Raw genomic sequence first — 144,179 nt, 5'->3', positions numbered from 1 at the left:
TTCAAAATAATGGCTGTTCCCAGCGATATATAAAAAAGCATCACTAGTCAATCACTTAATAAAATTATATAATCATCACACAATATATCATACAATATATTGTAGCACTAGCCAAATCATTTACTGTATCACCCAATAGCCATCAGGAAGAAAGCAGTGGCCTGTAGAATGAAAGATGGGCCCCCAATCCAGCTGATTAACAGCAGCTCAGTCAAAATACAGGGAGACCCTTCATGGAACCTAGGGGCCGCCTAAGGGTACCGTATTTTCCGCACTATAACGCGCACTGCATTATAAGGTGCACCGTCAATCAGTGGTCTATTTTCAAACTTTTTCCACATACAAGGCGCACCGGACTTTAAGGCGCTTTAAGCAAAACAAAACAGTGAGATAAGCCAGTCAACCAAAATTTATTTTACATCATGTGTTCACAATGACTGTCAACATTGTTCAAACGTTTATGAGCGTCTTCACTACTCTTTAACACGTAAAAAAACAAGAGTCTTATACCGCTAAATCAAAAGTCAGCCTATTAATAATAACTCAAAATTGAACACTTATAATACGGTCCTATACCACTAAATCAAAAGTCAGCGTATTCATAATAACTCTTGAAATTGTTAATTTATAACACGTGAAGCACTACACAATACACTCACTTTTCAATACTAAAACATTCAAATCGCTTCGAGTTCAGTATGCACAACAGAAATTAATCCACGTTTAAAGCGCACTGGATTATAAGTGGCACTGTTATTTTTTAAGAAAATCAAAGGCTTTTTATTGCGCCTTATAGTGCGGAAAATACGGTATATCATCTGAGGCAACCACCTCTAAGGATACAGCCACCTATGTGAAAGGTACTATCTCATATTGAAAATACCGAGTAAATACAGAGTAGTTCCTCTGAAAATATTTAATGTATACATCATATTGTGTTCATAGTCTCTGAAGGGACCCTTAAGCTGGTGGACATCCCCCTACAAGTGAATGTTCACATCCACAGTTTCCTTTGTACACATTGTAGACAAAAACCTTACTTTTGTGCTACAATATGATAATGATAAGGACGGTGAAGAATATGATGCAGAGACCCACCCTGCTGTACCTCCTATCATTTCTGCTGAGATATGCAAACATGTTCTACAGGAAAATGCACTGCAGTGTAGACTGGCCTGGGAACGCTTTGGTATTCCTGCGGTGGACCTGAAGGAGGTGACTGATGAGAGGGAAGTCTAGGTGTCCATGCTTTTGTTCAAACTGCAGAGTAAATTCATATTCATTTTATTTAAGCACTTCAACTGAAGGGAGGGAAAAATAGCATTTTTAATTTCTCGGGATGTGATATGAAAGTAAAAAAATAGAAGGGGAAATTCATTCTTGTAAAAACAGATGCTTATTTTACTTGGAGAGAAGGATGTAAATGAACTGGAGTAATTTTATCAGATGTTGGAACTCAATAACTTTCCACGATGGAATATATTATTGACACCGTTGCATTTTAGGTTTATCGTGTATAAATGTCTTCAGAAAGGTACCAATGATTCATCATTATGATATTTTAAATGGATGAAGTTAAACAACCAATATGAGACCAGTTTTATCTTTTATGTTGAAAAGATATTTAGAAAAAGAAAATATCAGCCTTCTCTAATATTTGGTTGCACATCCCCTGAGAATGATTCAATTTGATTTATTTTTTATATAGCACCTTTCACAACAGTCTCCCCAAGGCGCTTTAAATGGGTGTGTTGTGATACATTCCTACATCATTTACACAGAATTCAAAAACAATGAAAAGGGAGGACAAAGAAATGAAAGAAAGAAATCCAGAAGACAACCAGAAAGCAAAAACTCCCAAATAGGAAGAAAAAAAACCTCTGGAGGTCCAAGGTCAACTGCCTGCCCAACCCCTCTGGGCATGTTACTACCCAGAGTTCATGACCATAGGAACGGAGATCGACCGGTAAATTGAGAGCTTTGCCTACTGGCTCAGCTCTCTCTTCACCATAACAGAATGATACAGTATCCACATTACTGCCAACACTGCACCAATCTATCTCCCTCTCCCTGATTCCCTCACTTGTGAACAAGACCCCAAGATACTTACACTCCTCTGCTTGAGGCAGCAACTCAACACCCCACCACGAGAGGGCAATCCACCCTTTTCTGGTCAAGAACCATGGCCTCAGACTTGGAGGTGCTGATCCTCATCCCAGCCGCCCCACACTCAGCTGCAAACCGCCCCGTGCATGTCGCAGGTCCACATCATCCACAAAAAGTAAATGCCCCTGAACAGGACCCCCTCTGCCCCTTAGCTATGCCTAGAAATTCTGGCCTTAAAAATTATGGACTGAATTGTGAACCGAATTATGAACTGAAAGGCAGCCCAGATGAAGTCCAACACCCATGGAGAATGAGTCCAGCTTACTGCTGGCAGTGCTAACCTAGCTTTCGCTTCATTTGTACATGGACCTGATGGCCTGCAATAACGGACCCCATATAAGACCGCCTGAGGGACAGAATCATATGCCTTTTCAAGACCACAAAAAAAATGTAGACTGGTTTGGCAAGCTCAGATGAACCCTCCAGTATCTTTGTGAGGTTGAAAAGTTGGTCCAGTGCTCCGCAACCGGGACAGAAGCCACATTGTTCCTTCAGAATCCGAGGTTCCACCAAGGGACAGACCCTCCTGTCCAGTACCCAGGCAAAGACCTTCCCAGGGAGGCTGAGGAGTGCAGTTGGAACACATCCTCCGGTCTCCTTTCTCAAAGATTGGGACCACCACCCCAGTCTGCCAAACAAAAGCGTTTCAAAGGGCTGGTGTCACGTTCGGGCTCGGGCGAGCAGGGAAATAGGCGATCGGAGCCAGGAAGTCAGGGAAACTGGGTTTAATTGCACGAACGGACTGACAGGTACGGACATCGACGGACAATACAATGCCGGATCTGGCAGACATGGGACATGAGCAGGAGGGAACACCAGTGAAGGCAAGCAGGAGGGGGAAGCCGCGGCAGGCGGAGGCGCAGCCGGAGCCGGCGAAGGCGCCGTCCGACGCACAGCCAGAACAGGGGGGCCCGGAGGCGACCGACAAGGAGCCGGAGGCGCGACCGAGGACCGGCACCGCGGAACCAGGGGGGGACCCGGAGGCGACCGCCGACCCCGAGCCGGAGGAACCGCAGGCGGCCCCGGAGCCCCAGCCAAGCCCCAGCCTTTCGGGACACTGACAGGTGGGGTCCTAAGGGGCGTGGGTCCCTGCAGGGAGAGGGATCTGGGGTCCATAGGACGGTCCCCGAGGGATCCCACTCAAGGTCCCCCTCGGGGACAGGAGTCTGAGTCTCGGGCGGGGCCACGGGCGTGGCCATTGCAGCCGGCGGAGCTGCCGGCGAGCAGGGCTGGACAGGCAAGCAGGGCTGGACCGGCGAGCTGCCAACCGGGGACGCCGCGGGCAGAGCAGCGGCAGCAGCCGGCGTGGTCGTAGGCGGTGCAGCCAGAGGCCAGACGGGCGAGACGGGCAGGTCAGGCGAGCGGCCAGCAGGGGGCGCTGCAGGCAGAGCAGGGGCCACTGCAGGCGCCTCGGGCCTACGGTCAGCAGGGGGCAGGACAGGCGAAACAGGCAGTTCCGGCGTCGGCAGGACAGGCGAGCAGGAGCAGGGCTGGCCGGGCAGGACAGGCGAGACGGGTAGGACCGGCGAGCAGGGCTGCCCGGACAGGACAGGCGAGATGGGCAGGTCAGGCGTGCGGCCAGCAGGGGGCGCCACCGCGGCCACCTCAGGCTGTTCCGGCACCTGCAGGACAGGCGAGACTGGCAGGTCAAGAGCCGGCAGGACAGGCGAGACAGGCAGTTCAGGTGCCGGCAGGACAGGCGAGACAGGCAGTTCAGGTGCCGGCAGGACAGGCGCCTCCATCGTGCGGCCAGCAGGGGGCGCCTCGGCGGGCGCCGCCATCACGCGGCCAGCAGGGGGCGCCGCCATCACGCGGCCAGCAGGGGGCGCCGCGGCGGGCGCCGCCATCACGCGGCCAGCAGGGGGCGCAACCGCGGCCACCTCGAGCAGAGCTGCAGGCAAAGCGGCGGCCGCAGCAGCTGGTGCAGCTGCTGTCTGGGCAGACGGGTCAGGCGGGTCAGGCAGGACAGGCGGTGCCGCGGGCAGAGCGGCGGCAGCTGCAGCAGGTGGTGCCGCGGGCAGAGCTTCGGCAGCTGCAACAGGCGGTGTCGCGGGCAGATCGGCGGCGACAGCAGCAGGCAGCGCAGCCGCGGGCAGATCGGCGGCGACAGCAGCAGGCAGCGCAGCCGCGTGCAGATCGGCGGCGACAGCAGCAGGCAGCGCAGCCGCGGGCAGATCGGCGGCGACAGCAGCAGGCAGCGCAGCCGCGGGCAGACCGGCTCTAGAGACCCGGGGAATCGCGTCTCTCACCGGGCTGATCCCTTTTCCGTGCAGGCGTTCCGGCCGGTACGGATATGCCTTCCGCGGAGGCGGCATCTCACCGTGGACGCTGAGCAGGCGGGTAGCGGCGAAGTCATCCCAGGGGAGCGGTGCTCCCTCGTGCTCCCCTTGTTCCTCCTCCCTTTCCGTTTGTCCCGCCTGTCTCTGCTCCTCGTCCCTCTCTGTCTCTTTTGTTCACTCCTGGCCCTTTTGTTCCGCCTTTCTCCCCTTCTTCTGTGTCTCCCTTCTTGGTCTGTCTGTCTGCGTTCCCTGTCCTCTGTCAGGTCCTGTCTTTCTTTTTGTCCTTGTTCTTGTTTTGTGTTTCGGTCCTGTTCCCCGTCCCTCGTTGACGTTTTGCTTTTTTGTCTTCCAGGTCCTGTTCCCCGGTTTCGTCCCGTCTGTCGCCTCCTCTCGGGCGCGCCCGGTGTGCGCGCCTTTGGGGGGGGGTTTTGTCACACCCTGCTCCGTCCACTCCTAGTGTGTGCCACGCCCCCTCATTATCCACGTGTGCTTTCCCGATTGTGCCCAGCTGTTTCCTGTTTCGTTTGCCTAGTCTTGTGTATTTAGTCCGTGTCTTAGTCGATGTACCCCAGACTGGTCATTGTATTGTCATGTGTAGTGTCCGTACCTGTACGTCTGCCTCCGAATAAACCCCGTTACCCTGACTGCCTGGCTTCGCTTGCCTGCTTCCTGCTCGCCCTCCCCGCGAAGCGTGACAGCTGGTAGTAGCATTAGAAATTTTAACACAACGAACTTGATTAAACACTTCATATCATGCAAAATGCTGGAGCGGTTTCACCAAACGTTTAAAAACATGCTCCGGTCTTTCTGTTTAGATGCAGGGAAAGACTGGGATGAGGGTGTGCCCCTCCTCCTTTTTGCTATTGGTTGTTGCCTAACATGCCTTCGCCATCACCGGACCTCCTGAAGAATGTTAGTTCCCTTCGTGAACGTATGTCTGCTATTAGAGCCTTAGCTAGGACATCGCTAGGTGCCTCGCAAGTAAAAATGAAGGCACAGTTCGATAAAGCTGCTAAAGAACGAGCTTTCCAAGCTGGTGACCGTGTTCTGGTTTTACTCCCGTTATCCGGTTCCTCCCTCTGTGCTCGTTTTTCAAGTCCGTACGTCATTCGCTCTAAGCTGAGCTCTACCAACTATGTGGTAGAAACCCCAGATCATAGGAGGAAGTCCAGGGTTTGTCACATAAACATGTTAAAACCCTACCTCGATCGTTCAGCCTCTGCCCCCTCGTCCGTTTCTGTCCTGGACCCCACTCCAGTAGGAATGGTGGCTGTTATGTGTGAATATTCGCCGGAGGATGATGAATTACACTTGGGGAAAAATTGCTTACCTAGCGTTCGTCTACCGAATCCAGAAGCTCTTCAAAACCTTTCAAGCCAGTTAACTGACTTGCCTCCTGTCGCCAAAGCTGACATCTCGTCCCTCGTGATTTCGATCTCTGTTTTTGGATACCCCTTTGTGTACTTCAGTTGTGGAACATGACCTAGATGTTGCTGGTCATGTCCCCATCAAACAACACCCTTACCGTGTTAGCCTGCATAAGCGTTCCTTGTTGACTCAAGAGACTAACTATTTGTTGACAACCGGTCTTGCTGTTCCCAGTTGCAGTCCCTGGAGTTCCCCGTGTTTGTTTGTCCCCAAACCTGATGGAACGTCCTGGTTTTGCACTGATTACTGAAAAGTAAACGTTGTGACCAAGCTGGATGCCTTTCCACTTCCACACATGGAAGATTGCATAGATCGGATCGGGTCCGCCAAATATGTGACAAAGTTAGATTTATTAAAAGGTTATTGACAGGTCCCTCTCACCCCTCGAGCTTCAGAAATTTCTACTTTCGTTACCCCTGACGCGTTCCTTCAGTACACAGTCATGCCCTTCAGGTTAAGTAACGCCCCAGCCACTTTTCAGCGGCTCATGCAGAAGGTGCTCGGCGATGTCCAAAACTGTGAAGCTTATTTAGACGATGTTGTTACTTATTGAGATTCGTGGGAACAACACATGCAGTCCCTAGAGCTAGTTTTCACTTGTTTGCGAAATGCTTCATTAGTCCTAAATCTAGAAAAATGCGACTTTGGCCAAGGTACAGTCAGTTATTTGGGAAAATTAGTGGGTCGTGGTGTAGTTAAGCCCCTGGATGCTAAAGTCCAGGCTATCCGGTCATTCCCCATCCTGCATACACCACGCGAGTTGAAACGGTTCTTGGGGATGGCCGGGTATTATAGATGTTTTTGTCGGAATTTCTCCAATGTTGTAATTCCTCTGATGACCCAGTTGCTTCGAAAGGGCGTACCGTTTATATGGTCCCCAGTCTGTCAAGCTGCCTTTGACTCCGTTAAGATGTTGCTCAGTAGCTCCCCTGTCCTAACTGCTCCAGATTTCATCTCACCATTCAAGTTAGAAGTGGATGTTAGCGGATTAGGTGCCGGTGCTGTCCTCCTCCAAGAAGACAATCACGGTTTAGACCACCCTGTCTGTTACTTTTGAAATTAGTTTGTAAAACAACAACTTGCGTACAGTACAATTGAAAAGGAGGCCCTAGCCCATCTACTAGCTTTACAACATTTTGAGGTATATGTGGGAAATTGTGCTCGGCCGGTGGTCGTATACACTGACTATAATCCTTTGGTCTTTTTGGCTCTGATGTGTAATACGAACCAGCACCTCATGCATTGGGCTCTGATCGTACAGGCCTTTAACTTAGAAATCATACATATGGAAGGCGCCAGTAATCTCGTAGCCGATGCCCTCTCTAGGTACTGACTCCTTTAGTTATTTACAGATGTGGTCTGTTTGTTTTCTTTTTCTCTTTTTTTTGGTTCCCTGTGTTTTCTTTTGTTTATTGTGGATATTTGGGTGATTACTATTGTTTTGGTTAGAGCGTTAGACTTAGTCTTTGTCATTTTGTTTCCCCTTGTTTTCGCTACGTTTAGAGTTAGCTTAGTTTGGGACGTGTTCGTTAGCTGTTTTGGTTGTTATTTTGCCGTGGGTCACTCCCGAAGTTTGTTGCACCTCGTGTTTGTAAATGTGTCTGTGGATAAATATAAAAAGACTACAAAAAAAGATCCCTTTGTTTCCTGTGTTCCCTTTGCCCATTCCCTGGTTGTCTTGTCTTCCCTCCTCCCTTTCCCTTAACTTTCTGTCAATCCTTAACCCTAGACTGAGGATCGTAACAGAAATTGGGGGCTCGTCCGTTCCTCTTTTCTGTTTTGTGGTGTGTGTGTCTCTGGGGATTCTGGGCTCATCCTTTCCTTGCTTTTGTTGCCTTTCTGTCTGCTGTTTTTCGGACTTTGTAGGCTTGTCCGTTACTCGTATTTTTCTTCTGTCTCGGTGCTGTTTTCCAGTAGTTCGGAGCTTTGTTCTTATTTCTTTTTGTGGGTCTGTCTGGCAGATTTTTTTTTGTGTGTGGGGGTGGTGGTGGTAGTGTGGTAGTGATGGCCCAGTTCGACCTCGTTGCTTTCACCCTTTACCCCACACTCGAACAATTCGATAATTCAATAATTCTGTTGGATCCATCATTTGAAAGTAGAAGGTTCATCACAGTACTCAGATCCTTGCTAGAACGGGCCGTCTCGTGAAACTAAGAAGACATTGACTGGTAAGAGAAGGATACTAAAACTCCAACCATCACACTCAGCAGTCTGCAGTGCTATTTGGGTGAAATTGGAGTGGAGGTGAATGTCCACAATTTCAAGTGCTCTCCACAAAACATGCCTCTAGGAGAGGGTAGCAAGAAGCCATTCCTTAAGAAGATCCACATAAAAGCATGTATGGCATTTGCTAGAAAGCATGAGGAAGACCCAGTTAGGATGCGGGAGAAGGACCTATAGTCAGATGAGACCAAAATAGAACTATTTTGCTAGACCTCAACGAGGTACAATGAGTGAAATAATTATTTGACCCCCTGTTGAATTCCTAAGTTAACCCATTAATAAAGAAATTACGATTTCAGGACAGAGCAGTCACTTTGTTAGGAACATTACGGCTTTTTGGATGCGGGTGTTAGCTTCGCTGCTGCTATTAACACTAATGGCACATTAGCGCAGACAAAGGGCTGCATAAGCCACACTTACGTCTTGTTTGGCGGTTAAAGGTGTTCGACATTCATTGGTGTGGGAAATGGCAGTTCTACTGCTAAACCACTACCAAAAAGACTACAAATGCTGCGGTGGTTAAAATAGAAGTGTCCTGTCAGGCTGTAAATAATAACTTAATGTTTTGGCTATTGGTCCGGGTCCGTATGGGACAGCTTCTGGGTCCGGACCGCGGTCTGACTGTTAGTGACCTATATAAGAGTCTATAATTTCTATGGTAGGTTTATTTTAATATCAGAAGATATCGGCTCATGCCAATCCTCCTGTGTGCCAGGATGCTGTCGCGGAATCAGATGCAAAGAAACTCCTTTAATTACGAAAAAAGGCAGATCGTTGTCCAAACATACCACATACAACACAAAAAACCCAAGAAGCTGACAGGATCATTGTCATGGGGCAGGCTGGGGTCGGGCGATGTGCGGAGTCGATCTTGGGGCTTGGCAAATCTCATGGTCAGGGTACAGGCAGGGGTCAGGCGATTCACATCGGGCATCAATGGAGCTGAACAGAAACTCGGGGTCTATAAGGCAGAGCACAGGTCAGAAAACTCGGAGAGGCAGAAATCGGAAAACACTCGAACTCAGAAAAAACTCTAGAAGATCTCGCATTGGAGTGCAAGATCCGATGGCTAAAATAGTCTCTTTTCACTAATTTTATGCATTCTAGATATGTGTGTGTACCTGTTTCAGCCCAACCCTTGTGTAGAGGTAGGAGGTCTGTTGCATAATTGTTGGTTTTATGAATTCTTTGATGTTTTATTGTTGTGTTTTATTTTATGGAATACTGCATGGTTTTATTATTAATAAAGTATTTTTATGCAGGGATGATGACAGTAGGGACACCGTTGCTTTCCTGTTATCTTACTCTGCAGCATTGAGCAGCCTATGTAGTATGTCCTATTCTGTCAGGAGAAGAGATTCCAATTATCTTCACAAGCAGGCAGTTTCATCTCCCAGTTTCACAGTCAGCACTATACACACACATGCCTCTGACCTAAGGCCACGACAACAGTCCCACTATGCACCTCTTCTAACCCTACTGTAATTTTCCTTCCACATTCCCCCCTTTTGAACTCGTTCACAGCACATTGGACCCAGCATCTCCTTCCAAGCCCTCATCATCTCATTCAGAATAAGCATGTCCATGGTCAAATTCACACAGAGTGGAGAGGGAGGGTCAATCCGATGCCATGCTGACGATGACCTGGCAGCTTGCTGGGGTGGATGAGGTGGTGAACAGTCACGGTTGGATTTTAGGCTTCATGGGTGGTGGGTGCAGGAGCATGACAGTCTTAGTCTTTGAGGTGAGAAGAGCTGAACCACACTTTAGCATTAGTGTAATTACCATAGTTATAATAAGCAAGAAAACCATGCCAAAATGAGAGCCTTAAAAATCCTGCTATATCAGGTAATAAAGAAGAAAACCAACCATCCCAGCCTTATACTTATGCATTTCATTCATCTGATAATGTACTAGATCCTTTAGATCAGAGGTCACTAACAGTCAGACCGTGGTCCGGACCCAGAAGCTGTCCCATACGGACCCGGACCAATAGCCAAAACATTAAGTTATTATTTACAGCCTGACAGGACACTTCTATTTTAACCACCGCAGCATTTGTAGTCTTTTTGGTAGTGGTTTAGCAGTAGAACTGCCATTTCCCACACCAATGAATGTCGAACACCTTTAACCGCCAAACAAGACGTAAGTGTGGCTTATGCAGCCCTTTGTCTGCGCTAATGTGCCATTAGTGTTAATAGCAGCAGCGAAGCTAACACCCGCAACCAAAAAGCCGTAATGTTCCTAACAGAGGGGCTGCTCTGTCCTGAAATCAATAAATCATACAGCTGAAAACTTTTCAAACACAGTATGTGTTATATAACGTGTTGGATAAATAGACATAGTTTATTGTTGATTTCATGTTCGTTGAAGTTTCTGCTTTTTAACATATGTATAAAGTAATGTTATCTGTTATATAAATAAACTCGGGTGAAACAAAAAATTTACGTTTTCATGGCTGCCAAATCTCAAGGATCTGTTCTGTAAAGAATATAGTTCAGTTATATTGATGATGTAACACGGACCCATTTGGATGGGACAAGAGGCCAGGCCTCCGGCTTTTCTCTGGAATAAAACATGTGAATGTGACTCTGTTCCCCATCTACTTCTTTTAGTTCATACTTACCTGATACTTACCCAGTATTGTGATACCGTAACATGGTGTCAGGAGTGGGATCGTAGAACGATGTTAAGACGAAATACTGAAAAAAAAAGAAAGGAAGAAGACGAAAGAAATATGGAAGACCGAGCACCACAGCAGCAACAGGAGGTACAGTACAGCCACAGTTAGCCCTGCAGTATTTCCCGCCAGGCAAGTTTGACTTCTCGAACACTAATGATTGGCCAAGATGGATAAAGCGGTTTAAACGCTACAGAGTCACATCAGGACTGGACAAACAGTCAGAGGAGTTTCAAGTGAATGACTTTATGTACGCGGTGGGTGACGAGACCGAAGACATCTTCAATGTTCTACCTCTGACCAAAGGGCAGAGAGAGTCATACAAGTTAGTCATGGAGGAATTTGAAAAACACTGCATCAGCAAGTGGCATGTTATCTACGAAAGAGCATGCTTCAATTGCAGGAGTCAACAGCCGGGTGAGAGTGTTGAGTCTTTCATAACTGCTATACACACGCTTGCAGAACATTGTCAGTTCGGAGTTCTGAGAGAAGAATTGACAAGGGACAGAATAGTGGTCGGATGCTAAGCTGTCGGAAAGTTTACAGCTAGACCCAGAACTGACACTAGCAAAAGCAAAGACCAAAGTCAGACAAAGTGCAGCAGTGAAGAAGCAACAGTCTGTGCTGAGGGGGGCTGAGCCAACAGCAGGACAAGTTGAAGCAATATACAAAAAACCCCACAAAGGAAAAAAAGTTTTACATGAGAAAACAAACAGTCAGTCGACAGGATGTGGCAAATGTGGTAATGTCAAGAGACACCTCTGGAAAAATGTCCGGTCCGGGAGGCGGAATGTAGGAAATGCCATAAAAAGGGACATTTCGCTAGAAAATGCAGGTCAGCCAAGACTGTGCATGACATTACACAGGGGTACAAGAGCGGTGAAGAGGAGGAATTTGCTTTTTTGGGAGAAGTGAGATCAAAAGGAGAAGAGGAACGGATTGGAGTGTTGCAGTTGGACGGGGAGGACACTGCATTCAAACTGGATAGGGGAGCTGCAGTTACTGCAATTCCAAGCAGTACTTATTCCAGTAAAATACATGGTGCACTGAGACCATCTAGTTTGGTGTTGTATGGAGCGGGGCATCACAGACTCGATGTTGAAGGATGCTTTGAAGGGAACCTGACCAGTAAAGAAAGAGCAACTAAACAAAATTTGTATGTTGTTAATGAACTGTCAAAGCCTCTTTTAGGTCTCCCTGCAATAAGGGCTCTCAAGCTGCTAAGGCGCGTCCATAAAGTGGAAGCCCAGCAGGAGAACCTCAAAGCTCAGTTCCCCACTGTATTCTCAGGGCTAGGGGAATTATAGGAGCCCTACACAATTGCGTTGGAACCGGATGCCGTCCCATATGCCCTGTCTTCTCCACGGCGTGTGCCTCTCCCTCTGCGTGACAAAGTAAGAACAGAGCTGGACCATATGGACGGTATGGATGTCATCTCCAGGGTGACAGAACCTACACCATGGTGTGCAGGCATGGCGCTATTGCCCAAGCCTAACAGAAAGGTACGGCTGTGTGTGGACTTAAAACACTTAAACAAGTGGGTTCTGAGGAAAAGACACATCCTCCCAGCAGTAGACCATACACTGGGAATGCTGGCGGGGGCAAAAGTCTTCACAAAGCTGGATGCCACCTCCGGCTTCTGGCAAATCCCGTTGACAGAAGAAAGCAAGCTGTTGACAACTTTCATTACCCCGTTTGGGCGGTATGCCTTTAATCGCTTGCCGTTTGGAATTTCCTCCGCACCAGAACACTTTCAGCATGTTTCAGATGCTGGAAGGATGTGCAGGCGCGGTGTGTCATGCCGATGACATTCTTGTGTATGGAGAGAAGAAAGGCTCAGCACAATGAGAGACTGCGTCAGGTCCTAAAGAAACTCCAGGAAGGGGGACTGACTTTAAATGGTGAGAAATATGAGTTTGCAAAAGACAGCATAACATTCCTGGGCCATCGTGTCACTGTGGACGGTGTGACGCCTAACTCAGGGAAGATTAGAGCAATACAAGAGATGCCGACACCAACAGATATCAAAGGGGTGAAGAGATTGATGGGAATGGCGAACTACCTCAGTAAGTTTTTGCCACATCTTGCATCTTACACACATCCGATCAAAGACTTGCTCTGTGGAAAGAACGAGTGGTGTTGGGAAGCGCTACAGAAGGACTCATTCCAAAGACTAAAGATGGCACTGAGTTCCACACAGGTGTTGGCCGCCTATTCTCCAACAGCTGAAACATGCGTTTCTGCTGACGCCTCATCGTTTGGACTGGGGGGTGTCCTAACCCAGCAGCAGTCAGATGGAACATGGAAACCCATTGTCTCTATGTAATTTAGGTTTATGCATTTGGGATACCTGTTAGAGTGTGTCACCTGTAAACTCTGTTTTGGTGTTTAGAGGGATTTCTTACTTAAGGGGGAGGTGTTCTGTAAAGAATATAGTTGAGTTACATTGATGTTGCATCACAGACCCATTTGGATGGGACAATGGGGCGGGCTTCTGGGTTTTCTCTGGAGTAAAACATGTGAATGTGACTCTGCTCTCTGTCTACTTCTTTTAGTTCATACTTACCTGATACTTACCCAGTATCAGCTCAGTGATGCCCTGGTGCAGATCTGGGAGGAGATCCCCCAGGACACCATCCGTCATTTCATTAGGAGCATGCTCCAACATTGTCAGGCATGCATACAAGCCTGTGGGAGCCATACAAAGTACTGCATACGATTTTGAGTTGCTGCTATGAAAGTTTGTTGTGTCCTGACGCGATGAGCACCATTTTGTGTTTATGTATATGCGTTGTCATGGTGATGGGGTATTTGTGTCTGTCTTTTTTTAAAATTTGTTTTGCTCTGGCAGTGCCCTGAACAGCTAGGTGGGTCCAGGGTAGCTCTGCCCTTACGCAATTGAGTGGCCGGCTCCATGACAACGAGCTGGTGGGGCGGGGCTTGGGACTTTCAAAGATGGCGGCCACCATTGTTTGGGGCGCTCTCGCTTGGGGTGGACGTGTTCCCGAAATGCTGCAGAAAGACTAAACGTTTGGACTTTCTTATAATGTGGTTTTGCGACTTGCTGCAAGGACGACGACGACGGCCCGGAGGCGAGTGGATCATGGCGCGGTGGTCCAAGTCCCGATGGAAAAGCGGCAGCAGGAGCAGCAGCCACAGGATATATTTCCCTTCCTCTCTTGTGTGTGCAGGTTTCAGATTGCAGCGGGTGAATGAGAGCACCGGAGCTGTTTGGAGCAGCACCGAGAGAGACAGGGAAAGAGAGCAACTCTGACCCCCCGCGATCCCTAAGCCGGCATGAAGGGAAGTGGCTGCAGTTAATTCAGAGTGTGAGCATTTCGAGGGGGAAAAGAGAAGGGTCTGGGGTCCGTGACGTGACGGAGGTGAGGTGGCACCGGCGACGTGGAGCAGTAACCGGGACGGACTGGCTGGAAGGAAAGACGCCAGTACCGGAAGTGCTACGAGCGCCGCTGACGTGGAGGAGTTGGAATTGGGCCAAGCTGGAAAATCGGGACTCGAGAGCAACAGAACACAAGGGGACGTTGGGTGCTGCCAGAGGATTTGTTAGTTTTGGTGATTTATTTTGGTTTAGCGAGGGCCTCGCGGTGAGGGTGCGAAGCCCCCGGACTATTAAGTTTGTTATTGTTATTTGTGCCTTAATTTTGTGCACTATTATTTATTGAATGTGGGTGTTTTTCTTGTCTTGTGCTGTGCCCCTAGTAGTGTTTCCCCCATCCCCTAGTATAATCTTAGGTGTGCTGTGCTTTCATGGAGGGTGCAGTGCTGAGAGTACAAAGAACTATTTGTTGTGTACGGTAGTGTGTAGTGCTGTGTGCTAAAAGAGGCTGCTGTGTCCATCACGGGTGTGTTGGGAGGGGGGGTCCAGACCAGGGAGGGTTGCATCCAGGCTGAGAAGCAATACCCTTGTGCATTAAATGTGTATGTAAAAACTCACTACGACCTGCGACTGTTTCCTCTCTGTTGACTGTGCTCCAGGAGATCCAAAAGGGGTTAAAAAAACTTAAAAGTAACCAAAATAAATAGCTGTTGGGGTCTCTTAACCTGGGCCACCACAAGTTCTGCAGAATGGACTAGCCTGCCGCATCATTTTATCACTTTGATTTTCGGGGTGTCTTTGAATTCAGCCTTCTGTAGGTTGATAATTTTCATTTCCATCAAACGATGTGGCATCCTTTCATTCCTAACACATTACCCAGCCAATATCAGTACAGACATCCAATCTGCATCATTAAAATCTGCACTCTTAATTTAGAAACAAATGAACACACAAACACACACACTGGCATACCTATCTGAATGTGAACCTTCCATTCATTTCTATAGGAAAAACCATAATCCCAGTCACAACACCCATAACCCCTACCCAGCCCTAACCATAACCACAAGTAACCAAACAAAATACGAGATTGCAGTCACAGATTTTTATAAAACTGCATTTCTCCTTGTGGGGATTGAAAAAACATTCCCCACAGCATCAAAATAACAGGTTTTTATCACATTTGGTCCCCACAATGTAAGATAAACCTGGACCACACACACACTGTCATGATCTGCTCGTACGATCCTTCCATGTGCCTCGTTACCTTGTGTCAATTCCTGATTGTATGCAGCTGTTTTGTGTTATTTCTGACTAGTCCTGTGTATTTAGTCCGCGTTCAAGTTTGTTTCCCCAGTCAGGTCATTGACGTGTTCCCCGTGTAATTGTGTTCTGCCTGCAATAAACACTGTTCTTGGATTTCCGTGTGCTCGATCCTGATTCCCCGCTCCCTGCTCATTTGCCCTGCACACAGTCCTCACACACACACACACACACACACACACACACACCATAATGTAAGAAATTACAAAACTTTTTTCTAAAACAAAACAACTGGATATGAGTTGATTATTTGTTTATTTGCAAAAACACAGTAATACACATATTTCATTATTTCAATGGAATTCATTACAGATATCATTTGCATTTCTGAGCGCACTAACCTATATTTTTTGTCATGCTGTACAAACATTTAACATTAATATGATAAGCCTGTATACACATAACCAACATTAACATAGCTTTAAAATATGCTGTCAAGATCTATATTTTTAGAAATTAAAGATAATAACCAAGAAACCAGACATTCAGTTGATTAAAACATTTTAAGAGCATAATAATTGGATTCTATTTGGTATAGATCTTCACAATGTTTACACTGACCCATTCTTTAGGTATTTTACATTCATTGCATAAGAAAAGTTTTAGGTAAAAATAGACGATGAAAAATAAAAGATTGTCAAACAATACAAGTAATACCATTTATGTGTATAAACATTATTACATGTATTATATTCTTTAAACTAGTAATCATATTTTTTTATTACACCGCAATAATATATAATATAATGCATATGATCACTTCACTTGACATATCACTTCACTTGAAAACAAACACAGACTAAGCAGAGTATAGTGATAGAGGGAAATAAGAAGGCCGTGCAATTGGAGTGTCTCAAGCAAATGTCAGGTTTGTATTATATATTTGGATAGCTGCATATCTAGTGTCCTGAAGGTTTATGGGGAATGTGAACTGTTAGCTAAATATTTAAAATTTGAGCAATACTGGAGCTAATGAGCTACAGCATATTTAGCTGGATGGTGACCATTTGTACCAAAGCAATATGATTGCTGGGTTTATGGAGAAAAAGAAGTGCTGGTTTCAGTATCCTTAGTGTCAAACGACCTTTTCCTGGAGCAGGTGGTGTACTGGAAGAAACGCTCCTGACTCACACAGCCAAGGTCTTTCAGCAACTTGAACAGGTCGTGACGAAACTTAACTCCAATGAAGGCATAAAGGAAAGGATTGAGGCAACAACGTGTGAATGCCAGGCTCTGGGTGATGTCTAAAGCAAAAAGCAGTTCGTTGTCAAACGCACACTTCATACTACCCCCTGAGATTGTTTGTATCAGCAAAGCTATGTTGTAGGGCAACTGAAAGAGCAAAAAGACAGCCACCACAGCAAAAATGACCTTGATAGCTTTGTTCTTTTCAAAGTTCTGTGCCTGCATCAGTGTTTGCACAATTCCACAGTAGCAAAAACCCATCACCACAGCTGGCAGGACAAACCCTGCAATCATCTGGCTTATCTGGATAGTCATTCGCACATTTTTCTCACCTGAATTAATAATTGCGCAAGTACGATTATCATTGATTCCAGTGTATGCCATTTCAGGTACTGAAAAGAGTAGGGCAAGAATCCAGAGCACAACTGAGGACACCTTGCTGAAGTAGACTGCCCGTGAACGATGCCGATGAGCTGAAATAGCCCGAGCGATGGCAAAATAGCGGTCTACACTGATGCAGGTCAACAGAAGCATTCCACTATAGAAGCTGACCTTGTAAATGCTGTACATGGCTTTGCATAAGAATGACCCTAGCATCCACTCATCAAGGAAGCTCGCTGCCCAGAAGGGCAATGTCAACACAAAGAGAAGATCAGCTCCTGCTAAGTTGAGCAAGTACACATCAGTCATCGTCTTCAGCCGCTTAAAGTAAACATAGGTGAGAATCACAAGCAGATTACCCACCAGGCCTACAAAGCAAATAAGCGAGTAAATAGTGGGCATAAACCAATTGCGGAATTTACGGTTTGATTGCTTCTCACACACTGTAACATAAGCACTGTAGTCAAAATTATCGGTGGAGTAATCATTTTCAGCTTGGCCTTTCTCTGTCACGTTCTCCAGCGACATGCAAGTCTGAAGGAAAGACAAAAGGTTAATTTTGATTTAGAACTCATTTTAAAAGTATGCCTGTATGTTTAAGTATGCATATATTAGGTATCATCATATACATTAGTCAGAAATATACATTAGACCTAAGATTCAGTATACTAAAGGGCTTTACTGTCTTAAAACTGTTACATCCTTCCATGCATCCATCGATCAGCATGAGAAAGCTAGAATAGTTTATCACTTGTTGGTAGGCTTATGTGTGTAGGTGGTATGTTAGTGGATACTAATATGTTCTGACAAGTTCTTCTACGCATGTGTTGACTGATAAAGTGGATTCTACAGTTTCCATTTCCATGAATTCAAAATCATTTGAAAAACATGACTGATTGTGAGATTTTGCACGTTACACATTCATACAACAGTCCTGTGTCTGCAACTGAAACTAAAAACAGCGACTAGTACTGCTGCCTGGGGCTGTTTTTTTTGCAGGCATCAAAGTACACATGCAGTGTAGATTCCTCTTCTTCCAACAGCCCTAGACACCTTTGCAAAGCTTAATACCACTTCCTTTGTCATAAGGACATTTGTACACATACCTCAAAACCACAGAGCAAATAGTACTTCTAGATTTGGATAAAAGAGAACGCAGGTGTGTTGGTCAGGTGAACGGTACGTGAAATAAGTCACAAATACTGGCTAAATTTAAAAATGTATGGTGTGTGTTTCAAAATGAATATGAAATAGAATAAGAACCTAAGAACATAAGAAATTTACAAGCAAGAGGAGGTCATTCGGCCCATCAAGCTTGTTTGGGGAGAATTCAGCTAATAGGTCAGAGTTGTTAAAATCTTATCTAGCTCTGATTTAAGGGAACCCAAGGTTTTTACTTGTACTATAACAACAAGAAAAATATTCCATACTCTAAGTACACCCTGTGTAAAGTAGTATTTTAAAGCATAAAAAGTTTACCTTGACGTAAAAAGTACAGATAAAAAAAACAGTTCCAGGAAGAGTAGCTTCTGTAAAAGAATAGAATATGGAGATTAAATCATTAATAAAACTATGTTACTGGTATCTGAGACACATATCCAGTTATCAAAGTCCCTCTCAACAAAATGACTCAAGATCCATTATTTTGGGAACATACGCCTTAGCTCATCCAGACTAGCCCCACCTTCATCTGCTATCCCTAATCTCTTATCTATACTGGATGCCAGAGGTTTTCGTAGTGTTTTTGTAATAGATTTTATAGCTCTTGGACTAATGCTAACTTGCAATTGTTACTACGTCTTATGCCTAGTGGGCAACTTGACAGCTGCATGCTTGTAATGTACTATCTGTCATGCTTGTGCATGGCTTTGTGAAAAACATCTGCTAAAAAAGGGTTCGAATTTTTAGTTTCCGTTGGGTGAGCACGAAACATCCTACAGTATCAACCAGTTTTATATGTTGTGCAGGATAACTTTTAACTAGTTTAACTATTGTTGCTCATTTTTTAAGCAATGCATCATTCACCACAAATACCCTTTCCTATTTTAAACATGGCAATTATTCAAAACAAAATTTGTCCATCACTGAAACTTTAACACACACACACAAATGCATTAATTCAACAAAACAAAGGTATACACAACCTATTAATAAGTTAAACTAAGATATCTTAGAGCTATCGGCTAAAAAGTTACTATTAAGAATAATTTATATCAGTGACTTTAAATATTGAGTTTAATATAGAACATAAAACAGGAACTTTATTTTTATACCTATAAAAAAAGAGCGGGCATTTCGCTTACTCTAATGCAAAGTGTTACTTGACAAAGGTGTCTACATACAAATTTTTTGTAACATCTACACACATAAATGGAATTGCGCTGTTATAATTGATTTAAGAATAACTGAATCACTCACCTATGAAAGTGTACATGTTTTTTATGGGTTAGATCCAAGCCTGACTAAAACAACTTCTCATACTCTTCAGTGAAAGAAGCACTATCATCTATCCCTGTTAAGACTTAGCAGGAGAAAATATCATTCATATCAAGTGTCTTAGTAATTAAGCCTCCTCCCCCATGCAAATTCTGAGCCTCTACATGCAGTCCCTCTTTTACCACAAAGGCTTATAGTATATTTCCGTTACAGTTTTCTTTGCAGGTGGTAGAAATGTTTCAACAATGGTTAGAAATAATATAACTGAACAAACTACTTAAGCTTAAATTGTTACTTTATTTTGTATGACTTTAAAATGTTATTCAAAATGTTTAACTCAAGTTTCAAAATAAATCCATCAATGAGCACAATCAATGTCACCAAAATGAAAAAAAAAATCCCATGAGTAATACTTAAACGATGATAATCAAAGTAAAGAGAAGTGATAGGATAGCCTGAAACTGTGAAAGATAAAAGCACACCATAAAGTAACGTCACAATTTGCCTGTACTGAGTATTAACATTGTCAACTCACTGCATCACAAACATCAATACAGTGGTACCTCGACCCACGAACAGTACTGTTCACGAACAAATCGGTTTACGAACCAGATGTTCGGCAATTTGTTGTACCGGTTCGCGAACCGTGTTTCAGGCTGCGAACACACAAACATCCCCGAAAAACACCCCAAAGAAGCACCCGAAGCACGAAGAAGTGTACATTACGCCCAAGAACGGTTGTGGAATGTATAGGCTAAACCTCTTCAGAGGTCGAATATCTGAAAAAAGGAAAAAATATAGAGAGAACGTTCTGTTATAGCGGTACCTTTTAGTGATTGATAAACATGTTTGTGATGGTTTTTAACAGTCACATATCTATACATAAAATTGTAATACTTCATTAATGACATAAATTATTAAGTAACTCCAATTTAAGTGTTATATTCTCCATTCACATATAGTGGCAACTGCATATTGTTTGTTTACAGTACAAACAAAGAAGTTCATCGCCATACAACGCGTGGCATCACGAAATGTACATAAAAATTGTAGGCATATGAAAATAATGTAGAGTATAATAAAAAAAAATCACATTTTAGATATTACTGTATTGTTTTTGACTGTTACTCAGTCTTTTAATGTTTTTTTGCGGGGATGTTTTGTGGTTCTTTTCCGTGTTTTGGCGTCTTTTGAGCGACCAGCCCGCCAACAAGCGTATGCTCAGTTGTACTGTTTTATTTAATTTAGCATTATTTGTGTATAATTAAGGTTATTTTAACTTAAGTCTATATTCTTGGTCACAGAACAACATAAAAAATTGAAAAAATTCAGTGTTTCTGAGGTTTTAACGAATTTTTGTAGGTCTATTTACATTATTTAAAGTGGGAAAAAATTATTCATTTAGTGAACTTTTCGGGTCATGAACCTTGAACGAATTAAGTTCGTGTCGAGGTACCACTATATATCTCAACAGAAATGTTTCTTGTATTTCTCAGGCTCTATTTTCTTTCATGCATCACCACTTGGGCTACTGCTCAGTAAACACAATTAAATTCCCCCATTCAATTTGGTGGTGGTGGTGGTGTGGGGGTTCACACATAATACATTTTAGAAACAATAAATAGAAATACTGTAGTATAACAAAAATATTATTATTACAATATTACAAGCCTATACTTTACACACTGTCCCCACCCCTCCAAAAAATTCAGGTCAGGTCAGGTCAGGTTGGGGAGCATGTGCTGATGCAATGTGTTGCCATGCCTACCACACAGTGAAACTCCTCGGGATCCTGGTGGGCAACCCCCCAGGCAGACATAGTCCCACCCTCCGGAAATGGCCATCCATCTGCTGCAGCAAGGTGTTTCGTGGGCGTTCCCCTCAAGGGAACTCGCCACATGGCCATACTGCCATAACTGACGCTCCCTCACAATGCAGGTAATGTGCCTCATTCGGGACTCCTCTAGCAACCGCTCGTTCTACACAAAGTCCAACCAGCAGTACCCAAGGATCCTCCGAAGAGACACTGGATAGCGTTAATGTCTCACAGCCATTGAGCAAGACAGGGAGCACCAAGACTCTAAAGACTTGAACGTTTGTCCTCTTGCAAAGATATCGGGAGGACCACACACCCCTTTCCAACGACCTCATGACCCCCCATGCTCTTCCAAAAGTCTATTCACTTCATAGGAAGAGTCACCAGAGACATTAATGGCACTGCCGAGGCAGGTAAATCTCTCAACAAGGTCGACATTCTCCCCACAGACAGACACACTGCTGATGGCTGTGCCCAAGAAGTCATTTAAGGCCTGGATCTTGGTCTTTATCCATTGCACTCTCAATCCCAGACACTCAGTCTCCTCACTCAGTCTTCCGAGAGCCCCAATCAGAGCCTCCATTGACTCTGGGAAGATCACAGCATTGTCGGCAAAGTCAAGATCAGTAAATCTTTCTTCATCAACAGATGGCGTACAAGTGCTAGACCCCACGATCCTGCCCAACACCCAGTCCATGCAAGCACTGAACAGAGTAGGAGCAAGAACACACCCCTGGGGAACCCTAGAATTAACTAGGAGGAACGTGGAGGTTCTCCCTCCACTCTGCACAGCACTCACAGTACCAGTGTACAGGGTACCAGTGTACAGGGTACCAGTGTGCAGGCCGGCCATGACGTCCATCAACTTTGGGGGGATCCCGCGAAGTCTCAGGATGTCCCACAGGACAACTTGATCAACTGAGTCAAATGTGTCACGAAAATCGACAAAGGCTGCAAAGAAGCTCTGCCAATATTCACCCTCATTGTCAATATGCAGTCCATGGTAGACCAGACTGTTCCGGTGGCTGATCAGTGATCACGGATCCTGTTAAGGATAAGCCTAGCAAGGACAAGCACTGAGAGCAATGTTATCCCCCTTTTATCTTTGGGGCAATTTGCCTGAAAATGAAACCAGGTGTAGATCTTCATCCATAAAGTATATTTTGAAGCAGACATACTATACATCAGATTTATCACATTTACAAGGTCAAATGTCATCTGCTTTCACCCTTCACTGTGCTGCCACTAAGTGGTGGTGCTTAAATTTTGGGGCAGTTGGCCTCAAAATGAACACTGTACTATAATACGTGTCTGCAAAGTTTGGAAATGATGTGGCAAATGCTTTTTGAGTTATTGTCTTAATGGGATCAAGTGTCAAAACTGCCCTGGTTTTGCTGTAGGATCACCCACGCATACGCCAGGGCTGAAATTCCACGTTGCTTGAGATAAGGCCCAGCCTGGAATGAGAGGTACGCCTAGGCACAAAAGGGGGGTTAGTGACCCCCCCCCCCACACACACACACACACACATATATATACACAGATAACAAGGGTGGCCATCATTCCAGCTTTGGCCCAAATAGCCCAAAGATTTAGGGACCTACGGACAGCATAATTGACCTCAAGGATGGGGGTCCCTCAACTTGGCACGCAACCCCTCCCCATCCACCCTGCCTTACAAACCACAGCCTCACCCAACGCCCTACAGAAAGCTCTCTTTTAAGTTAGGCCTGTATATCCTGTATATGTGTTTACTTATTATTGCTAGTCTCAGTATCCTATAGGTTATGTTTGTTTGTGTCCTTAGACAATCTTAGTGTTTTGTGTGGCACCCTTATAACCTATAGAGTATCACCTATTTTACCCTTCTCACTTGAACCATTATATAGATATGGATAAATATATATGTACAGTCACCCCTGCATACATGCTCTCATGCTTATCCTAGAGGTATCGTGAAAATTAAATAATGTAACCAGGTATCTTAGTAAGTCTTCTAACTATCAGAGGTCTTTTCTTTCTTTGTCTAACAACCCCGCCTTTTTGCATTCCTCGGTCGGCCCTTATCTGATCTTTGTGGTCCGTTAACACTTCTTTGTCTACAACTACTCTGTGTTAAAGACTGAATCAATGTATACATTATAAATCCTGGAGAGCAGATCATTGAAATAAGCCACACGAACCAAAATGTGTCGTTTCCAGATGTTTAATTTAAATTGGTATTGCAACAAACTAACGGTTACGCCTATCTAAGGGTAAGATGTGCTGTTTGAATGCGAATATGCAATGTCGTGTCTGTACAACTTATCCAAAGTAAATTCAACCTTTGTTGATGTGCAACATAAAACACCTATACTATACATGGATGTGATTCATTAACATACATAATATAAGAAATTGCTAATGAATTAATAGATGGTTTGAGGTGCGAACCCTAGGCTGGTATGGCATGTTTAGTGTCAAACTGATGGAAAATCACTCCTCCTTTCAAATCTGGTCAGTGGTTACCATGAAAGTGTATGTATCAAAAGTTACACCAGTTTAATGAAAATCATCGGTAAAGTGGCATCAGTCTAGCCGTAAATACTAAAAGGACTGCCACAGACACCCCTCCGAAAGCCTGCCAACTAGACGGCCAGCCATTGGGTCAGGTGTCGGGTTCCTGGTCATCCCTATTCATGAACTTTAGACCATAAAACTTGGCGCCTCAGATTCAGGCAGGAAGCCCTCCAGAAAACCACCAAGAAATTGCCAGAACACTGTGAAGCCCGGTAGAGAAGCCCGTCCTGAATCCTGCCGGTGAAGGCCTGCTATACCCAGCAGAGAACAGCATCCCCAAGATAAAGCCTTTCACCTTAAAGCTTCACAAAGAGTGAAAATCCAAGGGGCTCCACACCAAAAACCACCATTTTCTCAGCTCATCACCTGCATCTTACTGCCAAGATCCCCTCCACTCTTCAACCAAGTAAACCAACTAGATGGCTTGTCTTGTGTATTTCAGTCTGTGTTCAAGTCTGTTTCCCAAGGGCTGTCATTAACGTTGCGTGTTTAGAACCTGTTTATCCTGAATAAACCCCGTTTTCTAGTATTCACGGCTTTCTTCGCCTGCTTCCATGCAAACCAACCGTGACACATGCCCTGCCCATCTAACCCTCCTGTTTCCTCCCAGTCATGGCCCTAATGGTTTTTTTTTTATTGTAACCCATTTCAGTGTGACAGACTATGTATAATTCACTGAGAAAAGAAAGCACTCATACAACTTTTTCCACATCTTGACACTGAAACGGTGTCAAGACGCAGTACAATAGCAAACAAAATAGTCACACAGCACTATATAACATATAACATAAAAACAGCAAAATGGCAATATATAAAACCAACAAAAATGGCAACAAAATCATATACTGTGTGGACCAAAAATGCAACAATGCTGTAAAAACTGTAATCACTATTTATAGGTTATAAAAGTTATCAATTGTTTCTCTCATGGCTTTATATGTTTATTTGTTGTTGTAGCTGTTAGGTATCCTGTCCTGCAGTGAGAACAGGGGTTAATTATTAGTGGTTGAATAATGAACCAGCCCTTATGAACAGCATTGTTGCAGAGCTTACTGCAAAGTCTGATATTGTTTGTCAAGTCACAAGCCTTTTTTTTTTTCGTTTTTGGTTTTCTGGGTTTTGTCTCTCTGCTCAGTCCTAGAGACTGTTTCATCGTTTCCCCTTTTGGTTTTCTTGCACATCTCTTTATTCTTCATTTTCACACTTCTTTACAGAGTACCTCTGGCACAGTTTGGGGGGCCTCATCACAGCGTGTTTTCAAAAATGGTCTCACAAGTTTACTCTTAGTAACTTGAGATTTATCATGTTAAATGAAACTGTGTATCTAAAAAGCAGATGCAGCATAAGTTTTGTCTTCTCAACTCGTCTTACCATTTTTCAAACTTTTTGCCCCTTTTTTCAAAATCCTGTCTCAGAAAAAATTGCCCTCCCCTGCCCAATCCATGTCACATTGTTCCGACCAGAAGCATTTTCACAAAACAAGAGAGCACAGTAAAACCTTACAAAACATCAGTTGTGGAAAAGCTGAGCATCTTTCAGACTTAAAAAGCAGAGAAGAAATAATTACTTCTTTTAAAAACTTAAAGTTCATCATAACTCTCAGTGGGCTGTATCACATTCAGCAGCCAAAGAGCGATAAGTACTAGTTAATGTATAAAGTTAAGGTTGATCATTTTTTTCCATGTAAGTCTTACCGCACTCAGATAAAGAGAAAAGAATCAAAAACAAGATGAGTCAAAGCAAATGGAAAAGTGGGACTTTCAGTTTAAATTTTTTAGAAAACCCGAAAAATCGGGTGATTTTTTAGAAAATACTCCATCGAGTGAGTATATATTTTGTGATGAGACGGCCTGCATGAAATTACATGCACACTCCCAGGGCAAGATCAGCACCATCAAGCTGCTGCTGGAGGAATGGGGCCTGCACGGAGGAATGGGGCCTGCACGGAGGAATGGGCAAAAAATAGGTACAAAAATCGAGGTACTAAATGTAATAATGTACTTACTGTGACGTCCGCCGCGCAGACGGACAAGCAAACAGATGCGTGGAGCCGGTAATACGGGCAAACGGGGTTTATTGAGGACAGACGAGCAAACACGGCAGACAACATCAATGACCGATCAGGGAAACAGAGGAAGACGCGGACTGATATACACAAGACTAGCCGAAATAACAGGACACAGGTGATCACAATCAGTAATTCACATGAGGTAAATGAGGGGGCGTGGTACACACGAGGATCGTACGAGCCGGGCTTGACACTTACTTTTTCCCAGCAGACAAAAGTGACATTTATGTTGAATTTTCTTGAATAAATAATTTCACAATCAAACATTCATTGATTTTATAAGATGACATCATTTTATCTATCAAACCTCTTCAAATTAAGATTAAATATTTGTTTGTTCAAATATGTTGGAAAAAGACATTTTTCAAGTGGTTTTTTCAAGATCACACTCGAACACCAGCAACACCAACACAACCCTCAGCAACTTTCTGGGCATTATCACCCACATCACATTAGAGTCAGCAGTCGCACCCAAGTCTGCAAGTTCCTCACGCATACTGTGTGCAAATTCATCAGAAACAGCTTGATCTTGGAGTCTGGCAAAGTCCAGCCTCATTCTCTTAGTAGGTGGTAGCCTACTGGATCTAACCTGAATCTTCAGAGTAGCAACAATAAGTCGGTGGTCAGAATTAACAAACTGGGCACTTCTGTAGACCCTGCAGTTCTGCAAGAGCCTCCAGCATCTGCCCATGAGGATGTGATCAATCTCTTTTACCGCACCACCAGTATTGGAGTACCAAGTCCAATGATGCGACTGCAGGCATTGGAACCAGGTTCCAGCGACCCGGAACCCCTGACCTTTCGCAAAGTGAAGGAACATGGAGCCACTCTCACCCCGGTCTCCTGACCTATGGGCACTGACACAATCCTCATAGCCAGCCACGTCAGTGCCAGTTGTCTCATTGAAGTCACCCATGACCAGAGGAGTGTCACCACGTCGGTACCCATCAACCACCGAGCAAAGCTGCGAATAAAATGTTTCCCTCAGTGAGACATCACTCACCGCGGTCGGAGCATACACTGACACAACAGACAAGACACTCAAGGAGCACCTTAGCCTGAGTCTCATAATACGCTCATTGAAAGGAGTGACATCAGACATCATCAGCAACAGCTACTCCCTGAGTATGGCAGCCATCAGACTGACCAGACCAAAAATATGTGTATCCACCTACAGAGATCTGGCCACTCCCCGGTCTGCGCACCTCAGATAGCTTTCACACCAAGCCCTGGCCGGAGCTGGTGCCGGTACTGGTGCTTGGCTGGGTTGGAGCTAACATTGGCCCCACTAAAAGCCGTGTCACATTCACACTGCACTTGGTGCCAAAAGGGTAGAATGATGACTTCAGTGTGTATGTGTGAGAGGGACCCGTACTGTTTCAGAAGTGAAGAGAAAAATGGTGCAAGGTGCAAGATGCGATGAACGCAAGACTTTTTTGAATTTCCTGCAAATGCTTACATTATTTTTTATTGTTCCTGGGTTTAACCCAACACAGTTCATTCAAAATTTCTGAGTGTCCCATAAGTCGTTTGAGTACATCTGCCAACAACACCTTTTAAACACAGCGCTTGACTAATACACCCAAATGATATTGAAGTTATCCGTAAACACATCCAAGAGCTTCTTGATTCAGGAATGATCAGAGAGTCAGAGTCGCCTTTTCATCACCGATTGTAGCAATCAAGAAAAAGAACGGCCAGGTCCAGTTGTGCATTGACTACAGAAGGCTGAATTCATGGACGCTCTTCCAAGGCTTGAGGATATATTCACGGTGTTGTCATAGTCCCAGTGGTTTTGGTTCTTGATTTGAAATCTGGTTATTGTCAGATTGAAGTTAAGGAGGCAAACCTAACACCTAACGCCTTTGTGTGCCCTTTTGGGTTTTAGGAATTTAACTGCATGCCCCAGGGATTGACTATCACACTAGGGTGGTAAAAAAAAATCAACTTCATGAGACATGACTTCCACAATTTTAATTTTGTTCTATGTCTGGCTATTGTCAATTGTGCCAAACTGTAAGCCTTTTGGGGAACATTTAGAGGTCAGTCAGAAATTAATAATTAAATGCATGAAATGAAAATACGAAATTTAAATTAATTTTCCACCAAACATTGCAATGTGAACAAATGCACCTGGAAAAAAGTTAAAATACATACTTCATTTACAACTGAAAATAGGCCTGTTGACCTATTGATTTATGATCCACAGTTCAGTGATGACTGATAACTAATGTCATTATACCACAGTAAGAACAAAATGTTTGTTATGTGTGAATGGTGAACGCAAATGGAAGTCCTACATTCAGTCAGTGTTCATCAGTGTGGTTTTGGAGCACGTTGGATAGGTCTTCTAGTGCTGAGCAACATGGTGAAGGATGAATCATTTCTGCTTCTCATTCTTTGTGAGACTTGAACTATACTGCTGTATTAAAACAATTCCTTTCAGTGGAGTCTGGTTTTCTCCCTAGTGTGGCTCTGACAAGCAACACCTGTTAAGTGTTTGTCTTACCTCTCGTTTATGCCCTTGTGTAATTCACTCCAAGGTCATTCCATGTCAAATCATCACACTTTCGGAACTCTTCATCACGGATTTTAACGAAACATGGCATGTTGATTTGGTCACATGAGTAACTCATGAAACTGAAATTGGGTGTGCCTTGGATCAATATTGAGAGAGATTTAAGCGAACAAAATTTTAACTTTTTTTGGGGGGGACTATGACTTTGACTGGCTATATCTACTTTAATATAAGCTGCACAGAAATGGTCCTCATATTGTTTTAAAGCTATTGTCTATAGATTGAATAAATAATATGCCATCCCCATGTGAATAATTACTATGTAATAACTGATTAAAATATTAAAAATTAAATAACAAAAACACCTATATTTTAAAATTGATCCATTTTTTACTACAGCTAGCTTATAATGTCATGAACATCTCCAGAAAATTTGGTCTTTGGTTTTTGAGTTGTTGCTGAGATATCATTACGTATGTGAAATGTGTATCAAAACCAGGATAGTTTATTTTCCTCTTTAAGTTTACACTTTTGACTAGACACTGGCCTACTAAAAAGGGCCTTCATGTGTCAAAAACCTGAAAAACTAACAAAAATAATCAAACTAGATAGGCTTTTATGCTACTAGGGCAAGGAAAGCATTTCAACATTGGTGTAATAATGCATAAGTTACATATAAGCAGTACTGTTTAAAGGGAAGGTGGGAGTGTAAGAACATAAAGAATTGCTATACAGTCAGACCGCGAACATTCGCGAGGTTAGGTTCCAGAACCCGTGGCGAATGAGGAGGATTCACGGATGTTTAGTAGAGTCACTAAAAATGGTAATATGTGCTTATTTCTATAGTTTAAACCCTAAATATGACCCCAGTCATGCTCCCAAAACACTTTAATTTAATTTAAAAGTTAGCTTAATACATTACCTTTTAAAAAAAAACAAATGTTTGATGTAAAAATAGAGTACAGTATTGGCTAATAGATATTTGTCACATTAGTACATTTACAGTATACTAATGTTACCCCTACTAATTCATAGAACACGGCATTGGCTGCCGTTTTCTTTTGCATTCACAGTGAAGTAAAATGAGTAAACGAACGGGACTGTAAACTTATTGACTGAAGTGATATACGTAACCAAGGTACAATTCAATAAAATACGTAAAGGAAACATGTACATGTAATTTTCGTGGCTCTGTGAATTCGCGATTCACGAGGCGTGAATGCACAGGGACTGACTATACTCTCAATTTCTAGTCCATCAGAGCCTTTGACGCAGCTATTGTGTCTTTGCTTGAAATTGTGTATGTCTGCCCTGTTGCTGTCACAGGTTCAACTACTAAAAGCACATCCTGATGATCCATAACAAGCCTATCAGGATAGCATGGGAATGAATAGGATGGAGATGGTCCATGAGGATGTAAAAAGCTCAGTCTCAACTCTCTGGTGCTGGGCATAGTTTCAACACATCCTAGCCACCAATTATCATCATATGCAGCCACGACATAACCTTTGATGCTTGCAAAGTCGAGTGATTCCCTCAGTGTGCACTTATACTGGATCGAATTGCTCACCTCACTCACCTTAGATGAATGCAGGACATTTATTAGCTATATTTACTAGCCATGTGGGCCTTTTCAATAGTATGGCAAGTACATTTGTCTGCAATGACATTAATGAAGCTTTCCTTAAATTTCAGTGTAGCATATTTGTAACCTTAATTAATGTTATTACTTACTCCTGTACTTGTTATGCTATTTCATGTCAGTTTGGCTGCCATTAAAAAGGCCCATCAGTGATATGAAACCATGTGACGCTACCTTTAAGTCAAAATATCTCAGCAACAACTTGAAAACCAAAGACCAAATTTTCTGGAGATGTTCATGACATTATGAGCTAGATTTACTAAAAAAAATTTTTATCAATTTTGAAATTTAGGTTTTTTCATTATTGAATTTTTAATGTTTTAATTAGTTATTACATAGTAATTATTCATATGGGGATGACATATTATTTGTTCAATCTATAGAGCTGGACAATAGCTTTAAAACAATATGAGGACCATTTCTGTGCAGCTTATATTAAGGTAAATATAGCCAGTCAAATTCATAGTTCCCCCTCAAAAAAGTAAAAACTTTGTTCGCTTAAGTCTCCCTCAATATTGATCCAAGACACGCCCATTTTCAGTTTCATGAGTTACTCATACGACCAAATGAGCATGCCAAGTTTAGTTAAAATCCGTGACGAAGAGGTCCGAAAGTGTGATGATTTGACATGGAATGACCCTCCAGCTGCCTACTGTTATGCTCGCTCATTAGTCTTTTCATAAAAGTGCTTCCCAGTCCTGTGCTCCCTAGTCCTGGTTTTAACATCAATCCTGTCTGTGGCTTATCCCGTTAGCTGTGTTCTGTACTCCCAGTTTTGATCCCCCGTGATCCTGTTCCTTTCTGTTAGGTCTTTTGGTTTAAATAAACCATTTGTTTGTTCCATCTTCTGCTCCCATGTCCTTCGTCCTTCAGTGTGACAGTAAACATTTTGTTGTCAACCACAACAGCATCAAAGAATAGCTATTTTGACATGATATTTCTAAACATCACTAGTACCAACAAATATTTAGTAATAAGTAACAATTTCCAAACTAACCACATTACCACAGTGTCTTGATCTGAGCAAAACTGAACTAATAGTGAATCTCATGAAGAGCCAGCCACATTATGAGGATTATTATAGGACTATTATAGTCCCACACTGTTTAAAATTATAACTGTATCTTATCTATAACGTAGAACATACTCAGACTTGTGGAGGCAGGTTCTGATCAAATTTTTATCATCATCTTGTGGACCACCCAACTAACATACCTACAGTTGATATAAAAAGTGTACATGCCCCTGTTAAAATGCCAGGTTTTTGTAACATAAAAAATGAGAACACAATAAATCAATTCAAAACGTTTCCTACCTTTAATGTGACCTATACAATATACCATATTCCTTTACAAATCAATTGAAAAACAAACAAATCTGTTCGGGGGAAAAATATAAAAAATAAAAACATACAATAAGCTGGTTGCATAAATGTGCACACCTTTAAACTAATACTTTGTTGAAGCACCTTTTGATTTAATAACAGCATTCAATCTTTTTGGGTAGGATTCCATCAGCATGCCACATCTTGACTTGCCACTATTTGCACACTCTTCACACTCTGCAACACATATGCTGTTATAATAGCCACCAATGAGTGGCTACTATGAATACAATATTGATAAGACCTGGGCCCATGGAGTAAAAGGCTAAATGGAGGAAAGGGACTCAAAAGTGAGTAGGCACACTGCCCTCAGAGGTTTGAGCCGTGCAGTATTCTTGTCAGTTAGTAACTTTAATGCCTCAGATCTGATCTTAAAAATTGATTGGATTATTAAGTCAACGTTACAGTGTGATCCGAGGTTTCAGTTATCTGCAGTCTACCATGGTCCTAAAAAAAAAGTTTAAAAATTACTGAACGGTTCATGCGTTTAAAATTGTGTGCCACATGAGTACAGGCTGTAAACCGGTGAGTACCCACAATAAGCTAAGAAATTTTTTAACAAATTATTCCTATTACCGGTTACGTACAGGTACATTTTTCATTGTGAATTGTATAACAGTATCCTATGTTTTAGCATTGGTCTTTCATCATTTGAGGAGTATAACAAGCATCATTTTCATTGCTTGAATACATGACATTTTTTTATTACTATATCGACAGCTGTTTTCATCTTCTTATATCTTTATCTTACTTCTTTTAAGGGCTGTTTTATAAATGGGAACCAGGTGAACAGTGTTCTGGTCAGGATAAGACAGCACCAGTTTGGCCATGGTTCAACATGCTTTCTAAACATTACCATAGCAGTTGTCTAAAACCCAGTTCCTCCTGGTGTCACATTTAGCATACTATTCAAAACAAAAAAATGCAGTTCTTAGGTTGCAGTTTTAAAGTTACCTATGACAAAAGTCATGGCATTTGGGTTTGCTGTAGTTGCTTATGAACAGAGCCTGCAAACTGTACAGCAGCCCTTGAGGCATTACTCCGGGGGATTACTCCTGTTACGGGTCCCACGTTGGGTGACCTACATAACAAGTATTAGGTTCCCGATAACACAGGGAATAAATGGTCATACAAAGAGACATAGCTTCACCGTCTGGAATCCTCACTAGGAATGAACGTTTATTTAGCACAATTTCAACAAATGTAACTCTCATATCTATCTTTGCATCACTGTATACTCAATACATCTCACATGTATTAAAATACAATTTCTTCTTATTTCATCAATTAACAAGGAAATAGCGATACACCCTGAATTAAATATTCATCCATCATCTGTTCACTTTTAGGCTTTTGTTTCACTAGTACCATGTTCACTCAAACTTAGGTTCGCGCATTCATAATTCCCCGTTACTTTCGCTCATGACGTAAATACAAATTAGATTAATACTGTGTTATGTTCTGGTTTTCTGGAGGCTTTCAATAACGCAGCCAACGCAGACATATTTGGGAGCACACCTCCGTTGTTTTATTTATTGTATTATTTTATCCCTTCTCCATCTGGCACATCACCAACAGAACCGAGGTCACAGTGTCACCTATTGGTAAGGCGTATACACAAATAAGGCGGGGGTGTCAAACTCCTGTCCTGGGGGACCGGAGCCTTGTGTAGCTTAGTTCTTCCCTGTTCCACCACAAATGATTCCGCCAAAGAGCTGTGTGGTAATTAGCACAAGGAGATGCAAGGAGTTGAATTAAATGAGGGGAAACCCAAAAATACGTAGGACTCCAGCCCTCCAGTACTGGAGATGGACACCCCAGAACTAAGGGCTATATATAACGGTTTGATTTACCAGCTAGCCCCCCCTTTTTCGAAGAGCTCTATTACCTGTGTTCAATAGCGCAGATAAACTGACATGAGAATTGTTGCACTGTTGTGAGACACAAATAGAAAAACATCTCCTTAGATACATTAAAGCGAAGAACATCGGTAAACATGTGTGTGCGCACAGACACGGTGTTTCCCATACGACCTTTCTAGAAACCGGAAGTACACACAAGCATATATGGGGACAGGGAATGCTCACATCAAAAGTTTCCTTCAAGGAATAACATACGTATTTTGACTGGGGCAAATAAAACACAAAGGACAATATACAACAAAAAAATGTGGGGCTTCCCCCTTATTAGCCTACACTCACACTTGGTGGAAAACTCCGTATTCATTCAAACCAACTTCTCACATTGACACATCTTAGTTACGGTTATTTAGTTACACATGACAACACCTGATGCTTTGCAATTTGCTGATAACACAGAGAATAAATGGCCATACAATGAGACACAACTGCACCATTCGGAATCCTCACTAAGAATGAGAGGAAACACAGTGATGGCACATTACAACTCACAGGCTTTCCACTATCCCACCGCTGCCCCCTAGTGTCCAGGAGGTAAATACTAGTGATGTGCAAACGGAATCTCATTATAACTAGCACACAAGTATATACATGCTATGGGAGGCTATATATTTAAACCTGATTAACGTATAACACCAACAGTTTTTTTAGTATTGTATTTATTACTATAGGTTACAAATAAATATACAGAATATTCACTCGTTTTTAATCACAAATTTTATTTGTCAATATTTTGCCGTACAAACCGGTCCTCACTCGTGGCAATACTTATTCTGGCCAATAGATGTCACTGCACTTCATAGGCAGTGTATTGCCCAGACTCAGAGAACCGAAAGACCCAGTGAACCGGAAGATGCAGTGAACGATGCGAACCAAATGAACTGGTGATCCAAAGAACCACTGAATGAACGAGTGAACGAAAAGACCCGATGGAAAAAGTACGCTGAACTGCTGGTCTTCGATTTCAGCGAATCGTTCTGAACTGCAATAACACGGTCAGTGGGGGCGCTGAGATCGAGTGGTGGTCATTGTGATCAGACAGAGCGCGATGTCAATGTAATCGCTGATCTCAAGTCAGTGGAACTGTACAGTTAATGGAAGGTGCTTGGTGAACTTAAGCATGCCAGCTATGGCTGGATGTCGTCACGGCTGTGTTTCTCATGCTGTTTAGTGATAGACTGCTTCCTGAATTGCTGACATGGACTGACGCGAGCGTTAGCACTTAATAATAATAATAATAATCATAATAATAGATACTTTATTGATCTCCATGGGGAAATTATTTTTACGTGTCCCCCAACTTGCTCTCTGTGGTTGACAGCAAGCTGGTCGCGAAGGGCAGCCACCTCATGCGGCTCTAGGACCTCATGCGGCTCTGCTGAGGCCGGGCTCGAACCGGCGACCTTCTGATCGCAGGCACAGAAGCTTAGCAGGCATTCCGCGCATGCGTGTACAGTGATTCGAATCATTTCGGCCAGCGAAGCGAATTGTTCAGTTAACTTCAAATACCTGTTCAAAAACACAAGTTCGTTCGTGATCCAAACATCACTAGTAAATACAAAAAGTGTATTTTCACCGCTAGATAGTCACATCGGGCAGGTGGTCAAGAAGCGGTGTTTGTAAAATATTAGCATAACAGCTAATATCTTTTTAGGAAGATAATTATGATAATCCAATAACCAAACAAAATAAATAAAACGCATTTTCACCATGGTGGCCATGCCTTAATGGGTGTCACACATACACAGAACAGATAAGGATATTACCAGACTCTCAGGGTAAATAAAACGGTCTGAGACTCACACGTAACAGTTCCACGTTGAAGTTACAAGTCGTTTTAGTTATAAGTCCCAGTCTACTGTCTGCACCAATTGTTGTTAACATACAGGCAAAGTCTGCCCCCTTCGCTTTTCCCTAATAGCTTGATAGCTGGTTTCTATCAGAGTGAATGTGTGAAAATCCCTGTATGTAAACAAGACAGTCAGGCATCTCTGGATGTAACCATGTCTTGGTGAAGAGCATGAAATAGGACTCATAGTACTCCAAACACCCCCTTGAAATGAACCGCAGTTCATCCATCTTATTCTTCAGTAATCTTGCATTGCCCAGGATCAGTGATGGCAGGGGTGATTGATTCGCTCTTTGCTGAAACCGCTGTCGGGTGCCTCTTTTCCAGCTGCTTCTTCCTATTTCATGGTGTCATGGTGCTTTAATGTCCTTGGGCAGGTGGTCAAGAAGCGGTGTTTGTAAAATTACTGTTAAGGTGTAGAGACAGAAGCACTTTCCCTTGTATGTCTCTGTAGTCGCCTTGTTCTGTTTGGCCAGATCGATATGACTGCGCAGCCAAAGAAAAGTCCAAACCACAGCAACAACACCAGAATAAGTCCCAAAACACAAGCCATCCATTAATTTTGTTTAGTTATGTTCATACACTCATTCATATGCATTCGAACAAACATATTAAACACACAAGCAGACATATCAAGCAACTGCAACCAGTGTCCATTTCGCCTGCAGAGCAGTCCCACCTTAAGTCTCCTCCTTTCATCTATAGCAGAGGTGTCATACTCCAGTCCTGGGGGGCCGGAGCCCTGCACATTTTTTGGTTTCCCCTCATTATTCACACCTGATTCAACTCCTTACGCTAATTATCATACAGCTCTTGAGCTGAATCATTTGTGGTGGAACAGGGAAAGAACTAAGCTACACAGGGCTCCAGCTCTCCAAGACTGGATTTTGACACCCCTGATCTATAGGAACACATACTTCACACATTCCTTTCTCCTGTATTCTTCCAGAAGTTCAGGATTCCCATTTAATTTCTCCCTATGTTTTTCAGTCCTAGCTTTGGCTGCAGCCTTCCTGCGCTGGTTGTCTGTCAGTTGTGGCAACAGTCAGATAAACAGTCACCATATTAAATAAACAAAAAAAGGCGTGGTGGAGTATGTCCTCTGATTAACTGTGTCAATTAATTCAGTCTTATTGTTATTAACCATCTAGTTATTCACATAGTTAAATATGAAGTGATTACATAATAATTAGTTAATAATTGTTAGATGTTAATATAATATTAACAATTGTTAGAAGTAAATAATATATTAATTAAAATAACTTCATTTATAAATGTTATATTAAGATCTCATTACTGCAACAGCTTCTCATTGCTAATTTGATCCCTTAAAGTACGTGGTAAGGAAGAACATAAGTAAAGGTAATTAGAAGCTTTTAGCTAAGTTAGCAAATTACATGAAATTATACATCTGCTACATATTGAGGGTCTCTTATTGGCTTTACCATCACAAAAAATAAGGTAGTATGTTTTTAAAAGTAAATATCATCACCCAATTTATAAAAAAATCACAAAGTGACAGATGAGAGAAGAAGCCTCTTCCTGCAACTTGCAGGAAGGCAGGGTTGGACATCCAACCTGGCTGAGGAAGGTTTGGAGCGCTTCCTCCTACAGCTCCAGCATTGCTCCACGCGTTGTGCCAGGCTGCCAGCAGCACTTGGGAAGGTAAGGCTCAGCTCCCAGTGTTTCCCTCTGGGTTGCTGCTGCTTCCTCCCACCACTATCATGAGGTTCCTGCCACTGAAGTCAACAGGCCACTGATATCACTAACAACCTGACACCACACTTCTGACATCTAAACTCACACATGCACTGACTGCACAGTCTAACCGGCCAACCCCTTGACTTCCTTCCATCCATTAACTGTGCAATATCCAGTATCTAAATGGTATTGAAAACTGTGCAATATCTGCATACTGTACAATGTCATCGCTCTGTGTCCAACATCCACTACTCACTGCACATGGTCATCAGTACTGTGTAATATTTAAATAATGTGCAATGACCTACACAGTTATTTATTCCTTTCATATGTATATAGCGCCGCAGAACTTTTTGCACTATTTGTTTATTGTTTGTTGTGTGTTATACATATATGTTTGCACTGGAGGAGCTGCTTTTAATCTCATTGTACATGTGTATAGTGACACTAAAAGGCATTCGTTCATTCATTCATTCATTCATTCAATGTAGCCAAATCAGCACGGTGGGTGATTTTTAATAAAGACATTAAGTTGCTCTTTTAAAAGGAGTTTCGTTTTCATTAATAGTGCACTACTAGAGGTAATTAGCAGCAGTACAAATCTTCAAAAAGTTTGATTCTTTTAGATTTGAAAACTGCTTTGACCGATGCACTGAAAAGCAGTTCAATAGAATGAGTCATTCATGAACTGGACCTTACTAGCTGAAGGCTGATAAAGCTAGTCTACCTGTGAATGGAACACAAAACTTACATTGTAGATTTTAGTATAAATATATGGGCTTAGATATTTGATTGCATAGAGTTTTTGGATAATTTTTCTCACCTGTATATCAGTGTAAAATCTGGGGGGAAACATCATCACTGGAAAAAATTAAATCTGTCTGCTGGTTCCACCCTGTATCTGTGAACTTCTTACGCTCCAATGGCTCCCAGCGCATCTGAACACCCTTCTGTTACCCATGTCCCGTAAAGAGGAATATGGAATCTGATCAAGTCAAATCAAGTCTTGCCAAGCAGGTCTTTAATGTCATTTTTAACCATACACATCTGAGTACGGTACACAGTTAAAAACGAAACAGCATTTCTATCAGGTGCCACATAAATTGACACAAGAATAACACATAACGGCAGGATAGTGCAAAAGGACAGGACAACTGACACCTATGAGTACAAACAGCACAGTAAACCCAGTACTGATAAGGTACAGTTCGGTTGTGCAATGAGGTAGCAATAAAAACAATAAAAGTAAAGATAGCATATAGAATAATAATGTTGACAAGTAAGTGTGTGTGTGTATGTGTGTGTGTGGTATCAGATCAGTCCCTGAGAGTTCAGTAGCCTGATGGCATGAGGGCAGAAAGTGTTTCTGAGTCCGGTTGTCAAGGCCAGAATGCTCTGGTACCTTTTTCCAGGTGGCAGGAGGGTGAAAAAATAATGTGAGGGCTGGGTGGGGCCACCTACAAAGTTGGGGGTTTTGCGGATACAGCGTGTGGTGTGAATCTTCTCAGCTGTGTGTAGTGTATAATAACCAGGTAAATTAGAAAGACCTCGACTCCAGATTTCAACAACTGAAAATTCATCCAAAAATTGTCTGAAGCATTTACAAGTACAAAAATACTGTTATTTATCTAAAAGACACCTTTAGCCAAAGTGACATAGAATTCAGAATACAGGGTCAGGCAGTCCCAGGAGAAACTGGGATAAGAGCCCAACAGGAACATCACTCAGTCACCCACAGAATTTGAACCAGTGCCCTTCTGATCATGGGCACAGAGTCCTAACCCACAGAGCCACAGATTGCTCACCATTTCTAGCAACTGATTATGATTTTTTTTCCAAGTTAGACAACTCGACAGCATTTTACTCATACTCCATACTACATGTCAAGAAGGAAGTAATTTTATTGCTTTTAAATGCTAAATATATTTAAATGGAGCACCTCAAATGGCCAGCATCGTTCCAGATTATAAGGGTGCCGTCTGATTGCGGGAGGATGTATTATATCCATAGGTTCAGATGATACCTTCTTCAGTGACCAGTGCATTTATCCCAATTTGCATGGGGTCACAGTTTAAAACAGGACGCAACATAAATTTGACACTTAAAGCAGTGAAGCCTTTAAAAGTAATGGCAAATTTACTATTTTCAAGGAAACTGTTTAAATACAACCCATCATTCCATATATTTCTATAAAGCTCTACTTTTGTTTACTTTTCTTTAAATCAGGATACATCTTAAACCTTATCTTCTAACCGTTTTATCCATTCAGCCATATTGCTTGTCTAGTTCAGGCATGTAAAACTTTCTTGATCCCCATGGGAGAAACGTTTACCCAACAGCATTGCAAAAATATTCCCAGGGCAATTCCCCTGAATTACCAAATAAATAAACAAGCAAATAACAGGAAAGTTCATAATACAGTGTGGGTGGCAAAAGTTAGGTAGTAATATGGAAGGTACACAGATGGTAAGGCTACAGTTCTGCAGACATTAAATGTAATATACATATTTAAGTGTAACATAACTCACGGGTCTGTGCGACGTTGCTGTTCCTTGTTTGAAAAGCAGCAGTGTGAGCTTAGTTTAGGAAAGGTCACAAAAGTAACTTAAAAGGTATCTTAAGCATTATTTTTATGCTGTATAGCTGAAACTGACCCAACATCACATGTAATACTAGTACTGCGCTTCCAATGTGCGGAAAAATGTCAACGTATCTTCTGTTTCCAGCTGTGTACGTCAGGTCATGCAGGCGCAACATCTGCAGGCCACCAGGACGTGGACGCCCCCAAAAGCTAAATGCATGCATACACGCCCCTAGGATAGGTTACGCCCAAATCCTGCAGAAAGGAAATCTCGGTGTGGCCAGGTCTTGTTCTGGTTTTGCCATGACCGTAGCAGCGTTTCAGTAGTAAAACATGGTTTATATCAGTGACAGGTTATTAAAGGGTTAAACCTGTCTGATGCATTTTGATATTCACGACCTGTAATCATGAAGATAGTTTAAAAAAAATAAAATTAAAAAAAGAAAAAGTAACCGGCCCTGCAGATCGGTGGCAACACTGGGGAAGTAGTTAGAGAGAGGTCTTATTGTTTGGTGCGACGGGCTCAGCGTGGAGGTTTGCGAGTCGGAGTCTGCGCACTATATGTCTGTTAGCGGGGACGCCAAGGCGACATTACGGAAAACTCGCCTCGCACATTTCTTCTGTTTTCCGGAGTGCCATGGGATCGGAATACTGCCGACATGCTGCCTCTTGTGCTCGCTTTTCGAAAGATTAGGCTTGCCGATTAGGTTTTTGCCCTGAGCAAGCCGTTTGGAAAGAAAGCGTATGGACGCACTATGCGGGAAATGGTTGGAGGCTGCTGCGTGTGCTCCGATGAACGAGGCTGGGCTGAGAATCCGCTTGTGTATTGTGATGGACATGGGTGCAGCGTCGCTGTGCATCAGGGTAACTCTATTATTATAGCGCTTTTAGCCGGCTACATGCTAAGTCTGGGCAAGCGGGGACCATACCTAGTAATCGGGTCTAATTTTTAATATTAGGTTCGTGGTTGCAGCCTGTTGTTTTATATTTTTATATTAATACAGATACGCCTGGTCACCGTGTCAATACCCATGTTGAAACAAGGCACAAAAACGTTGATTTTAATTTTCGCGTACTGTTAACGCCGAATATTATTATAGCTAATGATGTAAGTGGAATCGCGCTTTTCCGGTGTCTGTTGTCAGCGTTAGAACATCATGGCGATTATTTTCGGCCATTAAGCTGGAAAGTCTAGACAAAACACGGGTTCAGCGCAGGATACGCAGCGTTTCCAAGACCTTTAGGGAGGACTGATTGTTTTGTTATTTGCCTGTGCTGAATGCGTTACACCAAGCTGTCTGATATTTAAAACAAGGGGTGAATGAAATGAAAATAATCACTGCTGTGCTGCTACCTAGCAAGTAGAGTATGAGAGGTTGTTGATTTTGTATGCTTTAACTGCTTGCATGTATCAGTTTATTAATGCATACATAAATGAACAGAACTCTATAGGAACTCTACATAGTTTACTTTACTAACTGTGATTTTTTTTAAAACGCCAACGGTAGTAAATATCTAACCGGGCATTCTGCCTGTACCTGTAGAAATAAGTACACATATATGTATACCTATATATCTTTGTTTTTATTTGCTTCCTCGTTTTGGCTTCTTCTGGCTTATTCCCTTGTTTGTTATTGATGAAGCTTGTATTATATTTAAAGCTGTGGAACACATACTGTCCAGGTTTTGCTAAAAACCATTTTTGGTTCTCCAAAAGCTTAGTTAGTGCCCTTCAGGACTATGGCTACCCCTGAAAATCGTTTTCTAAATACTGTCCCAATTCAGATAATTTAACTTGGGTGTATTTGGTTGTTCTGATAACAGTTCTTGGCTGTTACAATGTATGCCTTTTTACTTTTGGGATTTATTTCAGTTTTTCCTTCCAGACACCTCTGTCCAGCCAAAGCATTGGTTAATTAGATAATAGATGTAATTTAGGCTAAGGGTGCTGATCATTTGAATTCAGTAATCTCAGATTTTCAATAACCACATAAAATTGAACAAGATTCATCTTAATTGTTTTTTGTTAGAAGCGTGTGAAAATACAAAAAATATATACTTTTTTAGTAAAGATTTTTTCCCCACTTTGCTTACTCAGCATTTAATTCATAATTCATACTGCATGCAGAAAAGGAAGTTATTCAAGTCAAAGGACTTATAAGCAAGTCTGAATTTAAATGGAGCAAAACATACAGGTTACTGGGTTGTTCTCCAGCCTTTTTCTCTTGTTCTTCCAAAGCCATGGCATACGATTTCATGAAGTAAATATCAGGAAAGAATGCAAATTCCAGATTTGGGGTACAGTATTGATCATTTGGAAATGTTTTGTCTTTCTGTGTTGAACCCAATTAAGGGGCCAGCACCCTCCTCAAACTTGACCACGATAAACACAAAATTGGTGTATGAAAGGATGGATGAATATAATTACAGTGCACTCACTGAATATTTTGTCTCATGTGGATGAAGATGAATATTTTGATGTTCTAAACCATGTTCCATTATCTTAATAAATTTTGGATCCCTGTTATGGAAGTGGTGTTGCACAACATTTTAATATGTCAGCTTCTTTAGACTCATAAAAGACAAAATTTAAGATCACTTTATAGATGGAAATGATGAAACAACATGTAAATTCCAATGCCTGAAAGGCCATCAGACTATTGATAGGACTGAGTGAGCTTTCTATTTCTGTTATGTTATTAATTCATAAAAATACTTTGTTTTGATTTTTAGTTGCTAGACTAAAAATGCTTAAAACATGAATGTTGCTCATAAAGACAAAAACATCTGTTATAAGGCTGATAATATTTATGTATTTACACTTTAGTAATTCCATCCATCCATCCATCCATAGTACAGGGTGCTGATGAGCCTGGAGCCTTTTCAGACGGGGGGGTGCACTGCACAGGATTCCGCTCACCAGCACATGTTTGTGCACGTACAAGTAATAATTTGTGCACAGATATGGACATTTTTACTGATTCTTTTTATATATTTTTGTCGAATACCGGGATACCAGTAACTGGTAAACCTTAGAGCCACTTGCTGATGTGCTGATTAGTGGAATAAAGTCGTTTTTATTCTGTGAAAAATGGAAGATCGATCTACTGGTTAGATTTAATAATGACTTAAAAACATGTTGTAAACCGGATTAAACCTTGCGGGCTAGTTTTTTGAGACTAATTCTAATGAGTTGTGTCCCGTTTTGAACCAACGCAGGACACAATTTCTCCATTTTTTTTTGAAGCACACAATTTAATTTCCCTTAGTACGTCCTTCCTCCACTTGGCACATTTCATTTTTCTGGACACCTCCCCTATTTTTTCAGACTTAAAATGGCAACCCTACTTCTATGTGGTGAATGAACCTACGAAATCCCTTGTCCTTCACTACGGAAAGTAGCTGATCATCCAGTGCAGATCTTTAATACTGTCTTCAGCTCTGGTGCCACTAACTTTTAATATTCATAAAATGTAAATATCGACTGTCAATATTGGCCAAGATTGACACATTAGTCCGATACCAATATCATGATATTTCACACATTTTGGCTGATACCAATATGTTAACTGATATATTGTGCATGTCTACATGTAATCAGGCACTTTGGGCAGTTTAAAGATGCCCTTTTACAGAGCAGCAGGTGTTTGGGATGTACTTCTAGGAACTTGCATGAACACAGGAAGAACATGCATATTCCATATATGTAGTGGCAGGGATCATACTTTAACAATAACTCTGGAAGAATGAGGCTGTGGTGCTAACAATTGAGCCTCAACGCCGACCTACTTTACTAATCGTGCTGCTGATGTGCAAATGTGAGAAGTACACTTAAATGTCTCCACCATCTTTTTATTAGTACATAAGAACATAAGAAATTTACAAACGAGAGGAGGCCATTCGGCCCATCAAGCTCGTTTGGGGAGAACTTAACTAATAGCTCAGAGTTATTAAAATCTTATCTAGCTCTGATTTAAAGGAACCCATGGTTTTAGCTTCCACTACAATAGCAGGAAGACTATTCCACACTCTAACTACACGCTGTGTAAAGAAGTGCTTCCTCAAATTTGTTTTAAAATGTTCTCCCGCTAATTTCCATTTATGGCCACGAGTTCTAGTATTTAGACTAATATTGAAATAGTCATTTGGCTGAACAGCATCCAGACCCGTTAGAATCTTTTAGACCTGAATCATATCCCCCCTTAGTCTCCTTTGCTCAAGGCTAAACAGATTCAGTTCCGCTAACCTCTCCTCATAAGACATTCCTCTAAGACCAGGAATCATTCTCGTAGCTCTTCGTTGCACCTTTTCTAAGGCAGCAATGTCCTTCTTGAGTAGTAATAGTATTAAAAAAAATTTGTCTTACTGATCTGAAGTATACTCCCCAAATGCTTGCTGACATTTGATGAACCTTTTTCAAACTCTGCACAGGCATTGTATGGGCGAGAAACTACAACTGATTAAATTTAGAGACAGGTCACCCCAAAACAGGTCAAGTGCCACATAGTGATAGGAAAAAAACAGGCAATTTTGACACTAGATACCATTAAGATGATAACTCAAAAACTATTAGATGGATTTTTTTCAAACTTTGCAGAGGCATTGTAGGACTGGTGACCAGTTTAATTTTTGAGACCGATCACCCCAAAATTGAAACAACAGTACTTAATGGCAGCGAAGGTTAAGGCGAACACCGATGACATTTGACATTGTGAAAAGTATTTGATGGATCTTATTACTGTTTCACAAAAAAAATGGATGAAGATCTACACCTGATTTCGTTTTTATATACATTGCCCCAAAGGTGAAGCAGCAGCACTGTGTGGCCACAAAGGAAGGAAAGACACTTGGTCTTGTGAACACAATAACTAAAAGTATTTTACAGATCTCTTTTCAATCTTTGCAGGCACATTGTAGGGGTGACAAACTAGATATGATCAAACTTTGAGAGCAATTGCTCCAAAATTGAACCAACGGCATTCAGTAACAGCCAAGACAAGGGCATTTCAATAGGTTTATCCTTGTGTATAGGGCCACTCTATTTTTTTTATAATTATTACTGTTTTAAAACACAATCAAACATTACTTGGATAAAAAAAATCAATGCCAGAACATTTTAAGTCTTTCAGGATAAATGGCTTTACTGTGCACTCCCACCCACTGATACAGTAAAGGAATTAAATCTCTCAGACAATATCAGGATGCGAGTTACATCCATGCTGTATTGAAAAATAAAATACTGTGTCCCATTTTGAACTTATATGGGATGCGTTTTCATACGTACATGAAAGCACAGTTTAGAATGCTGTCAGCAGTGGTTCTGTAGTTCAGTACAGCATTGCATTAGCAACACAGAGCTTGTAAGTTCAAATCTCAGGGACCAGACATAAATTGCAGTTGTTCACTGTACTATAGGTCTTTTTGCATAACAGCATTAGCTAAATGTACATCATGTGCATGGGGATAAAAGTAACTGTTACAGTTCTTACTATTATGTCACAAAATTTTTGTCATAATGCAAAAAAGAAATGTATTGAATATAAATATATAAGCAACATAAATAATATTTTCAGATATACACATAGGAATGCAAGTAACCACCTAATTTGTGGGGAAATATTGTATAAACTGGCATATAAGTGGAATTTGCAATAAATTAATGTTTAGTTTCAGAGTTACTTGTGAGAACTAGAACTGCAAAAAATCAGGTAAAGACACATAATAAGGCTTTCACATTTCCAGATATATAACTTTTGTACGTGGTTTGGCGCCCCATCCTGGGTTGTTCCCTGACTTTGGGACCTCTGGGATAGGCTTCAAACTCCATGCAACCTTGAGTAAGACAAGCGGTTACAGGACATGGATGGATGGTTGAGAAAACTTATGTATAACTTGTTTTTTGTGCTTGTAGCTGAAAAAATTGCATGGTATCTGACTGAGAACATTCCAGAGTAAACAAATGGAATAAGCAAAAAGAAAATGACAAAAGATTCAGGAAACTTTGAGTGAACTTCTTAAGAATGATTTTTAATATTTGTGCTATAGTAGATTGTATGCCTGCTGAAGTTTGGTTCTTGTTATCTCTGTGTATGTGATGTTGAATATACAGTTGTCCTCATATTCTGAATTATGATGAGTTCTGATTTTCATGATAGGTTAACTGTAATTAATCTGACTGATCATCTGTCAGCTTCTGAGAGACAAACCATAAAAATCCAGAAATGGTTAAACTTGAAAAGTAAAACACCAAGCCGATGGGAGAGAATTTTTAAGTGCTACTATCAGCGAGTCTTTGGGGAAACAGATTTAAGGAATGATTGAATTTTGCAGCTCTCCAAATGAATGTTTGTTTCTTCTGTGCATGGTGAGGGGGATTATGATGATTTTCTAATGTCATGTTTATAATTGGCCCTTACAGACAGATTATTTGGATTTATATATAAAGGCATCCATGCAGAGGACTCCTGGCTTATAGATGAACTCGTATGACTTGGCATCTTGTAGCTTAACCCAGACATAAGCTTTGAGCAGCTGGGGGCATGTAGATTCAGTTTGCAGGGACGGAGGAGTTCTGCTGTAATTCATGCAGTACATTTTTGCATGGTATAAATATCTAGTTGGACTATTTTGTGTGTAATGTATGTTTCTTAAGCTACTAATGCAAATGTTCAATGAAAAATTGGCTTTTTGTGTACAATAATACGGAGCCCCGTTATGGGTATGAATGTAAATGAAAATTCACCAATGATTCATTTATATATACAGGGATTATGCGATTTTGTGTGAATTGCTGTAGGATTATGGAACATTGCTATTTGCAGAGTCAGTTACTGCTGTGTACTTTGTTAAACACATTTTTTTCCAGACTGTAAATTCATTTGATCTTGCTATGTTGTATGTTAATAATGAGTAGACAGACAAAAGGTACATCTTCTAACCCTTTAATCTGGTCAGGGCTGCAGTGACAAAAGGTAATGTGCCTGTAATATATTTTAAGCCACAATCAATGGGTATATGTAATAATGTGTGTATATTGGGATTGGCATGGTGTGGCCATTTGATTGGCTGCTTGGATATTTATGAGGGTGGGAGCTCACCTTTTGGTGGACAGCCATCTGTCACTGTTAATCAGTAAAAAAATGGCACAGGCAGATTTGAAAACAAGATCATTATTGCGATCTATGCCTTTCTGGAGCTGTGGTACATATGAACTTCGTGATCTTCGTCAATGTGAGTTTATTCACAGGTTGGTTCTCTTGAATTAACTCTAGGTGCAGTACCTAGTAATTGGCCAAGAGTAACTAGAAATGGCAGTATTGACAAATTAATCGAAAACTTTGCAGGAACTTACAAATCATTCAAATCGGGCATATATAACCTTTAACGTGCTGGTCAAGAAGAAGAAATTAGACCAGCATTCCTCCAATCTGTACTATACTGTAGTGTAAAAGCTAGTGCAGACTTTTGCTTCCAATTAGAAAAAAAAACTTTTATAATTGAATATGTCATGGACAGAAAAAAATCAAAGTTTCATACAAATTCTTGAACCTTTACCTTATTTAACTAATACACTAGTGAATGCCCTTTTGAGGTAAGTTTTGTGAAAGATGGGCAGTGGATGGGCCCTTGGTTATCGCTTGAAGTTGAACACGTCCAGTACTGAGGCTTTAATTTGGCTGGTGGCATCTGGCTATGTGTGTGTGCTGGTCTCATGTGCATCGGGTTTGTGTTGGATTCCTCTCGTGGGCCAATGATACGTGAATGGGAGACAAATTGGCCCACAGAATTAGTGGGCTGTCCATGTACTGTGACATATATCATACTATCATTTTGTTTTGGCTAATTTGATGCAATCTGCAGAGATTATGAACAGAAGAAAACATAAATAGTTGAAAATCAAAAAGGTACTTTAAATAAATAAACCCACATTTTTATTTGTGAATGAATTGAGTCTGTGAGTGATCTATTATCTTTCAGATTAGTAGAATGCTGGGGTCGTTTTGACTCAGCATAGCGATGAGTCTGAGCTATAGGCTATATGAGACAAACATCACAGTGCTGTGTATGGAGTCCAAGTCCTGTTGGCAGGTTTAAGAGAAACATCAAAGACATCATTTTGTTGGCTTTCTGTGTGTCAAAGCAGTGTTTGGAGTTTTCATGGTACTTGTTGCTGTCTTAACTGCATAATGGCTTTAATATGACAAAAGTTATTTTATCTAGTGAAATCAAGAGTTTATTCTTTGTGAAGCTGGTGTTGGTTAGTTAACATCTGGAAATTTTGTGATTGGATATGGGAAACCTGAATTAGTTGTTACAGATGTTTTATCATATATATAAACACTGCACAAAATTCCCCATTTGGTACAAACCTTGGTCTAGGGTTCTGTTATAACTGCTAGAGGAGGTTACTTTGATGAATCAAAGATATGACATTTTCTTGCCAGTAAATGGCACTCAAATGCTGAACGTACTGTAAATTTGTTAGCAAGGAATTTTGAGTGTTTTTAGTAAATGTTAAGAGAGTAACGACTGGTAGTTGGTGTGTGTGTATATATCACACATACATACAATTATTTTGATAATCAGTTGATCATGTGATCAGGTGATTAGTTAGGGCACAAACACAGGGTTTAAAGAAAAGTGAAAAGTTTACTCATTTCACTACCCTGATTTATGTTTGTTGCAGTACATCTGCCCTCTGCATGCTCTACTGGAATATCACTGCTGTACCATGACTGCCTGCGTCCACAGGCAAATGTACCATGTACGCACCATACGCACAACTGCGCAAATTGTAATGGCACACAGAAAAGTGTGTAGTAGCATGAAGTAGGCTTAACACCAACATTAATAGTGCTAGTTAGTGATGTCATTACACACAGTTTACGCAGCAAAAATCCAAGCAGTTGATGACAAAATTTGTTGTCAACTATTTTTAGTTCTGCTCATTATCGGTGTTATTGATCAGTTGCTGCAGCCTAATATAATTAGGTCGTTGCTCAGGGAGACGTCATGTAAACGTTTGTTTCTTTTTACAGAGTGGAGTTGAAAAGTACATTTCATAAAATACTTATTAAAATAAGGTTTAATCACAAGGCACTAAAGTGACTTCAATGAAGGTATAAAGAGCTTTTCTGCTATATTTTAATTAGTTTGAAAGCTTGTTAGATATTGTGCAGCATATTGACTCAATAGGTAGCACTGATGCCCAGGTCCACTCTGTGTGTGTGGGGTTTGTGTTTCCTCCCTATTCAGGTTTCTTCTGGATAATCCGATTGCCTGTAATAGTCCAAAGAAATGCAATTAGACTGACTATAGACTTTAAATGACCCCTCCCGTGTATTGCCGTGTGTGTGCCTGCATGTATTCTGTGATGGACTGGCATCCCATCCATGGTGTTTTACCAGCTTATTGTCCTGTAGTACCTAGGATTGGCTCTGGGCCCCCTAAGAACAACCAGGGTGGTAGGGAGCTGGAGGAAGATGGATAGTTAAATTATTAGTAATTGACTGCGTCAGCTTACTCCAGGTGGAAATATCATTGAATCCTGTATCCAAAACGAGGTTGCAGTGAGTAAGGAGACTATCAGATAACCAAATGTGAGCGGAATGCCACACAAACTCCACACACACAGACCCAGGCGCAAGAAGGGAATTGTCAGCACTGGGAGTACCATGCTACACTGCAGGCTACACTGCAACCCACTGTGCCATATGAAACGCGCTGCGGGAGCGTAAACCTTTCAGAAGCCTCTCTGTGATAGTGCTCTGTCTTTGTTTACCAACTTAGTAACTATTACTATTTGTTTTACTCTGTGATATTTTGCATCAGTACTGCTCTGTCTAATATGTGCTCATTCTTCATATTGCAGCATGCTATGGGATTGTTCAGGTCCCCACTGGTCCCTGGTTTTGCCGAAAGTGTGAATCGCAAGAGAGAGCGGCTAGAGTGGCAAGTATTCCCTTACAAATGTTTTGAAATGCCTTCACCACATAATTTTAGATTGCAATATAATTATGAATTTGCTATATTGTTATTATTGTTATTATTATTATTAGCAGCAGTAGTAGTAGCATTTAAATATTTGGGCTCTTATGTTCTCATGATATTATTTCAGCATTGATTACAGATAGGAATAGTACACACCTACAGAACAAAATAATGGAATCCAAGTTCACACAGAAACAAATCTGACAAAAAAAGTGATTGCATCAATGACAGCTGAGCTGATAATATGAAATTGCTCCATCTTTGACGCAGTTATCCTAGACAGGGCTACAGATAGGCCTAGACAGCATAGAGCACAATGCAGCGCTAACCCCTGGATGGGCTTCCAGTCCATCGCAAGGCACATATACACGCATTAGGGGCAATTGGGACACAGCAGTTAGCCAAATTGCATGCCTTTGGATTGCAGGTAAAACCCACACGACACGGGGAGAACCAACATGTACACTCCACACACATAGGCCAGAGAAGGGATTCAAACCCCTATTCATGAGCCACTAACCAGGCCTCGATGAAGCGTTACTCTTTGCAAAGTTCTGCATGAAAGAGTAAATAGCAACTGCCGGAGGTGTAATTTTTCTTTTTTTTTTTTTCTTATGAAACAGGAAGCAGCTTTGGTTTAGATTGAAAAGGATGTGGTTGTGGAAGGAACATAATTTTCTGTTTACCCTTTAAGGTTGACTAAAGACAGAGCCATGTATATTATGTTACATAAGCAGCATCTTGGCAAGTGTACTGTAACTGGCCAGCACAGGTGTGACACACACCCTGCATGTGACAGAACATTAGATGGTATGCCAGGTGTAGAACATGCAGTGGGAGGTGAAGTAAAGGGCAATGAAAGCAAATAGCACTGGAACTATCAGAAGCCATCTTGCCCTGTATAAAACATGCACTGTATCTTTTGCAGAGGTGTGAACTCTGTCCTCACAAAGATGGGGCCCTTAAGAGGACAGACAATGGAGGTAAATAACCAAGCTAAAGCAGTCTTAAACTGCAGCTGTTTTGCCACAGTTTGCTATGATGTCCCAAAAATATTCTTATTTGATCTTTTATGTGTAAAATTCATCAGGGATTAAAATGATCATTGATTGAATTTGCATTCTACCTAAAAAACTTATAGGTAAAACTTTACTTGACGGGGCACAGATACTTAGTAATTACTATTGAAGTACAAATCATGAACAAATAATGAACAAATAAAGTCGCTACTTGAGATGAAAGACACTTCACTTTATGAAAGTGACTTTTGATATTTCATTGCATATGCACTGACGACATTTACGTATTTTTATTTTATTTTAAAATAATTTGATAGTTGTACATGTAAGGAGTTTGCGATATGTGGTTAACCAAATGAAAAAAGGTTTTTTTTTTCTGTTTTCATGCTTTATTATGATTTGTTAAATTAAAGCACTTTATGTTTCATGTGTTACAGTTAATTCCTTTTTTCCTTATTTATGATAATGTAATGTTACCTCTTCCTGGTACATTATAACTCTGTTCTTGTGTTTACATGTATGTTCTTCTGTTGGAGAGTGACTGGTGTCCCCCCTGTCTTCAGGCTGGGCCCATGTGGTATGTGCTCTTTACATCCCAGAAGTACAGTTTGCTAATGTCTTGACCATGGAGCCCATCGTCCTTCAGTATGTCCCTCATGAGCGATACAACAAGGTAACTTCCAGCTGCCTCATTTGAGTTTGTCCATCTTTCTTTGCACTCACTTTATTCTAGACTTAAATTTTTGGAAAGTCTCTTACCCGTACTGTCCACTTTTCATAGCATAATCATAAAATACAGTGTGCGTCATTCAAAGGACAATTAATGTCTGTCGACGGTGTGTTACTGAAAAGTATTTAAATTTCTGGTGCGTTTGTGGCTGCACCTCAGACGTGCTACATCTGCGATGACCACGGGCGGGAGAGCAAGGCAGCCAGCGGAGCATGCATGACCTGCAACCGCCAGGGCTGCCGGCAGGCCTTCCACGTCACCTGGTGTGTGCTATGATCCGAAATCAACACGCAATCTCTCACATTATAGAAACACGTTAACTATTATTAAACCTATTTATGGCAGTCAATATTTAACTGTAAACATTGGCATTTAAACTACTTTTACATCCAGTCAGTTCAGTTCAGCTTATTTTTATATGTTACTTGTTTTGAATGTGGAAAGGATGCAGTATATTGGCCTCTCTGCAGGCTGACTGATGTCTGGTAATCCTCTGTCTGGGGATAAAAGTCGCTGAATCAAAGTGTCTTTTCAGAATTGCTAGTTTAGCAAGTTCACATACAGACTGAACTTGCGTAAGATTTGTGTGTTTCCAGAGAGTGACCCGTGGATTTTTTTAGATGTGTTGATGTCTGTTGGAGCTCCCAGTTTGATGATGTAGCATATCTGGAGAAAGCCATGGAGGAACAGGACTGATTATCATGCATAAATAAGGCAGACAAAGGGTATGCAAGACTGGGGCAACTGTGAGCAATACATAACTCACTTGGTGAGTGAGTGTGAGCAGCAAATTTGCAGCTTTGTGATGCCCCACCCCCCCGACAAAAAAAACGAACAAGAATTCAATGCAATGAATTTATAAAAAAATTCTAACATTGTTTTTATTTTCAAAATAAACTATAAAATAACTAACAATAAATAATAAATAAAGTATTTTAAACTTCTTCCGTAAATAACCAAGTGCAAATAATAAAAACAATAGAATTCACTCAACAGAGGACAGTGCTCTCTGCATGCTATTCTATAGAACTATGTAACACATATCTTTACAAGCTCCAGTTACAGGATCTACAGAGGAACACATCTGCATTTCCTGGCTGCAAAATCACCAATCAGGTCATCATCAGTTTCTGATCCATGTCACACAGCTTTTAACCTTTTCTCCATTTGGAAGAGTTTTGAACTGAAGGCTGGTATGAAATGGTCTTCCATCGGGTCCCATCGGAAAAATAAAATCAGGCCTGACTTTGGAAAGACCTCTCCGCACGATTTCCACACGATCAGCAGCTAAAATGTGCAGCACCGAAAAGCTAGCGCATGGCCAAATGTTGCGCCTGTGATATCGATATGATATCGCCCAGCCCTAATACTGCTCCAGAGTCTACAGAGCTGCTGGTTGGTGGTTGATGTTGTGTGCTGGAACTGGAACTGCTGGTAGATGGATGCTCATCTGAATCTTCTTCCTGGCCTTGAGTTCCTCCTTGCACAAACCTCAGCATTGACCCTGCATTAATTTAGGAATACAAGACAAAATACTCAAACTTCAGGGATTTCATATTGAAATACAGTTTACAGGTTTAAACCCATAATAGAATAAATATTACATATATTAATTATTCATTTATCTATATGTAAATCTGACATAATTCCAAACTCTATTTTACCTTTTTCAGGGAAAAAAACAGAATTGACGAGGCACAATACCAAAATTCTGAACATCATTTGAACACTCTTATAAAAGGTCTACACAGCAGCATATTATTATGGGGGGAAAAAACGACATAACTTTAAGATTGAATTTTTTTTTATTTTGTTTTCTTTTGCATGATGTAAAAGTTCCAAACATAGTTCAGGATGATAAATAAAGTCAACACTTTGGACATTGATCGAAAAATAACGATGACAAAATTACTGCCGTCCTCAATTTGGACGTGTTATATGCTGCCTGTTATATCCTCCAAAGGGGAACACTGGACTATTTTGTAAAAGTATTTAAATATATTTAGTTTGCTAATGGTAGATAGTGTTACCTGGTTACCATGGGCATGGAAGGCTATAATTCAATCATCTTTTCCTGGAGCAAATATGTTAGTTCTGTATTTCTTATATGTCTTAACATAGTCTATATTTTAAATATGTCATCATTATGATTATTATGATTATGGTGATTTTTCAGTAGCCTGATTTTTTTTTGCTGCCCCCATCGACACTTTATGCCCTATGCGCAGTGCATTATGGGAGCGGCGGCCTTGTTCATGAATTTGCACATTCTTTCCAAGTTTCACCTTCTGTCCAAAACAGGAAGGGTGTTAGGTTGGTGCACAGTTGGTCAGGATGTAGCTGTGGTGCCTCCTAAACCTAATGTGGGGGGTATGTATCCCACCGCTGATCAAGTGCGCACGACAAATCCCTTGATATACAGCATTTTACTTAGCGTGTCATTTATTAGGGCACGTGCAAAAAAATATGATTTGCCGACACAGAAAATGTCCCCAGCACAGTTTACTGTTTCATAGTCTAAAGTTAAAGCAAATTTATTTGGAAGTCTTTCCCCACTGATCTACAATGTAAAATTGTACATTTTAATTGTAAATTTGTAAATTTAATCTACTAAAAATTAATGTAGTATATTACCTCAAGAGAACACTTTGTTGATGGATGTCAACCATGATCGAGTGGATGCGTATGTATGGTTTTACTGTTCTGTTCAAATATTCCCTTTAAGAATTGGATCAACAAAATTACAGAACATTTCTTGAAGGTAATAAATGTGTAAACTGTTGCATCAACTTCACAGGAAGTATTTACATCAGACTGCACAGTTGCCTAAAAAAGTATCATAGATCTGATCAAACTTATTCTAGCAGCTCTGTGGTCACAGACAAATCCACAAATACTTAAACAATGCTTCATCTGAATATTACCAGAATATTTTCTTCAAAAGATTGAAAAAACATGCTACGGTTATAATTGTATTCCCCAGACACTGGGGAATGCATATGCTTTAGTGGCTGGTCCAATGCCACTGTTCAGACATGTTGTTTGTTAGGATGGTAACTCAAAAACCGTTTGATGGATCTGATGGAATTTTTCAGAGGCATTGTATGGTTGGCAAAATGGAACTGATTAGAGTGAGGGCGCAAAGAGAAGGACCCACCTGAGAACAGAATAAAATCAATGAGCAGGATGGAATATAGGAAGGCAGTAACTAAATTTAAATGGGTACCCTTAAAGAAAATTATTGTTCTACAAAGCAAGCACTTGATCTTAAAAGCACAACCCAAAATTATAAAACAGATAAACAGGACAGGTTAGATTATTAAAAGAATGAAAAAGAGTTTTCTTGGTGGCGGATGGAGTCTCTAGAAGTTTCTTGGAGGTGATGAGATGATCAAGAGATGGAGTTTGGGAGGACGAGGTCTGGAGCGGTTCTCTGCGTAGTGCATCTGTAATGTTCTGTCTTGCAGCTTTCCGAAGTTTTGCGTTTTTTTCTCCTACCTTTGTACGGGTATCTTCAGTTGTTCGATTCAGCTCCACTCCAGATGGATCTGAGGTATGGGATTTTAAGGTCCACGGTCATAAATATTGATTATTGGGAATTCAACACTTAGACCAATAGTCTGGGTCAAAGGAGTAATGACTTGGGCTTGTTTTGTAGCCGCAGGACCTGGGGACCTTACTGTCATTGAGTCAACCATGAACTCCTCTGTATAGCGAAGTATTGCAGAGTCAAATGTGAAGCCATCTGTCCGACAGCTAAAGCATGGCTGAATTTGGGACATGCAACTGGACAATGATCCCAAGCACACCAGGAAGTCTACAACAGAATGGCTGAAAAAGAAAAGTATCAAGGAGTTGCAATGATCTAGTCAAGGTCCAGACCTCAACCCGATTGAAATACTGTGGTTGGACCTTAAGAGAGCCGTGCCTAAACAAATGTCCTCAAACCACAATGAACTGAAGCAGCGTTGTAAAGAAGAGTCAGCCAAAGTTCCTCCACAACAATGTGAGACTGACAAAGTCATAAAGAAAATTATTATTTGAAGTTATTGCTGCTAAAGCTGGTTCTACGTTATTGAATCATGGGGTAAACTTCACACATGGGTTCTCCATTTTCTCTTCATTTTTGTTATATAATCATAGGGTGAAATCTCTTGTTTATTGATTTACACCTGAAGTTAGATTTAAATCATTTTAGAACCTGATAAGGACCAGATTATTTTTTATGTCCTGATACGTAAAAACATAGAACTGAAAGAGGGTGAACTTTCTTTTTCACATGACTGTAAATTGTTGACTCCCTTGTCTTTGCCACTGGTGGTTTACATTGGCAGCAAGCTATCAATAAATCTGGAAGTTCCGTCTTTAAAGCAGTATTGCCGATTTCTTAAGCATGACCCACAAGCTCGCTACAGTATGTTGATTTTCATTGAAATTATTATATCTTTCTTTGCTAGTGTTTATTTCTCACAAGTTTGGGTTTTGGTACATTGTACAGAGTGAGTCTGACTTATTAATAATAATAATTGACACTTTTATTAATCCCCGTGGGGAAATTCTTTTTACACCTCCCTCAACTTGCTCTTTGTAGAGTACGCTGTCTGTGAAGGGCAGCCTCCTGTTGGGGCACCCAGGGAGCTGGGGGTTGAGGGTCTTGCTCAAGAACCCGTAAATGTGCTGAGGCTGGGCTTGAACCGGCGACCTTGTGATTACAGGCACACGGCTTAGCCCACTGAGCCACACGCTGTTATCAGTTATTGTTGTTATCAATTATTGTTATCAATGCTTCAGTTTTTTTAGGGACATAGTGATCCGTAACAGGGGGTCTGGCACCCCATACTCCCAGAGCCACCCCCACAGGATTCCCTGAGGGACACGGTCATAACCTTTTCCAAGTCCACAAAAAATGTAGACTGGTTGGGCAAACTCCCATAAACTCTCCAATGTCTTTGTAAGGGTAAAGAGCTGGTCTAGTGCTCCTCAACCAGGACGGACACCACATTGTTCCTCCTGGATTCAAGGTGCGACAAACAGATGGCTCCTTTTCTCCCTGGTAGGCTGAAGAATGTGATCCTTCAGAAGTTGGAACATACTCTACAGTCCCCTTTCTTAAAGACTGGGACCACCACCCCCATCTGCCACTCCAGGGGCACTGTCCCCGACCTCCATGCAAAGATGTCACCCAAGACACCTCAACAATATCCAGAGCCTTCAGGAACTCAGGGCAAATATCTTGCACCCTTAGAGTCTTACCACAAAGGAGTTTTTGAAATATCTCGGTCCGGTCCTAGTGATGGGCAAACCCTTCTCCTCTGTCAGCAGACTTCAGATGGTCCACAAAGTGCTTCTTACACCATCTGACTGTATCCACTTTTGAGGCCAGCAGCATTTCATACCAGCAGGAAATTTCTTCGCCCTTGTAGTCAATGGACGATTTGCCAAATTCTCTTTGAAGCTGACCATCCATAGGGATCAATAAGGAGTTAGTCCCAGCTTTGCAGCTGTAACAGCTGTCATTCTTCTGGGAAGGCTTTGCAAAAAATGTTGGTGTATGTCTGTGGAAAGTTTTATCCATTCATCCAGAAGAACATTTGTGAGGTCAGGCACTGATGTTGGATGTGCCTGGCTCACATTATATTTTAGCCTATTTTAGGGCTCTGTGTGGGCCAGTCAAGCTCTTCCACATCAAACTCGCCAAACTATATCTTTATGAACCTTGGTTTGTGCACTGAGGCACAGTCATGCTGAAACAGAAAAGGGCCTTCACCAAACTGTTCCCACAAAGTTGGAAGCATAGATTTGTCCAAAATGTCTTGGTATGCTGAAGCATTAAGAGTTCCCTTAACTGGAACTAATGGGCCTAGCCCAGCCCCTGAAAAACAACCCAATACCATTATCCTGTTATTATTAGATCATGAGTTTCCAATCCCAGTTTGCATGCTCGCTGTATTGGGTTTGTTTTGTGTGAGTGAGGGTGTGTGTAATAATGAGTCATTAGTTGTCTCTTCATTTTTTGCTTTTTTACTTCCCTTCCTAGAGTCAACATGTAGAGACAGGAACAACAATAAAATGGCCATGGATTATAACTTCAATAAAAATGAAATCTTGTCTGTACAGAAGAAACTAAGAATGTGGGAAAAATAAATTAGCCTTAACATCTAAAATATTGAAACACTCTTGAAACCACTGACTGATTATTGATCTTAGTAGTCCTCTTTCTTGGGGATACTCTTTAGTGTTTCATAAATATCAGTAAATTTGAATTATTTGTTCATTTACCAAGTGTATGTATTTGAACTGAGTTGAAATCTTATCAGTTGTATGTTCAGTTGAAGAACAGGACTGATTTCAAGGAAACATATGCAATACTCAGGTAATTGTGAGTAATACAGCACTCATTTGCTGAATACAGTCATGGAATTGGATGGATCGTGGCTTTTTAAAATTCATTTTATGCTAGCTCTCGTTTTCCTGAGCTTGCAAGTTTTTCCCAAAGCCATATCAAAGTAGGGTGTCCTTGGTGTGCCCTGGGGCCTCATTCTAGTGAGATGTGCTTGGAACAGCCCTCTTGGGATCTGGCCAGGTTGCATTCGGGTGAGATGCCTGAACTGCCTCAGGAGATTCCTTCCCATAGAGGATCTATTTTGAGGTCCCTCCACATGTCTGAGATCCACCATCACAGACAGTGAGCCAGGCATCCCTGTGGAGGAACCCTATGCCTTTTCCTTTGCCTCGTCCTTTGCTGCTGCCCTTATACTCCTCACCTTGTAACTCCCTACAGCTCATGATCATAGATGAGTGTGGGGATGTAGACTGGTAAACCGCAGTGCTCATCCAAAGATTTCCTGCTTCCCCACCATAGACCTCAATTCCCACAAAACTGTAGCCCACGAATCAATTAGCCCATAAATCTAATTTTTATACTTCCTATCATTCATAAAGCAAACTAATATACCCTTCTCATAGATGTTACCATGGATGTCCTTAGAATAGATCAGGGCTGTCAAGCTCCAGTCTTGGAGGGCCGGAGCCCTGTGTAGCATAGTTCTTTCCCTGTTCCTTCACAAGTGACTCAAGAGCTGTGTGGTAATTAGCACAAGGAGTTGAAACGGTGTGTTAAATGAGGGGAAACCCAAACATGTGTAAGGCTCCAGCCCTTCAGGACTGGAGTTTGACACCCCTGGAGTAGATGCTCCACTGTTCCACAGCCAGGTTGGAATCCACATAGTTCCTGTAGTTCCTGTGAAATAAAGTCTGCCTTTAGGAGGACCATACCCTCTGTTTTCCCTGTTAAAAAAATTAGGCCAATCACCCCCATCTGCCAGTCCTTAAGTATTTTACTTGTCTTCCATGCAATATTGAAGATGTATGTCAACCATGTCAGCCTAAAAACCTAATACCGTCAAAATCTTTGAACAGATTTGATTTACCCTGCAGCCTTTCTACTGTGGAGACCTGAGATCACCATAGCAACTTTAACTGCAATGATAAACTCTGATCCACCAGAACTTTCTAACACTGCATCCTTCAACCCCCACCCCTCTTGTAGGCTCTCTAACAGTTTGTTATAACATCTTTAAGGTCACCTCTCTTTCCATGACTTCTCCAAATATGTCTCATGCTTTTTCCTCCTCCTTTGTTGCTGCCTTTCTGATCTGTTCAGAACTGTCAGCTGATAAAGGAGACCCACTGTAGCCCGAAGACCTTCTTTTTGAACATGACAGCTACCCAGGAATCCTACACAGAATGGAAAAGCATGGAACTTGATTTTGGTGTTTTCCAAGTCTGGAAAAGTATGGAAAAATGAAAGAAAGTATGGAAATATTTTGGTTTTTCCAGACTATTGCAAGAAATTGACCTACTATGTATTTCTTCAAAACAATTTACATATTGAACTTCTTAATGAAATCACCATTGTGAGCTGGTTGTCAGAGCTCAAATGTGCACAGTGTGAACATTGTAGAGCAACATCTTAAACCAGGGTTTGTGGGGTGTGCGCTTCATTAATCCACAGTAAAAAACACTGATGCAGGCTACCATTCAATTACAATGCTGGCAATTGGGAAATACAGGTCATCACATGCTATTGGAACTGGATAGCTAAGGATTCCCATTGTGAATGGAAAGCAAAATACAAGGTATTTGTAAAGTCTATCAACATTGCAAGGCGTGGGGTTAGTTGGCATATGACAGGCAGCAATATTGCTGTCTAGTTGTAAAATGGCTTATTGTCCAGGATGGTATCGCTGGGGGCAGGAACTTAACAAATCACCACTGCTAACTCCCCCCCCCCCCCCCCCACCAAATTTGACCAAATTTACAATTTTTTCTCCATTCCCCTGTAGAGTCTGAAAAAGTATGGAATTTTAAAATGGAAAGTGTGTAGGTAGCCTAGCTACCCTAACTACTGGTGGCCAGGGGCGCCATCATAAAAAGCACTCACTGCAATGTCCGAGGGTTTGAATATAGTTCATTCATACTCAATATCCCAGGCTCTATCAGCATTCAGGAGATGTCATTACAGAGGTATGAGTTGACGTCATCCTGCAATTCAGTCAAGCACTCTCTGAAAATCTTTTATGTCTTCCTAGCCCAGAAGATGTCCCTTGGGCTGAATCCAGTTCACCACCAAGTTCTGATCAGCTGATAACTCTGTACTTCTTTTTGCCAGAGTGTGCCAAGTCAGATGACACAACCACACAGTTAATCATTAACGTTTAGTCCTTTGCTCCAGTACCAAGGACTCTTCTTTTGAACAAGGCTTGCATAAGTCCAATAACAGTTCAACACTCATGCTTAAATTCTTTCTAATTATGTCCTCCTGGCTTCTGCATCACTCACTACACTTGGCTTGAAGTCACCCGGTAGGACCCTACAATCCGTAGGAGGTACACATTCGAGTTCCTCATCCACTCTTCCTATGAAGGCCAGGTCACTATCAGCTGTCAGATTTTTTTGCAACCCTCTTATTCATTAGGCAAAATTCCAGAGTAGGAGAGATGTCACTTCCCAGTCTCGGTCCCTAACCTGGTTCTTACGCTGTGCGTGGAGGTAAAGCATCTAAGCAACATCCTTTCTCACCAGCAAGATAACGTTTCATGTTCTCAGAGCCAGTATCCATTGCCAAGGTCTGATCCTTCTGGAGTCTTTCTCTCATGCTTGCTACCAATAGAGCATAGCTACTTGTCCCCACCTTTGACTTTGCAGCTGGTAAGCCCACATGATGGCTGAGGTTACTTGGGTAGCCTAGCCACTTGTTTTTTTTTATGGTGAACACCCTCAACTGGCCTGGCTCCAGCTGTGGGTTCCAGTAACTCTAGTCCAATTAGGGTACTGTGATATTTATCTATACATTTCATATGGGTCTTTGTTAGACCAGTGTTTGTCTGGCTTCTCTCCATGGACCTGTTCCCCAAGGGGGGCCCAGACAGGAACTCAGGCTCCAGGTGACGTTGCTCTGTGGGTTTTTGGAGCATACAAACCCTTCCATCATGCAGATCACAATCTTTGGAGGAAAGTAAAAATGTCGCAAAAGTTGTTTCAGTTTTCTCTGATCATTGTCTCATGCATTTAGGATACTTTACTACTACACGTATGTTGATTTTTCTTTTGTATTTTTTGTTGGCATATGGTAAGTTTTCAGTCATGCTATAAGGAGTAAACTTAATAATTATGTCTTTCACATAAGAATAGATGTCAGTGGCCCTGTGTAGGATTATGCAATGGATGATTCCACAATCAAATCACTAAATCTAAACTAAATTAAACTAAATAGTTAAATCTTAACTATAAGCAGTTTTTGAATATAAAACTGTGTTGTTATCTGTCATAGTTTGTGGTCACCTTATTTAAAAATTTTTTTACTACTCTTATTTTATTGCTTATCCACTTCAGGACATATATAATTGAGCAAGTTTATAATGTTCTGGAGACCTTTCTCCTTAAATGTTATTCCGAAAGCTTTCCTATCCTAAATAGGTTAGCCACAATAAGCCAATGAATTTGTAGTATTTTCTGAAAAAAAAGTATTATTTTCGTTGCACATGAACACTGTCAAGGAGCACCTGTAAAACCCATTTTATTCAGTGTCGGCCTGATTTAATCAGTCTTTATGCAAGTGCAATTCAGTGTAAGTGGTACATCCACTGGGCTAGGGGAAGCGTCCACAGTTTTCCACCTTTCTCACTTTATGGGCTTTAAGACTTGCAAGGGAAGACTGTACTGCCCCCTGCTAAGGGCAGTTATCAGCCACCAGTCGCATCCTATTGGCACACCTACTGGCTGATGCTGAGGAAACCATGGCTACCGCCAGTGTCTGTGGTGCTGACTGCCACCTGCTGGTGCCCAGCGGAGTCCTGATGGCCCGTCACATCACAGCATTTAACATAGATTCCAGCCATCTGCAAGACTGTAGCTTTAGGTGGTGACATTCTGTCCAATCCCTCCAGAGCTCTGGAACTAGGGACATTATTGCCAAGCAGTGCTGCACGATTCCCAATAATCCCTTTCACTGATGCTGGGAGAGAGCGTTGAGCCCTACTGGCTGGAGCGGCTTGGGTCTGGGCTTTCCATGGCTGCCATCATGAAAAACTTAGCATAAAAATGAGGAAGGACACATTATCTATTTCATTATGATGACTTTCCATTTTTTCCTCATTTAGTTTTACTCAACAATTCCTAACCCCAAACAAAACTGATGAAGAAATGGACTTACGATGCAATATGGAGTTTCTCTTCACTGACAAGAACTCGCTTCCATACTATCCCCCAATAGCCGTGTGGCTGACGAGCACAATGCACAAGAATGCATCAGCAGAGAGAGAAAGAAGCAGAAACGCCACGTACATGGGAAGGGAGGCCGTCCTGTACAACGTGACCTGATTGGCAGCCGGTAGAGGGTGATGACCCTCATTTAGTTCTGCACATTCTTGACATGAAGGTCTGCAGTGCGTATAGGCAACGGCACCAAAGAATCTTCTTGATGGAGTCCAGAATGAGTTTACAGTGAGGGGAAGCAAGAGAAAGAAGTATTAGGTTATTCCTCCAAGAAAGACCCAATGAATTGCATGTCCTGATTGCAAAATATTATTATATATCCCATATGCAAATTGTACTTAATGTGTATTATGAATAAACACACACAGGAGTCAATCAATTCACACATCAATCAACATATGTTAATAATATTCATCCAAAACAAAGGTTAATTTTCTCTATGCAGGTATTGTATTCCCTGATTAAGGGATACTTATGTTCCCGAGGCCAGCTGCCATTGCAGACACCTATTTCATTAGTGCAACAAAAGTATATCTTTTTCAATCTTTCCAGGAACACTGTATAGATCATTATCTAGGGTCTCTTTCATTTTGAGACAATAGCACCAAAACTGAAGCAGCAGCACATGGGCAAAGATATGGGCAGGGTCAGACACTTAGTATTGTTAGAATGTTAACTCAAAAATTATTTGATGGTTCTTATTACCACTTCACATAAACATATGGATGAAGATTAACATATGGCGCACCAGATTTAGATGGTGGCAAAGGGAGGATGGTTGCAGAAGATGGATCATTTTCAAACTTCCCAGGATGATTTTGAGACAATCGCACCAAAACTGAAGCAGTGCCAATTGTGGGGAAGTGTCACAGACATGGCAAAGGGAAGAGCCACTACTGGAGAGAGTGTGTAGGGGGTCTAGAGATTGTAGAGTTGGGGGGGATGTGGGTGGAGCAGTAGGGATTAGATAGGGTTGTCATTGCTACAACATCTACTTTTTGTTGGTGCTTTTTTGATTATGTAAGCCCATCATCTTCTATGGATCTGAAATATATATTGACAATTTTTCAAAAGAATTTGTATCAATTTACCAAAGCAATTTGCAGCAAACATTGAGAAGTAACAGTTGAAATGAAGGCCATACTCCTTTCATGTCTCATTTCCTCTTTCTCCTTAATCCAGTGCTCAGATGGCTGGGCTTCTGTGTGAGGAAGAAGGACCAGAAGCCGACAATGTGAAGTACTGTGGCTACTGCAAATACCACTTCAGTAAAATGGTGAGACATATTTACATAAGTGTGGTAGAACATTTTTACCAAGGTACTTGCATGTTTCCTGTTGTCGGGCATAATCTATTTGTATGGCAAGTTGAAGACCATTTTTAAAATTGTCTTCAAATTATCGGAGCAATGTAACTTGAAGAGGTACAGTTGTATTGATATAATGCTTATGTGTATTCGTAATATTGTGTTCATAATTTGATTCCGAACCCTATACAGTTTGCATGACTTTCCTCTGGCAGCCCTAAAACATGATGTTTAAGTGAATTTATGACATTAAATATTCATTAGATCATAACCTTAGGTTAATCCTTTTGACTAGAAATGCAAAAGCAAACCTTACTTGAGGGCTTCAAATATATGTTTGTGTTCTACAAACCATACGTTCCACATAGGTGGCATTTGCTTAGTTAATTCCTTAGGTCCAAATATACCGTTTAGCTCAAAAGCTAAGCAAATAGTTTTTAAATTAAAATATTAACTAATAAAGTAACATCCATTTTCCAACCATTTGTCCTGGTCAGAGTTGTGGGGGTTAAGCTGATCCCAGGCAAAATAAGGCACAAGCGAGAGTTACATGGCACAAGCGAGAGTTACATGGGATTCCACTTAGTTTAACTGCCCGTCCTTGCTCTGCGGCACGGTGGTTCAGGAGGGGGTACTGCTGACTCACACTTAGAGGAATCCCACACTGTCATTGCAGAGAACAGAGCTTGCAATGTATTTTAATACCCAAAACGCTTTTAAGGTTAGTTTTTCCCGGCCTGTCTCTTAAGGTAGATGTTTACCTCACTTTGCGCCAAGTTTAGCAGAAGGCGGAGGCAGAGAATAACAACCTAAAGAATAGCACACTTTTCACATTTTTATAGAGTGTTGGAAAATCCATGTTGTGCATGACAAGGCCTCAGAATTATGAAATTAATTCAAAACTTTTAATAAAGAACCTGAGGTACAGCAGGTACTCCCTAAGCAAAAGTAATGTAAGGTAAGTGAGCACATGGTTCCCTAGTGTCTGCTGAAGTCTTTAAACCCAATAACATTCCCCCATGCATGCAACAAACAGGAGTACACCAAGGAGTTCCACAATAAGCTGTGAGCGCATTAAGCTAGTCAGTTAATTTTCTATTTAGGCACTATTTTGAAATAGCATTTGTAACACGTGGAGATGTGTGGTGGACTGAAGATCCCCGTGTCTCTGTAGATTTACTGTATTAGGTTGCAGTCCATCGGTGGGGTTTATACAAGCAGCTGCAGGGAAAAGGCTTCTAGTATCATCGAGGGCTTTAGCCACCCCGCTTGTCATCTGTTTGCTCCTCTTCCCTCAGGAAAAAAATGACAGGACTGCAAGGTTTAAAAAAGGTTTATCCTTGTACAGCCAGGTTGGTGAACTCTGACTCTTCTTGAATAAGTGTGGCACACAACACAAGACCTCACTGTTAATATTACCGCCTTCAGTATTTGTGTATATTGTATTACATTTATATACACACACCACACTAATTGCCTATTGCGCTATTTGTCTACTTGTTGCTGCACCGATACTCTTGGACACCAAATTGTGTGCTTTGTACATCGTAATGTTCATTTTGTACATTTTATTGCTTACTTGTATTTGTTTTATTGCTGATGGGTTAACCCTATACCACCATTGTACTAGGCTTCGAGATTCATTCCAGTTTCATTCTCTTTACTTTGTGTTTTGCAGAATCACAATAAATCTTATTTTACATAAAAGTAAATCTCACAATTTTTTATGATTAATTACAGCTAGCATTAAAGCTTGTATTGATATACATTTACACGTTCAATCCCCAAATTAATGTGGAATGATCACAATGGGAGTATATTTTAACATTTGTTTAATGGCATGACTACAACTTATAATTTACAGATTATTAATTTTGGACAGAAATGCTACTTACAAGTATACACAAGCTGAATTTCAAAGCTTACGAAAAGGCTAGATGAACAGACAGTAATGAATGCCTTTATCAGTATTACATGAGTCAAATAAAGCAGTTGTTTGGACAGTTTCTTCAAATCATTAAGTATAGTAGCCCTGCTCAGTTTTTTTAAGTGAAAAATTCTCAGGCTCTCTGAGTATACAGTATATGCACTGTAGTCTCACAAATGCCAGGTTATATTGTTTGGAGTTTCTATATTCTGCCATTGTGTGAGTTTCCCCTACAAGTCTCAGTTTGCTTTCTCAAACAAAGCATATACAGTTCAGGTGGATACCTGTCTTCTAATGATTTGTAGTGTATGCCATTTGATATCTGGACTGCTGTCAATGACCTGTGGCCTCTTTGAATGGCTTCCCTGTATCAGATAAGCAGTTGTGGAAAATGGGAGAATGAATCTTGGCCTTTTCTAAAGACACTTAGGAACTTCAGTTATAGTCTTCATTCAGACTCCTTCTTTGTGCCCTGATTACAGAAGAAGATGCGACCTGCAGCCGGGAATTCAAGCAGTTCATTCTGCCACACTAGAAGAACCTCCATAACCACCATCCCGGAGAAGCATGGTTCCCACCATCATCGGCAGAAGAGGGTGAGTGATGAATCGGTATATGGAATTCTGTGTTCAAGATGAAAATTAACTGCGTCATCATTTGAAGACCCCATAGTTGTAAACCCTATGCTTAGAAACTGCAAAAACAGGAATTCTGTTTGTATTGCCTTCCTCATTTTAGCAGGCTTTCTATTATGAAGCACCACTGTGGGTGCCACTGTAGCCTCAGACACCCAGGGCTGTAGATACAGTCCCTATCCTTGACTATGTATGAAATTTGCATGTTTTCCTACATTGTCATTTGTTTCCTCTGAGTTCTTCATTTAGTTTCGGTGTGAGTGTGAGCCCTCCAATGGACAGGCAATCACTTTTATTGTACAACACATGAACCTAATTTTCCATGGCCAAAAAAGGTAATCTGGATATGAGAAAGAATTTACAATTAATTCAATTCATGAGTTTTATCATTTTTAAATTAAGAGTTCGATATAGCAAATTGAGTGCACATCTTAGGGATTGTATTTTGTAGATCCATTAAATTGTGTCCACAAGATCGCACCAAAAAATAAATAAATAAATTAATTAATAAATTAAGAACTGTCCCTCTGGAACTCCGTAAATACCATTAGTGTATTATTTGTTGCAATTCTTACACTAATGTCACAGAAAATGTTTGGCATAGTGCAAATGAGAAATTAATAGAATATAAATATTTAGATATAAAAAATCAATAATATAAAAGATATTTTAAAACATGGACATTAAAGCATGCACAAAGAAATACAGGTAACCACCTAATTGGTGGGGAAAGATTATGCAGGTAACAAGGCTGTTTGGGGAATACAGTACTGTTGATTCTGATGACCCACTTTCTGGTTTCTATTCCTTTTGAAAACAAAGTAAAGTGAAGAGGAACAGTTCATTTTCTTAGAGTAAATAGAAAGGAGATAATGAAAGTTAAAGAACATAATGAAAAGAAATTAAAAGATGGGACTACAGCTAAATGTGAAGAAAACCAAGGTTATTGCTACAGAAATGGCAGAATAAATCTCTAGCCCCCTACACACTGTCTCCACCACTCCAAATTTTTTTTATTAAAAGCTAAACTTTGCATGTCCCGATAAATTCCGGTTCACCAAATCTGCGGGTGTAGCAGTCATTTCACGTGCCACCAAATGACGCTTCTGTTTTGGGTTGATTTGTCTTGAAGTGAAATAGGCCCCAGATCGTCACCTATCTAAAGTTTCTGGGAGGTTTGAAAATGATCCATCGAATACTTTTAGGGCTACTGTATTCACCAGGTTAATTGTCTTCTGCAGTCACCCTTTCCTTCCTTTGCAGCCACTTAGCACTTATGCTTCAATTTTGATGCTATTTGTATTGATACATCTAGTACATCTTCATCCATTTAATGTTTTTGTGATGTGGTAACAAGATTTAACAAATACTTCACGAGTCATCATGTTCACAAGGCCAAGGGTCTTCTGCAGTCACCTTTCCCTTTGTTGTGACTAAGTGGCATTGCTCCAATTTGGTGCGATTTGTCTCAAAATTTAATCAGTCCGCCATCAGTCTGAAAAAGACTCTTCAAATTTTTTACTAACTAGATCAAGTGTCAAAACTGCCCCTTTCTTTGCTTATTAACTAAAAAGAAGCTAAACCGTAAAAGGAAATTTTTTTTTTTAAATAGTATTAAAATAAAAACTAATTGAAAAAATGGAACTCAAATTACCTTGCCTGTGATTAATACTATAGGATATATCTTGTATATGACATGCAACTACCTGAATGTGTTATGTTACACCAACAGTATATGTCTTTTAGAGCCACAAGGAGAAACTGAGACAGAAGGAGCGTCACAAGAGGCCACCTCCAAGCAGCTTGAACTCCTCCTTGTCTAGCTCTACAGGCAAGGTCAGTTCCTGCCCATGGTCCATGCTGTCATGCTTCATCTCCACCTTTTCACCCTGGTCTCTTTCCTCCTGCTGTGTCCCTTCACAGTCCAGCTCTCCCACTTGTTGATGAATGATTTTCCAGTACTTTTAGATTTATTAAGTTACTAAATGGTGCCCTGGCTCATTGTTGTGTAGTAGAATGGGTCATGGGCAGCATTGTAGATGTTGGGTTTGATTCCTGCCCCCATGTGGAATTTGTATCTTCTGAGTATTCTGGTTTTCTTTTACATTCCAAAAACATACACTTGATATGGTGTCTCTAAATTTCTCATAGTATGTGATTGCATGTGTGAGAGTGCATGTGCTCTGTGATGGACTGATGTCCCATCCAGAGAGTCACCTTCCCTGTGCCCTGTGATGGATTGGTATTCCATCCAGGGCGTCCCCTACCTTGTGACCTATGATGGACTGGTTTCCTGTCCAGAGTGTCCTCTGTGTTTTGCCCTGTGATGGACTGGCATCCCATCCAGAATGTCCCCTGCTTTATGCCCTGTTTTTCTTGGATTAAGCTGCAGGCTCTTTCAGGCATGTAATGGATGAGTGGTATGGTAGGTGGGTGGATAGTATAGATTAACAAATTAATTGTAGAGAGCTTTCTTCATTTAGGAGAGTGTTTGACCTTTTCTGAATGAAAGAACTTGAGAACTGGTCATAACCATATTTAGAGTTACCAGCATAGTGGCCCATTATCTAATCTCACCTCAATGTACAGTAGGATTGCATGGGACAAAGTATTGGTACATGTGACAAAGTTCATGGTAAGTCTGCTTAGAAGTGTAATTAAAAGTGCCCCAGAAGTATTTTGCTGATGCAACACAATAGATTCATGGGATACACACATACACACATACACACACACACACGCAGATTTTCATTAGCAAAAACCATTGGATATTATGCAGTATATAGTAATGTTATTTTAACCAACTTTCAGATTTGTTAAGCATTGTTTTGAAATGAGACATGATGAAATTTAAGTTTTAATGTTGTTTATATCCCTTTAATGAGCTGAGACTTACACCCTGGGGATGGCGTGCGGCCCAGGGGGTTAGGTCTCGGTGCCCGTGATCAGAGGTTTGCCAGGTCAAATCCTGTGTACAGCAGAGTGATGTCACTGTTAGGCCCTTGCGCATGGTCCGTAACCCTGACTGCTCCAGCTGCTGTCTGATCCTACTTTTTTAGCTGAACGTTGCTTGGATAAGAGCATTTGCTAAATAAGTAAGAACGCAGTTAAGCTTTACACAGGATTAGAAGGAAGATTTAAGCTAAACAGTCTGTAGCCGATACTCCAGTTGCTTTCCCTACCTCTTTACCCCTTTTCTTAAAGCCAGTATGGCGGCCCTTTGTCTTGCCTTTCTCTGTCACAGTGTGTTCAACTCAAAACCCCAATAAAGTCTTTGTTCCATTCTCCCATCCCTGTGTTATGTGGATCTCTTTGCCATTCCAACCAAAACAAATCTTATGAAATAATAATTCACAGAATTATAATTCACAAAAGAATTCCAACATTTCAAAACTTACATAATAATCAATACTGTTTTGTAGTATAGAATAGGTAATTAGAAAATATGTATTTAGATTCTATTGCTTTGTTGATGGTTATATATGAAATGATGTAGATCTCTCTCTCTAGATAATTATATATAAAGGCGCTTTCCCACCACATTTCAGGTACCTGGGCTGTGTGCAATTCATGGCCACTTACGTGTGTCACATAAAAACTTAGGAACTCAAACCTTTATCTTAAATAAACATGTGAGACAGAATACGTTCATATGTTAAATGGTTTATATACAGCCTGCAACATTTTTAAAAACTCATTAGAGAAGTGGGCAGGGCTCTGCTACTTTTTTTTCTGCTAACCTTGAAAACTGTTAGCAGACCAATTAGTGTCCACTAAATTTTGTTTCACTAACTGCAAATCCACTAATATTTTTTCGCAGGTAAAGTGAATAACGTTTAAAGGGTCCAAAACATTTGTAAATCCTAAAATCACACATATTTGTTCCGGTCTGTTGTGAGCGTGTCTGCAACTGTCTGTTTGGCATGTTGTTGGCTGACTACGTGTAAACACAAGATGTGATTGGTTGATAACTTGTTTTAGTTAATTTAGTCTGGGCTAAAAGTAAGTGAACAAAGATAAAGTCCATGTATCCTGACCTAAATAGAGCACTGGGGCCTGTATCACGAAGCTGGATTACTTGCTTAGCTGCATAACTTGTCGGATTTCAGGTACCCTAGTTTAAATGGACTTTATTTTGATTGGACTTTAAAGTAACCCAGACTACCTTAAGTACCACAAGTTATCCAGTTAAGCAAGAATCCCTGCTTCAGCCCCTGGTTATTGATGTAGCTATAGACCAATAAAGCGCTGAGACCCTCCTTCTCGTTCTGGGTAAACGGCACCATGATTGTAGTCCTCAAGTAGCTTCACCGAGAGCACAAAGTGAGCAAGATCCAATCGCAGATTAGGACTTCAACAAATATAGTTTTACCTCACAAACGGAATATCACTGAAAGAAAATTTACTCCAGAGGTTCCACAGAATCCAATCCCCAATTGGGTAAGTGCTAAATATCCTTAGAGAAGAATGGATAAGGGGGGCTGATGGCAAACTATTCATGACTTAAACCAATAAATACACATTTATTTGGGGGGGGCTAAAAAACATTTTAGGCCTAACAATGCCCCTGACTTCAGTCCTCTGAAACTAAATTGCTAAACAGGTTAACACCAAACCAAAGCTAAATTCATACAATAAAAGTTAGCAGTTAGTGGCTAAAGCTAGCTTCTGCTAAATTTATTTTAGTGGTTTATTGGTTCAACGTTATGAAATTAAACTTTGGAGAGTACAGAACTATGTAATGTTATTCCCCCTCCAGGCTTAACCCAGAAGCCATTTCACTGAACAGCCACTAAGTATAAGGCCACAGTAGATTAAACACAGACTTCCAACTTTGTCCCTAGGATATAGACATCAACACCACTCTCAGTGCCATTTAATTTTTGTTCTTAACATAAACACAAACAAAACACAAACATCTCAAACAACCACCCTTCTGGGACTTCCACATAGAGGAGTGTCTAAAGGAGGGGGGGGGCAATCTTATCCACAAAGGGCCGGTGTGTGTGCGGATTTTCACTGCAACTCCCTAATTAGATTACTAATTCGAGGGCTGATTGGCTGAAGTCCTCACACCTGGGTTTGAACAGCTGACCTGAAGGTTATCCCAGAAACCTGCATACACACCGGCCCTTTGCAGATAAGAATGTGTGAAAAACCCATCCAGTCTGTTGTCAGAAACATCTGGGAGAGGATAGTGGTGAATGTCCAGATTGGATAAAGCTAACAGGAAGACCATAAGTACACAGAAAACAGCTCAGTATAACATTTGTGTGCAGAATGGCTACTCTGAATGTACAACTACATACTAACTCCATTATGTAGAATTCCTTTCCCATATTAACATTAAAAATTCCATAACTCCCACCATAACCATTTTTAGTTTAATATCTTAATCACTGCGCATCAATGACGCTGACATTTCTGCATTATATTCCTACATGAACATAAAACCCAAAGATATAAAATATTATAATTCAGAAAAGTGGCCTCTATTTTTGTTTTTGAACAGCATGTTTTCATACTAAACACTAAAAATTATCTCCAAACTCTGCTAAGACAAACCATTTCCCCAGGTTAAATACATGGTGGATAACTGATGGAGAAATAAATAGCAATCATCATTAATGTTTGTCAGGGATACAAGATTACCTATCTATTAATCCATCCGTTTTCAAAATGACATGCCTGAAATAACTCAACAAAGGGGGTAATTTTGAGATTCTTCCAGAATGCCAAACTCATTATCCTGTCACTGAGACGGAGTCCATTGACCTTGTAGATGAGTCTCATTACAGCTGTTTGCTTTCATAGCTTAGTTTGGTCATTACTTACATAGGGCCCTATGACAAGCGTTTTGTTTTTGCGCAAATTCCATTAAATTTTTTTTTTCCAAATTACTGGTTATTTTTTTATGCTTTTGATCTGTTTCGGATTTTTCATTTTTAACCAGTCTTTACCTTAAAAAGGTTAACTACAAACACAAACAATTGCAAAATGTCAATAAAGGTTTTTTTTATAAATGCTGACACATTCGGCATAGTGTAAATACTGCGGTTAAAGCTGTCGCTAAAAATGTGAACCTCTGATGCGTGAGTCCGGTGCTTCTGAAAAAAGCAGTGCCTATAGTCATCTGTGCTTACGCCTCAAACAAAATTTTTAATGATATTCTGTTCATTTGCGGATGGGTTAGTAAAAATAGAATATTAGCATGCAAATTTAAGCATATAAAATTTAAGCATATGAAGTGGGTGGGGTGGCAGATCAGGCATAATTCTGTCTTTATTAATATCAGCGGTTTGAGATGCGGTCAGGTTGAATAAAATCATTGGGTGAGTTCAGGTCGCTCATGAATGGAACTGCGCTTCACTGGTTCTTACACCACAATGGAAACACAAAAGGCAGAAAGGGCCAATAGGGGGGTTGTTCCTGTACCTGGGAAGTGCCTCGAGTTCCTGCGGTGGAAACAAGCATTACGGTTACTAGGCAACATCCTTCCACTCATTTGGCCTGATTTGATTATGGCAGAATCCTTCCTGTTGAAAAGTCTCAGGCTATGCCTACTGTAAGTATATATTATACTATCTGGACAATCGTGAAATGTGAAAAAATGTATAGGATTAAAATGTTAACACGTTATCCACGAGGTAATGTTTATAGGTAAATGCCATTTTCCTACCTCAATTCTCTGATTTTGGTCAGATAAGGTCTGATTTTTGGATAAGGTTACGGCTGGGTGGTGGTTAACAAACAGGGGAGGAACAAACACAAAGAACAGCCATTTACATTTTATTCAAAGTGGGGCATGTGGCAGGGAAACAATCCTTGAATTCTCTGAATCCTATGATGACCGTCCCCTGCATCTTACATTTTTACATATGTGTAAATATATGTGCATGTTTAAGAAGACAGAAAAGCAAATCAGTGAGGAGATTTTTAACATTATTTGGAGGGATATAATTGTAGCTTAAATCCCCCTTCTTCTGGTATATAAAGCTCAAATGTATTTTGTGTTTCTTCATGTGTTATTTCAAAATAATGTTTAACAGATCTGAAAAATCTTTAAAACAACTTTACTATATACAGTGTTTTCTGCTAAAGAAACTCTGTGGTGTATGTATGTGTTATGTGTTCTACTGGGGGGTATTTCACAAAGCAGGTTTTCTTGCTTTAGCCGGATAACTTGTCAGATTTAAGGTAGTCTGAGCTGAAGATACAGCACATTTAGCCCAGACTACCTTAAGTCCAACAAGTTTAAACATTAAACTTTAAACATATTGTGTCGTTTAAAAAACAATTTCGTCAGAAACATGAATAAGCTCTGAATTTTCTGAAGAGTAATTTGCAGTGCACTCCAGATAACATCTGCTCTGTACAATATTAATATCACATGTACTAGACCTGGTAATCCATCTCAATATGTCTTTGTTTATTTAGTTGCCCTCTAGTCATCATGGTAATAAGGAGACTGGGGGAAAAACCAAGAAATTGGGCAACCACAGTCTGCACCGGAGCAAAAAGGGAGCCGGGAGTGGAACCAAGAGCTGTTCGTCTTCCTGTTCTTCCAGCCCATTTAACACAGGTAACCACAAATACCTTTCTGCTATGTTTGGCTTTTGCAATAATTTTACTTGCATACTGTAACTATACTTCTTACATCGTGTGTTGACTTTGCACGACAGTATATGCTGTGCAACTGTCCTTGGTGTTATAATCTATTTTATTTTTTTTTTCAGGTGGTGGTTCTCTTTCTTCAGCTCAAGACTTTCTACAATACTCTTCTTCATCTCGTCTGGACTGGGAACGAGAGCAAGGAGATGAGCAAGCGACCGAAGAGACCAATGAGGGAAATGGAGGGCCGTGGGAAGTGGAGGAGGAGGAGGAAGATGAAGAGGAAGAGGAAGAGGGGGAAAAATATGCTAAGCCATCTTTATTGCCCCCAGTTCTTACCATGAGTGATGGTCCCCAGAACTCACCAAGCTACAACCGGGTGGAGAGTAAAGGTAGCTCTTTTGAGCCCAAAGTCACAATTTCTACGTTTGGCTCCATCATGCGTATTACTTCCACAGGGGGGCTTAGTGGGGCTGCCAAGGTGCGTAAGGTGACGCCTGGGGAGTACAGGCCAAGCAAACCGAACAGCAAGGTGCACCAGACCCCTTCTGCAATCTCAGAGGAACCAGATATTCTGGAGGAACAGACAATGCCCCCAGTCAGTGAGAGGCGTCATGGCATGAACAAGAAGAGTCGGCATGGGCCTGGGAGGCCGAAGGGCAGCAGGAATCGAGAAGGACGTGAAGGGAAGGAGCATCACATCAGCCAGTCTGGAACTGGATACTCAGTGCCGCCTGCCCCTCCCTGCACCAGCTATCCAGCTTCCATATCAATCTCCACCCAGAACTCCTTCTCCATAGGCAGCAGCAGCTCACTGCTCAGTTCTGGTGAGTCCAGCTGTTTAGTGTTTGGGCTTCTGAGGGCATCGAGGTCAGCATCAATCTTATGCAGTCTACAAACACTGAGTATTTGTACAACATAATTTCTTTAAAGCCAATACGCGTGTGGCTGAAACAAATCTTTGGATGTTGTTTTGGGGCAAAAGAGCAAATGATATTTAGAATATTATTATTCTACTATTGGGTTTGTGATTATAAAGTACCAGATAGTGTCTCTCGGTAGGGGAGAGGTTAAATGCTGTTCTGTGTGCTGTTTTGGGCTATGTCCTTCATAACCACCAAAATCATATGTTGTATTATATATCGCCCAACAAAAGTCGGGAAATAAGCGATTTATTATTTACATGTTATAAGTGTCAGTGTCTGTAATAAATAGACCAGAAGAATAGAAATGAGTAATAATAATGCACATTGGTGCTCTCAGTAAAATACTCATTGGTTACATGCACCATGTGTTTAAGTGGTGGATGGAGCCAAAATAATTTCTGCTCTTGTAGGAAACATAAATTAAATAAGACGTTACAGCCTAGACACAGAACTACAAAATCAAGTTAACTGATTTATCACTGAAAGAAGAATTATAAGTATACAGTCTGGTTATGGGTAAACACCTTGTTCATCCTCCATTAATGCATGAAACTATTAAATCTTATTGCCAGTATAGTAACAAAAGGATTGTGCTCGAGAAAAAAACGGGTTCAAAGATGAGAAGGAGCAGGGAAGAGATGCACTGAGTATTTGTGGTTAGTTTATCCTATAAAATAACTTTTGTCTCTTAAAAAATGAGAAAACGCTTCAACACATGAGAACATATGAACACACCCTGTAAAGTATTTCTTTTAAATATATATAACATGTTTTAGGGTTTTGCATTAAGTTGGATCACCTAAGTTAATTGATAACATTTGTTACCCCCATATAGCAAAGAAACCCAGGAAAACAAACAATTGTAAATGAAACCCAAACATTCCTTTTTATTCCATCATCATCTTGTTTAATAGAAACGCAAAGCTGAGAGACAATTCAAATTATCACTAGAAAGCTTCAGGCTTTTATCCAGCTATATACTTTATGCTGAACCTAATGTCACACCAAACATTGGTGGGAAACCCTAATGTAGCCAAGGAGGTGCACAATGATTACGATCAAGGCAGTTGTGTTGGATTAAGCTTGAGATATTGAAAGTGCTGGTCTGCTGGATGTTGTTGAGACAGCGTGTTTTTAACGTCTTTCTCCTTTTTGGTCATGGGTGATGTCATCAGTGAAATGAGTATATTACCTCAACATCGGCAAGCTCTGTGATTTTAAGAAAATAGGAGTAGAGTATGTTACTGTACATTCCGTTCTTTGACTACTGCAGTAATGAACTAGATCAGGAGGAAGGAGTTTATTTCCATATGACGTTCTCTGATGTTGTCACGTTCAGCCTTCTCCTCCTGGGCTGATCCAAATTTACTGCAGATGCAAATGCACCACAGTGCATTTGCGCTGGTCCATCTGCATTCCTGGATGTTCACAATTCTTTCACAAATTCACCAAACAGCTGCTTATGTGGATGGCAGGCCTGGGGTAGCACTATACAGCGAAGTTGTTCTTAAGTCACGTTTATGAAGTGTGACATGAGTGTTATATTAAAAATAGTGCCGTGCCGATCAGTGCTTCAGGTGGGCCAGTACTTACCGGTACGTAGTACCGGTACCTCTTTGTTTTTCTCTTCAGAGTACCCGGAACATTTCTTGGGTACTGGCACCTCTCATAATCTACTGGTAGTGAATAACAAGGTGAGTACCAACACCTGTTTTTTCACACTTCAAGCACTGGCGCCAACCCATATCAATATATTTTTTCCTAATTTCACCGATACCGATAAGTAGCTAATCTCTGAGCCATTTGTGCTACGTGAAACTTGCCTGCGCAGATTAGCGGAATGATGTCGCGTCGTTCTTCATTCTGTGCAAAATCGATCTGCAGGCCAGGTGCATTTTGTAAGCTGGTACTTTGAGACCTCTTATCAGCTGTCAGAATCCCTCCTCTAGTCCCTCGCCACTACAGGAAATAGCTGATGGTCTAATACAATCAACTCAATTATTAAAAGTTGTGTCTTTAGCTCTGGTGCTGGTAACTTTTCAAAAAGTTCAAATATTGGCTGACACATCGGATTGATGCAATACCTTGATTTCTAATGAACCATCTGCCAATACCGATATATTAATCGAAGTGTTGTGCATCTCTAATTAAAAATAGATTTCTCGTTAAAACTAACCATGCATTATGTACTTGCAGCGTGCAACCACACGGACTGGTAGGAATGAAGGCTTTAATTTGTCACATGCAAGGTATACAGTCAGACTGTAACCTGCAGTGAAATACAAGATGGCTCTGCCATAATAAAAATAGCGAGAGCAGTAAGACATAAGGAGTAACAATACAATACATATGTAATAAATAAGGAACAGAAATTTATACTGAAAATGACCAGAGATAAGTCACACAGTTCAAATAAAGTGTGATGTACATAAATAAGGAAAGAGTGATAAATTATAACTGTTAAGTAATCTGATGGCTGAGGGTAGCAGTTCCTTCTGAGCCTCTCATCTCTCAACGAGAGACAGCAGAAGCGCTTTCCAGACCTTAGCCTGGTAAAGAGTTACTTGTTAGGGTGTGATGTGTCCCTGCTGATTTTAGCTGCTCTGCTCCTGCATCGTCTGAGGTAAATGTCCTGCTGGGGAGACAGATCAGCCTTGGTGATGCATTCAGCTGAATGATTCACCTATTGTAGGGACTTGCAGTCCTGGGCAGAGTAATTGCCAAACTAGGCTGTGATTCCGATGGTGAGGATGCTCTCTAAAGCTTCAGAGTAGAAGGCTCTGAGAATGACTGGTGAGACCTTAAACCTCCCCATCTGCCTAAGATGGTACAACTGATGCCTGGATAACTGAGCCTGTATATAATTGAGCTGGGTGAGGTCACTGGAGATACAGACTCTGAGATAGCTAAAGGTGTTCTCCCTCTCAGCTGGTGCCCCATTGATGTTGAGAGGCCTGTATCCATGGATTGCTTAAAGGGACAGTTCATCGCAGAAAAAAAAAAACCCAACATATTTTCAGATATCATGTAGCACTATTTGTTCATATATACTGTTGTGATGAGAGTTGCCTAGTTTTGGAGATATCGGCCATAGAAATGAAATCTCTGGAATATAATGGGACTAAATGGCATTCTTTCTCTGGCGATTAAAGCAACCAAAATGCTTTAAGTAATCATGACCCGGCTACTTGAGATAATCCACAGTCCTTGTAGTGAGCAATTTTATGTAGGAACTTTTTTCTTTCTACTGAACTCCAAATGCCATCCATATCACTGTGCAGAAAATGCGCTGGGGTGCTTGTTCTCCTGACAATGTGACCAGATGTGAACATCAGTGGCGTCCTACTCAGCTAAGCTCTAAAGTTAGTCTGTGTACTAGTTTAACATTTGTCTGTGTACTGTGGTTCAAATAAGTACGGTTGAGCAAGACAGCGTTCGATGTCTTCCTCTCAGTCAAATATTGCTAACTAATACTGCTAGCTCACCTAGCAGCACTGAACTAGGTAGCATTAGAGCTTAGCTGAAGATACCATTGATGTTGACATCTGCTCATGATGTCAGGAGCACAAGCTCCCTGGAGTTACCTTCTGCTCAGTGATATGGTATGTTTAAGTTATTTACACCATCAGCACAATAAGGACGTAGTAATATAATTTTGCTTTGAGTTTTATTTGTTTTGGAAATGTTCAGTTTTACTGTGTCAGAAGCTGTGTTTGACAGAGACACTGGCCCATAATTACACTCAAATTAAATTATTAAGCAATACCGGTCAGCAACTATAACTTTGGGTAAGTTATCAAATTCTTCATATTGTATGTCTACAGTATATTGTATGATATGGACCTCTGCTTTCATTATTCAGGTGTCTACTCCAGTAACAAGGACCCTATCTCTTTGGGTGGGGGTGTGTGTAGTACGACAATAGCCTCAGGACTGCTGTCTTCCCATACCTCTACACACCCCTATACATCTTCCTCTGTGACCAACACGCAGGTAATAAAAGTTTGTGTTTTTGTTTGTCTTCAAGTTAGGATAGATGATTGTGGGGAAATTTAAGTCTCTATGAGATCCATTTTTCTTAAACTTTGCCAGGAAATGAATCGATCTTTTGAGATTTGAGATTTTGAGATTGAGAATTAAAAACAAACTTCTGTACAGCTTTGTTGTTTTTATAGTACTGTTAAGAGGCTGTTGTCTGCTTGGGACCAAATGTTAAAAAGGTCTAAATTGCCACAGAAATATTTATGAAATAACAAACAAACAAGTGTATATTAGAGCTCATATTTACCTAGCTGCATGTCTTCTCTCAAAATACCGCACTTTGGAAAGCCAATAGTCATAACTTAATTCTAACTAGTAAAAAATAACATTCTTACTAATAAAAATGCCATTTTTGCCAATAAGAATGTGAATTCGGTGTATCTATAATACAATTCTTACTAGTAAAAATGACGTCTTTGTCATCTTGCTATTTATGCTCACTTTTCACTGACAAAAACAGTCCCCCCCCCCCACCCCCAGAAATTAGTGGCCACCGGCTGCATCTTCCTCCTCCTTAGTAGACGGTATGGCAGAATCATTCATGAGAGTCATTTTCCCCCATGGCCTCACCAAACACCTCCCAAACCCCCCCCATGGCCTCACCAAACACCTCCCAAACCCACCCCCCCCCCCATGGCCTCACCAAACACCTCCCAAACCCCCCATGGCCTCACCAAACACCTCCCAAACCCCCCCCATGGCCTCACCAAACACCTCCCAAACCCCCTCCCCATGGCCTCACCAAACACCTCCCAAACCCCCCCATGGCCTCACCAAACACCTCCCAAACCCTCCCCCCCCCCATGGCCTCACCAAACACCTCCCAAACCCCCCATGGCCTCACCAAACACCTCCCAAACCCCCCCCATGGCCTCACCAAACACCTCCCAAACCCCCCCCCCCATGGCCTCACCAAACACCTCCCAAACCCCCCCCCCATGGCCTCATCAAACACCTCCCAAACCCCCCATGGCCTCACCAAACACCTCCCAAACCCCCCATGGCCTCACCAAACACCTCCCAAACCCCCCCCCCCATGGCCTCACCAAACACCTCCCAAACCCCCCATGGCCTCACCAAACACCTCCCAAACCCCCCATGGCCTCACCAAACACCTCCCAAACCCCCCCCCCCATGGCCTCACCAAACACCTCCCAAACCCCCCCCCCCCCCATGGCCTCACCAAACACCTCCCAAACCCCCCATGGCCTCACCAAACACCTCCCAAACCCCCCCCCATGGCCTCACCAAACACCTCCCAAACCCCCCCCCCCCCCCATGGCCTCACCAAACACCTCCCAAACCACCCATGGCCTCACCAAACACCTCCCAAACCCCCCCATGGCCTCACCAAACACCTCCCAAACCCCCCCCCCATGGCCTCACCAAACACCTCCCAAACCCCCCCCCCCCATGGCCTCACCAAACACCTCCCAAACCCCCCATGGCCTCACCAAACACCTCCCAAACCCCCCATGGCCTCACCAAACACCTCCCAAACCCCCCCATGGCCTCACCAAACACCTCCCAAACCCCCCATGGCCTCACCAAACACCTCCCAAACCCCCCCCCCCCCCCCATGGCCTCACCAAACACCTCCCAAACCACCCATGGCCTCACCAAACACCTCCCAAACCCCCCCATGGCCTCACCAAACAACTCCCAAACCCCCCCATGGCCTCACCAAACACCTCCCAAACCCCCCACGGCCTCACCAAACACCTCCCAAACCCCCCCCCCCCATGGCCTCACCAAACACCTCCCAAACCCCCCATGGCCTCACCAAACACCTCCCAAACCCCCCATGGCCTCACCAAACACCTCCCAAACCCCCCCCCCCACGGCCTCACCAAACACCTCCCAAACCCCCCCCCCCCCCATGGCCTCACCAAACACCTCCCAAACCCCCCATGGCCTCACCAAACACTTCCCAACCTTGAGTTTTTGCTTCCGCAACTACAAATGCCACACTGCTCTTGGCTGGCCGGTACCCGTCAGCTGCCTTTGGAGTCTCCCAGGCTGACTAAACTTGGAAGACTTTCAGCCTGACAGCTTGCTTTACCGCTGGTGTCCACCCAGGGTTTAGGGCTTGCTTCTGTGAAAGGCTTTAACAACCTTACGGCCGCAGCCTTTCAAGGCTGTCTCAGCAATGGAGGCACGGAGCATGGCCCAGTCAGGCTTAATGTCTCCAGCCTCCCTCGGGATGCAAGAGAATTGCTGCTGGAGGTGCGACTTTTGAATCTTCTGGACAGGGGCTGCGGCCAGACTCTCCCAGCACACCCTATACGTTTGGGTCTGCCAGGTCTATCCGGCATTCTCCCCGTCATCTGATCCAGCTCAGCTCCTCTCTTAACCTGAGTGTCTAACACATATTGTCACAGATCTGATGATATGACTACAAAATTGATCTTAGTGACAAACGCACTTATAGAAAGACAGTGGAGGGAAAACTAAGCTTCTAATACACTATATTTCCTACAAGCATCACTTAAAAATACTTCTTGAAGACCTGAAGCAGGCTAGGAGTACTTATTTATCAGGTCTCATCACTCATCACTGCCCATATAAATGCCTATTGACACATTGGTAAACCCCTCCCCTTTTCTTTAAGTTGTTCCCTATTGACTAATGCAATGGATTTGCAGACATTTTTAGGAGTAAAACTGTTGACATTAGAAACAACATAATGAATTCTGTTCTTCAGAGGCTGGACTTTCTCCTCCAGCACATAGAACACATATTTTTCCATTTTTTTACCTGTGACCATAAATGAGCTTATTAAGATCATGCCTCTTATGAAGAACACAAGCTGTTCCTTAGATCCTCTCCCCACTAGATTCTTAAAGGACATATTTAATTGTATCTGTAATGACTAGCTGAATATTATTGTCTCTGCAACAAGGTGTTTACCCATGTAACCTTAAAACCACCAAAGTCTGGCCTCTGTTACAGAGAAGTGGGTTGGTCTCCTCTTGTACTCAGCAATTACAGGCCTATTTATACAGGCCTGACCTCCTCTTTCTTGGCAAACTAATTAACAAAGCTGTACCTCTGCAGTGAGTTAATAACATTAATAACAATAACATCAATGAGGCATACCAGTCTGGTTTTCAAGGTCCTCTAGTACTGAGACGGCCCTACTTAGAGGATTGAATGACCTGAGACTACAATGATTCTGGCCACCATGCTATTTTGTTTCTCCTTCACCATAGTGCTGCATTTGATACTGTCAATCACAACAGCTATTCTTGACCGACTGCAAAATTGGGTTGGCCTTTCTGGCTCGGTGCTAGGTTCTATGTTCTCTTTGTGATCGTGCGTTCTATGTGGCACTTTGGTGACTGTGCTTCAGAATGGTGTGTGCTGACAGGGTGCCTCAGGGATCTTTTTTTGTTGCTATTGGCCAACTATATTAACAAATAGTGTTTCTTTCCATCAATATGTAGACGACACTGAGCTATATCTGAAGAAAAAAATAAGTCCAAATATTATGCAGGCCATTTGACAAAGGCTACAGCTAGCTGACTAGTTAGGTAGCTATGTTTGGTCAGGTAAACTAGCTAGCCATCTCGTGTCTATTCTTACAGTGATGTTTCTTTTCATATTGATTTGATCTTAAACAGTGACAACAGCCTAGTCTATGATTAAAAACACATGAAATAAAATGTCTAAACAATAAAAGGTCTGTCAAAGTTTTGTATGCTCTTAAGCCATGTGCTAAACGACATGTTTGATGTGTGTCTTCACTTGTTCTCCTATTGTTATCTTACATTGTTCTGTTGTCTTACAGAATCCTTACTTACTTCTTATTCTCTTGTGTTCCCCCACTTAACATTGGGGAAATCCAAAAGTAACAGAGTGTTGTAAGATTAGGTTACTTAAATATTGTGATTATTGACTGTGGTTACTCACTACATTTTTTCACCAGGTATTTAGTAATTTTCCTGGAGTACATTTCTAAAGTACCGTTTCAACCATGTCTATGTATTTATGTAAATATACCTGTTTATGGAATGAAGAAATTTCCTGAAAATTGTATGTGCTGATGTTACACTTCTTGTCCTGCAGGTGTACACACTCCCCAGTTCTTCCTACAGTCTGAGTTCAACACGGGTGTGTGGCAGCACTCTGTCTGCTGCCTCTCCGTTGTCGCCTCTCCTGAGCCAGACCCAGAGCTCGCTGCCAGGTTGTCTGCACACGTACAGCACATGGCACCTAATACCCGCAGTGGGCTGCGTTACGGGTGGCTTGACAGCCGCCTGTTTTCCCCCCTCTAGCATTTTCAATGTCATAATTTTTATCTGTGCCAAATAAATTGCTGTTTATGTTTTTGATATGTGTAATTTTTTCCATGACTGTAAATTTTCCGTGTTTTAGATTGCTTTAGTGCATGTTTTGCCCAGAATTAATTTATATAACTGGATATATTTTATTGGTCTGGTTATTCTGCATCTATTCACATATCGTTGAAATACTTTTATCACAAAGTTGCTCTTTAGTTGTTTTGACTTTCATCTTAAGTCAAGGGTTCTGTGAGAGCATTACAGACGTGGATGGCATACAGATCCATGTTTCAGGGCTTTTAGCTGCGACGATGTTCATTTGGGAATTTCCCACTTGTCTTGAGTGACAGATTGGATCAAGGTGCATTGTTCACAGATCAAAACTAGCATGTCACAGTTATGGGCCATAGGGCAGAGGCTCCTATACTTATTTTCAGGTGACATGGGGCAAAATACACAGAACCCAGGACTGACTCTGCCTTCCACCAAAAGTGGGCGCTATCTTCTGTGATGATGGTCAGTAATGTTATTGTTTGTTTCAGAGCCGCATCTGGAAGATCACTTTGTTTGCCGCGGCAGCTCTCCACAAGAAAGCCTTTCCTCACAGTAACTATCACTCGTTTATTCTCTCTGTCACTTTTAGATCTTTACTGATAACAGAAGTGTGTCTACTGTTGTCTCCCACTGTCACTCATGTGGCTCAGTGCAAGTTCCTTTGTCAAGATGGTCACAGTGCCTTTCAACTGTGTCCTCCTATGTTCAGCCTTTAATGAAATGTGATATGCTTGAATAAAACAGAAAGGAAGCAAAAAGAGAGAAATAATGAATACATATAATAACTAGGCCTTGAACTGATAACAATAAAATAATATTTTATCTCTTCTTCTTCTGTATCAACACACCCTTCATTACATAGATGACATTTAAACATAGTTTACATTGCTATAATACATACCTTGCCTAACCATAATACTGTAACTATGTTATAATTATTATAATTATATTGCTGAAGTTCTTTTTAAGGTGTCAGTCACCAGTGGCATGGGAGTTCAGTTGCTGTCATTATAGCCTTAAAGCTCATTTATAGTTTATTATAGTATTATTGGTCCAATTAAAAATTTAGAGATATTTAAACATTTTATAACTTTCTGAGAATATAATCATTCACAAGCACATAACATGTAGTTTTTAGTAACAAGGGGTCAAAACGATAAGTAAAAAAAGAAACACCATAATAAGGTGACCCAGTGCTTTCAGTCAAGCTTTTCTCAGGACCTGGTCTCAGGTCTCACGCCATCAGATTATTCCTCAATGTTGTTGCTTCAAAGACAGCCGAAGTTCAAGTATTATTTCTTCTGACTGACTAACTGGTTTTGGACCAGTTCAATGCATCCCTGGGTCATTAAGGATGGGTGTATGACAGGGTACCCCAATTTCAGTCTTGGAGGGCCAGAATCCAACACAATTTCCAGATTTCCCTGCTCAAACATGCATTCTAAACCTGATAATTAGCTGATTAAGATGTGTTTCAGCAAGGAAATCTGCAAACTATGTTGTATTGTATGCCTCCAGACCAGAACTGAGGAACCTTAATGTAGGACATCACCACTTTCATACATGTTTCTTTTCTCATTTTCAAACTCAAGTCTTCTACACATGCAGCAGGGGGCAGTGTGTGGCTCAGCAGGCTAAGCCTCTGTGCCTGTGATCAGAAGGTTGTTGGTTTTAGCCCAGCCTTACTGCAATAATCACATGTCCATGCGCCCTTGAGCAAGGTCCTTAATCCCCAGCTTGTTTTTATTATTATCATCATGAAATAAAGACTCACCCTTACATTGCTTACATTATAGCTTTTGCAGGTAAGCATGTTCCTCTGTTTTATATCTATGACATATCCCTTAACAAAAGGCATGCACAATAAAATGGGTACTTTATAAATCTGTGCACCTTGCTACTTAAAAGAAAACACTGGTTTTATTTAATGTAGTGATGTCATACAATGATGACTCTGATTGTTTAAAGAAGTGAAATGCAAGCCCCAGGGATGTGTTGAACTTGGGAAAATCAGGACATGAGTTTGGTTTCAACTGTGTTTTATGAATATCTTAATAAAGTTTGCTTGAGTTGCTAGCATTTCAGTTGAAGTGGAGGACAATGGTATGTTTAGCCACTAGGGGGTGCTGCCTCACTTTAGTTTCTGACACTAGTATTTATGTTTTGATAATATTCATTGTTTGCAAGCAGCTAACCATGAAGTATCAAGCAATACATTTCTTTAACTGATTGAACTTATTCTGCGGCCGCAAAAAATATATTACTATTGAAATAAGTACACAACAGCCTTTTAATTGGCTGTTTTGGTCAAGGATTGTATTAATTCTTCAGATAATGGCATTAGGACATAATTTTGTAATTCTTAAATATTTTACATTTGCTCATCATGCCACAGTTTGAATGCAGCAGCTCCCTTCATTGTGATTGTACTTCATTGTGATGTATGGCAGAACAAGCATTGTTAAAGTGTAGTTAAAGATGACCAGCACAGAGAAAGCAGCTGACTTGAGGTAGACTTTGAGCAATTTTTGTTTCTTGATGTCATGTATCCTTAAACACTCTCCTAGTTGCAGTAGCGCCCCATACGATAATTATTGTCTCTTGTTCAGTTTTCCCTATTTATTATAAATAGCATGCTTGCTGTGTTTTACTTTTAGGTTTCTAATATCAATACTTACATTTCTGAGTGAACCTCTGTTACCAGGTATGTAAGATCTGCTCCATTTGCCTAGGTCACCTATGAGCAGCCTGCCTCTTCTGTTTGACCAGAGGGAGGGGGTGGACCGAGGGGCCAGAGGCCGGCCGGAAAACGTGCCCCTCGCAAGCTCCCACATTGAACTCCTCCTGGAGAAACACGGCAATGGAGAGATGGGAGTGAACAGTAAGTGAGACTCACCTGTCACTCATCAAAGCCAAGTAATGGAGATATCTAACTACAAGTGCTGTTACATTGCAGTAGAGAGGAAAACCTGACTAACATGCCTGTTTTCTTTTCCTCTTATGTTGCCCTTCTGTTGTTCCCTGTGTTATTTTCCTGTCACCCCCTTATTTACGTCTTTACCTTGTCCCCCAATCCACATGCCTCAGTTGTAGAAATGCTGAAGTCATTGCACTCCCTGCAACAAGAGAACCAGCGACTTCAGGATCAGATCCTCAGTCTGACGGCAAAGAAGGAACGTCTCCAGCTTCTGAACGTGGAGCTGGCCGTACCCTTCCCTCCTCAGGCACATCCTGCCGCCTCTTCTGTCTTGACCACCAACCAGATCAGTTTCCTGTCCTCCCCTCATGGTCAGCCTTATCACGTACTGTTTTCCTCCAGCTTCCGTAAATTTAGCACAGGTGCTACAACTACTGCTGTGCTATTTGCTTCACTTGTATGTCGCTTTGGACAAGTTTGGTCTGCTAGAGAAATATACAGTACCGGTCAAAACTTTGGACACACCAAGCTGCCTGCAGAGGAAAGCGTTGCATCACATGACCTGGCCACCTGACGTAAACACAGAAGAAATGGTTTTGTAGGAGATTGACCGGAAAGTGAAGGAAAAGGGGCCTCCTTCAGGACAGCTGGAAAAGCATCCCGAGAGCCAACATCATGAAACTGGCTTACAGGAGACAGTAGGGTCAGTCAGTCCGCGGAGCAATTAGGGTTAAGGGCCTTGCTTAAGGTCCAAATAGTGGAGTCATTCTGCTGACACTGGGATTTAAACTGGCAACCTTCTGAGTCCCAACCCACAGAGCTGAACTAAATTTATTAAACTTATTTTTTTTTTTTGGTCAGTGTATAATTCCAAATATGTAATTTTATAGTTTTTATGTCTTTATAATTATTCTAAAATGTAGAAAACAGTAATATGAACCTTTCTATGGGAAGGTGTGTCCAAACTTTTGACTGCCAGTGTATGTAAATGTAAAGGTACTAAATGTGTGTCATTTTAGCCTGGAAATGCTCACATCATCTATCCTTACAAATGGAATTATCTTAATAGAAAGGACAGAAGATTAATGGGAAACATCGGTTAGGTACCTACTCCTACCCTGTACTGGATGAGCAGATGGAAGATGGATGGAACTGTATGGCAAACTAGTTTGTAGGCATAGTTTTGAAATTGTAAAGATTTTGTCAGAATTTATGGTACAACTTTACAATAAGACTGCCCTTATGAAGGGTTTGTGAATGGTTTGTAGTCAGGTTACCAAACAATTTAAGGAAGTTATAATACAGTTTTTTTCATTAATGAGTTACTACCATTTACTAATAATCCTTTATCAGCCATTGCACAAGTACAGGTACAAAGGAGTTTGTCTTTTTGCTGACCCCATCTTGCTCTTCGTAACTTGGGATTCACAGCACAGTGTGAACCATTGTGTAGCCCCTCTGGAGTTGGGGATTAAGGGCTTCACTCACTTTTAACATGCTTTCTTTGCTGGATATTCTGCATGTCTAGTTAGAAATCCTTTTCTATTTTAAATGCAAATTAAATAGTACACTCTTTTAACATGTTGAAGTTTAGTCACTTTAATACTGTCTATTTAATACAATGTTTTTCAGAATTTCTCAGACTGTTGTTTCTCAGATTATTGTTCTTTACAGATGCTCTCAATTCCAAGAAGAGCCCCCCTTCAAAGACCTGCATTATGAATGAGAACACGCTCACAAATTCTGAGGTGAGGGTCACGTCATATTTGCATTTACATTACATGGCTATGTCTGCATAACCCTCCCAAACCACTGCTTGCACATAAAAAGATTTATTTTTGTTTTCTTCCTTTGAGTCTCTGAAAAAGAGGACACAATTGAAATTTAGAATACCAAAGTGGGCAAATGTGCATTGCAAAAATGTGCATGTAACCCTGGAAAGATGGGAATAGATGTTCTAGCAATGCATTAACCTCACATTTTTAGAAGACACAGCTCTATTATGACATATGCTTAAAAAGTATATGTGAATTCATTTTTTCATCATAAAATCTTGAATTTCAAAAACATTGATCCTGTTTTTTCAAAATCAACTTAAAAAAATCACTAAACATCCATCCAAGATACCAAGTTTTGGTGTGTACAGTTGTGAAAATACACTAAAATCAAGCACTGAGTAATGCACTCAGGTTTACATGATGAGTTGCATGCAAGCCTCACTCAAGCTCAATCCAACCATTGGATGAAGTGATGTAAAGCCATTACTGGACTCTGGAGCAGAGGAAATGTGTTCTGTGGAGGACGAATCACGCTTTTCTGTGTGGCAGTTTCATGGATGGTATGGGTTTTTTTTCCAGGGGTTGGGTTAGGCCCCTTAGTTCCAGTGAAGGCAACTCTTAACCCTTAGAACTCATAGTTCTATTAATCTCATTAATTAATCTCAGGCTCATGACTTATATAAGGTAGAAACATGAATTGTATATCGCTGGAATCGAGATAACTTACTCGTCCAAGTTGCAACATTGTGCGCTAAAGTATTCCATGAAACAATGATATTATTCACATGACATGGAAAACAAAGTGCATATTCCCTTTGCAATGATCCATGTACTTCCCTTCTTGGGAAAAAAAAATTCTTTTATAATTCATTTGTTATAAGGCTGTAAATAAATGGATAGAAAAACACTCAAAAACTGGCTGCAGTTGCACTAGAAATAACAACAAAATGCAGCATTCTATTTATTAGGAAGACAATTACTTCATATTTTCGTAATATTTAGTTTGTATATGTATATTCCACCAAACTTTACACTTGGCACAATGCAGTCAGGCAAGTACCATTCTCCTGGCAACCACCAAACCAAATTATGACATATCTGAGTAACCCAGAATGTGCTGAAAACAAAGACATACAGCATATGTGGCTAATTCATGGACATAGAATATAATAAGCCTAAAATGAGGATAGAAAAATGCTGAAAAATGGATAGGGTTGAAAGGGTTAATGCTTCAGCATACTAAGACATTTTGGATAATTCTATGCTTCCAACTTTGTGGTAACAGTTTGGGGAAGGCCCCTTCTCTGTTCCAGCATGACTGTGCCCCACTGCACAATGCAAGGTCCATAAAAGCATGGCTGGGTGAGTTTGGTGTGGAAGAACTTGACTGGCCTGCACAGAGCCCTGACCTCAACCCCATCAAACACCTTTGGGTGGAACTAGTATAGAGATTGCGAGCCAGGCCTTCATGTCCAACATCAGTGCCTGACCTCACAAATGCTCTTCTGAATGAATGGGGAAAAATCCCAACAGATACACTTAAAAATCTTGTGGAAAGCCCTTGCTGAAAGAATGGCAGTTGTAATAGCTGCAAAGGAGGGACCAACTCCATAGTGATGCCTATGGATTTAGAATGTGATGTCATAAAAGTTCCTATGGGTGTAATGGGCAGGTGTCCCAATACTTTGTCCATATTGTGTAAATTGTGATTTACAGGGAAGGAACTGAAATTTACTTGTAAGCAGGCATGCACAGAACTGGTTCATAAATACAAATTTTTGCTTTTTAAAATGATACATGCGGCAATTTTTTGTCATAACAGCACAGATCTGTACTTATTTTATATGCGTTTCTGCCAGTATGACATGAAATTACCATGTATTTTAACTTTTACATGGCTAAATGCGTACTTCTTCCATGGTATAAAGCCCCCCTATTCAAATCTGGCCCTCGATTCCAAATCCAGGCCTTGTTTTCAAGTCTCCCAGGTAGTTAGCTTAATAATTTCTGGCTCCAATCGGCCAGAGGCTTCACAACTGACTCTCAGGTAAAGGAAAGATGGAAAAACAGCAGTGCGCGGCCCCTGAGGAACGTGATTTGAATAGCCCTGGTATAAAGGCTATAAAGGTTACTATTATGACAAGAAATTGCCTATAAAATTATCAGGCAAATGCATATTCATGCATCAGTTATGTGCATCCCTGCCCGTAAGTGTCTCACCTCAGTTATGTGCTTCAGTTGGATGCCAATGTCTGGGGTTTCGTGATATAGCGCCTTGTGTAATCTGTCTTTCAGGAGCTCCCCTCTGGCTGTCCATCAAGAAGTAGCTCCTCCCTTTCATTTCAGAGCACTCCGCCCCCTCAGCAGAGCCCTGCCTCCCTTAGTCAGCAGTTTGTAAATGGGCTGGGGAGGGCACTTACTGGAGGGCTGGGAAGCATGAGTCAAGCTGGTAATACCACCCTTCCGATGGTCAGTGGGTTAATGTCTAGTCTGACTGGAAGTCCACAGCTGTCCATGAATGGCATGCTGGGTAGCCTAAACGGGGTGATTCAGTCTCCTAACCAAAATGCTACCCAGCAGCCTCAGCTCTCCGTACCCACGCAACAACCATCTCATCAACAGACACTGTCTCAGAGTTTGCAGATCCCTAACAGCCTGACTTCGTGAGTTCCCCTTTCAAATAAAATAACTAATAATATCATTGTGTAACTAATAAATACTAATAACACCAGTGTGTAGAGCAGTTGAATAGCCCTGGTGTAGAGTATGGAGTATTTTTGTGATGTAGGGGTAGTGGAAGGAGTTTAATTGGTATTTCTGAGATTGTATTTCTTTCAGGAAAACTTTTTGGGTATCATAAGTTTAATAATGTAGAATTAACGTAAATAAGGGAAAGTCCTATAAGGAAAAAGAAAGGCAATTTTCCTGTGTGTGTTGTAAATCTCTTTCATTTTATGCTTAGATGAAAATGTGCTGTATGTTCTGGAACTGCCATTTGCATGCATATTTTATATAACAGTAATGTTATTGTGTTGTGATACCCTACTTGCATATCAACAGTGTTATCTGCATGTATTCGCTACTGTATGCAGTAATTTATGATTCATTATGGTGCAGGTCTTCCCTACTCTCAGAACAGCAGAAGCAGTTCCTTCTCCAGCAGCAGCACCAGCTCCAGCAGCTGCTGCATTCCCAGCACTTCACTCCCGTAATGTTCATAACAGTCCATTTCATTAACCAAAGCAATTTACCCTTCATTGAACTTCATTGAACCAGTCCACCACTGCTACAAAGATTTTCTCTTTAGTATGATAACTCAAAATTTATGACAGCTCTTTTTTAAATTGGAAAGATTGTGCATTGCCTGGGTGATGAACTGTAACTGATCAAATTTTGTGACAGTTCACACCAAAACTGAAGTAGTGCCACATAGTTAAAACAAAGAAAATGACAGTTTCAGACAATTGATCCCATTAGTGCAACAACTCTTTTTCAAACTTTGCAGATACATTTTATGGGTGAACAACTGGAATTGCTCATGTTTTAAGACAAACCACACAAAGCAACACCATTTAGTGACAGCAAAGGAAAGGCTGCTTTTGACCTTGTGAATGATATATCGAAGTACTAACATTTTTCACAATAAAGAGAAAACAGTGCCCCATAGTCACATCAAACAGAAGGGCAGCCTCAAACACTTGATCTGGATACTGCCGATAACTCAAATAGTATTTGACAAATCTTTTTCTACCATTTGCAGGCACATTTTAAGGGTGACATTCTGGACCTAATCAAATTTTGAGACAAATTGCACAAAAATCGAAGCAGAGCCACATAATAATAACAAAAGGAAGGGAAGCTCAGAGACTTAAACTTGTCAATATGATAACTCAAAAATTATTTGACGGATCCTTTTCAACCTTTTCCAACATAATGTATGGATGAAGTTATGGACCTGATCAAATTTTGAGACAAGTCATACCAAGATTGAAGCAACACTCCTTAGTGGCAGCAAAGGGAAGGGTTACTGACCTTGTGAATTTGATCTTATTACTCTCTTTACTTTGTCTGATCTTAGTCCTTATTGCCACTTCACAAAACCATTATATGGATGAAAGTCTACACCTAGACAAATTACCTCAGAAACTGAAGCAGCAGTGCTAGGTGGCAGCTGAGGATGGAAAGGGGGTTGCAGAAGCCATCTTGTAAACACAGTAAATCTTTTTTTCACTTCTCAGGAACATTGTACAGGTCAGTGGTTCTCAAACTGTGGGGTGCTAAATGATTTTTGAATATTCTAAAATGACATTTATATTTTTTTGCACCGCCAGACCCTCAGCAAATTATATCGGCAAATTTTGCTGCTCGGCAAAGTTTATCAGTAGCAGTCCAGTAAACAATTGGCAGGATTCAGCGCTGAATCCTGCCCTAAACCACGTACCATATACCACTCAAGCCTAATGTACTGGGGCTAGGGTAATATGTTGTTGTTGTGCCAAAAGCCTCTTGTTTCTATCCTTCTACTTACACTTCCCATTTTGCCTTCTCTCTACTCTTCCTGCTGAACCCCCCCTCCCCGCCCCCCCATCAATCTGTGTCTTCTACTCAGGAGCAACAGGTTGTCGTTTACCAGATGATTCAGCAGCAGAGACGAGAACTGCAGCATTTTACACTGGCCAGCTCCTTCACCTCCTCGCCTTCCAACCCTATGGTCAACCAGCTGGCAACAACGTCCTCACTGCAGGGAAGCCAAGGAAACCCTTTCTTCAATCTACAGGACAACACACAGCACAAATCTGGGGTAGGTATGAGGAACGTAGGTGTGAGAATGACTTTGCATTTCGAAAGCATATTCATCGATAGTTTTCAAATATGAAATTTTGAAATGTATTTTATTGACAGGCTTATTATTATTTATTTATTATTAAGTTTATTATTGCCATACTTCAGAGTGATGGAAACATATAGTACCTAAACAGAATCTTTAACCCAAATAATGAATTTTTAAAAAACCAGCATAATGTTAATCTACCGACTCATGACTGCTAATCAATATACATAATCTTTTTAGGAAGATAGATTGTACATATGTTTGCTACTGGTAGACACAAAATTCAATGTTTTTTATGTGCATTTATTTGTGTCTTTAGTCAGGGGGCGATAAGGGTGGGGAGAAGAACTGACAGCAATTGGAGCAGAAGAGCAACTGCAGCCAGGAGGGGGGTGGGGGGGGGGTGTCACTGAGATGTACAGTTAGCAGCAGGTGCTGAATATACTCTGCTCAAAGCTCAATGTACAGCACCAGTTTTTATTTGGCAGTATACAGATTAACTTATCTGGTTTTGTGGATGGGGTACACTAAGCAAGAATTGGCATTGATCAGTACTAGAAATCTTGGCTTTGGTTAGTATTTTTTTATGGTTTTAGCATAATATCTCAATTATTGTTAGTAACAAATCCATCCACATTACACAAATATTAGAGAACATGGACAGCATGTACTCACGCCTTGGATCCAACCTAATCAAGAGTACTGCTTTTCAATCTTTCTCGTGGTATTTGTCTCGCTCATACAGACACAAACTCATTGAAGTATACTTCACCTTTCCATGACTTCCTTTTTTATGGATTCTTACAGCACCACAGACTAAACAAATAATATGATATGTAGTTGGAAAATATTACTTCAAGGTTCAGTTCCTTCTTTCCAGTATAGTTAAGTGGACTCATATGTACTAGTGACTAATTAGACACTTTTTAATTAAGTTTGGCTCATGGCAGTGATATGTGTAGTTTGTCAATTTAAGGCTCAATTAAATTAAAATGTAAAAAGCATCCAAGACCAGATCAAAAAAGAATGATTCCAGTATTGAGCTTACAAAACCAACAGGTCTCTTTCCAGTAAAGCGTCTTAAAGCTAATTAATAAAAATCCCCTCTGAACCAAGCAAAAATAATCATTTGAAGAATTTGTTTTTATTGCAAGGTTTTATAGTTTAGATGAAAGTGGCATATATTATTATAAGAATAAATATAATAAAGTATTTAGTAGAAATTGTCAAATATAAATATAGGGGGTTTACCTTTGCTCTAAAAATATAGGGTTAAAAATAAGCTTCTCCAATCTCCTAACTTTTCTGCCTTTGATTTATATCTTGGGCAGCATGGTGGTGTAGTGGTTAGCACTGTTTCCTCACACCTCTGGGACCAGGGTTCAAGTTTCTGCCTGGGTTACATGTGTGTGTCGTCATGGGGTTTCTTCCAGGTACTCTTTCCCCCCACAGTCCAAAGACATGCTGAGGCTAATTGGAGTTACTAAATTGCCCATAGGGGTGTGTGTGTGTGTGTGTGTGTGTGTGTGTGTGTGTATGTGTGCCCTCCAATGGGCTGGCCCCCTGTCCTGGGATCCAGACCCCCTGTGACCCAGAAGGATAAGTGGTTTGGAAAATGGATGGATGGATTATCTGTTGGGGTTTTTAGCCCAGAGAATGTTTGCGTTCTGTCAGTTTGTGTAGTGCTGCCACAACTTGATGTGTTTGGCGTCCTGACTATTGAAGTAACAATTGTGGCTTGTACTTGTTTCACAGTTCATGTTTTCTGTTCATAAGTTGTATAGTATATTTCAGTTTCTCAAACTGTTTTTTATGAAGTGAAAGTGTCGCCCCCTGAAGCATTATCATGCGGTGTACATAGAGGTACAATTAAGTTATTTTATGAAGTATATGATTATGATGTTTAATACGGAATATTTTTCATTACAGAAAAAACTGAAACCAAATGACAATGAAGTGTATACAAGTGTATTGTAATTAGAGTAACATATTATTACTGCGAAGTCAGGCGTAGGTAATAGACTGATTCTACAAACTGTACCTATGAACTGATATAAAAATTATGTTCTGATTTAAAAAGTATTGTTTCAGAAAATGGAAATAGATGGTGCACGTTGTCATACAGTTTTTAGGGAAAAAAAAGCATTTTCCTTTTGAGAAATGAATCAAGGGACAAAAAGGGACAAAATCTAACCAGCAGTTACTATCAGACCAGAGTAAATACATTTTTATGGGTTATGATTCTTTGGCTTTACCGTTATTAATGATGATTAATTTAAAGAAATAAAGAAAAGATAAAGATAAGAAAAATGCAAATATTTTTGTAATTTCTGTAAAAGCGAGTGGCTGATTGTTTTATGACATCCAGACATAATGCTTGATGGGAGATCACATATTATACCATATCCATCAAAAATTTTGCATTTAGCAGTAAAATTGCCGGGATTTTGTTCCACTGATACTTATTTAATTATTTAATTTTATTTAGTTTTTTAAAAATCAAAAATCAGCCAAGCTTCCTCGTTTGTGTTCTTATAGGCCACTCCATAAACACACATTTTTATAACTAAAGTGCTCATGTAGGTTTTTAACAAATTAGTTAAACCATTTCAGCATCTAAAAAAAAATGAATTTTAAAGTCACCCTGTAGTCATTTATTCGTGATTTATTCACCGAGATGAGCATGAGTTTTTTTTAGAAGACGTCATTTTATGAACATGTATTATAAATAGTGGCCATATCAAATCAGATGAAAAAAAAAATATATCGTGAAGTTTGGACTGTACTTGTATCTGCAGAAATGTAATGACTCTGACATCCATGCTCTGGTTCCATAACCATCATCTCTTTGCTGTGTTTGACCCACATAAGCCTAGAGAAGTAAATCAAGCATCTGGGGTGAACTTCCAGAAACATTTCTAAAAAAGAAAAATCATTTTATTGTATAGTATACTAATACTAATTATTGCCTTGCGATAAAAGAGAAAAAAAGTGTTTTATTCTCCGTGCTGGTAGGTGACTCAGTGGATTATAAATGTAGTGTAAATTTTGTAAGGATCTCACAATTTCTTTTTTAATGCTACTTTTTGGTAACTTGTTGCCAGGCTGAGTTGAACACATCAAACTGCTAAAACGCATCCATGGCTATGAAGACTTTACTCTGCTTGGTAAAATCCTACGTCATCACAATATATCCTTTGATATAAAAAATATCCTATTTAATTAACATGCACAGAATTGTTAGTGAAGCAACAGGCTCTTCTACAGCTATGGACTCCAAAAGTATTATTATTAAAAATAATAATAATGATTATTATTATAATAATCTAAATAATAAGCTAAATAACGTTAGTTTCTGCAGAATCGTACATTATGTGCTAAAGCAGTCTGCATAACCTGGAAAGGCAGGACTATCATACTAGACAGAAGTATGCGTTCATGGGGTTAAGTTGCATGTGTGTAGCATGGTCTCCTTGTGTTCAGTAGGGAGTGTAGTGCGTAATTCTGCTAAAAATGCGATCTGTACCACAGGTGATGCATGAGAAAGTACATCATATGGTAGTATGCTTCCCATTTTGTAAAAAAACAACTTGTGCAGTTTCAAGTGCATTTAATACTATTGTAACTTTTGTTCGATTGTTATTATAGTTAAATAAAATGGTCAGCATCAAATTTGGATCAGTCCTGGCCCATGCGGTGCCATAAATGAACTTATCCGGCCAATTTCACTTTGGCTCGCAATAGTGCAGAAGTCACAAATACTTTTAGGGCAGTGTCTCCCAATCCAGTGCGCAGGGACCCACAGCTGGTCCACGTTTTTACTCCCTCTGAGCTCCCTTCCAGGAAGTCCATATTTTTGCTACAGGGAGCTTAGGAGGGAGCAAAAACGTGGACTGTGTGTGGGTCCCTGAGGACCGGGTTGGGAAACCCCGTTTTAGGGGCGTCCTGCGTCACGTAACCTTTGTGTGCTGCCACTTCATAAGGTACCAGTGATTCTAGGGGCACCCTACATTGCGTAGCTGTTTAGCTCTGGCAATTTGGAGGTCACAAATACTTATGGGGCATTTTACATCACATAGGTGTTTTGTACTGGCATTTCAGAAGGCTCCAGTACCTCTAGAGGTGCCTTGCATTGCATTCTCCGCCAGCACTGCAGGGGCGTGAGCACGCCAAGTGAGCCGGCTAAGTCAGCACCCTCTCAGAGATTAGGACCCGAGACAGTTGCCTATGTCAACTATAGGACTGACCGGCCTGAGGATACTGCTTACAATGACTAAATTACATTTAATTCACCCCAGCTTTAAAAAAATATTTTAAGCAAATATTCATTTTCATATGATTTCACAAGATTCCTGCAGCTTAAAATACAGATAAACAGAACAAGCAGTCTTAGTCCTAGAACTCACAGTTTCACAATGACTAGTAATTATTAGTAATCCTCCATTTTATGATGTAAAATACCATACGATACATCATGTTACCATGTACTTATAGGAAAAATATATTAATAATACTTATATAATAAAGCTACTAAGGAGATGAACAATAAGTTCAGTAATTATGAATTTAAATATAGCTACTATGACAATAATAGTTAACTAGCTTATCTACAAAGTTTGCAAAAATGAGTAAAATCAGACAGTTACACATTATAAATGTACATAAATTAATACAGGTATTTTTGTCTTAGGTAATTATACCAAAATCTACGGGAGATGACTGACCAAGGTAGGTAGCTATAATAGGAAAATCAGTACTTGATTTATTTTAGAAGACTGATATTTATTTGGCTTTGGGGTACATGTTGCCTTTTCTGGCCGTCCTACAAAAAAGCCCATATACACAGAATAGGATGTACCCACAAACATTGCCCACATCAAAATATTTCGGTACTGGGGAGGCCCATTAATGCAGTGCATTGTGTACATCCAATGTTAATAAATAACCATACATTCCCTCAAAGTGTATGTTTACTTAGGTGAAAATTTAAAGGCACTTTAAGGTCATCTCTCTGCCATTAGTTTCCAAGTTTTTAAAACATTTTTATTTTTTAACTTTTTGTTTTTTTTTTCGTTTTCAGATTTGGAACTGTTTCTAGGAACTAGCTTTTCTATTTGGATATAGCTGACAAATTCAATTTCAAGCATCAGACTTTATGTTGTTTGTGCAGTTAATTTAGCTTGGCACAGTGGCCATTTCAGCCTGCACTCAATGAATCATTTCAACAACATATATAATATGTTGATATTGATTGATATTTTTGTGAGATTTCTAAAGCAAAGATATAGGGTAAGCTGTTTTTAGTTGTATTTATTTTATTTCTCATAAAAACTCTTAAACATAGCCTGTACAATTTCATTTAAATGATAATTTGTATAAGTATGACAGCAATATTTAATACTTGAAGCATAAAACTTACCAAAATGTACCAAAGTACTTTTTCCTGCCAGTGCACAAAGTTATCTGAATAACAATATATTACTTTGATATTTTATTCACAAACTCAAACAAGCAATGTAAGCAATTGCATGTTTATTTTGAATTACTACTTCATTGTTTTTTGTTGACAGTGTGAATTGTAAATGATTTATTCTGAATGACCTCGCTATCTCTAAATATATGTGAATTAAACACATTTTAGTTGTTTTTATGTGATATTATGAATAATGAATAAAACCATAACTACACAGGTAATTGAAGGTATTTTGATAGAGATTATCTGTTGGACGGTGAAACGGATTCTTAATTTAAATGAAAAAAAGACAACAAACCAGGACACCACAAATTAATAATAATTCAGATGCAGCAACGCAATTAGAGCTAAAATAAATGATATGCGTAAACAGACTCCAAAAACATTAGAGACCATGACACTAATTCATATAAAAAATGAAGTGTCATAAATTAAAAAATAGATACAGGAGACCACAGTTCACAAATATTCTTTCTAAAGTGACCAGATTCAATATACAGTTTTCTTCAGTTGGCTAATCCTTTATGGTTTGTATTTTTCATTTATGACTTAAATGGCCACCAGAATGAGGTTAATGGGATTTTTTTTACAACAAAAACATCCAAATAAATTGTTCTAATTGTTAGATTGTTATAGGGCATTGATTTTAAATTGGAAATGTAATTAAAATGATCACATAGTATTTAGCACAGTTTCCCATTTCATATTTTACAAAATAAATTTTATGTACAGAAACACCTAATAACTCATAGCATCACACGCTTCATGCTGTCTTGTACTTAGTTAATGCCTTTATGAAATATGTATGTGGTAGGTAATAAGAATTGTGTCATTTTATCACCCAAAATTGATTAGTGCTCTTTTCATTTAGAATTTAATAATGTGCATAGAGGAAATAATTTGAGCCCTTTTCCTTAGGTACTTCAGTTCAGTCTCAATACTGCTTTTTGGTAATTGTGAATATTTACATTTACAATAATATTTGTTAATACCGAAGAGAATATAGCTATATTTAAGATAGCTGCTGCATATTTTTTTAACAAAATCACTTTTTAGCTTATGAAATGTGCGTTTTAAGATATAGTCTTATGTTTCAGGATAGATTGTGTATTTGAAACACTGTTTTGCTTGTATCATATTACTTTGGATGCACAACTTTTGTAATTGTAACTTTCTTTCTTCGACGCCACATTGTGCTGCTTATATTTTTCATTGTTCAAACATGTTTAGCTCTTTCACACAGGTCCTGTATAAACTAATTCACTCTGATTACAAGATGAGTTAATCTGTGTATTGCACTCACAATCTGTCCATTTCTTAGATGTTTTGTAGTGCTGTTAGTTTTATCATTGCTGTACAATATCAAATGGAGGCAACCGTATCCATCTGTGACTGAAAATTCATTGCCCCAAAGTATCAGTGTGTTGGGTATGTGGACCACCCTCTGCTTCTTAGATTCATCAGAACCTGATCTGCATACTAGTCATCGATGTGACAGTACAACTCAGCATGGTTTTAGGAACACCATCCGAAAGTTTTATTTCAATACTTCAGAAACATTGTGTGATAAATCCACTGTAATTGGCACTAACAAAAAATATATACAAAGAAATTTATAGTGTGAAGGAATGAGCTGGATCTTGAAGAAGTACTTAATCTAAGTTGCACTGGGGCAGTATGGCCCATTTTTTATTTTATATATGTGCAGACATTTTCATTAATTGTATTTTGAAATTGTATGTGGGAATTTACATACATAGACACTGTATATGCGTTGCAAGTTGGATAACTTTAGGTGATATTTCAGCATATTTCATTACTATTCTTCCATTGGTGGTATAACCTTGTGGCAGAATCCAGACTTGTGAATTAGCTTAACGTAAAGCTATAACCTTGACAGGTTACAATCCACCCACCCTTTGGCTAAAACATTTGCAAGTACAAACTATGTCACATTTCCTCAGCAGTGTCTTTATACGAACTGATTACATAAATTTATTCATTTAATTTTAAGTTACAGGTGTTGCATTCAGTGTTTGACTTTTTAATTAAAAGACTGTATATTATAAATATTTTTCAGCAGGATGTTGGAAATCCCAGCAAGGACGTCTATCGGACACTTAATTTAAAAAAATGCTTAATAAGTTACACGATATTAAGTTATGCACCCACCGCACTTAACCTCAGAAAGAAGGAGCGGCCGTGCAAGAAGTATAATTAAAGGGGGGGTTTACCCCCTCAATGTTTTGGCCAACAATCAAGATGTGCAACATGCACTCTTTTATTTACATTGTGAACCTAACTGAAATCCGCTGAAACCATTTTATTATGAAAACGAAAACATCGCAGTAGACTACTATGCTTTTTTTTTGTTTATTCTCGCAACCATGAGACTCCTTTGACAAAATCAAAATACGGTGTTTGAATTTTGTGCTGAACAATTGGCATTATTATATTCCCATTATATTATATTATTAATGATCACTGAAATGTGACACGCTCATATTTTGGTGTTTCTCCGTCCACTGTGTGTAAACCCCAGATTAAAGTCGATGGGAGAATACCCTTCAGTGAAAAATGCACACAGATATGTGCTTTCTGACTTAAGACCGTGGGAGAATTGACCCCACACGGAATTTCTCAAAAGCATCATAATGCAAAGGCATTATAAGTTTCATTGTACTGTTACCAATTTGATTTTCCACGGAACACAACTTCATAAATAACTTGGCACATTACCTGTATCACCAATAAACAAGAAAGCTACACCCTAACTCTGCCCCTGGTTATGGACAGTGTCCTCCAAGCACTGGTTGTCAAATGTCATGAATGTCCCAGAAGTGACAAATTTATTTGAATGTAGTTTAAGTACAGTTCTGGATTCTGCCACCGCTGTCAAAGGAAATATAATGCTGAAAAATTAATTTTTAAGCTTGTTACTAATTTAGACTATGCATAGTTTTCAGATGTTTTGTATTCAAGACATATTTGGAAGCACTTATTTTAAAAATGACTAATCTTTTTTCTTTGTATTTTGTACTTTGTGGAGAAGTAATCAGTTGGCTGTAAAATGAAATTTTAAATACTTTTAATGAAAAGTGAAAAGCAGTTGTTAAAGCATTTCAACTTTTACTGTGAATAAATGTATTTTACTGAGCTGACTCGTATCACATTGTTTTGTATGCAGTTTTTCTGCAGTTACAGGAAATATAATCAAATATTTTAATATTCTTGTAATATTTTTAATTATCCTAAGGATAAAAGAATGAAACCCATTTTTTTTAAATAAACAAAGCACCTTTGTAGCTGCATGGTTACAATTTTAATTTAAACCTCTTTTAAATGATTTGCCCCCAATATTTTGTATTACATATGCAAAACAGAAGTACCTTTGGCAACACTTAAAGCTTTCATCTTCTTTTCAGCATCTTCTATTGACAGTCATGACATTATATTGCTGATTATAATACTTTGTTTCAATGGAACTTTAATCTATAAATGTGATTACAAATGTGATCATAATTTTTATAGACATGGTATTCATAGAAAGTGCTACTGTACCTTTAATAATTTACTAACTGAACATAGTATTTAATAATGTAATAATAGTTTGTCATACGGAGGTCTGTAGCCTATCCCAGCTAGCACGTGATGCCGATCCATCACAGGCTACACACTAGACGCAATTCATAGATGCCACCTAAGATAACCAATGCAGTCATACTCACACAATACAGGGAATTTAGACACCTACTATCTGCACATCACTGCACTGCGGAAGAAGACCTTCACAATGCAGGTCAAACATGTAAAATCCAGAGCGGAGATACAAATTTAACCCACATCCCTTGAGCTATGAAGAAGCAGGACTACCTAATAAGCTGGATCATGGATTTCTTACTACAATTTCAGTATTTTTACATTTTATTTATTTAGACACTTATATCCAAAGCAACACACAAGTGAGAAAGCAGGGTCAGACATCGCCTGGAGTGATTGGGCTTAAGGGTCTTGTCAGGAGTACAACAGTGACATCACTCTGCCAATCCTGGGATCTGACCTGGCAACTTTCTGATCACAGGCACAGTGTCCTAATTTGCTTAGCAATAGACCTTCAAAAAAGGGTCACTACTCCCCACAAAAACTGGATTATTTGCTTCACCCTGCTTCAGCTGATGTTGAAATACTAGAAAGACTGATCTAGCAAAGCTGCATTCAGTTCTTGATTTTAACAACACAACTGTTCTAACAGCAGAATTTTGGTAGAAAAGCACATAATAGAAATTCACTTTCTGACACTTTTGGAGAAAGACTTTTATTCTACAGTGGCTAGCAAAGGAGCTATTGGTGCCACTGCACAGATCTGGGCTTGGGCACTTCATAACAGAGGCTCTCAAACTCCTCCCATGGCTTCAGCTGTGGGCCAGGAATCATGACAGTCTGAACAAAAAGAGAGACGAGACCAATGAGGTTACTGGTTACTCTGCACCAAGGAATGACACAAGCTTTCTTTATACAGTCATGCGGCATTCCAATGTTTTACAAATAGAAAAATGTTTCACCTTGATAACAGGCTCCTTAGGAGGAGCCCAGGCTGGGATGATCTTTCCATGAAGCCTCCAGCAGCCGTAGGGGTTTATCAGATGCCTCTCCAAAACCACGTACTCCAGGACATCCCGTGGCTCATCTTCATTCCCCAGCATCAGACGCCCGAATCGGTCATAGATGGCCACTGTCTGATAGATAACAGGAAAGCAGTGATTATGTGAGGGGGTTCATTTAGAATGCATTACAAAATGAAGATTTAGGTCACAGGGGAACATGACGGACATTTATACCCAAAGGTTAATGCAGCATTTATCAGTCACTCAACAGAAAAAGTTCTGAAACTAAAATTAAAACCATTATTCAAAACCAAGCACACAGCGTACTTGAACAGCAGAGCTTAAGTATGCATTTGGTGGTTTTAACCAGTTTAACCAGTATATGTAAAAATGAAATAACTAATGTCATGTTAACTATTTCATATACCATATTGGCCCATATAAGATGAGCCCCATTATAAGAAAAACCCCCACTCTATTATTGGGGGGGGGGGGGGGGGGTAGATAAAGAATGTTACTATCTGTATTAAGAGCCACTATCTGTTTAATACTAGCAGTGGCACAGCCAGGGAAGCCAACAATTAACAACATTCAGGGATACAGGCCAAACACACTCATTGCCAGAACTGGCAGCTGTCACGCATCTGGCGTGACACTCAGACTCTCACGCTCATGTGCGAAATCTTACGGCAAAAACACATTAACATATTACAATAAGTCAAAACGTTCATTACAAAATACCCTATTTGACGCCATCTATTCCCATTTTTGTCTAGACCACAAATGTAAGACAACATTACTTTTTGATATATATTTTGGTGAGGGAAAAAAAAAAAACCCATCTTACATTTGGATCAACACAGTAAGTTAGGTAAGTAGGCAATTATTTATTCTATTCCTGTCCTCAACATCCCCTCAACAAACTGCTTCTTACGGAGACGGTCATTTAAACTTTATATACTCAGCATTTTCAGCTACATGCATTTCTTTTCAGGCAGGGTGTTCCACGAATTAAAATATGACACTGACAAAATCATTAAAGATGAGCCAATCAGCTGCTCACCTGCCGAGAGTGTAACCGGAGTGTGACCTGTCCGTAGAGGTTGCCTTTGCTGACCATATCTGGGCAGCGGGCATGCACTACGCGAGGCGGCTCGAGGGACTCTAAGAAGCTCCAGCGTAGAGTCCTGTAGCGATTGCCCCTCACCATCTCCTGTGGAGCCAAACACACCAGCAGTGTCAATTCAGGTTTTCCGTGCACAGCAGGTACCGAAATATGCTTGATTCCTCCACTGCTAATACAATCATCCAGACCACTTTTAAAGTAAAAGTTTTTAATAATGTATTTAATAGGGAATACAAATTTTAAGTATACATTTATCTATATAAATGAATGTTAATGTCCTGTGGTGTTTGCCTTGCAGTCGGAGATTATTAAAAATATTCTTGAAAACAATACACAAAAAAATATTATATATACAGTGGTACCTCGGTTCTCGAACTCACTAGAACTCGAATTTCTTGAAAGTCAAACAAACCAGTTTGACCTAGAACTCGATCTGAATATCAGAAGTCGAACCGTGAACGCTGATCTAATATAAATTGTACGCGCCAGGAAATGTCATACTACAATGCAATTCTTACTTGAATGCCTTCTTCACAGACTGGACAATTAACCAAATAAAGCAGCGCAACATTACAGTAAATTACAATAAATAAACCACTAAATTACGTGTACTATTAGAGCATTTATGTCATTTATTTAAACTTTATTTTACCAGGTAAATTAACTGAAAACCATTGTCACTGCTTTATGTGATATTCGGGAGAAATAGCAGATTTCGCATCAAAACTGCCTGGGATACAAACGTCATGCGTGTAACTAAACTCTTCAGCCAATAAGGGCAAAGGTATGTTGTCACGGAGGCGGTTCCAGTTTGTGCAGCCGGGTGAGAGGTCGCAATGCATCTAACCGTAATTCATTGCGTCAGGATCAGAATGCGTTGCTTTAAGTCCGCATTTCAGTTTGTTTCCCCAGTCCGGTCATTGGGTGCATTCGACTTGCTTACAGCGCTGGCTGAATACAGAGGACTAATGACAACAACCAGAAACAGCTGATCACATGGGGATCCCACACGAGGTTAACGAGGGGGCTTGGCACACGGAAGGAGCGGACGATCGGGGCAGGACAGGGGTAATGTTGGGATAAGATCTTTATCGTTTTGGAAGCCATTAAGAAAAAAATGCTGCTCTTGTTTTGCGGCCGGGAACCAATTAATTGGTTTTCCATTATTTCTTATAGTAAAAATTCGATCAGAACTCGAACTTTTTAGGATTCGATCCGGAGTCCGGGACGGATTAAGTTCGAGAACCGAGGTACCACTGTGTGTGTGTGTGACTTACAGGATAACACCTCTCAGTCACCAGCTTATGTAGCTTCTCCTTGTTAAACCTAAAACGAAACACAGGGTAAGATCATGATCTGGGCAGGGATTGTAGGCAACAATGTCACTGGGCCATTCAGAGCTGATGACTGAAGTTCAACAGTGTGAACAGGAAAAAGTTGCTCTCGACTGCTTCATTTCTTTCTGCTGGTCCATTTTATGTGAACAAGCAGAACTAAAACGACAATGCACTTTACCTTGAAGTTAACTGAATTTAGTGCCCTCACAGTGTCAATTAACATGTACAAAGAATATTTGGTTTAAGCTAGCTTAAATTGAATTAATGGGAAGATTGTTAAAAGCTATTTTGTTGGGCAAATGAATAATGAAAGGCAAAACACCAACCAAATAAAATATAAAAAAATTCATTTCCCTGTAACATGTGTCACCAAAAGTACTCCATTGTGCCAAAATGAGATCTGAGTTTTAGGGATATAACCCAGACTCACCATTACTAAACTGTACCAGTATCCAAAAGGATACCCCTCTTTAAAAAGTAAACTGCACTGCAGTGCAGGCAAAAATGAAACAAAAGCCATCTACACTGAGTATTCATCAAATACATACTGGTGGTGAGAAAAATTTGCCAAGTGTGTGTGGGGGTATCCATTGATCCAATCCATTAATTGGAACTATCAGCTGACCTCGACAGTCCATTGCTTCCCCCCCCAAATACTCAAAACACCAGGCAAACATGGTCTGTCGCAGTCACACACAGTAATGTTTAGGAAGCATGGACTTACTGTGTAAGTGCAGAGTGAGCCTCGATAAAGATCTCCAGGGCTTTATTTGGGAAGTCCTTCGTATTAAACTGTGGATCATGCTCCTTAATTTTCCGAATCCTACGGAAGAAGGGGAAAAAATACAGCTTTATCTTTGTGGAAATATTCAGGACACTGGAGAAATGATGGAAACCAAGGAAATGTTGTCTACAAAAGCTGAAAAGGAGCAGAAAATACACCAAATTTACATACTATCACAATTCATCATAACTTAAACTTAACACTCCTGACTAGTATGTATGCTTTTGGAGTTTAATAGTTTAAAAATTTAGACAACTTCACATTTCACTGCTGCAACGAAGCCTGCACAATGTGAACCGTTAACATTGACACTGTATGCTATGCACAAAAAATTGTTACATTGCAATTACCACAATAGGCAGCTGGGTTGAGAGCAAGGCTGTCACTAACAATTATATTTATAATATTCTAGGTGGGGTCTTACTAAGAAATTGTATAATCGTAGCATCACCTCCCTTGACTTAAACTCCACACACCTAAAGATGTAACTCAACATCCTATTGGCCTTTTTATTGCTTCCCCACACTAGCAAGAATGGGTCATGGAAGCATCAACATACACACCGAGGTCTTTCTCATAATCAGCTACCTTTATTTCAGTGGGACCCATAAAATATCTGTACTTTATATTTCTGCTCCCTGCATGGATTACTTTACATTTATCTACATTAAGTTTCACCTGCCAGGTATCAGCCCAGTCGCTAATTAAATCAAGGTCCCGTTATAGCCTCTGTAAAATGCAAGATTTTAAATGCAAGAAACACAGTGCAAGTCAGCAACAACAGAAAGAGAAATGCTTACGCTAAATGTGAAGCGGCACTTTGCCTAAGCTGCTCTGTGCGCTGCTTCAGTCCTTCTTTGGAAAGCTTCGAAAGACGCGCATCACCTTCTGGCGGAATGTAAGGATCAAATATTCCAGCTAAAAAGGAGAAAGAATTCAAAACAAATAACTGGAATTTAGGAAAGTCAACATTTTGCTGTACATGTTGCACATCACCATTTGCTCTATATGATGAATGTCCCACTTGTGAGCATGCAGTGAAAAACAAGTAAAATGTTTCAGACACTCAGAGTTGGTCACAGCACGGAAAATGCTTAACAAGTGGAGGTGTCACCTTCCAAATATACAGTACTGTGTATGTCTTAGCCAGTCAAAGACAATGTATCTGGGTAGTACACAGTCATGGCAGGAGAAAAAACATCAGGGAGTCCTTTTGTGAGATCTTACAATACTTTTCCATTATCTGAAAAAACTTTGTGCAATTAATAACAAATACTATACATACATAATCTGAAAGTTAAATGGTATGCATTGTCCCCCATAGTTTAATGCTTTAAGCCCACTTCATAGGGCATATCTATGTCATTTAATTTTATTCTATTAATTCTATCCTTTGTCCACTTATTAACAGAAATGCGAGTCCATGTCCCCTTAGGGGCTCTGTTGGGTAAAAAAAAATGCATGGTTTATTGGGGGTGCATCGATTCCCTGCTTATGTACTCATCCTCGTGACAATGCACCAATGCCTATAACCAATACCCAGTAATGACATATCAGTGATATCATTAATAAGAAAAATTAATGGAACTACTAAGTATCTGTGGCGTGGAAGTACTCCAAAACGAAGGACAAAATCCAAAGCATAGTGGACTACGAACTCTGCTCTGCTAAACTATCACTAGGAGGTGAAAAAACAAGTTTATACAACACAAGTGATTTAACTAGATTTGGTTCTGTAGGAAATGACAGCATTGTGTTCCCTGGACAGTTCTGTCATTTGGTCTGCCCATCTAATGTGTATTCATCCTACATTAACCAACTTTTGGTACAATTTCTAGAAGTACAGTTATCATAGTGACAACCCGTTTAATCCTTCTCAAAATTTAATCACTTCCATGTCCGCAATACAATCCCTCTGCAAAGTCTGAAAAAGATCAGTATAACAGGTCTTGAGTTCAAGTGTCAAAACTGCAGTGTATTTGGGTATCATGATGCAGCAGTGCTTCAATTTTAGGTTCATCTGTCTCAAAATGTAATCAGTTCCATTTTGGCCCCCATATAATGCCCCCATACATCCACCACCATGCAGCCCCTGAGACAATGTTTAAAATGCAAAAAAAACATGCTCACACAATCTGGCACAGAAAACCTGATTTCTGAAAGCCTGTGGAGGATTACATATTTGGATAAACATCTAAGTAACTTTTGTACGTCAGTAAGCACTGGATCTTCATTACAGTCTAGACTTTCAAACCAAGTGTCAACGGAAAGTGATTTTGACTTTTTATTATAACATGAAAATCCGAAATATGTGAAATTTCAGCATGAAGCTATCGCTGAGCTTGCATACTGTGGTGCTGCCTTTACCAGTGCAGGCAATGTTGATGGCTCTCTCCATATATTCCTGCTGGACCACCATGCCAGCACTGCGGGCCTGTGCCTCCTGCTCAGCCTTGCTCTGTGTTTTTGTGTCATGCATCTTTGGAATGAAGTAACGCTTCTTCGTCCGCAGTGGGGTTACTGTAGGCAGACGACAATATCCAGTAGTGTCCAGCAAAGTCTCTACACACTGAAGGAAAACAAGGGAGAATTACATGCTATTATAATGATGACATGTATAAATATTCATAATAACAACTCATCATTTGTAATGGAATTTTAAAAATTACTTAAATTACACTTATGGAAAGTACAATCAAAAAGATTAAAAAACACAATCAACAAATGTCATGAAATCTGAAGTGAACAAGCAAAGGAAGAGCTTATGCAATTTGAAAATGATGCAGATGTATCTGAAATCAGCCCATTTTCCATAAACTCCACAATAAAAAACTAAGAGGCCAACATTTCTGTGATCCATCTTATAAAATATAAACAGCTTTCTGAATAACAAATCAATTAAAAATACTCAATGGTGAGATCTATGTAGAGATGTCAGAAAATACAAGTCATTTGACCAAAAACCATCTCTCATATTAACAAAAATTTGAGTTTCTAAACATTTTAAACATTTACATTTATGCACCTTGAGTAAGAGCCGATATTTAACTAGATGCTCTTGCCATAATATATTCTCCCCTGCTCCCACAGGGGTAAGAGTAAATTCATTTACAGAGCAGGGGGATATGGCGTCACCTTGTATAATGTTTACAACGCAGATCATTGACATTAGGTTTGGCAATACAAGTAATTTAGCACAGCTACACTAAATCCACAAATGCAAAATAAAATCATCTGAATCTGACCCAAATCTCACCCTACGATTATCCTAGTGATTAATTCATAGATAAACCTAGTAACCTCCCCCCAAAAAAGAACGTGGAGCCATTCATTTGAACCGGAACGGAGCCGTAAGATCCAGCTCCCTTCGAAAAACCATTATTCCCATCACTACAAGTCAGACAGGAAAGCCAACAACATACAGGACACTCGCGGTTACACGCCAAGGCTCTCAAGTTTTACCAAACGTTTGGATTATGTTACATGAGGGGTGATGGGATGTCAATGCGTGAGATTCAGACCCCTGTACGCTAATGAAACACACAGCAAACACTGCACAGTTATGACATTCACCATTAACAAATACACATATCAATTTCCATCCATCCATTTTCCAAACTGCTTATCCTATTGGTTTGCGGGGGGTACAGAGCCTATCCCGGAAGCTATGGGCACGAGGCAGGGAACAACCCAGGATGGGGGGCCAGCCCATCACAGGGCACACTCACACACCATTCACTCACACAGGCATACCTATGGACAATTTAGTAACTCCAATCAGCCTCAGCATGTCTTTGGACTGGGGGGGGGAAGCCTCACAACAACATGGGAAGAACATGCAAACTCCACACACATGTAACCCAGGCACATTTATCTCAGCCAACAGTAGGTAGGATCAGAACAAACGACAGCGATTGCTTCGGGGATCCTGCCCAGGCGGGGCGCATAAAGCCGCCCATGGCATTTATAGTACACGGCTACCATAGCCAGGACGCGGATAAGTTACGCCATCTACTGTTGTATGTGTGTACTAACATGTAAAATCTTCCACTCCAATAAGACAACCACAGTTTTTTAGATATAAATTTTTGGGAAAAAACATCGGTCCAAAACGGTATATGCTTACTGATACATGTATATGTTTTAAAAATATAATGCCATTATTGTACATATACACGATTATGTATTATTTATGTAATGCGAAAAATACAATAAGTGTAAAAATATCCAGCCATCTTAAAAACACTGACTTGCCGAGTACATGCTCATGGTAAACCTAGATCCTATCTTAGGAGGTACAGGGTTTAAGGCAGGGTTTAACTTCACACACGCAAAATATACTATATAATTTGAATATTAGAATTGTAATACATATGTCATGCGTAATACATGCACCTAAAAAACCTATGTACCTTTAAGACTATGTATTAAAGAGCTATACATAACTTAGATAATTTAGAATTACATTTCTTGACTACAAGGGTGTACATAACGTATATTTCAATACATGTTTAAATGTGGCTCCGGTGAATTACCTGAACCTTGAAGATCATCGGCCTTTGAAAAGGCACGATCAACCTCATCATGGAAGCCGCCATTTTGGCTAAAGCTTCCTACTTCGTTGGTGGGTTAAAATTCCATTCAAATTAAAATTCTGAATGTAATATCGCCCCCAACGGCACCGGAGTGTGAAGTGTTCCGATGCATTTTCTGCGTCTTTCGTTCGTCTCACCCCTTCCCTTCTTGTATTTCACAAGAACGACGGATAAGAAATATAACATTATATGTTTTATACATACACACGCACGCACACACGCACATACACCCAATGCCAGATTATGCCACAAATATGTTTGTAAGATGGGGAGAGGGAGACCAAATAAATTTCAAGTCTGTTATAGGCCTACTCCTTTTAGAGATGAAACCACTGTTATTGGTCATTTTTTTCACTCTCCCAATCTGATGTTTAATAATAAAACCTTTCCTTCTTACATCCTTCAATTCCTGTATCATATAGATTTGTTCATGTTTATTTGTTTTTTCAGGATTGCCAAGTTGTTTCAATATCAAACGTCACTGGTAAAATATAGGTGTAAAATATATTACCATCAAATCAGCTAGTTATTTTTGTGCAGAAACAGATTAGTTAAATATAGTTGTCCGACTTAGCTCAGCGGCTTTCCTCTAGTCTGAATCCGGACAGGATATTATATATTTGAAATAGTACAGTTGGCGGACAGTCTGTTACAGTCGGGAGCTTATATAACTTTTGTTTGGGTGCCAGTCCATATATATAGGAACTGAGGGGAATGAAATGGCAGATACATCCGCCAAGAGAACAGCAGGGACATCCACTGTAGACATTAATGTTAATTATAGCAAATCAGAAATTAAAAGTATGGTAAAGACTTTAGTTAAAAAGGAATGGCAGACACTATGGGAAAATATACAGACTGCAAGAAAATTTTATAGTATCTAAAATAAAGTGGGGAAAGGCAGAAACACGAACAGAAGTAAACAGGAAGAAGATTTAATTTCGAGGATGAGATATGGGCACGCGAGACTGAATAGCACATTGTTTTAAATGACGAAACACACTGATGGCAACTGTGTTTATTATGAATGATTGTCTATAGAGTCCGTCAAACATGTTATTCTGCATGGCCCCAGATATCTCATACACAGACAAAGATTACTCTCACAACTGTCAAGACAAGATAAGGCTAAATCTACAGGACATTCGGTTTTTTGAAAGGGATGGGTCTGATCAAGCGAATGTAGTATTTTTTGTTTATTATTTAATTGTTTATTATTTAATTATTATAATTATTAATAATAATAAGAAGAAGAAGATCTAGTTTTCTCTCGGTTTTGGGCGGTTAGCGTCTTGTGCCACTCCAGTCCAGTCGGTGGCGGTAATGCTCAGTTGAGGCTGGTTGCCAACCGCTATAAAAATCGAAGAAAAAGAAGAAAGTGTCGAAGGTTCATTGCTGAATAATATAGTTTAGTGATCTGCATTTTAGTGGGGAAAGCTGCTGGATGTTAAAGTGCGATAGAGAAACTGACAAATAAAAAAACCATGATCAGGATATTATTCAAGACTGCAGGAGGAGGGAAGATATCAACCCTTAAGCGACATAAACTCGGGATTCTTCCCATATTTTGGGTAAGAGGATTGTATGTTACAGCAGGGGTTTGAGATCAGTAGACATTTAATTAGCTATACAATTAACATTAGGCAGACACCTAGCCTTGCGATGGGGAATGTAGAAAATGCTGATTCTTCTTTTTTTTTTTTTTTCCGTTTTCTGCATGTCCCCTATAGTGGTAGCCTAACCCAGACAAGTAATTTCCATTATTTCCATGTTACTATTTGATTAAGTATGCATGTCAAACTATCAAGGTTTGAGGCATTATAGAATGCAAATTTATGGCTTTTTATACGATATATATGTATTTCAGTACTTCAAATGTTTAACTGAAATTGCTAGAATGTGTAAACAACATATAATGCGTATAATTTGATCCCTCACTTAAAATACTTTTTAATTTACATTTGAGTCCAAGTCTGTGGAGACTTCCAGGGATGAAGGCATGTATTAATGCAGGGGTGGGCAATCTTATCCGCAAAGAACCGGTGTGTATGCACGTTTTTGGGATAACCTTTAGGCCAGGTGTGAGGACTCTTCATCCAATCAGTCCTCTAATTAGCGGGTTGCAGTGAAAACCCGCATACACAACGATCTTTTCTGGATAAGATTGCCCACCCCTGGATTAATATAATTGGTAAGTAGCTGGACTTCTCTGAGCCCATGATCTGCTTGGGGATGCTAATTAGTGGATATATTCTTATCTAGCATTTGATTTGCAGACTGACTGTTCCATGCATTCGCCTTCACTTTCATTAAATTTTAAGCTCGGGTCTCCCGTTACCCTTGTTATTGCCACTGCTTCCTAGAAAACACCTCAGTCTCTGGTTTTCTAAGGGTTTCTTGAAAAATTTGGTGATGCCTGTACTGTATGTAAAGGCCACTCTGATTTGTTGTACCAAGCACATGAATTTCCTTTACCATGACTGGAATAAGCAGTTGGATTGTTAGGCGGATGGACACATAAGTTCATGACCTCTCACTGTACCATTAACACATTTTAACCATGTTTTGGAATAGGTGAGAATCCAAAGTCAAACTACAGAGCCTTGCATTGCAGCCAAGCACCCTTTCAGAGTGGATGTGAAATCAGGCCAGCGTTATTCTTGGTGTGCTTGTGGATACAGCAAGAAACAGGTAAAGCATTTTGCAACATTGTAGTTGGAAAAGATAAATACAATGTAATCTGCTTATAGTGATCATGGTTATAGTGATCAACAACTTGTATGGATCAAAAAGCTTGGGACAAAATCATTCCTGTTACCAATACTGTTTAAATAATTCACTTATCGTAATCCAGTAGTCCACTTACAGTGCCCATTTTGGGTCTTTTTAAACAACAACCCATGTAAAAAATTAAAACTGCTGTATTTAATTTTTTTTTTTTTTAACTTTTATCGTCCTACTTTGCCTTTCAGTAACCCGTCTGCTTCTCGCTAGCTACCAGATACTAATTCCCTGTCCATAGAAAATGTGACAGGATAAAGAGCCATTTTCTCTCAATGAAAAATATAGACTCATCAAAGCTTATAATAAACTGCCAAAAATGAGCCATTAAGATGCAACCGCGTAACTACAATAAGCCCTTTGATACAATGTAACATGAAAATGCGCTGTGTAAATAAAACTGAATTGAATTATGTACAGTACTGTATTATAGCGTATTTGAATTATACACAGTTCGGTAATTTAATTTAGTACTCTGAAAAGTTAGAAAAAGCTGTACTGTATTTTGAAATCATTAATAAAATTGAGTAAATTCCATTGTAAATAGTATGCCTAATGTTCAGTGTGAATGTTTACACCACTGTAACTTGCAGGAATTGTTTGATCAAAGCAAAACCAAGTGGTGTCTTTGCTATCCGTACTGCCTTTATATTAAAGGTTAAATAATGGCGTTTAAAAGCCCATATTCAGTTATTGTATAATTAAAAAATCAACGATTTGATTCATACCTTAAATCACTCTGTACATAGAATACTACGGAGCCCCTAAGAGGTCAGGGTGGGAAAATAGTTTTGTATTGTCTCACAAAATTTTTGTGATAACTTGCAATAGTTTTAAAATTCCACTGCATTTTCCCACTTGCTATTTGCTGCAACCCCACGGCAAAAATAAACCTAAATATTACAGACATGTAAAGTGTGTTTTATGCATTAAACTCTGGGGAACTGATATACACCATGTAACTTTAATACTATGTGTTTTTATATGTATTTATTAATAATTGCACTGTGTCTATTCACCGCCGCTGACTTTAAGCAAGATGGCTAGGCTATGGAACATGAAGTACACACACGCATACACTGAAGTATATTACACACATTGAAAGATATTACATACGGAAAAATGCTACAACATGATTGGTGTGCTGTTTATGATGGTTGTGTTCAGAATTTCAAGACACGCTGTGTAGCGTAACCGCATGGCAGGTGGACCGACAAACGAAATAACTTTTGAAAAATAAGGCTGCTAGAAGTATATAATGGGTATATTGTTTAAAATGTATTTTAGTAAAAGAGGGCTGGGGATTATTTTTAAAACAAAGCAAATTTTTTGAAAAAATCTTTAGTCTGCCCTCCTTCGTCACACTTCACACAGCACCACCGCTGAACGCATTCACGCTGGTTAACGCATACATACCGAGTTGGCCGAACATGGCATATGCTATAGTTTAAGGCACTTTGCAAGCTGCTTTAGTAACAAAAAAAAAAAAAACGCAAAAGTGCTGTTTGGAAGTATTTTGCAGACGAGCATGGAAAGGCTAAGGATGTCAATAAGCCTCTATGCAAACAGTGCTACAAAGTTGTGGCAACGAAGTCAAATACCACGTCAAACCTGGTGCAGCATCTTAAAGACCGAAACCCCGTCCTTATGAGACATTTCGCGAGGTCGCGTTCCAGCAACACTGAACGCATCAAAAATGTTAACTTGGCCGGCGCACACCTTAACATTAGCCGTTCATTAGCAGTTAGCCAACATATACGTTAGCCGCATGTTATCATTAAAGTAGCGGATAGACACAATGGCTAATAATAAAATAATATAGTTAATGTGGGAACAATGCAAAAACGTAAAACAGAAATGTGTCCTGTAAAATGTGGTAAATGCCCAGTCATACTTAAAAAAAAAAATAAAATACCGTCATATACCGTGAAACCGATATGACTTTGAAAAATATTGTGATATAAATTCTTGGTCATACCACCTAGCTCTAGATTCAATGGCTGATTCAGTGACTAACGGGGCACATTGTTAGATGGGTGACATGGGTTTTGGTGAATTCTTTTCCTTCAATAAATCAAATGGTCATTTAAAAAGTGTTTGTTGTGTTTACTGAGGTTGTCCTTTGTTTTACACAAAAATTCTTTGGAGATCAGGCACAGTCAAGTGTTATGGATGAGCAACTGCACTGTATGAATCAAGGCTTCAATGCATGTGATGCTGCAATCTTTTTTCCTGCTTTAATTTTTCTATAACATTTTCCCTGTGAACAGAACCTGTTTTACTCTTCTGACATTCTGAGCCTAGCTGATGCCTTGATCTTGCATAGTGTTCTGTGTATGCTGAAATTTCCAGTAATATATTCTGTAAATTCTTAGTGTTGTAATATTAATAGTGAATAAAACAAATGATAAATAGTATTATTGTTGTGGACAGCATATTTGCTAGAATCCTGCCCTTGGTCTGTGGGTGGAGTTTCTCTTTGTGTTACATGGATTTGCTTCAGCTACTGTACCCTTGTTTCTTCCTGTAGTCCTATGTTATAAAAATCTGTGACTGCAATCAAAAACTTAGAAATACAAAAAGTTTTGTGTTTTGTTTGATTACTTATGGTTAAGGTTAGGGGGGGCAATGTTGTCATTGTTGGGATTTGGGTTTGTTCCCCATATAAATAATGGATGGTCCCCACAAAGATATAGTTACAAACACATGTGTCTGTGTTGTTGGCGTCCTGTACAGGCTGTTCCCTGTTCCCTGCCCTCTGCTGCATGGCTTAGCCCTATAACCCCATGTCCCTGTATTGCAAAAGCAGTTGGAAGGTAGATGAATAGAAAAAATATTACTCAGAGCATTGTTGCACTTTCCAAAAATAAACTCAAGGAGAATATTATAAAAATATATGCCCTATAAAACTGCAGCTAAGAGTCTTCAAAGGCCTACAGCGTATCTCATGTCCATGATGCTCTGCCCTGTCTTTCACATTTCAGCCCTTCTGTGACGGTTCCCACAAGGCTTTGGCTCCAAAGATATCCCCGTTCCGCTTCATACCCGAGCAAGATGGCACGTTGTTGCTCTGTGGCTGCAAGCACACCAGTAATGCCCCGTACTGTGATGGCACACACAAGCAGGACTTTGTGCAAAAGGTTCCACTGCCACCAACATCACAGCCATGACATAAGGCTTCAAATGGAATAAACCCCTTCTTGATCCTTACAATACTTTGATTAATTAAATGAATTGCATGTTAAATGTAAGTCTGACGAAATTGCGTGAGGCATTTTGGTTCAGTAAGATAGTCAGATGCTGATGTAATTGTGTTTTATATTGCTGGATATTTTACTGGAGCAGTTCAGATTTAGTACCTTTGCCTAAAAGCATCAGACGACTGCTGGGATGTGAGCCTGCAAGCTTCAAATTATACGTCTGTGTCCTTAATCATATTGTTACCTGTTGCCTATGGCTAGATCCAAATCGGGATATTAATGTGGTATGTAAATTGGCATTAGTATGTTTGTGCAACAGTCAGCGATATGGAGTGCTCTTTAAGGTTTGCAGATAAAAAAATTAAAGTATTATTAAAAATAGAAACCTTGAGAACTATGCAAATATGGATGATTCTGCCAGACTCCATTGCCATTGGAATATTCAAAAATGCAAACATAATAGGAACATTTATAGTGTTCATATATTCAATAAAAAAATTTAATGTAATTGTTTGCAGTTATAATAATTGTTTTGTCAGGAGTCAGTGAATGAATATGGTTTTGAGACTGGTCCACTGCTATCGAAGGCACTTCACTTGCTAAAGGAATAACTCAAAACTCTTTGGTGGATCTTTCTCAAACATTGCAGAGGCATTATATGGTTGCTGAACTGGAACAGATAAAAAAAATGTATACAGATCACCCCAAACTTGAAGCAGCCCTATGAAGTTTCAGCAATGGAGTGGGTGAAAGTCAGCTGTGTTTTGTATATAACAGGGTAAAGTTAATGTCGTGTCAGTATTTTTTGTTACAAGTTCAGAGCCTTGTAACTCCTACACTCCTTTCAATAAAAAAACAAATTTTTTGTTGTTTGAATTTACAATTTCGGCTACCAGCACACCTCTCAATGCTTTTTTTAATAACCAAATGTAGTCAAAAAATTTGTCCGCAAGATGTACTTTGACCTTGAAAAATGTTAGACTTCAGCCGTGGAGCTTTAATAGTAAAACGTTTACAGCTCATAGAAAAGCCTCGGAATTACAATTGTCTAGCTATCTGTTGTTTTACTATCTGTCTCTAATGAGAAAAAAGTATTTCTCAGCTCTTGGAAGGTGTGTCTTTCACACTTTTGGCAAGTTACCTCAAAATATACCACGGTGAACTCTCCAAAATTTACCAAGGGATAATTTAATCGTGTCACGTTGTTTTGGAAACATGGAGAGATTGTGTAAGTTAGGGGAGAAGGTGGAAAATTACTGTAGTATGAAGCATATGGCGGAGTCTTCAGTGAATTACAGACTTCAAAGGACATGCCCATGCTACAGCTAACGCAGGTACGCTATTAGCAAACAAACTGAACATCTTTTAGGGCATTTTGATGTAAATTTTACCAATATCATTAGCTCTGCCTCGGTGGTGACCTGTGAGTCAACAGTGTTTCTTAAAGTCGAAGTCAGTGTGCATTGCAATAATGGGGTAAAACACACAGAAGCTTTCAAAAGGGAATCATCAATATATTTTTATAGTCTAGCAGCGCGCTTGGGAAAAAATCACATTAAGAGTTATCTGGGCATATTAATGCATGACTCTGCTTGTAACCCATGGGTCAGGCGTGTTCAGGTCAGCTTACCAGAAAATATTTTGGATCCAAACAAATTTCTTCTGGTTGCACTCCCCTCTACAGTTATGAAGTGCTTTGAGAGATCTGCTCCATTGGACCTGCTTCAAGTTGCTTATGTACTTCAGTCGAGGGACACTGAATGCATTGCATATTTTTCAGTGAATTGTGAAACACACAATACAGGTTGTGTTTTGTCCCATATTATCATGCAAATTGTTTCATACATTCACTACATCAGGGGTCCTCAATGGAACTACCTGACCAGGACGCTCGCCTAATTAGTAACCATTCTACGCTTAATGAGGTAGCTCTGTGGGCTTTTAGTGGCAGTGACTAGTAATTGTTTTGGAATTATACATTGCTTTAATTACTGGGACCTGACATTTTGATATCACGCATTGCTACAGTATATTCTTATACTGGAAGTGGAGCAGATACTCTGGTCCACCTGCAACGCTGAAACAATGATACTGGATAACGCATGAAGGCATAGTATAAATGTGATGCATACTTGGAGTGTTTAAGTGTTTAATAGTCAGCACAACCTTTTTCTTGGTGTCTTTTTTGCTTTATTGGTATGTGCTTTTATTTTTAAAATAATCTTGCAATTTCTATTATATACTTCCTCAGACACTGACAGAAGATTCAATGAAGCAAATATTTAAAGTGTTGCTTTTTTAATTTTAGTGTTCTTGGTTTTTCAGCAATGCCACAGAAGATGAGTGTGTAGAGTATAATGTATAAAATTACTATGTATTTTTTTTTTGGGTGAAATACCCCTTCAGGAAAATGAACCACAATGCAAAAACAGCCTTTTTTGAAATCAATCACACATTACAAGTGTAATTTTGACTACAAAAACTTTATTCTCAAACGTCTATTTCTGTGATTTTCACAGTTTTAAATAAGCCAAAAGTAATATAAACTACATATTTTCACAAGAAGGTTGCAGTTACATTAATATGCCCAATTAATTCCTACTGTGATAATCAAAATGGAATTAAAATTGTATGATTAAATATGTCATCTGTTGTAGGAACTGAGAAGGGATGCAGTCTCATTCAAATATCCCAAATAGTAATGCATAATTTCCAGGAAGTTCCATGTTTTATGGTTAAATTGAAAGAATATGAAATAATATGCTAAAATAAAAAAGCATTGCTCTATAAAATCAAACAGTATTCCTATTTTTGCAAAATACTTGTATACAAATGATATAGGACCTATTTAATATTCTAAAAAATAACATTTAACAAAATGACATTGTTACTATTTTATAACAACTCACAGACACCAAGAATTTGAAATCAGCAAATAGTATCAATCTTGAAATGAAATACTTGTCATACACGACTGCTTAAAATTAAGAATGCTTTGAAGATATATTGCCTGGGGATTGCTTGTGACTGTGGAAAAGGATTGTAATCAAGTTTTTTTCCCCATTAAAATGGTAATGAGTTTGAATTAAGGAAAAGAATTCCTTAAGTAAAAAAGCATCTAGTATTGCAGTACCATTATCTTCACGAGGAACAATGCTGTTGTCATTGCAAAAAAAGGCTGTTCTAAAAACATTAACAAATTCAAGCTCCAAAAATAAATAAATATCACTGTATTATATATGTGTGTTTGTGTGTGTGTGTATATATATATTTTTTATTTTATTTTTTTCCCCACATACATTACACATACAAATGCACATGTTATGAGTAAACGGCCTTGGATATTCCATTCATATTAATTTGAACAAGTACATAGAAATTTGTAGCCCAGTGACATAAAGTTAAATAAAGTTAATATTTCCTAACAATTTACTTAAGCATTTTCCTTTAATTACAGTCTTCCTGCATATCGATGCCTTTAAAAAAGTCTTGTTGGAGTTAAAAATCATTAAACTGGCCAAACAGAAAGCTTGCATAAACCTAACAATTCATACCTAGCTTTCTATTTATTAAATGCATAATCACATAAAATAGCAAAGAAATATTAAATAAGATTGGATTTGTTCAACTGGCCTTTTCTGGTATATGGAACTTCATTTTTCTCAAACATACTGCTACCCCAAAAGTTACTGTATTGCCATAACTACAGTTGTGAATAATTAGTTTGAAGATTTTTGTTATTAATCTTGCTTAAGGTAACTGTACTACTGTCACTATATTAATATGAACAATTTCTATGAGTTAACTGCTATAAGTAGGCAGAAAATTGTAGAATGCGTCAGAGTTTATTGTGCACCAGATTTTTGTGATTAAGATTAAATATAATTTTGCCAGCCAATGAAAAATCAAATGTAAAAAGTTTGTCAATAATTGTCGCAAAATCTGTCTATTGGCTTATATTAAGACATGCCAAATAAATTAACATGTACTTTTGATAGGATATGAAAACTGAGTTTGTCTATAATGTGACATAACTTTATTCTTAGTTCAAGCTTTGTTTTTTTTTCCTCCCAAAAATTAATGCATAATGTTACAGACGCATGATTGATGTTGAAGGATGGCATATGTTGCTGAGGTTACAGCATGAAAAAATCTTTAATCTTAAATATATCTTTAAGTCACTAAACATAAATACTTAGCTGTCAAAACACTGAAAGTGTTTAAGAATACATCTTTTCTCAATGGAAATTAATGGACAGTGAAAAAGATGTTTTCAAGATGAAGAAACCATCCATTCATCATCCATAATGGCTTATCCAGTACAGGGTCACTAGAGGCCTGGAGTCTATTACTGTACATGAAACTCAGGGCACAAGGTAGGAGCTGCCCTAGACATGATACCAGTCTATCACAGGGCAGACATACACGCATTAAGGAAGGAGCAAAAACATGGACCGGTTTGAGAAACACTGCACTAAAGACAAGTTATGTACCAAGGCACCTAACTGTATGTGTTTGGACTGTGGAAGGAAAGGTGGCCCTGCAAACTGGAGGAGAAGGCAAACTCCACAAAGACACAATATGGGGCAGGAATCAGAACCTCAAGCCCAGAGGGACGAAGCAACAGACCTACACTATGGGTCACCATGCTCAAATGTTTCATTTCATTATTTAATTTAAGCATTGTATGGTGTTTATGATCCAAATAGTGTTTCTGCAAGGCGATGTTCTATTTAAAGAACAGGTGGATAAGCAAATCAAAACAACAGTATAGTCGTTACGGTATAGTAGTCTAAAATCTATGAACTGAACACTAATTTATACCTCTAAATGTCTAACTTCTAATTTATTCTGGAAAATAATTAATTGAAACAAGAAATATGAAAACAATAATGTATTTTACATGTAAACATTGTGCCTATTTCTAAATGCACTACTTGTCAGTTTGAAAACTGCCAGAAACAATTGCCAGTGATGGTTATTCTACATTTTTTCAAACCAATTCTAAGTTAACATTTACCAATGAAATGTAAACATTATTGAAGCATATATTACTTTTTGTGCATTTTGAAAATTATGTATTGGTAACTGCAGGTAGTGTACTGATGTATTGCTGTAGCTGTGTTGTAGTGTTATTAAGCAAGATATGTGAATTGCCCTAGTAAAAAGATAAAAATGGTTAAAAATACCTGCTGGCAGAAAAATTTCTACTTTTTTAATTAAAATGCTTCATACTTTCTTGTTTTCCTTAAAATACAAATAACTAAAAAATATAAAATATCTAAATACTGGAAATGTTCAATAAATTTATTGAAATCAACAAGTGACAGCTGATTTTGCCATGGAGCTCTGAACATTAAATGAATAACATTTAAATGTTATCCGAACATGTATTAGCTTGATGACATATGAATCACCAGGAATATGTTTGTTTAGATTTGTTCATACTATCGATTAAGGCAGAACTCAAAGATATCTTTAGAAAGAAAAAAGAATATGAGATGCTATTTGCCTGACACCTGTAAACAGCACTTAAACTTTCAGATATCAGATATTCGGATATCTTCGTGTACTGCAAGTAGTTTTATCTTAAATTAGCATGAAGGCACTCTGAATGTATCAGTCTAGCTGCCATTCATTCATCTTATGATGAAATGCGGGGTTTGCACTTCTTTTGGACCCACGGTAGTAGTTGAGATAACGACTGCAGTAATTTGTTTTTAATAAACACTTTCTGAATTGTTTCTTAAAACCCATCCATCGTTCTCACTTCTAGCAGTAATATGCACTGTTTTAAAAGTCTAACACTTAATATAAAGAAGGTGCCCTCAGTTAGCCTGTCCACTCTGTGTAGAGCTGATCATAGCTGGTTCGCTTTTGGGATCAGTTGGGGCTTCCAGTGTGCCGGGAGAAGCATTAGGAGGGTGGAGGGGTGATAACGCATCACAGCATTTTCCCAGCTGGGGACCTCCGCCCTCCCTGTCGTCCTCCTCGGTGCGTGGTGAATCATGTGTGCGCATATGCTTGGTGAGGTGATCACCACGCATGAAGATACGGCTGCACAAAGTGCAGGTAAACTTCTTGGCGCCAGTATGCGTCAGCAGGTGGCGCTGCAGCTCATCAGATCGGGTGAAGCGCTTTCCGCAGAATAGCCAGTTACAGACAAAGGGCCTGTCTCCGCTGTGCCATCGAAGATGGGCCTTCAGGTGGGAGGTCTTTGCGTAGGACTTGCCACATCCCGGAATATGGCAGTTGTGCAGATGTTTTTTCTTGACTCCGTCTGCACAGGGTCCTAATCGCTCGGCATCGATGCAGTTGGGGCAGCGGCACATAGCTTGTCCTGACCCCCGAGAAGCTGAGCGACGCTGTGATTTAGGTCGAGTCCCGGCACTATTGTCCAATGGTTGCTCCAAGGACTGCTGCTGCTGCAATAGTTCTGGCCCTACAGATTCCATCTTAAAGCTGTCCTGAGGGAAAGGCAGTGAGGGGTGTTGAGCTGGAGTCAGCTGAGTTGGGGGCAGGCTGCATAACTGAGTGTCAGAGGTGTAAGCTCCCAGAGGTTGCAGACCCATCGCACCACCCTGGCCTACACCCTGCAGTCCCCCTGAGCCACCTTGCAATTCCATCCAACTTCCTGTCCCCGAATGCATGTCCCACCAAGATGGCATTGTTAGATCCTCACTGCTGCCTCCATGTGGCCCTGACCGAAACCAGGGCTCGTATGGGTGGGCCATCGGATAGGTGTTTACAGGGATGTAAACTACTGCTGGAACCTGTCTGAGGTTGACTTTGTGCTGTGAGAATCTTGTAGTATTTATGGATCAGCACATGGTTGGATTGATGGTAATCAAGGTAATAAGCATCAACAGGCTTGTTCTGAGTGATCGTCTTCAAACGATGCTGCAATTCTTAGGCAGGACAGGCTGATCTGCAAATATGTGAAAGATAAATACACATAATGATCATGACATGCTATCAAAATCGAAAGATTTTTGCGTGCTTATGAGACTCTTACAACTAGTACAATGATTTTTACTGGTGCTACTATTAATTAAAAAATTGAAAATCGAAAAAGAACAAATGAGTCTAGTAGACATGCAAACACATGACTTCAAACCCTTCAAAGAAATACCCCAATGACCATATATGGATGGACACACACACACGGACAAGCATGCACACATTATGGGGACTGTGGTTCTCACGCTACTGCGGCATGAACCAAACGTGTTGAGGCGGAAACCTGTAAATCCTTCTACTGCCAGGTACTTCCCATACAGGAGAGTAAAGAAAGGAAAACAACTTTATTAGCTTCCTCTGAAGGAATATGTGGATTACACAGTTGTAAAAGGAGGTTAGATGCTGGGAGGCGTGAGTACATTGATAGGCGTAACTTAGCGCCCATGGCGAGAATCCAGGGGGGTATGGCTGCAGGCCAAGGTCTAAAGCTCAGAGGATTCCAGGTGATGACTGCCAGACTGTAGAACCAGTTCTTTTTGAATCACATTGTAAAACAGTGCCTGTAAAACTTCTCTCTCTCTTTACATTTTCCCTGCAATACTTCACTTCAGTTTGTAAGAGAAATTTTAAATGTCTCCGCATCACACCTTCATAGAAAGAATCATACTTTTAATTGGTCAGAAGGGTATACACTGGCTAAAAACAGGTATTGATTCAGTGACACTACAACCACACATCTGAAATGTTTACAGAACTACTCACTATTTGGAATTAATGCATTCAATGATAAATGCGTAAACCACATTGATTGGTATTTCAGAGACTCTGTTTCTCAACAAGATTTTAACTGTACTCTGATTCTTTGAACTTCCAGGTTTCAAATATATTTTAAAATTCAACCTAATAATTACAATGTCTAGTAATACTGGATTGATCACCTGAAAATGCATACGGTAAGTTAATATGTTTTTACCCAAATGCTGAGAATCCTTGTTATGATATGTAGGTCTAAAAGTATACTTATTCATTTATTGCACATTCCACATATATGACAATAGGTAAAGTCTTTCTCCACCGTTTAGGTGGTTATTTGTATTCCTATACTAGTCAGTTCTGTTACAATGTGAATATTGTGTTTCTGAAAAACCTTGCGTTCACTAAAATTGCGTTCTACAATACATATGTACAATAGGGGTGGAGGAATGCAACTCCAAAACTTAATAACTTGTGCCAAACGAAATGAAGTAAATAATAAAAATGATGCCAGTGGCTAATAATGTAATTATTTGCATTTTAAATAATAATAAATAATAATAATACATTCATCCATCCATCCATCCATTTTCTGTAACCGCTTGTCCTATTCAGGGTCGGGGGGGTCCGGAGCCTATCCTGGAGACTATGGGCACAAAGCAGGGAACCAACCAGGATGGGGCGCCAACCCATTACAGGGCACACACTCACACACCATTCATTCATAATATTACATGAATAAATTACATCATAAACATCTGCAGTTGGGTCTTATGAGTCTTATGAGAATTGCCAGTCGACTTGCGGAACTTGCTTACTCGTCGATTGTTGAGAGTTGGGAGTAGTGATAGCCAAAATGATGCTTCATGAACCATTTGCTGTATTTTCTGACCCCACTAGATGGAGATTTTAGATGGAGATTTTGGTTTACATTGGGAGATGTTTTGAGCCCTTTTTCAGCTCCATCTAGTGCACTTAGAAAATACAGCAAAAGGTTCATTCATTTCTTTCCACTCAGGCCACTCAGGGACTCGTCATCTCAAGACTAGACTACTGTGACTCCTAGCAGGTCTGCCTCTGAGCGCCATTTACCCTCTGCAACTGATCCAGAATCAGCTGCCCGACTCGTTCTCCCACACCACACCGTTCCTGCACTCCCTCCACTGGCTTCCTGTAGCTGCCCGCATCAGATTCGAAACACTGATGGCTGCCTACAAATCCAAAAATGATCCAGCACCCTCCTCCATGAAAGAACTTATCTCACCCCGCACTGCACCACATTTTCTACAGCCCTCCAGCACTGCTCGACTGATCCCTCCACCTCCAAGACGCAAGGAAGACATGCATTGAGACTCTTCTGTTTTGGCGCTAATGTGGTAGAATGAACTTCTACTAGATGTCCGAACAGTTGAGTCATTGGATGCCTTTGAAGGATGACTAAAAACCTACCTCTTTTGGAAGTATATGAATTAGCAATTCCAGGGTTATATTTATTATTATTATTATTATTAAAAAAAAATTATGACTTGCCAACAGAGTCTTTTAGAGTGATCGTATTCTTATCCAGGTTTTATTGAACCAGTATCAGAATGTATTAACTGATGAGACTTCTAAGCATTTATTTATATGAGTATGCCAAATGCAGTAAATTTAAATGTAAATGGTTCATGAACCTTGTTTTGGTCATCATTAGTTGGGATTAGTGAGCCACAGTCACCATGCAGCCAAGCATGCACACAGCACAAATATAACAGATCACGGTATGCAGAGGGGCACTGAAGGCAACATGGATGCTGTTTTTTTAATGTGCTTGGTTTGTATTTTGATGCTTCCATACCCAGCTCTTGCCAGTGTGGGGAAGCAATTAAAAAGGCCAATAGGATGTTGGGTTCTTTCTCTAGGCGTGTGGAGTTTAAGTCAAGGGAGGTGATGCTACGATTATACAATTCCTTGGTAAGACCCCACCTAGAATATTGTATGCAGGTTTGGTCACCATACCTTAAAAAGGACATTGCTGCCTTGGAAAGGGAACAACGTAGGGCTACGAGAATGATTCCTGGTCATAGAGGAATGTCTTATGAGGAGAGGTTGACTGGGCTCAATCTGTTCAGCCTCGAACAAAGGAGACTAAGGGGGGACATGATCCAGGTATATAAGATTCTAACAGGTCTGGATGCTATTCAACCGAATAGTTACTTCAATATTAATTCAGATACAAGAACTCGTACCCATAGATGGAAATTAGCGGGATCATTCAAAACTGGATTTGAGGAAGCACTTCTTTACACAGCGTGTAGTTAGAGTATGGAATAGTCTTCCTGCTAGTGTACTGCAAGCTAAAACCCTGGGTTCCTTTAAATCAGAGCTAGATAAGATTTGAACAACTTAAAGCTATTAGTTGAATTTTCCCCAAGCGAGCTTGATGGGTCGAATGGCCTCCTCTCTAATGTAACTTTCAAATGTTCTTATGATAATTTGTGAAATATTTTTAGATTTTTAGAAGACTTTGACCTGTGCAATGCGTGGATGTGGCCTAAAAAAAAGGATGATCCTTTTGGATTTGAAAACCGCTTTGACCGATTCTCTAAAAAAAACTGCTTCAAAAGAACAATTTGTTCACGAATTGGACATCACTATCGTTCACTTGATTCACTATTTTTGCGTGCAAGTGATGTTTCTTGCTAAGACTGTGTCGTGTTGTAGCTCGCATTGTGCTTTTCTCTCTGACTGAGAATCACACATATAACAATGCGATTCCATGTTGTATTGTGTTTTATCATTGGTGTATAATACATTAATTCCTCATATGCCATATATTAATATCTGTTTTTAATATTAGTGTTGCTAATTGATTTATTTTGATATAATTTGAGTGTAAAACACTCACGTGATGGGGGATATTCTTCTGCTCATTACAATATTACAGGGAATGCACACAAATGCAAATGTGTCACAGCTGAACATGAACTTTAGCCCTAAAGGAAGTGCAAGGGTGCCCAAGTTTTCCCCCTGATGGCCACATTCCATCAGCATCACAAAGCCAACATCCACTGTGTCTGAAGGGAGGGTCCCCCGGCAGTAAAATTTGCCAGGCTGGATTTGGCTGTAGTTCGGTTGATGACGAACTGCCATGCAATGATGGTGAAAGGTAATATGTTCAATATGTTCATTACATTACACTGAACAACAAAGATTTTGCTTCCTGAACAGTTTTGGGTATATTTTATGAAATTTGAGCTGATCACAAAAATCACTTTAAATTTTCCTATCACATTTTGTACATATAACCTATTTTTATGATTTGCTGTCATATACATAAATTAAGTGTTCTAGTATATTGACCACAAAGCAAGCTTGTCACCCCAAGCATGCCTGGGCATGTACTCCAGTACAGGTGCTATACAAATGTCATCTTAGGCATGCCTGGTCATGCTTAGTCAGGGTAGACCCTAGCAGACAGGCTATAAAAGCAGCTGAAATATACAGAAACTTAGCATTACATTGATATTGTTTGAACCCCTGTTGATGCACATGTTACTCAGGCAACAGCACAGTGAGTGTACTTAACAATAGCATTTATTTTCTTCAAGAAGATGCCGTACACCAGTCTTGTCAAATTCGCAGCAGCATAATGATCACACGATGGATTGTTACTTATGTCTAACTAATGTATCTGGCTTCTATGCTAAAATAAATCTATAGAATACCCCAATCTGCCTTCAGCAAAGCCACCAGAGGCCTGGAACCTCCATGAGGTAGATGAAGAAGCCACAATGCCCAACCCAGGTGTGAAAAACAACCATTTATGCCTGGTTATCATCATCTACTAATGGAGCTAGAATTAAATAACCTGATCAAGGACTGAGGGTTCTTATAAGTAAAAGTATAGAATTTGCTATCAGCAGGTATGAACATTTATGTCTTTCAGAGCCACCAAGATCAGGGGACAAACATCTTTAAGTAGGCTGACAACTTCTGTTTCTCCACTGACTTTTATGGGTCATTCATGGCTTTGGGTTTTATAAATTATCTGCAAGAATTACGATCTTGATGCAGTCAGTGACGAACATGGTGAATTGTTTTCCCAGGACATTGCAATCATGAAAAAATAATATCAGGACAATAGGAAACAGGTCAATGCAGGTCAACTGTTGTTTGACAAGAGAGGCAACTGACACTAAAATCAGCTCACTTCAACTAATGCAATGTGTCAGCATCATTATTCAATTAAACACACTAAAAAAAGTTAATTTAATGTTTCTCCAAATTCCTAATCTTGAAATTATTTTTCTGTTCATCTTGAAATTATCATAATTTTAAAAAGTAAATTTCCATTAAACTTATTGTTGCATCTGTATTTACTAAAAAAAAATACTAAAATGCATGTGAATCATCATTTAGTCAGAGAAGATGGGGGAAATGAGAGAGCCATTAAGAATGACGAAAAATGAGTCTCCGAAAAAAGGGAGAAATGTGTCCATATTTAGGACCAGGTCTAGGCATAGGCAACCCCCACCCCCCTGCAATCAGCAAAATCTCATGAGGGACATGGGTCTGCCCAGGGCCCCTGAGAAAGTAAAACCAACCCTGTCCATATAAATTCTGTATACAAAGCAAAACAATCATATAGTAGAAAACTTTTTAGTCTTAATCACTAGCTTAACTGAGGCACTGCATTTTTAGAAAAGGAAACAACTTACGTTCAAAATAATCTTGGAGAATTCAACACAGGACACAGGTCTTTAGCTACATCTAAAACCCCCAAAAGGTAGTGTTTATGTGCATAGGATACAGCAACCATGACATCATTTAGGGCCTGAGGAGAGGTGAAATCAATACATAATAGTAAACTAAGAATACATATTTTCATTGAGGTGGCCCCATCATCCATAAGCTGTCAACTGGCAATTTGTCAGCAGAAGGCAAGTAATCTTGTTACTTCAGCTAGTTTTACTTGTTTTTAAGTACAGTAACAAAAACTCTAGGTATTATCATTTTAAACCAGCCAATAAATGTTTCAGAAAAACTAGAGACCAGAAAGTGGTCTTGTCAATCTAGCATTATTATTTATTTTATGAAATATGTGAGTTGTTCAGTGCTGCGTTGCAGCACTTAATTTCTTGCCAAAAAACATCATGCCAGAACAAATTTTCAAGCACGTTCCACTTTTAGCACAGAATACAAAAACATGTGTACTGACTTGTAAGTAAAGATTTCACACACACTCAGGCTGTTGCTTTTGATACACAATATATTCTAATAGGAATCATCATAAACTGTTCAGTAAGCATCTCATGGAGTAGTTGATGGAGGTGAAGAATAATTTGTATTTGTTTAATTTCATTTTAAAACATTGCTGAATGGCTCACAGGTTTAAAATATTATAATTTGAAATACTTGTTTTATTTTATTAAAGGGACTGGTTTGCATGAGACACATATAAAGACTATTAAGAGCTAAATAAAAGCCTAAATAGTTAAACCTCTCTCCTGCTTTCTCTCACATTCAGATGGTATTCTATACACATGGAGATGATTGCACATTACTCTTTGGAATAGCAACAGTAATTCTTTTTATTTTTTCATGTTAGCACGAGGTGGTGATTACGGTACGCATTTGAATCTGGGTTCATTTCACATTAAAAACAGAAACTTTATACATTAATTACTTAATGCCACAAAAATTAATTACTATTTTTAAAATGTGTCCATAAAATTTTGCAAATGCCTCGATTTTTTTTGAGAGTGGGGGCAAAAAATATAAAAATTTCCTATACCGCTAAAGCCGGTGGGGGGGGGGAATCCTGGCAGGAGTTCATGTCTTGTACCCTATTGTAAGATAAACATTTAAATTACCAGGTGAAAATCGATACTTTTACATTTCAATTATGACATTCTTAAATCTTTGGTAATTTTCAATTGCACATAGTTGGATACTGTTACTGAGAGTGTCCATTAACAGTTTGCTACCAGTAGGGATCTGATGTAGAATTCTGTCTGCCATTTTCTGAAACTAACTCAAGCTCACAAAAATGCAAAAATTTTGTGCTCTCAGTTTGCTCTTTCGAGCTCTCTAATTAAGTTAAGCTCATGTTTTGGTTATTTGTATGCTTGTCTAAAGAAATCCAACTTGCATTATTTTAGCTCCCAGTAACATTAGGCATGTGTGTACTTTACATTAGTGAATAAAGTAATTCCCATTACTTTATGGACAATAAGAGTAGTCCAACTTCACCTAAAGAGCAAACACGCGAAATGACTCCTCTGCCAACAACATAGGGTGATACAGGATAGCACAAAATTATCCCCAAGTGTTTCACATTTAGATCTATTATATATCAATAAAGGGAAATATAGGGTAGCACTGGCTAATTTTATCACATCCTGGCCTTCCATATTTTCTTTATACAACCTAAGCCTAGTAACAACTTTAAAATAAATTCATAAACCCATGTTACCCATTATTTGTGTTTGTTGCAGTACCTATATCCTTTCCCAGTTTGGTGGTATACCTTTGTTGTACACTTGCACCGACCGTGACCATCTGAATCTACAGACAAATATAGTAGGCCAAGGTACACAGGAGTCTGCACCCACAACTGTGTGGACACACAGTTATAAAGTCTTGTAGTTTTTTTTCACCTTTTAAGCATTCCAAAGATGTGGGATTTCAATCATGCTTTTACATGAATGTAATAAATTAAAAAAAAATTCCTTTTCCAAGTAATCTTTCTGGCAAAACCCCGTTTGTAAAAAAAAATCCAAATTTTTTCCCTGCTGGAAACTCCAAATCCTCAACCACATTCAAATGCTCCACAAATCCAATGTTATTTGTTGGGAAACTTCTTTATTCTTTGTTTATTATTTGTTGCACCTGGATTATGTCATTTCTAACCAGCAGGAGAATCCCAAACACAAGAGTAACAGAGTACATGGAATGGTGTTCCTTATTCAGAATACAAAAAATAAATGTATTTTGTTACAGTTACAGGAAAAATGTTTTCTGACCATTTACCTTGCTACAAAAGTTCTGTTGCCTCTGTCAAATCCTCCTATTATTAATTTATAAACTCAAAATCCCTTTTCCCCACTATGAATACATTACTGCAACCACCGGCTACTGACCTCTCTCCACATTTGAATGAACTGCTCTGCTTTTTAAAACTCTTTCAACAATAAAATTAACACCATCAATCAACCACTTAATGTATTTGCCGGTGTCATTACCGAAGCATTCTGGCTATCTTACATTACCCCTCCCCTCATTTCCTTTCTCTCAGCTTTTACTGTCCCTTATGATAATGAAGATTGTCAGCTTATCCTTAGATCTAAATCCTCCTGTCAGTTAGATCCCACCCCCACCATCCTGTTAAAAGGCCCCCTGCCTCCTGTACTACAGTACATCTGCTTACCTCAATTATCAGCCCCCCCCTTACCTCTGGTGTTTTCCATTCCCTGTTAAAAATCGCTGCTGTGACACTACTCCACAAAAAACCTAGCCTTGACCCAGTGGTGGCTTGATGGTTAAGGAAGCGCACTTGTAATTGAAAGATTGCAGGTTCGAATCCCCAACCAGCAAAGCACCACTGAGGTACCCTGAGCAAGGTCCCGCCCCCAAGCACTGCTCCCCGTACGCTGAATTAGCTACCCCCTGCTATGTCACGAAAGTCACATATGGGTCAAATGCAGAGAACATGTTTCGTTGTTGTGTGCTGTGGTGTGTTGACAATGACCACTGATCACCAAATTCAAAATTGATTTCAATGACTATAGACTCGTTTCCAGCATGATAGCTCTACATTGTTTATAATTCAGGCAGTGCTTCCCAGGTGTCTCGCGACTGTAGAGAAAAGGTCCGGCTCTAAAAGAAATTTAATTCTGGGCAAGAAAAAATGCCACAAATATGGAATTATGACCATATGCCCCCCTTCAGATCTGCATATGCTCGTATCAAATGTCTTGGTGTGATTTGGACAGTACATTGTCCTCTAGTTCTAGTGTTATTTGTCCAATTGCCTGTTTCCCTTTACTTAACATTGCCTGGATTCATCATGCCCTCTCAATCCAACACAATCAGGAGCTCGTAAATTATCTGACTACCTCCCAGATTGACTACTGCAATGCCATTCTAGCTGGCAGTCCTAAAAATCTTCTCTACATACTACAAGTCATTCAAAACTCTGCTGCCTGTATCATCACTCAAATTAAATCTAGCAATCGCATCATTCCAACACGCATTCAACTTCATTGACTCCCCATCCCCTACAGGATCGGGTTCCAGATCCCTTTACTTAATTTTAAAGCCCTTTGTAACCTTATTGTAACCTAGTAATATCTGTGACTTCATCTATTCCTGCTCTCCCTCCCTGTCCCTTTGCTCTTCCACTGCACTCCTACTTAATGTTCCTGGCAGGGCTTTCAGCTGTGCTGCTCCTAGATGATGGAATTCCCTCCCTCTCCACATCCGTCAGTTGGAGTCAATTGCAATATTTAAATCACATCTCAAAAGCTTTTTCACACAGCTGACCTTCATTCACCACCTGTTTTATTTAAACCTGCGCTGTTGCACTGCTATTTTATATTGCCGTTTTATCTGTTTACTATGTTATTCATTTTCTGTTAGGTGACTTTGAATGTCTTGAATGGTACCCTCAAATTCAATGTATTTTTATTATCATTATCATTATTATTATTATTATTAAAAAATAAACATAATCAGATTACTAATACATTTAGAAAGAAAACGGTGGTTAGTACCAGGATTAATTATTCAGGATTAACAGCACACATACAACACATCTGTCAAGTCCTCTTTTTCGCATCACCATATGCAGCTTAGTGAATATGGTGGGTGTGTGGGTGCGTGTGTTTTGTTGCAATGTCTCTTATACCAGTTTTAATGGTCTAATAATAATGTGTAGAGCCCTATGATTTCTGCAATGCAGAAAACATGGACAAAATTGAGAAATCCAGCTATAAAAATGAAACTGATCTCATGGAATTTAACGGGTTACTGATTAATTTGATCAAAGGCCTTCAAAATGACTGTAAATGCCAGTTATCCACTCTGGAGACGTCTGATCAAGAAAACTAGCTAGCTACCTATGCCTGTTTTTAGAATATTTTTTTCTATTCATATATATTTAATCTTAAATAATGACAACAGCCTTGTTGGTGATGAAGAGCACATGAAATAAAATATAGGTCTAAACAGTGATGTGGTTTTCAAAGATCTATGTACTATCTCCTTTGAAAATACTAAGGCTGCTCTTGTACTGAGCGATGTTACAATGTTTGATGTGTGCCTCCAATTGCTTTCCTAAGGTTATATTATATTGTTCTGTTGTCTTAGAGAATACAGAATACAGAAGTAAAAATAATGTTATTGATATTTCTTTTACCTTGTATTTATGCACATCTGGCATTCAGGAAATCCAAAAATAACAGAAAGTAATCAGGGTACAGTATGTTATGTTAAGTATTGTGATTCTGGGATTAGGTTACTTGTAACAGGTATTTGTACCAGAATACATAGGAGGAGACACTATCATGCATAAGAACAATGAAAAGGTTCCTTAAAAATACATCCTTATAGACTACATATTCCAAGAGAATCTTCTATAGATTTTTCTATATAACATCTTTTCTATATAAAATCTATAAATTTTTATGACATTTGTTTGGATTCTGGTAATAAGAGGTACAGTGTTAAAGGTCAAGGTGATTTATTGCTGTTTCCATGCTTTCCCTATAATTACAAGGGAATGCAAAGCAGACATTCAGGCAGACAGCCTACAAATATGGCAAAGACAGCAGTGCACCCACCTCCTCATCCACCCCCACCCACAGTTCACAAAAAACATTCCCACACGAGCAACACTCTGAATTCCTTCAGGAAACAGCTGGCTTAGACACCTGGAGGGATGGAGATCAAAGTTAACACAAGCATGGGGCAACAATGGATCCTAGAACTCAGTATTACTTACTTCAGAATATACAAATATATGCATGCACTAGGGCTGCTTGAATAATCAGTATTATTTTGGTAAATATTAACATGATGACTCATTGACTTTGAACATGTTGTGCATTTACTGAACTTTAAAAAACACTTTTTAAAAGTGGATTTCCTTGAAATCTAAATGAAATTCAACTGAGTAACAAATAAAAATGGGCTGGAAAGGGCTGCTCTGGATTTATAACACAAGACAATATTCGTTGCAACATTGCAATGCAATCTTGCAAAAAAGAAATGCGTCACAATAATTGTTTTATCTCCATTTTGTTTTGATAATCACTGGAAGCAAAAATCATAGTTGAGATTAAAATTTGATTAATTGTCCAGTCCTAGTGTGTACACATACACATAAAGAGTACACAACTAGGGGATTAAATTGTGATGAAGACTATTACTGTTCTAGTTTATGATGCTTTTAGGACTTAAAAGAATCCATGAGAAATTCCATCATAGAGGTGTTTCTAAGACTGGGTATGTTCCATTTTTATATCAAATATAATGCACATTACAAAACAACTTGTTTAGTAGTAATATAGTATAAGCATTAAAAACATTTCAGAAGTGGCCATCTCAGCATTTTGGAATGATCTAATCACACCAGTAACCTGTGATTTTGTTTAGACCTACTAGGTTAGCAAATGTGGTGTATTCTGTATGATTTATGAATGAGTCATGTAGCAGAGGGAGTAAAACTCATGAGTAATGACTTTTATGTAGTGAACTCCATAATACTGATACTTGAAAAGTAGAACTTATTTCAACCAAGGATTTGAGAAACTGGACGAAAAGGTTGAAAGTTTGTTACCCCACTTTTTTAAAAACAATCAAATCTTTAGTAACATTATGGAAAGGAGCAAAGATTTAAAAAAAAATATCATTCTTGCTAAAAGATACTTATAAACACATATTCAATAAACAGTAATAAGCACAAACAGTTAAATGGTCTAAATAATTTAACAAATTATCGACATATATCAAGTTCATTTATGAAAAGGTACTTATATATCATTTACATCATTCTAAGTATAATGCATTTTTTAGCTTGAAGCAAAACTTAAAACATGCTGTATATTTCACCACTTAAGACACGTTTAAGACTTTTTACCTTCAGTATCACCAGGGTCTGCTGTGTTCCAGTGGAAGATAAGGAAGGTAGAGAAAACAATATTGGAATAGAGCAGAGAAGTAAAATAGTACCTCACGAGTCGGCAAAATGGAGCATAAACAGAGATCCTAAAAAGAAAGTGTCGCTTCCATAAAGGCTTCCAAGGGACAGAGGTGGAGTTCACCAGCAGGAATCGTTTCTTGCTGTGACTAAATTCATTACCTGTCTTCACTGTACCTTTTCTTCTCCTAAAACCCCGCCTTTCCTACAGTCATAGTGAGTTAACCCCTTTCGACATGGTAGATTTCACACCAAAGTTTATCGAAAATGATATGGAAATAATATACCTCAAGTCAAACATTTAAACTGTTTTAATTTGGTATGTGCAAGCAATGGCCAATATGGGCTGAATGAAACTGAAAATAAGTATTCTTTGATACTAAATAATACACTATTAAAACATACTGCAAGTACAAAGATTAAGACCAGAGTCACTAAAAAGACATGGGAAGCATTTTTTTTTTAAATTTGTGTGAATTTTAAGTATTTATGAGATTTCTAAAAATAGAAGGAAATTGTGACTTGTGATTTATCATAGTAGATCAGTGTTCATTAAACCATAATACAACTTCTTCTATAACAATGCAAATGTCGTGTATAGTATATAATAATATGACACATTTTTTTAACACAGGGATTCCTGAAGCTAATTAAAATTTCTCTGAATTTCTACTTGCAGCTTGCAATAAACTGGATAATAAATTAAACTTGTTGTAAAGAGTAAAATTTAGCATCTTGTGAATTCCCATGAGTATCCCAGCCCCCTTTCACACAGAACACAAAAGCAGATACATTGCCTGACCCAAAAAGAGTCACAGTTTGAATTTAAATCAGCAAGTACTTATGAGCCAATGTTTGTATCATTATTACAGCTCAGCAATGTTAGGCAGCACTGAAGTGAAGTCAGCTAAATGGCCAGATTATTTTACCAATGGATTTTTTCTTCCCTCATGGAATAGGCATATTCCAGGACGATAGTGACAAGGTTTACTGGGCTCGAATTGTGAAAGAGTGGTTCAGGGAGCAGGAGTAATCATTTTCACAATGAAATGGCCACCACAGGCTTGACCTTAACCCAATTGAAAGTCTTTGGGATGTGCTGAAGAAGACTTTGTAGAGTGGTTCAACTCATTTTTGTATTTATAGCTTTATTTTAGGAGATAAAAATGTATGTTTTGACAAAAACAAACCACCTTTGCCCAAAATAAATGGGCCTTGCTTAGTTATCCAACAGATATTTTCCTTGGAAAAATAAAGAAGACAACTTCAGCTCCATCATAATCTCATGGGACCACCGTTGTATATGCGGCCCACTGTTGACAGAAACATCATCATGCAGAACATGACTGTATATTGTTTTATTTGAGCGGGGGGTGAAGTTTTGCTTTAAGTTGTAGTCTTTGTATAGATACTCAATGAACTCTGCAGAATGTAAGCAATTTAAAGATTTCACCCAATTTTGAAAAGGTAAAAAACACAATGCATACTATAGATTAAAGAAGTTAAAAGGCCTGGGATCTGGAGACCATCACTACCTTATCTGGTTTCTGGAGACAAGGTATTTGGAAGGGGTTAAGTGCAACAGTGTCATCTCTGGATATGGTCACAATAGCAATGTCTGGGGACAGGTGGTGGTCTATAATCTCAGGGCTGGATGGCAAAGGGAGAAGGGAGAGAGCAAAACAATGATTAGGTTTTGTTTTTATTGCATGTTTATTGTATGAACAATTGAAGTACAGTTTGATGAGGACAATACAGACTAACCCATAGGACAATAGAAGAAGATGCAAAACAGAAGATAAATGCATCCAAAGGAGAGAATCTGAAAGACTTATTGCAAAGTCATGACTCTGCACACCTGTCTGTCACACATGCAACACTCACTTCATGAATGCATATGAACATAGGCAGATCTTATGCAGAATCCTTCAGTAAGACAGGAGTTCAGATTAACAAGTGTTGCTCATTCCAATTAACCTGTAATTTAATCTTAATAAGAAAACAAGAACATAACCAGTATCTTGAAGAAGTACAACCCAAGAAAGTGTAGCAGAGAAAGGTCAACAAAATACAACTACAACAAGCTTTAAAGTCAGGAGCAGTATTGAGTTTCACATGGAGCCACAGACAGGCACATTAACATGGTCAGGCTACTATTTTCTACGATGGTGTAGTTCTTGACTGGGGGGGGGGGGTGTTAAAATTATATTGAAGATGGTTAGTTGAGGCCCCCTTTTTAGCGGATGCTCAGGTAAGCCCATGCATTAAAGCATCCCTGATTCCACAGCAATTCAGTGTGAGTAGGTAAGTACGGGGCTGATATCATCATTAATTTCCATTGTAGGAAGATCACTAGCCACTATTTTGTACAAGGAAAGAATTTAAAAGTGATGCTTTTATAGGCTGGAGTGGTAGCTCTCAGGCTAGGGATCTGTGCCAGTAGCTGGAAGGTTACTGGTTTGAATCCTGTCAATTCTTGGAGTGATTGCAAGGTCCTTAACCTGCAATTGCTTTGTCATTGATATGAAGTTAATCTACATCCAGCCCTATAAGGAGGTTCTCCAACTTACAGGGGAAAACATTGGGGTTGGTGGCAGGACTGGCACTCCAGCTACTGGAAAAAACCTCACACTGGTCCATTTGGACTAGTGTGGTGCTGAGGTATCACCTGCCACATGGCTGCGCGTGGCTCCTCCTTTACAATAGCTGCTTAATGTTTTACACAAGCTTAACAATAAACTAATGAAGACCAACTCTGCTGCAGCATACAGAGACTGTATCTGGTTAAGTAAGGGGTTCAGAAAGTATTCGGTCCCCTTCACTTACAGTGGATATATAAGTGTACACACCCTTGTTAAAATGCCAGGTTTTTGTGATTTAAAAAAATGAGACCACAATAAATCATTTAAAAACTTTTCCCACTTTTAGTGTGACCTATAACCTGTACAATTCAATTTAAACACAAACTTGTTAGGGGGAAAATATAAATAATAAAAAAACATACAATAAACTGGTTGCATAAATGTACACACTCATAAATTTTTTATTTCATTACAGCATTCAGTGTTTTTGGGTAGGAGTATCAGCATGCCACAATATTTAGACCTATTAAATATGCTCTTGGCAATATTTGCCCACTCTTCCATGCAAAGCCGCTTCAAATGTGTCAGATTGCAAGAGCATCTCTTGCACACAGCCTTCTTCAGGGTCACCCCACAGGTCTGGGCTCTGGCTGGGCCATTCCAACAATTTAATTTTCTTCTTGTGAAGTCATTCTTTTGTTGATTAGGATGTTTGCTTGGGGTCATCGGTATGCTGAAAGGTGAAACATTGTCCGATATTGCATATTGTATATTGTCTTATGCTAAAATTGAAAAAAAAAAAATCTTCGTTATCAATGTGCACTGAATACAGTGTAATGACAAGGCGAAAACAGAATTTTAGATTTTTTTGCAATTTTATTGAAAATAAAAAATTTAAACATATTTACTTAAGTATTTAGGCCCTTTACTATGACACTTGAAATTTAGCTGAGCTGCTTCCCATTTTTATAACATTTTTGATATGTTTCTACACCTTGTTTGTAGTCTACCTACAGTTAATTCAATTGATTGGTTATGATTTGGAAAGGTGCACAACTGTATATACTGTATAATAGCCTCACAGCTGACTATATAAATCAGAGCAAAAACCAAGCCATGAATTGCCGGCAGAGTTCACAGACAATGATTGTGCTGAGCCACAGCTCTGGGAAACACTACAATTGTTTTTTTTTTTGCAGCTATGAAGGTTCCCAAGAGCACAGTGACAGTAATTCTTAAATGGAAGAAGTTGTTCCAAGACCCTTCTTAGAGCTGGCCTCCTAACCAAAGGGCCTTAGCAAGAGAGGTGAGCAAGAACCTGATGATCACTGAGCTCCAGAGATCCTGTGTGGAGATGGGATTAACTTCCAGAAGGACAACCGTCGCTGCAGCACTACCCCAATCTGGGCTCAGCAAAGGCCTTATTTTTGCATATGACCAGGACTGAGAGGTGGAGGAGATGCTTCTACCCCCCAGGCCACTAGGACCATGAACACCACCAATCATAATAAGCTATTACTGCAACCTGCACTGTAAAAAGTTTCTCCGATTTAGGTTTTTATAGAAAAAACTTTAAAGAAAAACACAATATAGTGTGGCGACTGGCGGACCGAGGCATCATGGGAGCAGAGAGACATGGAGACTTGCTTGCCGGGGAAATCACGCTCTTTATTAACGGTCCCTAACCCTTGTATTTTTGTTGTTGTTAATGTTAATGTTTGCATTTCCCTATTGTCACGCTTGTGTTTGCCCGTGTCTTGTGTGTACCCGGTCCAATCCTCGTGTATTTATCGTGTGTAAATCTTCCACCGTGTGTGCATCTTGCAGTTTTGCGCCTGACAACCTTCTGTTTGCCGTCTGTGTATTTGGGTTCGGTGCTCGTTGGTCGCCTGTTGTGGTCCTCTTATTTACAATTGCATGTGGGGCATGCTGGGATATGCTGGGGCATGCTGGGACATGTGCCCCGTCGGTGCTACATTAGTATAAAAAATCTGCTCGTCAACCAAATTTTGTATGCGAACCAATGCATTTTTTTCACTAAATTTTTGGTCGCAAACCAAATTGTTCGTAGACCACAGCATTCCTGAACCGCAGGCACCACTGTATATACTTTTTATATATTTCTATATGATAGCACTTATTTTGTTAACTTAGGTTATTCAATTTGGTTATCCTTCTATCTTGTTTATTGCACAGTCTGGAGTAGCAGCAATTTCATTTCACTGCTGGTGTACCACGTTCATGCACTCTGAATACACAGTGTTAAATATAAGCAGATGCTAATTATAACTCCTCCCAAAGTGACACATGACACCTCCAGCCGTAACACATTGGGAAAGCATCCCATCTTTGCTATTTTCCAGCACTTAAAATCTGAGTGTGTGTGTGTGTGTGTCTGTATGCGTGTATGTGTGTGTGCATGTGTCTGAATGTCTGTGTGTGTGTGCGTGTGTATAAGCCATTTATGAATCATTTCTGAGTATATATGACTGAAGAAACCTAAGTTCAGAAGAACCTACATCATCATCTATAATGTTAGTGACCCAAGCTCCTAGGTTAATTTGACTAATTCTACTAATGTTACAGGCACAGAAAGCTCTATCATCTGCAGGAGTAGTATTCAACATCATGTTTGCTTTTAATACAACTTTCCGTGCGGTTATTGAGTAACTTTATTGAATATTATGAACTGGTAACACTTTGGGAGATAGGGCATGAAAAAACAACACACCTAATTGGGCTTCTTATATCTCTACTTATACATTTTAATGTCTTCTGTCATGGAGAAAATGTAATATTGCTTATACAACTGTAAACTTATAGCAATTGTTTGTTTATTGCAGAACAGATTTGAAAAAAGTGGTAATGAAGACTAATGTTGGCCTAAATTAAGACTTTAATTAAGAGACTAAGAATTAAGAGTCTGGGGCCATTCGTTTGCATTTTCACCGAGGTAACGTGTATTTTATTTCCAAATGTCAAAAATATATAAATAAAAATTAAATAAAAATTTTATTATAAATAAAATTGTACATTTATTAAGAAATAATCATCTTTCTCATTATTGCATCAGTGTGTTTATTAAAATTGTATTTAACTGTAAAATTAAATTTATTCATCCATGTGTTACACCACAGAACACAAAGCGCTGAAACTGCAAGCTTTATTGGGCGGAGGGCAAACAGAAACTGAATGGGCTTAATCATGGTCAGGGTACCAGACGAAGGGTCAAGGAGGCCAGGCGGGTCAGTCCGACTAAGAAGGATCTGGGGCAGGGGTCTCCAACTCCGGTCCTGGAGAGCTACTATCCAGTAGATTTTCTATCCTACCTGGCTTCTGATGAGCCACACCTGCTCCTGGTATTTACCTGAGAACAGGTGTGGCTCATCAGAAGCCAGGTATGACAGAAAACCTACTGGATAATAGCTCTCCAGGACCGGAGTTGGAGACCCCTGATCTGGGGAGTTGAAACAGAAGCATGACAGGCTGGGTCAGGGCTGCATGGAGGACAAAGAAGAATTGGTCAGAACGTCGCATGAAATCACCATCTCCTGGCACTGGGGTGTGTGCAGCAGCTCTTTTAAGGCTCAACCCCAGGTGCAGCTGATCTCCACTGATCAGCCGGTGAGCTCATGAGAGGACATGACACCATATCCTTTCTGTTGGTCCTGTTTGTTTTATTTAACTGCCAAAGCATCTACAATCACATACAGTATATAAGTGTATATTTTCTCAGATAAAAAATATTTTTAAAGCACTACAATAATATATATGAAAATGTAAAAATGCTCTAGAAAATAATGTGACATATTAATTAACGTTTCAATATACAAATTGTTTAAAGAATAATAGGGAAAACCTAGAGTGACTGATGACAAAATGAGAGTGGCCGGCAAGTATTATGGCAGCTTTCATTTCAAACAATTAGCCATGTCAACATTCATAAAAATAGATAACAGGGTTTAGATGGCTAGTAGTCTGTAAACATGCTTGGTTAAAAACAACCGAACATTGCTTAACTGACAATCCAGTGCTGGGTAAATACTGGACAGAACACATGCTGGGTTATTTTTACGCAGCCTCTTGGGTTATAGAATTTAACCATGATGCTGGGTTAATTTTCCAGTGGGACTGGGTTGTCATGGTTTCCATTTTTAATGGAAAAATAAACAAATACATTATTATGAAACATTATCACTTTCCATATACTAAATGATGTTGTAAATATTTATTGCTGTTGACAGAAATAAGTTTCAGAACATGAATATATAGCGTACCAGCAAACTACATCCACTTTGGTGTCAGCCTATCAGTGATTATTCCACGATAATTACTTGTTGGCAATATTGGACCTTACTTGGCTCACGGTAACTACCTGACGTTAAGGTGAAAGACTCAAATTAAAGCTAACATCATTATTATAAATAATTATAATAATGTTTTATTATAAATAATATTATATAGTTCCTTTTTTATTGTTATTGCATGGATGTACAATGAAATTATGTGTGTCCCCTGAAACAGATTCAACACAACACTAGCATAGCTCTGCATATTAAGCTACAGATACATACAAAGTAAAATCACAAGCAATATGGGGTAATACATTTTGAGTGTTTCTGTATGAATACGTATATACAAGGTGGGAGTATATAAATAGTACTGAAGTGGTTCTATTTGCAATAATTACACTTAATACTTTGATGAAAAAACTCTTTAGTAGATCTTCCTGGTTATATGTCATTTTCGCTGAAGTTACCATTACGCTGCTCGACAGATACACTAACAAAACAAGCAAAACGTAACGGGAGACCAAAGCCACTGCGTCTGTGCGCGCCGCCATCTTCATATACTGTAACACAGTGAATTAAAAGGTGTCTTTCTTACATCAATGCCACATCAACTGTTTGAGTTATATTTTATCTTCAATGGTTCCAAGGAGGGTTTTTTTTGTTTTGTTTTATGTGGTGTACAAGAACAGGGATTCCCATGACTATGGGAGTACAGTTACCCAAGTCCTGGGTCAAAAACATCAAAAACATAACGCCAGTGCTGGGTCAGGACTGGGTACTTGAACTGAAATTTACTCAGCTCAATTCAGCGTTTGGGTAGAAAAACAAATGCCCAATTTGGTAGGGTATAGCTTCACAATTACTTCCGTGCTACTTTAATAGTATAAACATTTTAGCAACTGTATTTAAATATTTCTACCATTAATGTAGCATGGCAGTACAATCAGAGGGGAACATAAATTCAGTTTTATTTTTTACTTAGTTATTTCTGTAATATATTAGAATATTTATTTACCTTGTATTATCTTGCATTGGTGTTTCAACTTGTTGACTATTCTCTTACTGTTTTAGAGCAAATGTAACCATATAATTTCCGTAGGGAATAATAAAGTATTTTGTTTGATTGTTTGATTGTTTGATTGATTGATTGATTGATTGATTGATTACTTGTACACTTCACATTAATCAGTATTAGTTCCTTCAGGAGCTAATTTCTGCTGCCTAGGAGCCTTTAATAGTAAATGAGGTTATGAGGTTTCAGCTCATTTAACGATGTTCATGAAATCGCTACATGCATTACCTGTTTCTCCATGTATCCTATAATCACAGGTACAGCTGAGAATTTATAGCTCTTGCTTGTGGCTAGTGTCAGTGTCATGTCAAAAACACAGAAATGGAGATCCCATTTTCCTTGTGGTATTCATTCAAATAATAAAAGCTACATTTTTAGTATATTACTAACTCAGCTGATAGCACTACTTCCTCACACCTCTAGGTTTGAGGGTTCAAGTTGCACCTCTGCAGAGTGTGTAAATTCCCATGTTCCCCCTGTATTCTGTTGGCTTCCACTGCTGTGCGCGTATAGAGTTTGCATGCTTTCCCTGTGTTCTGTAGACCTCTTCTGTTGTGTGTGTGTGAGTGTGTATGTGTGTGGAGTTTTCATGCCCTCCTTGTGTTCTGTAGGCTTTTTTATGATTTTCTGGTTTCCTCCTACCATCTAGAGACATGCAGTGAGGCTGAATAGCATTTATAAATTCCCTGTAGTGTGTGATTGTGTGCATATCTGCCCAGTTATGAACTGGCATCCCATCTAGCATATTGCTATAACTTAAATTTAGTTCTTCTTTACAGTTAGCTTAGCTAAAATAATCAGTTTGGCAGCAATTTATACATTTTTAAATGTACTGTATGTCATAAAAAATAGTTTAATTTTTTCTGATTGAATCATTTTTTTTTACAGGCCATACAAACATGCATACATTTTAAATACTCACTTTTGACAAGTTTATCAATTGTTAAATCATATTAGACAAATTAGTCCTCTCTAATTTATGGAGCATGATTTATATCTTGTATCTTACACCCATGGATCATACACTGCCACTTGTGTATAGTAACTCCTGAACCAAACACCTCGACACCAGACTGACTCACTCCTCTGCCAACAAACAAGACCATGGGAACACAGATTACTGTCGCTTATTTTCATGT

General features: G+C 39.8%; 4 protein-coding genes across 11 annotated transcripts; 1 reads left to right on the top strand and 3 right to left on the bottom strand.

The window, feature by feature from the left end:
- Positions 1-15,674: 15,674 nt before the first annotated feature.
- ccr7 (chemokine (C-C motif) receptor 7) lies at positions 15,675-19,577 on the bottom strand. Its single transcript, XM_023824899.2, has 3 exons — positions 19,421-19,577; positions 18,482-18,531; positions 15,675-17,536 (listed from the first exon to the last, which is right to left on the bottom strand). The coding sequence occupies exons 1-3, from the start codon at positions 19,434-19,436 to the stop codon at positions 16,472-16,474; spliced, it is 1,131 nt and encodes a 376-aa protein (XP_023680667.1). The 5' UTR covers positions 19,437-19,577; the 3' UTR covers positions 15,675-16,471.
- A 14,622-nt stretch (positions 19,578-34,199) lies between these two features.
- On the top strand, positions 34,200-100,928 carry LOC111850791 (protein AF-17). Of its 3 annotated transcripts, none has more exons than XM_023825058.2 (22): positions 34,200-34,339; positions 49,347-49,426; positions 50,394-50,448; positions 51,048-51,157; positions 51,374-51,477; positions 63,173-63,266; positions 64,595-64,648; positions 65,706-65,819; positions 67,605-67,694; positions 73,296-73,440; positions 73,595-74,296; positions 78,258-78,388; positions 82,505-82,622; positions 83,262-83,325; positions 85,506-85,654; positions 85,861-86,061; positions 87,365-87,438; positions 89,764-90,131; positions 90,586-90,676; positions 92,078-92,269; positions 92,619-96,088; positions 96,283-100,928. In XM_023825058.2, exons 4-21 carry the CDS (start codon positions 51,110-51,112, stop codon positions 92,649-92,651), a joined length of 2,772 nt encoding a protein of 923 aa, XP_023680826.2. In that variant the 5' UTR covers positions 34,200-34,339; positions 49,347-49,426; positions 50,394-50,448; positions 51,048-51,109; the 3' UTR covers positions 92,652-96,088; positions 96,283-100,928. The 3 variants fall into 3 exon arrangements, with proteins under 3 accessions (XP_023680826.2, XP_023680823.2, XP_023680825.2); XM_023825055.2 differs by lacking the exon at positions 34,200-34,339 and adding an exon at positions 39,748-40,339; XM_023825057.2 differs by lacking the exons at positions 34,200-34,339; positions 64,595-64,648 and adding an exon at positions 39,749-40,339.
- Positions 100,929-101,684: 756 nt separating this feature from the next.
- Positions 101,685-110,316, bottom strand: mrpl45 (mitochondrial ribosomal protein L45). Its single transcript, XM_023825069.2, has 8 exons — positions 110,159-110,316; positions 107,991-108,192; positions 106,424-106,541; positions 105,564-105,662; positions 104,780-104,828; positions 103,440-103,589; positions 102,335-102,508; positions 101,685-102,212 (listed from the first exon to the last, which is right to left on the bottom strand). The coding sequence occupies exons 1-8, from the start codon at positions 110,219-110,221 to the stop codon at positions 102,114-102,116; spliced, it is 954 nt and encodes a 317-aa protein (XP_023680837.1). The 5' UTR covers positions 110,222-110,316; the 3' UTR covers positions 101,685-102,113.
- Positions 110,317-118,663: 8,347 nt separating this feature from the next.
- On the bottom strand, positions 118,664-135,259 carry sp6 (Sp6 transcription factor). Of its 6 annotated transcripts, none has more exons than XM_023825074.2 (3): positions 135,127-135,259; positions 133,737-133,826; positions 118,664-123,127 (listed from the first exon to the last, which is right to left on the bottom strand). In XM_023825074.2, exon 3 carries the CDS (start codon positions 122,931-122,933, stop codon positions 122,028-122,030), a length of 906 nt encoding a protein of 301 aa, XP_023680842.1. In that variant the 5' UTR covers positions 122,934-123,127; positions 133,737-133,826; positions 135,127-135,259; the 3' UTR covers positions 118,664-122,027. The 6 variants fall into 6 exon arrangements, with proteins under 6 accessions (XP_023680842.1, XP_023680839.1, XP_023680840.1 ...); XM_023825071.2 differs by having other exon boundaries at positions 135,035-135,229; XM_023825072.2 differs by lacking the exon at positions 133,737-133,826 and having other exon boundaries at positions 135,127-135,235.
- Between the last annotated feature and the right edge of the window lie 8,920 nt (positions 135,260-144,179).

This window comes from Paramormyrops kingsleyae, chromosome 20 (assembly GCF_048594095.1).
Source record: "Paramormyrops kingsleyae isolate MSU_618 chromosome 20, PKINGS_0.4, whole genome shotgun sequence".
In the NCBI taxonomy this organism is placed as follows: Eukaryota; Metazoa; Chordata; class Actinopteri; order Osteoglossiformes; family Mormyridae; genus Paramormyrops; species Paramormyrops kingsleyae.
The sequence above is the reverse complement of the archived record's forward strand: the minus strand, read 5'-3'. Positions and strand labels throughout refer to the sequence as shown.

Excerpts from the sequence above, each read along its gene's own strand:
- ccr7 (XM_023824899.2), bottom strand. Across the intron at positions 17,537-18,481 it reads TCTGTACTTTTTACGTCAAG|ACTTGCATGTCGCTGGAGAA; the intron begins GTAAACTTTTTA and ends TCTTTCCTTCAG.
- LOC111850791 (XM_023825055.2), top strand. The coding sequence starts at position 40,231 with ATGCGGGAAATGGTTGGAGGCTGCTGCGTGTGCTCCGATGAACGAGGC. Across the intron at positions 78,389-82,504 it reads CCTCTGTGACCAACACGCAG|GTGTACACACTCCCCAGTTC; the intron begins GTAATAAAAGTT and ends CTTGTCCTGCAG. Across the intron at positions 90,132-90,585 it reads ATCCCTAACAGCCTGACTTC|GTCTTCCCTACTCTCAGAAC; the intron begins GTGAGTTCCCCT and ends ATTATGGTGCAG.
- mrpl45 (XM_023825069.2), bottom strand. The coding sequence starts at position 110,221 with ATGGCGGCTTCCATGATGAGGTTGATCGTGCCTTTTCAAAGGCCGATG. Across the intron at positions 106,542-107,990 it reads CATCAACATTGCCTGCACTG|CTGGAATATTTGATCCTTAC; the intron begins GTAAAGGCAGCA and ends TCTCCTTTTTAG. Across the intron at positions 103,590-104,779 it reads TGACTGAGAGGTGTTATCCT|GAGATGGTGAGGGGCAATCG; the intron begins GTAAGTCACACA and ends TTGGCTCCACAG.
- sp6 (XM_023825074.2), bottom strand. The coding sequence starts at position 122,933 with ATGGCCCACCCATACGAGCCCTGGTTTCGGTCAGGGCCACATGGAGGC.